This window comes from Netta rufina (genome assembly GCF_964035555.1).
Source record: "Netta rufina genome assembly, chromosome: 6".
NCBI lineage: Eukaryota > Metazoa > Chordata > Aves > Anseriformes > Anatidae > Netta > Netta rufina.
The window spans coordinates 4,632,577-4,768,697 of record NC_140129.1 but is presented as its reverse complement, the minus strand read 5'-3'; the positions used below and the strand labels follow the sequence as shown (position 1 = coordinate 4,768,697).

General features: G+C 42.0%; 3 protein-coding genes across 5 annotated transcripts; 1 reads left to right on the top strand and 2 right to left on the bottom strand.

Moving 5' to 3' along the window:
* Positions 1 to 16,008: 16,008 nt before the first annotated feature.
* On the top strand, positions 16,009 to 68,685 carry GLS (glutaminase). 2 transcript variants are annotated; one of them, XM_084289046.1, is made up of 18 exons: positions 16,009 to 16,386; positions 21,240 to 21,336; positions 21,817 to 21,938; positions 27,777 to 27,906; positions 28,626 to 28,705; positions 30,189 to 30,352; positions 34,619 to 34,677; positions 41,992 to 42,024; positions 42,283 to 42,341; positions 43,522 to 43,588; positions 44,112 to 44,162; positions 46,529 to 46,705; positions 47,819 to 47,950; positions 49,506 to 49,598; positions 63,719 to 63,780; positions 64,701 to 64,777; positions 64,881 to 64,944; positions 65,032 to 68,685. In XM_084289046.1, exons 1-18 carry the CDS (start codon positions 16,043 to 16,045, stop codon positions 65,186 to 65,188), a joined length of 1,968 nt encoding a protein of 655 aa, XP_084145172.1. In that variant the 5' UTR covers positions 16,009 to 16,042; the 3' UTR covers positions 65,189 to 68,685. The 2 variants fall into 2 exon arrangements, with proteins under 2 accessions (XP_084145172.1, XP_084145173.1); XM_084289047.1 differs by lacking the exons at positions 63,719 to 63,780; positions 64,701 to 64,777; positions 64,881 to 64,944; positions 65,032 to 68,685 and adding an exon at positions 50,423 to 53,586.
* Positions 68,686 to 68,820: 135 nt separating this feature from the next.
* Positions 68,821 to 90,636, bottom strand: STAT1 (signal transducer and activator of transcription 1). 2 transcript variants are annotated; one of them, XM_084289044.1, is made up of 24 exons: positions 90,534 to 90,636; positions 89,967 to 90,095; positions 89,201 to 89,345; positions 87,899 to 87,997; positions 85,913 to 86,008; positions 85,654 to 85,732; positions 84,663 to 84,754; positions 83,910 to 84,061; positions 83,469 to 83,627; positions 82,109 to 82,201; positions 81,538 to 81,597; positions 80,727 to 80,756; positions 80,551 to 80,644; positions 79,645 to 79,686; positions 79,067 to 79,150; positions 78,799 to 78,897; positions 78,162 to 78,297; positions 76,296 to 76,351; positions 75,787 to 75,881; positions 73,860 to 73,999; positions 72,559 to 72,744; positions 71,914 to 71,989; positions 71,371 to 71,473; positions 68,821 to 70,787 (listed from the first exon to the last, which is right to left on the bottom strand). In XM_084289044.1, the coding sequence occupies exons 1-24, from the start codon at positions 90,608 to 90,610 to the stop codon at positions 70,764 to 70,766; spliced, it is 2,346 nt and encodes a 781-aa protein (XP_084145170.1). In that variant the 5' UTR covers positions 90,611 to 90,636; the 3' UTR covers positions 68,821 to 70,763. The 2 variants fall into 2 exon arrangements, with proteins under 2 accessions (XP_084145170.1, XP_084145171.1); XM_084289045.1 differs by having other exon boundaries at positions 71,398 to 71,473.
* A 2,235-nt stretch (positions 90,637 to 92,871) lies between these two features.
* Positions 92,872 to 129,167, bottom strand: STAT4 (signal transducer and activator of transcription 4; the record flags this gene model as incomplete). The annotated part of the gene is made up of 23 exons (XM_084288786.1): positions 92,872 to 92,988; positions 94,788 to 94,896; positions 95,411 to 95,477; positions 96,610 to 96,801; positions 97,269 to 97,405; positions 97,855 to 97,949; positions 98,732 to 98,784; positions 99,921 to 100,056; positions 100,977 to 101,075; positions 101,838 to 101,921; positions 104,405 to 104,449; positions 105,242 to 105,335; positions 105,418 to 105,435; positions 106,840 to 106,899; positions 107,781 to 107,873; positions 108,784 to 108,942; positions 110,198 to 110,349; positions 111,193 to 111,278; positions 112,900 to 112,978; positions 114,480 to 114,572; positions 115,318 to 115,416; positions 127,011 to 127,155; positions 129,040 to 129,167. 23 exons carry the CDS (start codon positions 129,165 to 129,167, stop codon positions 92,962 to 92,964), a joined length of 2,250 nt encoding a protein of 749 aa, XP_084144912.1. The 3' UTR covers positions 92,872 to 92,961.
* Positions 129,168 to 136,121: the final 6,954 nt, after the last annotated feature.

Here is a 136,121-nt window from a genome sequence, read left to right as displayed (position 1 = left end):
AGATCACTGGGATTCCCATTTCAAACCTCTCAGGTGGAACCTGTTTTGAAAAATTGCTGTGTAGGTGAGCACTGGGCTTGTTTAGAGATGTTGGGAACAAAACACCCGTACTTGTTAGCTCTGGAGCGGCTGAACACACATGCCTGTCAAGGTGCATGCTACAATTTCATGTATTAGGGACATACTTCATGTTTTCCCCAGCCAAGATCAGGATGAGCACAGCACAGCCCTGCCTGTGAGCCCTGCATGCCCTAGAGCTGCAGGTGTCCTTTCCTGTAACAGCTTCTTGAGGTCATGGCTGAGCTCGCTGGTCCTGAAGACCAGAAACCTCACCCGGAGGTAAGCCACCTTCTTCTTTTGCCATTTTATCATTTATCATCCCTCTATCCGGTGTAAATAGATGGCTTGTGTGGACTCCAAGTTTTCCTGACTTGGTGGGGAGGAGATGATGTGACCAAACACAGTGCCTAATTCACTCCTTCTGGAAAACCACTTCAAGTCTCTGAAGGAAAAATCATCATTAAGATGATGATTCAACTTTCACGCACCTGGTACACCATGCCCCTGTTCAGAGCTGGTTTGGAAGTCCTCTCTCAGCCCCTTCCCCAGAAAGGGTGGAAGCCCTTTGCTGTTGTGGAGAGGGGTTTGAGTGCTCCATCCTGGGCGTCGCGAAGCTTGCAGCGATCACCTGTGTGTTTTAAACACATTTTACCCTTTAATAAGGTCTTTATCTTCACAAAGAATTATTATTATTATTATTGTTGTTGTTGTTGTTATTATTATTATTATTATTTTATGTGCCACCTACTAGTAGAGCAGAAAACAGATGTAGTTTTGCCTGGGACAAAGACAGATCTTTGTTTCAGCAAGGACAACACTCCAACAGGGTGGGTTTCTTGCTCTATAGGGTCATCTTGGCAGCAGCACGGTGTGTCCCTGTTTGTAACCGGCTCAGCAGGATGCTTTTCTCTGTCACCCACCGGGGGAAAAGCTAAGAGCAAGACGCCAGGCCAGGCTGCTGCTCCTAGGGCTGTATTCCTCACCAAAACTTCCAGAAACGTTCAAAGGCAGAAGCCCAGCTCGAGAGCTGCAGTATCGGCTTGCACCTGCAGGTTGTGCTTGAGGACAGCTTTTCTGCTCAGCTCCCACTGCCCGCAGAGTCCTGTCCTGCAAAATGACGCACTTTCTGTCTTGCTTCTCCCAGCTTATATTTGTCGAGGAAATAAATTATTTTTGCTTGCGTTTGCCCGATCACTTCGGCATTTGTATACGTCTGTAACGAGCTTGTGATAAGTCGGGGTGAGATAACCATTGCCCAGCAAAATAAGCAGCAAATAGAACAACTTCCTTAATAATTAAAACCCATGCAGATATATGCTTGTGTGTGTTTATGGTACTTTCATATGATGCCAGCAGTGTGTGAAGCACTTCAAAGAGTTGGAAGACAGATCCTTGCCCTGCAGGACTTGCAAAGCAATCAGAAATTTGGGGAAGGGCAGCAGAGGCAGTGGTTACACCTGAACGGTAACGCTATCAGTTGCATAATGAACTTCATTGGCACGAGGAAGATGCTGGGGCTGATGCATTTTCTATGATCAGGGCTTTTTTTAGGTTTGCTTTTCTTTGTTTGTTTTCCAAGAGGAAAGATACCTGCCTGACCACACCTGCTGATGTGTTGGTTCCCAAACTCTGTGAAATGTGGTGAAAGTTGGGGCTAATTTCCCTGTTGCAGCAGGGAAGGGCTACATCTTGGATTGCTAAATGGAGAACTCGCTCAAATACAGCATGCACAGGAAGAAGCATGGAAAACAAGTTGAATTTAGTTTTATTTTGTTTTGCCTGAAGGCTTTGCTGCCGTGCTGTACAAGAAAAGCCATCACTCGTTTCTGCATATCCACTTTGCATTTCTTTTAAGCGTGGTCCTCTCTTGATTTTCCTTTTTCTCACACATGAGAAAAATGTTATTTTGGATGGAGCTGTCGCTGTGGGATGAGCAGTGGTGCTGTGCCAGGAAGTAAGCAAACAAACAAAAAAGGGCACTTGCGCTAGCAGTTGCACAGTTTTGTGCATCACAACTCTTCTCCCACTGCAGGCCTACCAGTCAAAAACATTTTTATGTCCTCCAGTAGCTTTTCTGACCTACTGGCCTTGGCTCATAGTGCCACAGTGGCGTTTGCGAGATAGCCTGTAAGAGCAATGAGAGACACACACCCGGCCTGGTAGACGAGCCTCCCGTAATGCAGTAGTCCTGGTGCTTATCTAGAACGCAGTTTGAAGTGATGAACAATTACCTTTGACTAGCGTGAGATTGTATTTGGGTGGGGAAGGAAATCTGCCAGTGACTTTGCACATGCCTATGTGCTCATTTGTCACGGCTCGTGCTGCTGCCAGAGTGCACGGAGGCACCGTTCTCCCCAGACTGAGCACGGGCACCGTAGCCTGCCCTCTGAACAGCTGCTTTTTCGGTGGAGGACACCAGACCAGGTTGCTCCAAGCCCCATCAAGCCTGGCCTTGAAGGCTTCCAGGAACAGGGTAAGATCCTGTCCCAGCAGAGAGGTACCAAACGTAGCAGACAGCAACCACAGGGTGATGGGTTGCAGCTCGTCCCTTCAGCTAACATGTCTTTTTTTCTTCTCCCCGTGACATAATTCCAGCTGAATGCTCTTGGAGATTCAGAAGCTACCACGTCACTTGTGGGCAAGTGGAATTTCAGCTTTGGAAGTGAGTCACCCCCTTGGAGCCAGGAGCACACAGTGACTCCCTTGAGCTGCAGGGCAGTGACTACCGCTTGTAGCTCTAGCCCTCAGCCTTTAAGCAGAGCAGGCGTAGGCCTACAGAAAAATCACTGTGGATATTACTGATCATTTGCAAATAAACGGTAAATGCTGCTACTCTGCTGTCCCAAACTAACTGCTGTTTCCCAGCTGCTTCAGCAGGGAAGGCTGAGGGCCAAGAAAACTCTTGGCTGCTGGCTTGCTGTCCTCAGCTGCTCTGCGTGCTGGAGGCTGTGGTCTTCCCTGTCATGTTGCTTTCAGAGTTCGCTGAGTCTGTGCCCTGAACTGGATTTGGGCAGCGTTTTCTTGAAGAAAAGCACGTTTTCAGGCAAATGTTTAATGAACTTCACACAGCAGTCAGCGAGGAGTTAATTGTTAAGATTTCAAGGGTTCGGGTGCTTGACGTGGAATAATTTCACCTAGTGTGTCATGACCATGGCATTCATCTTGAAATGGGTTTACAGGCCCTGCACTGGAGGCAAGAGTTGTTCTTGGCTGAAGGCCTGAGAGGGAGCTAGCTTAGCTGCTGTGTGCTATTTCTGATTCCCCAGTACTCCGGGGAGGGATGAGTAAGGGCCCAGCCCAGCCTCCTGCAAACACAAGTCATTGCGGGGCATTGTTCCGTGGGGCTTTCCGTATTGTCTGGGGCACCTGTGTGGCCGTGCCCAGCCATCAGGGACCAGGGGCAGAGCTCTGTTAAGCACTGCACAAACACAGAGTGAAGAGACCAGTGCTGGTAATTTAGCATCTTCAGATGGAAACTTTAAACACCTTTGGGGCTACCAAGTGGGGCTGCTCGTTGTGCCTTGGTTCCCCTCCTGGGTCGGCCTGGTGTTGGCGTGCTGGCTTAGCAACGACGGCAATATATTTTTGTAATAGGGTGAGCGGTTATGAGACACCACGAAACCTTAAACAGACCTTGGCAGGAACAGTTTTGTTGGATGTGTAATCCATCTAAATAGACCTGTTGATGTCTGCCACGAGCCCACATGACTGCCTTGGGTTTCAGCAGCTCGGCCGGGACAGCCTGGAGGCTGAGGAGCCGGGCCCGGGAGCACAAGGCCGCCTTTGTGAGCGGGACCTGCCCCACGGCGAGCTCCTGCTCCCTTCGTTCCTGCTGCCTCCAGCCAGAAGCAGCATTTGCAAATGAGCAGAGGCAGGGAAGTTCCCCTGCTCGTTTTAGAAAAGCGGGGCCAGAAGCGAGAAAGGACTGCAGGCTTGCCACGTGCAGGCTGCCATGCGTGATGCCAGGCCTCACAACATCCGTGGGGCAGGGATGCCTGAGTGCTCTGGGGGGTTGGATAAGGAGCTGATGGCAATCGAAAGCTACAGCTCTATAAAAAGCACTATAAAAGTTACTATTTAAGTTACTCGTGATTTTCTTGCCCTCGGTACTTGCTGTAATGTCCTTTGCCTGCTCCATGGGACATAACCTCCAGGCTAGGGGAGCAGCCCACGCCAGAGCCTGTCAGATCTGGCGATGCCCCTCAGGAAACCTAAACCTGTACGCTTCCATCTCAGGCCACAGTTAATAATTGATCTTCCTCAGATGCAAGCTACATGCTTGTAAGAAAATAAAAACAAATAAAATAAGTCTGTGCCTTGAGCAAATGTCCCTATGCCTGAATGTAAACTGCTAATGAGTAACTTCAGCAGTTACTTCAGTTCAGGGGAAAAATGTGTAAACACTTTTGTGTGAGCCATAGTTAAAACTCTCAGCTCTGCCTCTCAAAAGTATTGCCATCTAGGCTGTACTTTGCTGTATGTGTGAGCATTTCTTTTTCTAACCTGAAACTGGGGGTCTCATCCATAGGTTTAGGCTGAGTAAGCCCAGACAATGTACATGACCGTCCTTCCTAGGTAAAACCTTGTCATGGGTGAGGAACAAGACCCAGAAACTCTGATCCCTAATACCTCCCTGCTGTCCTCAGATGGCTCCGTAACACCCTGCTAAAGTGTTCTGCAGTTCCCTCGGTTGGCTGGACCCAAGATAAGGTCACAGTGGCTCCTCCAGCTCGAGTGCAAGCTATCTTTGGGTAGGGCTTTGGAAGTCAAGGGTCTAAGTTATGCAACTAATACATTTAAAGTGTTCTCACACTTGCATGTGATGATGATTTTTCCTGATTTTAATGGCTTATATGATTCACTCAATGATAAAAACACATAAAAGCAATGCTGTAGATGAAGAACACAACTCTCTCATTTATGGTGTGACAAGCATTTGACTTTTTAGCCATTCCTTGTGTGTTTTAACCGCATACTTCAAAGACATAAGCAGGTGTGAATGGTGACTGGAGACTGTTGAGTGAGTGCAGGGATCAGGGAACTCCAAAAACCACACGGAAGAGAAGGCTGCATGGTCTCCTGTGTTACGTGACATTGCCCAGAAGTGAAGGTGACCGCAGTCTGTGCAATACCACTTCTATCGTGTATTTTGGTGCAGTCTTGTCTTCTCAGCATGAACATACCCTTTTCTCTCCATCTGAAGAACCCTCTGCAATGAAGTGCACGAGCTCTGCAGGTCCTCCTTCCTCCTGAAGCTCCTTCTGGCTCCACTGGCAGCCTCGCCAGGTAGCCTCGCAATGTTTGGCACGGCGGCAGGAACCCTGGAGATCACCTGTGATGTTAATGCCCCTGCTGTAAGGGGAGAGGTGAGCACTGCTTGTGACAGCTCGTTCACAACTTTGTGTGCATCCAAGTCCTCCTTGCAGCAGCTTCAAGGAACCAGAGCTGTTCTGGTTTTGTCTGCCTGAGTACACGGTGTTCAGCACGGGGTGCTGGAACCTGTTATGCTGTAATGATTGGCAGCGAGGTTTAACACGTAGCAACAGACCTTAGATGGCACGCCTGAAATCTGCAATGTCAGTGTCGAGTTATTTCCACCTAGAATAAGGAGGATGCCAAGGATCTTAGCATCTCAGTTCGGTCTCATGGCTTAGCATCTTTTTCAGCTTAGCACAGCCTTCATGGGCATCACAACCTCTGTAAGATCTGCGATGATATCAAACAGCCTTGGCGTTTTGCAGCACTTCATCCAGCATTATAGGATGATGGCTTTTAGTTAAAGATTGAAATATATGATGTATATAATGTATCTTTTTGTACTGTAGAAGAAAAATACGAACTGTGCTTGCGGCCATCATAACCTAATGCTTTAGAGAACCAGCTCCTTGCTCTGACTGGGAAAACCTGGACAACTGTTTGCTTTGTTCTTCATGAATATTGTTTATGAGCACACATCTTAAACAGCTGTCTGTATTGTCAACAGACTGCTTAACCGTGATGGCAATTGCTTTCTGCATCTGGAAAGATACGCCGTGCCTTATCTGTGCTGCTGCATCCTTGTTATAGCTACCTGCTTATTAATATGACCAATTCGTAGTAATTTTTTTTTTTTGCTTGCTCAAGTTTAGCCAAAATTCACATGATTTGGGCCCGACTTTAGTCCAAGGACTAGAATTTTCACATGTGCTTGCGTTGTTTCTTGTTTTTTGCTTTCTTCTCCCCTTGCTTACAAACCCCTCTGTGCCTCCTGCCAGAAGAACCACAGCATCTGGGATTTCTGCTCGCCTTTCTCTCCGATTAACGTAGCCCCATCACCTTCACATCTTCTGCCTGCTTTGGTGTCCTCTCCGTTCTGCAGGGCGATGTGTGGAGGGAGAAGGAACCTCTCCGGGTCCTGCCAAGCGGAGGCGGACGTGTGCAGCATCGGCAGCGTGTGACTCACGGGTGAGATGTCAGCTATGTGACCTTCCAAGCCGTGGCTCGGTGCCAGCCCCAAGGCTCTGGCTGGCCGGCTCGGGATGTCTCCTACTTTCTTTGTCATCACTCTGCAGGCTTTTCAACCTCCTGCTCTTCCCGAGGCAGCTGCTGAAGCACTTGACCACTGGCGCCACTTTCTCGCCTCGGCTCAAGTATTGAAACAAGTACATCGTCATCTGTGGCTTTTTGGTTTTGTGTGCGTTTTTTTTTTTCCCACCTCCAGATGAACAAAAAAAGACATCTTCCCCTTGCTGTGTGTCAGGCCTCCTGGGATGCCTTAGCATATCCAAAAATGCCATAAAGCCATCCAGATGCTTCCCAGACGCAAGACACTGTGTTCACGCTGCCTCGACTTTCATACCACAGCCTCTGTTTTACCCGGGGTGCTCCCTCCCCTGTGCCACCGGGACACCGGGGCAGTGAGGTCAGAGACCCCGCTATGCAACGCGGGGATTTGCGCTGTGTCGGGGGGTTAGGGCAGCCTCCCTGCTGCCCTCACGCTAATCTTGGAGTCTGCTCACGGGGCCAGGGCAGTCGGCCCCGATGTGTGTGTCCCTGGTGGCTTAACGTGAGTGAAGGGGACATCAAAGCCCAGCATTGCGTGGAGACACTGCCACAGAGCTCACCAGCGGGCTCTGGCTTGCAGCTGCTTTCAATAATTCCCATTTCCTGTGTGGCAGCGTTCATTTCCTTCCAGGTCTCACTTGCAACATTTGCTCCCCCAGGTTTTGTCAGAGATGACTTTCCTCACAGGAGAAGAGTCCATTTTTTGTTTTATTTGCCCTCTGCACAGTTGCTCTGAGTGAAGAACTTCAACTATCCCACTGCCTTCATCTTCTATAGCCTCTTGGCACCTTCAAGAAGAGGACTAAAGGCTTTTTTTTTTTTTTTTTTACAAGCAATTTCATAAAGGCATCACATGGTCTTTAACAAGCCGGCACAAATCTCTGCATGCACGCCAGCCTAGGACATCCCCTTCTGCCCAAGGAGAGATGGAGAACCTGCTGCCACCCCCTGCCCACCCGGCTTTGGGATAACGTGTCGCAGGCTGCCAGCTCCATCCTCCGCAGCTCCGACCTGGACACCTCTGGTAGCTGAAGGTTAAGTGGTTCGAGATCCAGCTGGCTGACTTTATAAACCAACCCTGAACCAGGCTTGCAAAGGTTGCACCTGTAACTCTGGCGGCACAGCTGCCTCTTACCCATGCCCTTGAGCCGCACTGGGCAGGAGGTGAGAGGCGCATTGAAGCCAGCCTCTTCCTGCTGCAGTCAGGCTGCAGCCAGCCTGCTCTGCCACAGCTCGTGTCAAAGTGCCTGGTGCTTGACCGAGGAGCTGGGTGACAGCCTCCTGGGCACGCTGCTCCCACCCCTGATCTCCCACGCGATGCCCATCTGGTTTTTAAGACACAGGTCTCAGCGTGCCAATGAGTGGCCCTGAAAATTACAAGACAGATAAGCAAGCAAGAAAGCACAGCTGTAACACTATCCGGGGTGCTATTTTTTTGTCCTCCCAGTAATGTTGAGAAGGGGACATTTGATCCGGCTGGATACCACCAGTTCAGGGACACAACGAATACTAGTGGCCTTTTTTTTTCTTTTTTTTTTTTTCTGGAACTACCGATACCTGTGAAGAAAAGATCCAATCCTAGTGGTTGTCTCTTCCAAAATAACCATGCCAGCCGATTCTGAACAGTTTAATGCCACTCGGCTGGGGTGCAGGGGAGGCCCAGAGCTGAGCCAAATATTTGGAAGATGAGCAGCAGCATTCCAGTGCACGCATCCCTCTGCTTATCCTGGGTACAGCGTAGCCAGGCTGAGGGCATAATCTGCATATTACGGATGTTTGCAGAAGATTATCACTCACTAGCATGTGAACTCTGATTGATTATTTCCAGTTCTAGCAATCATTAACAACAACTAGTAGTCTAAGAACAACTCTTTATTTCAAAGGGTAGGATTTATCCGGCGTAGCATCGAGCCACGCTGCGTAGTTGTCACGTTTATCTCTTCAGTCAAACGGCAGTACATCCTTCTGCTTGTACTATTCAGCTCCCAATTTCACCTTTCATACTAATAAAATATGTTGACACATCGAGCAATGTAACTGATAGGTAAAGCAGAACAGGATGAGTCACTGTTTTTAAACTTTGATGTTAGCACGTGCTTTCTTTACGAGAGTATATCAATCAAAAGACCAAGAGATACAAATTCAGAGAGAGGGAACAAGAGGAAAAGGTTGTGGAAATACACAAGGTGCAATAAACTGAAGCTGAACAGCACCAGAATACATATAATGAAAGTCCAGGAAATAAACCAAATGTAACTTCTTGACTAAACATGTTTGCGACAGAGAAATAATTATAAGTAATACATGGCCTTCTTCATCCTGAGAGCTTTCCCAAACCGTCTTTCTGTTTATCTCCAGTGCTAACACTTAGCATACCTTTGAACGTTTAAAGAGAATAAATAGAAGTAATAAATAAACCAAATAGTGGGTGAAATAATTTGACTGTTGTGAACGCCACCAGGAGTATCTACTTTCACATTAGTGATCTAAATGGTTTCTTTTCTGCTGGTGGAAAAAGGAGATGCTTCAGGTAAGTTAGAGGCAATTTTCGTTCAGTGTTTGTATTTAACCCTGTTGGTGTCAGGGGGGTGCTGTAGGAGAGTGCAGCTCTCTTTGAAAGCTGGGTTTTGAGAAAGTCTCTGTGTCCTAGACCAACTTTATGAAATGTTAATATGTTTGGAGATCCAGAAAGAATTATCCAAAAGCTTTCCTTCAGTTGTCACAAGTTGCCATTGTAGCCACCCCGAAGAGATCTCAGAGAGCTTCAGAGCAGGTATTTCTTGCCCAGTGTCTATCAAATGCTGCTGCTCTGAGACTCGGAGCTTTGACCCCAGTGACTGCAGTAAACCTCTGCAGCACATAATGGATTTGACACCTGGGGTAAGTTTTCATCAGTTGTCTTGAGTGGCTCCTGCTAACACTGCATTTATTTGGATCACTCCTAGGATGCCACGGGGCTGTGTAACACTGGAAGAGCCTTGCCCTGTTGTGAGATTTTGTGATCCTGCTGCAGACAAGGTGCAGTCAGTCCAAACTGGGGAGGAAGCAGAAAGGTGGCTGGCTGGCTGATGTTTTCCTCACTACAGGTACGCTGATGATTGCACACCTTTGGCCCAAAAGGCACCGTTCATTTTCGCACATATTCTCCTAAAGTCCTCTTTTAGCTGCAGCATCTCCCCAAGATAGCCTGGCGCTGGTCTCGTTGCTCAGGTGTCCGTTTGCTCTCCTGACCTGGTTTTGGCAGAGCTGATCCTCAGGTGTGTGATGAGAGCCTTGTCTAAAGCAGTGTATCTAGCAAAGCATCTGAAGGTTAAAAAATAGTATTGTGTGGGCTCCTGGTAGGCTATCAAATTAGGCCCGTGATGTCTTGGATGACTGCTGTGGGGGATTATAAGGTAATTTTGTGTGCAAGGACACGACAGAATTAGGGGTGCTCTGGTAATTCCAGAATTGCTTCCATTTCCTCCTGAGATCGATACAGCAATATCATCCCGACAGACGAGTGGCCTGGCTCTGTGCTTTCTCACAAGGACATCTCACTGCCTGCAGCTCTTTGTTGATCGAGCCACTCGATGAAACTTTATCTAAATATTCCAAATATCCAAGCACTTGCTCATCGTTTAAAAATTGCCTGTGACAGGAAGGCTGTGAAGCCTGTGGTCCGACAACATCCCTTTCCTGTGGTGCAAGGCCAAGTGTACAGAGGGAAGCAAAATTATCAAAATCTCTCGGCTGCTGCTCTTCCTTTGAGCCGCCCAATGCCGAGTCTAACCCAAGGCTCCTCAGAAGATGACTCACAGATTTGTGGTGTGAAAAGTCCCCTCTCCCAAAGAGGAGAATTCCCGTTCACCAGTTCTGAGCCCTGACAGCGCGCCCCAGTTAAATCGCTGCCCGAGGGGAAGGGGCTCGGGCACGTGTGTGGGAACGAGCGCCTTTGCCACCAGAGATAACGTCATGCCAGAAACGCTCCGAATTTCAGCAGCGCAACCCAGACAGGCGAGGCAGAAGCCCACGTAATTGGGTCTAATACTGCTATGGAAACTATGCCGAGGGCTAAAAATATGCCTTAAAAAGCAGAGCCTTTTCTCGTGCGTTCTTCCACACCGTGTATGAAAAGATGGAGGGTTGTGAAGCAGGCAAGGATCACATGAAGATGCTCTGTGACAGCAGTGAGCTCTAGAGAAGCACAATTCTCCTGCTTTCACAAATGTTTGAAACGCTCCAAAATTTACTTGGGAAAATTGTGAATGTTTGTCTTCTCGTGAGTTAGGCTGAACACACATGCATTTAACCACCAAACTGGCTACTTGCAAAAACTGCTGCTTAAACCAGGCTGCTTTATAGCCTTGATTATTCCTTCCATCCTTCTTCTTCTTTTTCTTTGCTTTTTAATCTCTGAAGCCAGTTTCCCAATCCCGAAGTCCCCACTGGCCTACTGTTGTGGAACTGTTCAAAAGTCCTTGTCTAAATATTAAACACCCTTGGAGCGTGGCGGTACACGGTGTGCAGCCATGTGGTGCGGTTGCTGGTTTCGGCTTGCTAGCACAAGGTTGGTAGCTGAGGACCAGGAGCAGGAGGAGAAGGTCCAGGTTTGCTCCCTCTCCCCGGCCTGCTCTGCTATCCAGAACGGAGCTGCAGTCTGGCATGGCTCGCCTGAGTTAAGCATTAAGTGTAGCTGTGGGTTGAATGCATGGGGTTTGTAACATTATGGTAGGTGTATCATAGGGCAAACAGGATGCAGGGTGTTGGAGGCAGAGAGCTAGAGTATTACTTGGGCATTAAGAACGCATGTTTTCATGTGTTCGTGTGGCTTTCCTTTGGAAGTCTGAGCCAGAAAAGACCTGGCAATTTATGTTTTTAGTGCATGCTCATTCAGTTGTACTTTAAATAAACAATATTCCTTTTTTTTACCCCCCTTTAACACCCGTCACTTTTCCTCATTTGACTTCACAGCAGTTAACGAAGCAGGTCAGTGCTGAAAACCAAGCTATGGGTAAGAGACCAAGACACCCCATCAATGCCAAGAGCAGGGAATGAACTTTGTCCTGAGTCTCCACTCCTGATACTCAGGTTAGGAGATGAGTTAAAAAAGAAGTGTTTAAAATGTTATCCTTTTTTTTTTTTTTTAATTTTATTATTATTATTATTGTTATTATTTATTTATTTTATTTTAAGCACCTTCTTTGCAATTTATTCAAAATCAAATGGCAATTCCCTGGCTCTGAAGTGTTTCTTTGATTTCATCCATGACTTTGTGTCAGTCCTGGCAGATCATCCTCAAGAAACTCGCTTCTCTGATTTGCTTACTCTGCCGTCTGCACTAGAAGAACTTTGCATGCTGTCTCTTAATCATGCTAGGAATGCCTCTGGCCCCTTTAGTCTGTCTTCATGTCAGTCTCAGCAAATCCTCCAAATATCTTTGCTGCTTTCCTTTGAATTAATTCCTTACTGCCTTACTATGCGGAACAAGCTGATGAGATACAAGCTATGGTCTCATTGATGTGCTACACGTAGGGCAGATGATTTCAGATTTTTGCTATTGCTTGTCACTTGAGGTCACTCCCTCCCTCAGCTATTACCTTCCAGGTAAATTATTTCTCTCAGTTTTTTTCCCCCTCATTGGATTTCTGAGCTATCATGCTTAAGTATTTTACCCACCATTTTCTTTGATTAAATTGTAACTTTATTTACTGATTATGGTTCTCCGCTCAGCGGCGGCTGCGCTTTATCCCTTGTGCAATCCAAGAGGAAATGTTTCTTGTGGCTGAGCACCTTTCCTTCGAATTGAGATCAAAATGGTATCCAAATGTACAGCATGTTAGCCTCACAAAATAAAAAATAAAAGTACTGTTAGGGCCCGCTGCTAGAGTGAGTAGGAATACATGAATAGAGTCAAGATTGTGGCATCTGGTCCTTGGTTCTCCTTTGGAAAGCATTGCCCAGCAACAAATGAAATGGAGCCAACATAACCATTTAAAGTAGCAAAGTAAACAGTTCATGGCGTAGTCAAGATAATCCTTAATTTCTGCTGCTTATCTGAGATCTGCCCTGCCGATCTGATGGAGGATTTAACCTTCCTGAAAGCTGTTGTCACTGGATGCGCTTGAACTGGGAAGACCTCTTTCCACCTGCTTTTCAGAGCTCTTTCTCCTAGAAGATTAACACTGCTTTTAGAAAGAAAAACCTCTGAAATGTAGATTGTTTTGAGAGGGCTAAACTAGGAATATTTTTCTACCATACAGAGTAAGCAAAATACTTATAAAACTAATGCCCATTTGAACGATTTTATTTTTTCCTGAAGAAACATGGCATCTTAAATCGGCTCTCATAATTTTTGTCTTACAAAAATACACGGGTAGTTGTGGATATTAAAAGAGAATCGTAGGTTTATGGTTATTGCCAACCACGTAACTGACTCAAAAGTTCGAGGGAATTTTAATTTCAAATTACTTCGCAGTATGTTGGGAAGTGTTTTTGTCATTTTCTGTTCCTCTTGGGATACGATGTGAAGCACAATGACAGAGCAGACAGCCTGTCTTCTGTTTTCAAAAAGACAAGTAATGTCATGCTGTTCAAGGGGGAAATCAGAAGGGGTTTTCACAGAGGTATGGGAAAGCACAGTGTAATATCTGAATCAACAAAAATTAGAGGCAGTCTAATAGGTTTTAAGTACAACATTTTTCACAAGCAAATGGCCCTGTTTCTGATGCTCTCCCTTCTACATTTCCTAGGGCCTAATTTAAAAGCAAGAAAAAATCATCTTTAAATAAAGACTCTCTGGTCTACCTGTGCCTTTGGCAAAAGAATTGCTCTGTGAAATTTCTTAGGCTTAGTAATAGCAAGAGCCTGTGGTGATGGCCTGAAATATGCAGCAAAAGTTCTCAGAATGGGGAATGAGTCACTACTGCCCTTGAACTTTGTGAATCTGAAACTATATTTATCATTTGCATTGTTCCCGAGTTGTGTATTTCTAGTTACACACACACAGCAACTTGCCTTCTCTCTCGTTAGCCCCTGCAGGGCTAAAACACGTACAAGGCAATTTCCCGGGAGAGAAGGTGAGGATTCATTTCCTGAAGTGAGTTTTAAGAGATGCTTTATGGAAGAACGCTCGCATTGGGGGATTATTGATGTGAAGCTGATACTAAAAGGTCAAATAAAGAAATACGGCAATAGCATACAAAGTAAAAAGAGGAAATGAGTAAAAGAGTTCATGTAGGGTCAGGAATGTGTAATGCAAGGTACTGTTATGAGAGGCAAGTATTTTTGTCTACGTAGTACTTTTTTTTTTCTTTTCTTTCCTTCCCACAATCTTACGTGTAACGTTCTGAACAGAAACCAGAGCACTGAAAGGAAAGATCCAGATCATTACATTTTGCACTCTTCCTCTTCTTCCCCCTGCAGCACAAGAGATGAATTAGAAGAGATTTTCAACCAGGTCAGTGGCTAAACAGCTGGCTTGTGAAGAAGTGCAGCTGTCGCACCAAAAATATCACCTTGGCAGTAAAAATCAGCGGGGAATCTTGTAAGTGTCTGTAGGGCTGTGTGTTCAATTAGTGACCATATGCACATGTGGGAAACATACTTGCTGCCTCTGCACTTGGAGCTGGAGCCCCTGCAAAGAGAATGGAAAAGGGGCTTGGGATACTTCCATCTTTGGAATACAGAATCTAAAAAATGAGAAATATTAGTATTGGGCTGCAGGACGAAAGATGCAGCTATTGGCTTGCCAAGAGGTCTAAGCAAATGGAAATGTAGAGTTAGTTCCAGGAAACGTCATAGGTAACCTAATAAATATGTGAGAACCGTAGGCACTTTGCATCTCTGTACGTGAAGTAAGCGTAGCACAGGATTACACATCCCACACTGATATTTCAAGTTTTCTTGTTCAGTGGGAGGGAAAGCCAGCGGTGTGCTGAGGCTCATTTTAGAGGCATAAATTATCAGCTATCTTCAAATCTGCTTCCCAAAGTTCTCATGGCTGCTGTGATGATTTATTAGCAGAGGGAACTCCTGTGGGCATTTGTGCCACGGTGTACGTGTAAGCTTCTGAACTTGTATTTGCAGTCATTGTCCAAAACTCAGAACGCACGGAAAGCAACTAACAAAAAAACCTCTGTTTTATGTGCTTTTAAGTGTAATTTACTGTGTGTAGACAGCTGAAAATTTCAGTCAGGAGGGAGAGGTGGTAGAAATTCAAATATCAGTATTTTTAGTGTGAAACATTTCCAATAAAGTTTGCAGTAAGACCAATTTAACTCAGAACTACGACTCCCCATAACTAGTAACAGACAAATTTGGGAATTGGCTGCATTTCGCCAGGTAACCACAATGTCTGTGACCTGTGTGCTGTGAGCAGCACCTCAGGGTGCCGTGATGGGGCCCGAGTGTGTGCAAGGAGTGCCATTAACCCCGGTGCTGGAGCCGCAGGGCCATTTTGTGCCATGCCTAGCGCGGCCTTTGGCCTCGTGCTGCTCTTTGATGCTCGCCTGAACGTGAGCCCGCAGTGTGCCCAGGTAATAACTAGTGATGGGAGCAGAGGGAATGGCCTCAAGTTGCGCCAGGGGAGGTTCAGGTTGGGAATTTGGAGAAAATTCCCCTCAGAAAGAGCAGTCAGGCGTTGGGACGGTTTGCCCGGGGAGATGGCGGTGTCACCGTCCCTGGGGGTGTTGAAGGAACGGTTGGACGTGGTGCTTGGGGACATGGTTTAGTGGGTGATGGTGGTGGTAGGGGGGTGGTTGGACCTGATCCCGGAGGTGTCTTCCGACCCTAATGGCTGTGATTATCTTCCAGGCTGAGGCCCGCGGCCGCGCAGCCACTCAGCTGCTGCTGACTGCGTGTTTGAAGGAAGGAGCGTGGTGAGCAGCCATGCTTGATGCGTCTGGGTCTTTTTATTTCTTGTTCGCGTTTTTATTTCTAATAACGGTGGGGGGCGAGGCGGGCCGGTGATGCTGCAGGGTGCTGGCTTTGGATGCCCGTGGCCGGAGCCCCGCGCGTGTGCTCAGGGCGCGGAGGGAGGCGCCTCGCACGAGGAGCCGGGCAGCCACGCTGCCCACATCCCTTTGTCTCCCCGGCAGGCGGCGGCGCGCTTGGTCACCGATTTTTCATTTTTTAATACACAAAAAAATACAAAAAGGGCCCGTACCCATGGCAACCCGGCCCCATCCCGCCCCCACGCGGGGCCTCGGGGCCCCGGCCTTCCCGCTCCATAAAATGGAGGCGGCGGCGGCGGCGCTCCCGCTGCCCTCCCCCCTCCTCCCATTCCCCATTCCCCCCGCGCCCAGCCCTTGCTGGTGAGCGACGCGCGGGCCGGCCAATCAGCGCGCCGCCTGCCTGACAGCTAGGCGGCGCCGCCCAATCGCGGCGCGGCGGGGGCGGGCGCGGCGGGGCGGCGAGCGGCGCGGCGGGCCGGCGGCCGGCAGTCGGCGGCGGGGCGGCGATGATGCGGCTGTGGCGGGCGGCGCTGCTCAGGGAGCTGCTGCGGGGGGCGGCCGGCGGCCACGGCACCGGCACCGGGCACGGCTCCGGCTCCGGCTCCGGCTCCGGCACCGGGCAGGGCTCCCGGCGCCTGCCGCCGCCCCCTTTGGGCGCCCGGCGGCGCGTCCCGGCAGCGCGGGGGCTGTGCACTCGCTCCGAGGGAGCGCTGGAGGAGCCGGGGAAGGCGGCGCAGCCCCAGCCGCAGCCCCAGCCGCAGCCCCCGGCCCCCGGGGAGCCGCCGCTGCCGGACGGCGGCCGCAGCAAGAACCACGGCGGGGCCGCGGAGCTGGCGGCGGGAGGGGAGAGGTGAGAGCGGGGCGGGGGGGGGCCAGGGGGCCCCGCCTGCGGGCGCTGCGCAGCCTCCAGGCCGCGCAGGGGGGATTTTTGGGGGGGTTTCGGGGGTTTTGGGGGGTTTTTAGGCCCGCGGGGTGCCGCAGTGGGACCCCCAAAGCGCTGCCGCTGGGGGTTGTGCGCCCTCAGCACGGCTCGCAGGGGCAGGAGCCTCCTGCCTGAGGTAGCCCCGCAGAGCGTTTTGGCACGAAAAAGTGTTTTTTTTTTTTTTTTTTTTTTTGGCGGTGGCTCGTGTGGGAGTGGCTTGCAAAGGTTAACTTCCATTTTCAATGAGAAACGCAGGCGGCACCATTAAAAACTTAAGGGAAAAAAAAACAAAAAGCAAAACACAACATTATTCCAACATCTTCAGCCCCCCTCCTTCACAGCTGGCAGGGTGATCTATCAAAGAGATAACGTTTCCTTCAGCTGGGCTTTTATATCGCTTCCCAACAGCTAGCATCGATTACGGAAGTCATGAAATTTCTAGTACGTTTGATGAGGTTGTGTAGTTGCAAGCCAGTGACACGGTTTTAATGCTTTCTGACCTTGGACAAGAGGTGTATTTTAAAGTCAGATCGCTTTGCAGCAAGGCTCAAAGCACAACTAACAAAGAAAATTGCATGAAGCATACATCCAGCATGTAGTTAGGAATAAGGAAAAGGCTGGAAACAGCTCCACTTCGGGCTGGGCAGGAATTCGTGGTGGCACGTTAACCACTTGCATTCTCATTTTTCTTAATACAGGATTGCAAAAAGTTCCCTTAAGCGTTCTTATATGGGACGTTACATGTGGAAACCATTGGTGTGCTAAGACAAAGCGCAGGGCTCAGAAGAAGAGCGAAGTGCTGCGGAAGGCAGGTTTCTGGACTGAATTAACAACTGGCCCGTGTCAGTGTAGGCGGTGTGCTGCCAGTTCCAGCGCTTTGCCATCCAGCAGACATTTGAGTTGTGTCTGGTAGATGGAACTGGAGATTCCCCAACTGGGAAGGCAGCTGTCCTTTTATACTGCCTTTTTTTTTGTCTGTTTTTTTTTTTTTTTTTTCTCTCTCTATAGTGGGATAACCTAAGTCAAAGGAAGATTTTCTTGCTTGTTTGCTTGCTTAATGGTCCCCCTGTAGGGAGAGCAGTAGTTGCAAGTGCAAACCTAACGTGTTTCTTGCAACGACTATGCAGAAACTTAGAAGTGCTTAGTCCTTCATTTGGTAAGTGTAATAAAGGGACCTGTAGCTGATGAAATAACAAGGATCTGACTACATAACCCATATATTCCTCCGGATATAGGCTGGTGATTTTGCTGACTAAAGGCTGTGGATTAAAACATAATCATCGTTTTGTGCTTAAATATTTAAAATGCAGTAACCTAGTACTGTCTTAAATTATAAGCGTGTAAACCTGTGCAGTATTTGATAGTCTGTGCCTCTCCGTTAGGTATAACCGTGTTTGCCTTCCAGTCTTTTATACTGGGCAGTAATAGGATCAGGCATAGTTCATCTTAGCATAAGCTACTTCTGAACTATGAAGGTGTTTATTAGGGCGAGGAGGAGGAGCAAAACAGGAGCCACCGATGGAAGTGCAGGTAATTTACAGGAGAGGAGGTACTTGTGCATGGAGCACAGCACGATGGCTGTGCTTCTACCATTATAATTGCTTTCCTTAGGAAATCAGAAAGGAGTGCTGGTGCTCCTTTTTGAGGGCAGGGTGAATTCTGGAGATAGCTTTTTACCTGGGCTCGGGGTCTGTGTGTGCCTGCGGGCAGAGGCTGGTTATTTAGTGACTTGGCAGGCGTTGAGGTCTTTGAGTTGGAAACCAGTTGCCAGCAGGGTTGGGACAACTTCTGTGGGATGCCTGCTTCACGCCGAGGAGCTGCAGGTTGCAGCCCTGGCAGCTTGCAGTTGTGGGCCCGTGTGCTTATGGCTGGTGTCTCCTGGCTGGTAATGCCTGCTGTGGTGTTAGCCTTAGCATCAGATCTTCTGTTCTGTTCTGCATTTTGCCAGTTACATCCTGAAGCAGGAATGTGCTTCCAGGAGAAGGGCTCCTGGCTTTAGTCTTCCTTCCCTGATAGGTAGCACAAGTGGTAGACTGTGTGGGATGAGTTGTAGCTTCTGGCCGTCCCTTGGAAGGCATTGGCTAAAATAACAAAAGTCAGCCACCACATTTGATATTTCACTTCTCAATTATCATCATAATTCAGCTTTGGTTAGAACAACTTTCTCCACGGAGCCTGGTCTGAGCATTGTCCTGATGGAAAAGGACAGACTGAGGGAAGGAGTGACAGGGACTGCAGAGTCCTTGGCTGGGGACTGGGTGCATTCAGCCCTTCCTAAAAGAGCAGCGTGGAGCATCCAGCAGCACTCACAGATCAGAGGACTGCTGAACTCTAGCTGCAAGTCCAGGTTTTCCCCTTTTTTAATTTTACCAAAAGTCATGGCTCACAGAACGGAGTGACCTGGCAGTTGGCATTTATTCGGCTGTTCTCCTGCCTTGAAAAACAGGGCTCCCTGCAGCCTGTGCTGAGCAGTGCTGTCTTAGTAAGTGTGCTCATGGTGCCAAAACGCCGCTTTTAGGTTAAGCAAACATTAGTTACGGCCATCAGTGACCTGATAAACTGCAGAGCAAGCCTTTCCACCTCTATTTAACCGATAAACTTTATCAAGAGATGGACTGTTTGACACAGAGCGCTTTTCTGCAAATATATTGAACGCCATCCTCTTTGGTCTGGCAGTCGGTGTGGATCCATTGCTAAATGAAGCTGACTGACCTGGTAGTGAGCAGCAGCAGATGTGAAAGATACGGGAACTTTACGAGGGAATTCACTCTGTGAAAGGAGCATCCCTGTGAGAGAGGAAAATCTGAGGAAGAAGCAGATAAGGATCTGGTTGAAATGCCTGAAGCTTTTCTCTGCTCTCTCCCAGGCAGGACTTCCCCATTTGGATCAGCTGTGAGGCGCTGAGTAACAGCTCAGAAACTTGTCATTAGGGAGGATGTCAGTTAGCTGGCCAACACATCCAGAGGCTTTTTGTTAAAGTGGAGCAGGGGAGGCTCCTCCGACAGAGCTTCAGCGAGCCAGGAACAAGTCTTGTCCTCAGGAGATCAGAGGTGCAGTGTGCTGCGTGGAAGACATGAGTTTTCTGTAGGGAAAAAGGGAGTTTTCCCTCCAGAAATCTGCTGGAGGTAGCTGCGAGCGTTTGTCTCGGTTGAATTGCCAGCCTGTCTGTGCGTTAGTCAGCCAGCATCAGGTTTTTTAAATAAAAAAAAAAAAATCCAGCCTGGAAGACAAGGCGAGTTCTGTTGGCTTACAAAGCTGTCTTCTGTTCTTAGTACGTAAGGACAGAGCATTAAATCCATCGGAAAATGAGAAGTGAGATTTTTACTGCTGGTTACGAGGAAAGGAGGGAGGTAGAGTGCAATCTGAAGGTTGCCTTAAATTTAAAAGGGTACGTGGACATAATCAGATTTTTATTAAAAATAATGAATCATGAGCCTGACCTGTTGCTGAACTCTGGTAAGCTAGGGCTGGGATAAAATGATAAAACCCTGAATGCTCCAGGTTCAGGTAGGAAGTTTCAAGCAGTAACTTCTCTGTGTGTCAGTATAGTAACAAAGTGGTGGTCTCCATGCTATTAGGTTGTAGGATGGAGTTAAAATTGATGGCTGAGATAACGCAAGATTGCGGATGATCTATTTCACTTAGCTTGTGTTTACATTGACCGGGAAAATCTTTTTATTTTTGCTTGTCAAGCAGCAGCAGGTTGGTTGGTTGAAACTGACTTTGTCTAGAAACAAACCTGAGGGCGGCAGGGGGCTGCGAGAGGAGCCGAGGCCCTTTGCTGCTGCTGCCTGTAGCAGTTTGGAAGCCTGCACTGCTGGAGCAGCCTCCCAGCTGCCTGATCAGCATACCTGGCACGAGGAGCTGTGCACAGCCTTGCGCCCCTGCCCGCTGTGGGGTGCCTTGTCATATCAAGGAAAGGTGAAAGTCTGAGGTGAAGCCCCTGGGGGTGCTAAGCAAGCTCTCAGCAGTGCAGTGTGCCCCTTCGGACGGGATCTCGGTGCCTTCATCTTAAAATGGAGATGTGTTAGGAGCCCCTGCAGGTGCGCCAGGAGAATGTGCCCCAGCGAAATGGTGAACACGTGGAAGAACTGGAGAGCTGCTGTGTGATGCTGATAACCGCACGGACTGCTGAAGATGCATCTGTACTGCGTGTTCCTTTACCCTGCTGCTTCTGGTGCCTCAGCTCGTTCAGGTTTCCCTGATAGGCTGCAGATGGCTTTGCTTGCTTTCCCTGTAGCTGCTGCGGCTTATATAAGCTTCCCGAAGGACAAGGGACTTCAAGGGGCTTCTAAACAAACAAACAAAAAGAGGATTAGCTTGAAGAGAATGATCCACATAGCATCATCTCTTGCTTTCTCTTATCTGCAGGACTCTTGCATCGGTCTGCTCTTCTAGTTTTATTCTGTGGGTCTTTAAGTCTTACAGATACTTTATCCTTTGTGCAAGTAATGCTTCTGTCCTCTGCAGCATAAAGCCGGGGGAACTGTGCCGAATCTGCTCTAAAGAATTTCTAAATACAACCTTGGAAGTTAACGTATGTCAGTAAAAACATGAGTGTGGTAAAAATGTGCTTGCTTTTGTGACGTGTCGTACTGTATACTTTAATATTAACCATTTTTGTTACCTTAAGGTGAATTAAACTTCAAATGTTAATAAAAGCATTCTTTGAATAGCTGTTGTATTGGTAGCAAAAATGTGTTTTCTTGTGAATAATGCAAGCATAAATAAAAAATACTCACTAAACTAATCCACGCGTGTATTTTATTTTTATTTTTTAGTAAAGTGAAGCAAGGTCTCCTTCCCAGCTTGGAAGATTTGCTCTTCTATACTATTGCAGAAGGACAAGAAAAAATACCCGTTCATAAATTCATAACTGTAAGTTCACTATCCCAAAGCGCTGTACGAAAGCCAACTACCACAGGCCTTTTTAAACATATGAAATGCAAGAACATAAATCAAGGAATGTTGCACGTAGTTAGCTGCAACAAGGACTGTAACTGCCCCCAACGCTGCTGGTGTAATTAAGTGAATGAGAATGCCATGTATTTATTTATTTGCTTATTTGCTGTACGAGAGAATGCGTGAAAGCTTCTCTGTCTGTGGCAGGGCTAAGTAATATTTGCACTTGAATAAAATAGTTGGGCTGCTGATTTTTAAACCAAACCATAATAATCCTTTGATGGGAGAAGTAGCCAAAGTGGCAAAAGGATCAATAAAGGGTGTCAGAATGCTGTCCAAATGTTGATGATGCTGTGGCAGATGCCTTTTACTTTAATAAATAAGGCTGAGCACTAGAAAACTTACTTGTAATAGCGCACGTTTTTCATTTTGGTAATTATTGTTTAATTGTGATAGGCACTCAAATCTACAGGATTACGTACCTCTGATCCCAGGTTGAAAGAGTGCATGGATATGTTAAGACTGACCCTTCAAACAACTTCAGATGGTGTTATGCTGGACAAAGACCTTTTTAAAAAGTAAGCTCTCTGTTGTTCATGTTACAATTGTGAATGGATGTTGCATGGGTGTTACTGGCGCCTGTGGAGGAGAGCCGTGTGGCATATAGCTGTGTAATTAATTAGGGAGGAGGTCAGACACGCTCCTGCTGTTGATGTTATCGTGCAAGTTTGTTCCGTGGCTTCATGCAGCAGATAGGTGGGGTGATGTCCATCGGGGTTTCATGTATCAGCATTGCCTGCATGTGTATCTGACCCTGGCCTGCAGCTCTCAGTCAGATATAAATTGACGCAGCAGGGAGTAGTTTGTACGGGCATGGAAAACTCCCTGCATCACTCGTTTGTAACCCAAAGTTCAGGGAACTGCTGCTGCTTAGCGTGAGATGTCCAGAGCATTTCTGGCATCAAGTGAGGGGCACGCATGTAGCTAATTCTAAGTGAATATATGAAAATCAGAACGAAGCTGTACTTCAAGGTATGTAGAGATGAGAACAGGTAGGACTGTAGTTGTCGCTTTGTTCTGTTTTGGAAAAGATTTATGTGCCATATTTTAGTGATACTTTTTTTTTTCTTTTTTGAGAAAAGTCTGTGGTGAGTATAGTTAGCTGAACGATCTGAGCACTGTTCAGCTTGTCTTCAGCTCATTCCAAGCACACTCCTTTGCTCCAGTACCTACAGTTTTTGTGTGCCAAAAGATTGTAAGCTTAGGCGCTCTTAAACCTTGAAATGAAGTCTGTAGCCTATTTTTGAGGTACGTGCACATGTATACATATGTGCCCATGTGTATATTCACATAAACATAGTGCTATTTCTTGTTTCAAATGTGTATTATATGCTTATAAAGTACATATATAGTACGCTCATGAAATATGGATTACATATTTATACATATAATATATATAAATATACAAAAGTGTATTTGTTATGCATTTCTGTGTGTGGCAAAATAACAGACCAGTTACCTTTTCAGTCTTTTGGTGGGGGTTACTTCTTAAGGGTACATGGACTAACTTCTTCCTTGCATTTGAGCTCAAGAGCAGGTCTTTGTTGGTTGTTTGCCAGCACAGTAAAAGCCGTTTTTGTAGGGTGAGAAGCCTTTCTGGGGTGTATGGTTGAATGAGAAAGGAAATATTTGCTTTTATATAAAACATCTATGCTAGAAGGCTTGTTTGTATTGGTGAACTAGTAATTGTGTTTTAGATGAGGGCTCTATATTAAAACTAAACAAAACAAATAAAACGAAGTCAGCAAGTATTTTTTTTTAATTAGAGAGCTATTTTGAGACTCATACAAGGTTCCTGGATTTTTCGTTCTTCTCCAGGTGATTGAGGTGTGAAATACAATCATGCACCCACTCACTTGTACTTACCTCAGGACTCTGAAGCTGCAGGTTCCTAAATGTGAAAGTCAGTGCTGTAATTCTTCTGTCAGATTGGAGTCCAAAGCTGTTAGATCAATTAAAGCAGCAAGGATAAGCAACGTGGAGCAGCGATTACAGAAACTCAGATAAATCAGTTAAGCGCAGTCCAAATTATCTGTAAAATATCCTAGGTCATGCATCTTTGCAGTCCATCATTATCACAAAAGTTTTAACACCTTTTTACTGGTTGTAAACTGTAGGTTGCAATTTGACCTAAGTGGCCTTATTTTTGAAGACTTTGGGCTTTTTGATGTCTTGGTGTTAAACTAAAAACTTGGATGAAATCTCCACGGCACAATTTTGGTTTTCCATCTCTCATCCCTGGAGTCCTCAGAACTGATCACTCCAGGGATGCACTTGTTGCAGCCAGAGCGGGTGCTGCAGGTCTTTTGAGTCAGCTGTTGGAGCTGCATCAATGTGACACACCACACAGCCTTGGTAGCACGATGCCTTACAGAGGAAAGCTTTCTAGAGGGGTTGTAGCATGCCAGTTAGCTTATGGCTTAATTTTTGCTCTTTATCTTTTGATACCTTTGCTGTGGTACGACTTAGTAAAGTATTTAGATGAAACTTAAGCAGCTATACAAATATGGAAGATTATCCACTCCAGTTTGCCTCGTGAAGTGTGCATGTTATGACACATCCTACTAGTCAGATCTATTTTATGACATTTCAGCTAACTTGTATAAAAATTTCTAACAATATTTCTAAAAATAAAAATAAAAAAAATACTCCCACCCACCCCCTTTGCTTTTTCCTTAGCTTACAAATTGTTGCTGACAGAAAAAGAGGACTTGCAAAAATCACTGTTTCTTAACTGACAACATTTTGGTCAACGTGTGTGGCACAAAGGAAAAGCGTAAGGCGTTTGGATCTTATTCAGTTTGACAAGGGCGTAAACTTGAGTGAGATGGTAGCTGAGCAACACTAATAGCTATGAGTTGAAACTTGATTGATTTTCTGGGTAACTTGGCTTTTTAGGCTTAGCCTTTGTCACAAGGTACTGCCTGTCCTGCTTTATTGACCTAGAATTGTGGTCCTGCTAGCCAAATCTCCTCTGATCTGCTGGTAGGAAGCAGCAATCTGGGGCTGTTCCGTTCTAAGCATCTGTTACTAGATCTCAAACAGGCTTATCTATTTCCCGTGGAACGGCTGTGCTGCTCTCTAAATCTAGGCAGCAAATCCTGAGGAAAACTTTAATTTTAGATGTGCTTAGCCCAGGTATTAATAAATGTTTTCATCCTATTTGTTTGAGGAGTTGAAAAGCTTTTGACAGAAGATGTAGAGGACTTTTGCTATGCTACTATAAATACCTCCTCTGTCAAAAGCTGTTAATGTGGAATTTATTTTTCTAAAATGTCTAAATATTTTGAACGCTTACACAAACCTAGTCTTGCTAGCTGGAAATGGAGCTTCACAGAGTGTTTGTTCTAAAGTTTTTTTAAGCGGAAAGATTTGCTAGTTTCCCCTTCTGCTCTATAGCTAGCCTAGCTATAGGTCTTCAGATCTTCAAAATCTGTGAGAGTTCAGAGTCTGTGTTTTTAGCAGGTATCTACTTGCTTCAGGAAAGTAATAATTGGCAATCTGAGCCAGAACTTGAAAAAAGAAGGGGTTTGTGTAACAAGCTGCATGGGAAAAGAAGCAAAATGATCCAAGCCAAACCTTTACTTGCAGAGTATGCAAGTCACTGAGAGTTACTACACATCCGAAGACTTGAATCCTGGTCTCCTGTGAGAGCGTTGTTGAAGGGCATTTTGCTGTTTGAGTGACATATGCTGTGAATTCGGCAGTTCTGTCCTTCTCGGGAATGAAGCAAGCAAATCAGTTACAAACCCGCTGCAGGGAGCGGATGTAATGATTTCTTCCTTGTCACTAAAATATTCACGGGAGAGTCATCTGTGAACATCCATTCTCTTTGCTCATCCATCTTTCTGCTGGGAGCTCATTGAACTTAATCCCTGGTTTACCCTTTGGAGAAAATAGCTTGTTGAAATGTGGTACTCATGCGTTCCTCTCAGCTGCACAGCCCTGACAGAGCGCGTGCAAATGCAGCACACGCCTGCGACGGCCAAAATTACAGGGGGATTCAGAGCCCTTGACAACCATACCGCTGTCTTGTTCACCTTGTTTTGCTTTGTCCTCACGTGAACAGCAGCGTGGCACTATTGCAACCCAAATGCACCGGGGGAGGACAAATTGTGACGGTGGTGTGAAGCTAGGAGAACTGAAAATTTGAGATGAGGAGGTAGCGTTCTTATCTTGAACTCTATTAATGCAGGCAGGGCATAGTAAGGGCTTGTTGTTGAAGACAACAATTCATTGCTACGTTTGTTTAAATTTCTCCCTGTGGTCTTTTCATCCTGCTCCATTGCTCCTGAGCCTCAGACCATTCTTCTCCAGCAGGTTACCTGGAACTTCAGAAACCCCACTGGGGAGATGTCAGTCGCAGACGGTTTATTAGGGGCTGCCAAGACTGTTGTCCTCTGATTGGAAGTATCACTGCCCCATTAGCCAGAGCTCATTAACACCCCTGGTGTTTTGTCTGCGCTGTAATTGTTGTGAGTTCCCAGCTAGATTAACTGAACCTCTGTGCTTAGTGCCCGAGTTCATTCTGTTTGCCTGGAGTAAGGAGACACTAACCTTGGCAGAAGTCTAGGAACAATAACTTGCAGAAATGTGGTCAAGTGCTTGAGCAGCACAGCGATTTCCAAAGTGACGGTCAGTCTCTAGCTTAAGGTGATTGAACTAATGAAGCGAGCCACTAGGCTGGGTGTAAATTGGTGCGTGTAAAAATGCCCTTCCCGTTGCTTGAGGAGAGTAACAAGAGGGCTGTAAGGGCTGTATTTCACTGCATGCTGCCTTCTTATTGCCATGATTTTCATGCTTTGTGTTCTTGAACTGTTTTAATAGCTGTAGGTGAGCCTCAGATTTTTCTTTACAAGAGTACTTACTGCTGTCCAGGTGATACACACGATGTCAAAGCAAATCCAAAGGTTAAACTTAATGCATGTGTATGCTGTTTTTCCTTCTGCGTGCACGGCTGTCATGACTCCTCTTCATTACTTCTGAAAAAAGGGGTTGCTCCACCTGGTGAAGGTATCTATAATTGGAGGCTGGGAACAAAAGCGAACAGGGTTTCTGCAAGCTGTGTGAAAAGAGGGCGGGTAAGCATAGCAAATAACACCAGAACCAGCTGAAACTGCTGATTTAATGTAGGTTAACAAGTTTATTACAGACAGAGCAATTCAGAAGATATCAGCGTGTGCGGAAGAAACTTCTCTGCTGTTTCTCTTTCACTCTTTAACACTCTTGGAGTTGGGCCTACCAGCACTGGAAGTGGTTGTCAGGTGGATTTGCAGTTCTGGTCTTTAAAGTCCAGAGCTTGAACTGTGCTTGGTGGTCTAATCGGGTGAAGACTTCGAATAACAGGACTGTGGGAAGTAGTGCTTGAAGTGAAAGTGGTGTCTGAGTGCTGAGGAACTCCTCCTTGGAAGAACAAGTTCTCCTTCCTAGTAAGGGCCTCCCTGTGCTCCGCTTCTCATCTGTCTGAATGAAGTGTTCCTGCTTTTGTTAGCACTACCAGAAAGCACAGCCTGAATGTTAACAGAGCTGTGAATTTGGCATTGAGCCTCCCTTTCTCTTTCTTGCCCCGGGATAGGGCTGCTAATCCCCGTTATCAGGCAGTGCTTTAACTGCCCTGATAACGCTCCCGGTTCCGCTCCCATTCCCCCTCCCATGGACGCGCCGCTTTGAACAGCTTGTCTCAACTTGTGCTCCCAGCCTGCCCTCCCTCTGTTCTGCCTAGATAAAGCCTTTTCTTTTCACCTCATCATTTTTTTATAGGCAGCAGATGGGCTGGTGTTTGGAGGGCGTGGGCAGCGGTGTGACTCCTGTGGGTTAAAGGACGGCAGAAACGGGGACGGCCTGAAGGGAAGGCCTTTGAGTGCTGTTCACTGTTAGCTGTTTAGTTTGGGTGTTAGCAAGGACTTGCTTGGTTTTTCTATTGTAACAGGCTGCATTTTTTAACTCGGTTCAGTTTGGGCTGCTGGCAGCTTGCTTGCTTCTCAGCTCTTCTTCAAACACGGGCTGGGCCAGACAGCTGGCACGAGCGCTGCTCCTAGGAAATGGGGGGCTTAGATCCCTTGGCAAGATCCCCTGAAGGCCAAGAGATGTTACCTCACTGTCCAACCTTACAGCTGGAACTCGAAACGAGAGCTTTAAAATTAAAAAAAAAGAAGGCATAAAAGTGAATGTAACAGAACAGTTGTAGCTCATATTAAAAAAATATGGAATAGAAAATTCTTTTAGGCCTATTCTTCTAGGCACATGACTTGAAAGGACCGACAGTCCTTACTTAAATCACATGTAAGTGCTTCTTAACTAGGCTTTCTGTCAGCTTTGTCAAACTAATCTGTTTTTTTTTTCTTAACTTCTTGCAGGTGTGTACAAAGTAATATTGTATTGCTTACTCAAGCTTTCAGGAGGAAGTTTGTCATTCCAGATTTCATGTCGTTTACTTCGCATATCGATGAGCTATATGAAAGTGCTAAAAAACAGTCTGGAGGAAAGGTAACCATGCTCGTAAATTCAATATGAAACTTCTCTAGATCTGTTGATACTAACCAAGCTTGTTTGTTCTTTTTCTAGTAGAGAGATTTTTCTTCACGTTTTTAGCAAAATGTAAAACTGATAATGGAGTAAAATAGTGATGGAAGTTCAATTGTATTTGCAACTTGTAAACTAAGAGAGAATTTTAGCTCCATACCTTTAACAGTCTTTGGAAGTTTTGAGGTTAAAGAGAGAATATAGCGTTGTTCATTCTTAATTTTACCTAAATTATAAAACTGCTGTAAAGTTTGTGAGACTGAAGTTAGTCTATAAAAGTTATACTAGTTTATATATCTGGTAAGTTGTATGACAGAAATAATTGTCAATACTGCACTGAAGTTAGTAATTAAAGTTTATTTCAGTGCTTATTTTCAGTGAGCAATTAATTAAAAACCCCAAACTTTGTTACAAGTTAAAACGTTATTGTTTGGAAATCCTAAATCTGACATAAAACATGACACACTGCTCCTAAAACATGCTGAGTTTGTTCTTTCATTGGAAAAATATTTAATGTTAATATCAACATAATAACTTATAAAGAGGTTCTAGATTTGTTTTGTGAGCTAATTCAGTTGTATCTCTTATCCTTTCCACAGGCATTTATTAAAATTAATATATGCTAACATATACCATCCAAAATATTTAGCTATAACGTATATTTTTATTTTTCATTGCAATAGGTTGCTGACTATATTCCACAACTGGCAAAGTTCAGCCCGGATTTGTGGGGTGTGTCACTTTGCACAGTGGATGGACAGAGGTATATTTTTAACTTGTAGATGTTGCATTTCAGTGATTTAAACTCTGAGACATACAGTGTTTCATGTTATTGTATCTCTTACTAAACAAAAAGCTTTGTTGGAGTTGTTTAAGAATTAAAAACTACATGGTCATCATTCTTGATTTTTTTTTTCCAACTTCTTTGAAGCTGAATTATTTTTAATTTTTTGAAAAATACCATTTAAATAGTATTTGTAACTACAATTTAGAGTAGGATTATATTGTTCTTTTGAGCTGACAATAAATTGATAAAGCTGAGGGTAATTTCAGTGATTACCAAAGGGCAAAATAGAGACAAAGCTTATGTGAAATTTGCAAAAAATCTTTATATCTTTATCTAATAGCATCCATGCCTTGAGTTACGTTTTGTTGTTTTTTTTTGTAGGCCATGATGTTCTTAAAAGTTAGTAATAGTGGCATGGTGAGAACATTTAAATGCAGGAAAGGAATTACGATCACTGTACATCACTGAAAAATCTCAGATGTGTATTCTGTAAAAAGGAAGTATTCTCTAAGGGAAGCGCTGTACGAGTGTTTTCATGTGCCTCCTAAATGCATTCATTTTCTGAGTGAAGTGTTAGACTAATGTTTCAGCTTCCTACTTAAGTGGCTGATTTATAATGTATTGATAGTAAAATACCTCTAAAAGGGGGAAAAATGTTGCCCTTTTTGATCTCTTGAATTAACGTTTTTCTTTGTTTTGGGTATTACAACATATACTAATGGAAGCTTTTATAGTAGTAGCTTTTATAATGTTTAATATTGTCTAATGTTAGCTTTTGCAATGCCAAAATGTTTCTGTGAATTTCTTTGAACACTTCTCAAGTTTTCTGCAAAGAAAAGAAGCAAATGCACTTCTGATTTTGACATCAGACAAGCGGTGTCTGGGAGCCTTTTGTTCTAAAAGGGGCTTATGCTGCTTGTTTGAGTCATTCTTCTGAGCAGTCTGAATTAGGTGTTGAAAGTAAACTTTCCAAAAGATGGTATTTCGTGATTGCAGTAAAATACCCGTGCCAGTATCAAAGGGAATAAGTGTCCAGCCATTCTACTTCTGCCCTTGAATTCCAAAACTGATCTGGCTCTCATCTTTGTTTTGATATCCATCCATATGTACAGGGACTATATTCAGATTGACTGTACTCTATTGAATAAATGTGGTACTAGAGTTCTGAGGTGACTTCTGCTCTGGTACAAACCATTTCTTACTTTGCTTTTATTTTGCTATATCTGTAATGATGGCCAACAAGTGACTTTGCAGTGTTCAGTTTATGGAGGCAATTGTTAAAACCCAAACGTTTTTTTGTTCTGCTTTTTAGGATGTAGTTTACATAATAATCTGTTTCTTGGTGGCTGTTCTGTTACCGGTCCTGTTATGTTGGAGAATAAATGAAGCATTTCATATTGCACTTGCCACAGATAGCAAACAGGAGATTTTAAGCATCTTCATCTGTGTTTTTTCTCAGGCATTCAGTTGGAGATACCAAAGTTCCTTTTTGTCTTCAGTCCTGTGTAAAGCCTTTGAAATACGCTATTGCTGTTAACGATCTTGGCACAGAGTACGTGCACAGATATGTCGGTAAAGAGCCTAGTGGATTAAGATTCAACAAATTGTTCCTGAATGAAGATGGTAAGAGTTACATAACATTTAATAATGCAAATACTCAGTTTCAGAAAATTACAAAACAGGCTACCCATCTTTCTCAGTCTTTTCATTTTACTCTATCCTCTTAGGTCTTACCCGGGGATGCTGTCTCCAAATATTTCACTCAATTTTGCCTAATACAAAATGCTAGTAAAATATGCTGAATTCGGCCAGTTGGCTAATATCTAGCTATTTGGAAAAAAAAAGATTTTGATAATGAAGGTGTTTGAAATGTATGCTTATAATCGTGCTTTCATTTAGTTGAGTTGATAGCAAGTGTTCTTCAAACACGCCTTTATGCCTTCTGTAAAATGGTGGTGGAAAAAATCGAAGATCTAAATAGATTTAAAAGAAATCTGTATACCGCTTCGCTTGCCTTCTCAGTGCTGTGAGAAGCAGGTGCTGGTGCCAAATGCTAGAGCTGGCCAGTTTCCAGAAGTGAAAGTGAGCACACCCTCCCATGGAATATTCTCAGTGGAATTTGGCTAGTGATTCAAAATAATATATATATGTATTTATATTTTTTTGTGACAGGGATGCTTAATAGGAATTTCTTGTATAGTGCTTACGTAGATTTCTTTTTTATATTGTATTAGTAATCAGGCACAAAAATGCAGTTTTGGAAGACATTATGGTGAAAATCTGAGAAAGATGACTCATGTAGCCTTAGAGGAAGTGCTGGATGTTATCTCTGAAACACAAATGCTGCTTCTAGCAGATCTGCCACTAAAAGCACAGCCAATGTTTCTGTTGCCATGGTACTCCAATTAATATTTGATTAATAGCGTAAGACCTAGATATCTTTGTCAAGGACTGTATTGAATTCTGACTTTCATTGCAAATATTAATACAGATATTCACAAATTATAATGCATAATTATATTTAGACATACCTTGAAATCCCTTTTCCCAACCTTGTGCATCAGATAAATTTTGACAGTTCATTTCTTCTTTTTAGCATGTTAGTGATACTCACGGTAGTATTTCATTAGCACTTCCCAAGAGGGAATTCAGGCTTGTTGGCATTGTTCTGACTTTCCTAATAGTTCTCAAATAGTGTCATACAGTATGAAGAAGACTGCCTTTTATGTCCTAAGAAAGCTTTAATATTAAAAAAAAAAAAAAAAAAAAAGACTTAATCCAATTATGTTTTTCTGTTTTTCATCTTAATAGAATGACAAAATCTAGTAGCTTTAATTTGCTTTTTATTACACTTCTTAAATTGAATTATGAGAGAAGGTGAATTGCTAGACTTGTTATATTACTGTTAGGCTTCAGCAGCATTGGACTGTTGTGTAACAAGAGAATTGGCTCTAGTGAGAGTTTGACAGGTGTGCATGAAGTGAATAGAGAGGACTCATGCACACAATGTAACTTTTAATAAAGTCTGTGGCTGTGTGGCTGGGACAACGGACATGAGAAGACGTGCTGGGTGAAAGGCTCTTAGAGCTGGTTCTCTACAGGCCTTAACCAGAAAGCAGAAGTCAGTCACAGGGAGAGGAAGGGAAGTCATGCTTCTGGAAGTGAAAGAGACAGAGGGAAGAAAGGATTGCAATTTACAAGTAAACATGAAGTGTTGTCTGAAGCTTGGATATGCAGAGTGGTAGGTTTAACGTAACTTGGACTGGAGCTGAAAATACAGAAGGTATTAATTTGATCCATTTGCTTTCTAATTACTCTGATATGGCGGGATTTCATGTTTGTAGTCAGGATTTATAAAGTGATCTGCAGCTATTTGGAAACTGCCTAGATCTGTCTGAAGCTTTTTTTTTTTAAATGTAGTATATTGAAGGTTACTAAAATAGGGAGGTGCTGCATCTCTTTGTTTACCTTGCTTCTGTGTTAGACAAGCGCCTGCTGATGTGTCTTTCGGAAGGAAGCTGTCGTGATGAACTGTAGTGTGCATTAAAATGTGTTTGGTGCCCGTGTGGCAACTTCTGCTTTCTGTGCTCAACGACTGCGAGGCAGAGCCCTGCAAGTGAGCCCAGCGGTGGGCCAGCAAGGTCAGGAGAAGCGGCAGCGGGGAAGCAGAGTAACCTGAGCTGCCGAGGGAAAGGTCTGGGTCACACGTGGCGTGGCGGCCTGGCAGGCTGCTGGAGCAGTCCTGCTGGGCGCCAGGCAGTCGGAGGTATAAAAAACACATCCCTTCTTCTCGAAGAGGGAGAAACACCTGTTAAATAGGTTTCCAGTCCCTGCGCTGATGGGTCTTGTGGACAAGTAGCTCCTTCCCGCAGCAAAAGCAGAGCTGTGTCTCAGAACAGCCCGTGTCCTGTTTGGAGGCCAGGAGGTGGGTTGTTCATGCACGAGGCAAATGACTCAGTGCTGGGCTTAGGGCATCCCAGTTGGAATTGAATGCTTCTTATGACTTGCCCTTTTCATTAAGGGTAAGAAGATGAATTTACTCTGAAGTATAATGAGATGATACAAGACAAGAGACTTGCAGGGAAGCAGTGTAACAGATGTTTTTTCAGTCTAAGCAAATCATTGCCTTTATTTGATTAGTGTGTGTGTTTAGTGATGTGTGCCAGTTAGCTTTCCAGAGCTCGCTATCTCTTTCTGAAGATAAGCAGATGAGTCTGCTCACCTCTTCGGCGCACTGTTGCAATTACACTGGCAGCCTTCATTCCTTCTCATTGTACAACGTGCAGTCCCTTTGCTGGTTGCATCCACAGAGAGGGAGATCAGTAGTTGCTGCTGCTTTAGAAGGAGACCTGTGCGTGGCTTTGGTAAAAGCTAACGCAGTGTCTGAACCCTGAGACCAAAAGGCTCAATGCCATTCAGTGACACGCTGCAACACGAGTGAGGATTGAAGAGCTTTTTGGTCCCTAATGAGACGGAGCTCGGAAGCTATTGAAACGACGTGTTTTTCCTTCTCAAATGCGGTTTTAATCAAAAGGCAAATATTTTTGACCCAGGTCACTGGTATTACTGATAGGAGTAGAACAGGATGCGTGGTGTATGCAGATCTCAAATACAATGGGATGAATGAAAATGAGGACAATTCACAGGTTGATTGCAGACCTGGAGACTGGCCCAGATGGCTTCAGAAACAGGACATAGGCTAAGTTTATATCTTAGGGGAGCTTCACGTTTTTTGGACATAAGTTAAACTTACTTGTTTGGGGAAAAAAAATCTTTTTAATACTGACTTTCAGAAAAGAACTAAAATGACCTCGATTATTTTTTTGGAGATTATTCTGATAGTCAGGGGTGGCCAAGTGCCATTGACCCTGACCCAGTGTAAATCTCATGGGAAAACAGTTTGTGTGTGTACATGCAGTGTATTGCATCAATCTCTAGGAAGCAATTATCAAGCTCCTTTAGTGTGTATTAACAAAAGTGAATGCTTCGTATTTCTAATGGATTTTTTTTCCAAATTTGGAGATAAATTCTTCCTTTTATTTGCTTTAAACCTGTTGCAGTATCGAAGTAGAGAAAACTGACTCTTTCAGACACTAGAACCCTTAAAGAGCAACATCCTAGTTAAACGGTACAGCAAAAGTGTTAGTTTAAAAAAAGGAAGGAAATCTGTAGGAGGTAGATGTTGATGAATGAAAACTACTTGTTAAGAAAAGTAGACAACTGATAAGGATTTTTTTTTAATGGTGATTCTTCCAGTGGGAATGCAGAAATACTGTTGATATGGAGATTAGTGATAAAAAGATGTAAGCATAGCAGGTGGAAGCTAGCCGTAAAATGTTAAATCTTGGTGAGGATGAGTAAAGCGATGTTTGTATTTCACAAGAAGCCAATAGAAACCTCTGTTTCTTGAAGAGAACCAAGTTTTTGTGTTTAAGTACAGCAATAAGGAAATTCAAGAATTGGGATTTTTTTTTTTTTTTTAAGTAATTGTTGAACATTTTAAATTACTCAGACTTGGTAAGTTGGAGAAAAATTGGAAAGTCCCTTGGGGGTGGTTTTGCTTGCAAACGTTGCATTTATCAAATCTTGGATCAATGCAGAGGATTCAAAATTTTCAGGAAAAGACATTGCCAGTCTGGTTCTTTTACTGGGTTGTTAAGGAGCGTTAGGCTGAGCGTGTGCTAAGTTTTAAAGTGCTTTGCTCAGAATTACAAAAAACTTAAACTATTTTTAGTGTTACAATTTAGGATTATATAGTTTAGGACTATATTCTATCATCATTGTTTCAAGTCATATATTTCATATTTATCGTTTTTCACTGAAACACCTGTTTCTGATTGACAGTTGTGTCCTGGGATAGATTTGTAATTGAAAACTTTTATTTCACAGACAGGCCTCATAACCCTATGGTGAATGCTGGAGCAATTGTGATCACATCTTTAATCAAGGTAAAAAATTAACTTCTAGTTTCTCTAAGAATATTTTAATAGAATGTAGAAAAGTATCATGTTTTTGTTGCATGTGTTGGAATATTGGATGGCAGGATTAGCAGGTAGACCAGCTGTAGTGTTTTCTAAGTAGTAACACTCCCAAACGAAGGCAGTATTAGACTAACAGTTCTTCAAAGAAGTAACAGCGCAGATGAAAAACTTTATTAACAGTGTTTTTAGTTTTATTTTGTTTCCTTCTTTAACTGCATAACAATTTATATACTCTTGAGAGAATTGCCTGGTATTCAATGTTAAGAGTATGTCCTCACAAATATACTTTATAGCACTCAAGTATGTTTCTGAATGTCTAATGCTTATATAGCACAAACTTACAATAATATTTCTTGCTGTGCAGAAGAAATAGAAGATCCTGTAATTTGTATGAGCAATGTAGTTATATTCCCACGTCAGTCTTAATTCTAAATTTGTCTACTATTAACATACTGCACGACTGAATTACATTGAACTTTTGGGATGTAGTTTCGTTAAATGTGCTTTCTCAAATGTGTTTAGGAACTGTTGCCTCTATTTTGCTGAGTAAACTGGAAGCTGAATAAAGACTTAGCGTCTTTAGCCCATGATGTTGTGACTTCTGGAAAGCAGTGTTTTCTTTGTCATTAGAATAACTGTGCATCTCTTGAAGTTGTAAATGGTGGAAATTTCATGTAATGCTAAAGTTTACCAGATACTTTACCTGTTTTTTCTGCCTTTTGTTTTTATAGCCACTGATACGAAAAGTATTTGTAGAATTCAGGATTCCTGCTTAGAGTTCTGGGGAACATGTCGGTCCCCCCGAGTTCTGAAGTAGGAAACTTAATGCTGTTACTGAGAGATCTGAAAATCTTGTTTACAGCCTTTGTCTTGGTTATGTTTCACAGTTCATTAGCTACAGTGTGTTTCCTACCTCTTCTTTCCAAATTGTTGATTTTAAAATTACTTAGATCATGATTTTTCTGTTATTTTATATTTGAAGAAGGTGTAAGAACTCCTGCTTAAAGACATTTATCTTTAATAGCTGTAGGTGAAAGAAAATGGCCTTAAGTATGACAGGTAAATTTACTCGCGTTTAATATTTTTTAAAGGTTGACTGAGCATTGAAATTCACTTGGCTAATAGTGAATTTTAAAATCTGACTTTACACACTTGTCAAAATGTTAGACGTACTAGAACATGTCCTATTGGTCGTAAGGCAAAACACGAGCATGTGCCTCTTGCAGAAGGCACATAGTTCTTGATAAATGGTTTACTTGTAAATAGACAAACCGGTTTTGTTTACTGCATGTAATTGTGATATCTGTTAGCAGGTTGGGGGGTTGTTTTTGCAGGGTGGGCTTTGTGTTTTTTTTTTTTTCTTTTTTCTGTAATGTTCTTATGAAGAGTATTGCACTGCACCGATGTCTTTGCATGTGGTAACTGCACGTCTAATGGACGCATATCACACTTATCACTTCATTATTTGTTTTCACTATGATTACAATGTAGATATCCATGTAATACTTTCACTAAGATACCATTTATCATTTGAATAACTAACCAAACTAAACATACCATTCTGAGGAGAGCTACATAGAGGGCTACGGAAACGAATAGCTATATTTTTTTACGGAAAAATACAGCTATTTATTTACAGCTATCTCACGGTTTGTGAAATAACTTCCTTACAATCTGCAAGTTAGCAACATTCCTCCTAACTATACAGTGAGTTAAGAAATTCAAGTTTGTATTGGATCTAATCTGACTTACCCTTTTTTCCTGGAAAAGGTGGCTGCATTAACCTGTTGTTCTGCCCTCAGTTCCTCTGAATTCCTTCTATTTCGTTTAAGATGTTACTTACACATATGGACTCTGTTTGGCTTGTGGAGTCCAAGAAAACTAAAGGGTCGTTAAACATGGCTGAATTTCTCCTGTATGCCAGGTTTATCTAATGATAGCATGCTGATAGCTATGGAGAGACTGTTGCTGTATTTCAGTGTTCAGAATGCTGTTACCTCCTTTGAGATACGTTTGCTGTTTTATCTCTTTCTGAGAAACTGATAAAAGAAGTCTTGCAAAACCTACACCCGTTACACTGTGCAGGACTCAGCAGCTGTTAGCATGCATGATTTTGTACATAACTGCCCTTAAAATCTGACATCAGTGATGATTATTTGTGGATAAGAGATGAAGCTTGGAGTAATCCTTTTTTTTTTGTTTGTCAGAATATGTAATGTTTCAGTGCTTTAGGGGGGAGAAACAGTTCTTAGGGTCCCGAATCCAGCTTTGACTGCAGTAAGAATTAGGTGTTCACACCTTAGAACAGAGACAGCACAGACCTAAACTGTAAAGTTTAGTACTTGCTATTCATAGTAGTAAAAAAACAAACAAAACCAAACAAACAAACAAACCTGCATATCAAGTTTTATATTTATTTAGCTTAGGCATGAGTAATGATATACTTTTACCTGCTTATATGATTCTCCTGCTGTGCTTGGACCTGCTGTGCATTGAGACTTTGGTGCCTTAATGGATGGATCTGTTCCATCAAACCATACCTGCATTGCACTCCACAGACTGTTTAAAGCACATATTTAGCATAAAAATCCTTTAGCAAGAGGAAATACCGTGGGCTGATTTTTAATTAAAATTTGAAAAAGCCCTGAGAACCCTTTTGCGTGTTTGTTATTGTACAGCCATTTGCCTTTATTACTAGTCAACAATTACTTCAAAATTGTTTTAACAATTGTTGTAACGATATAACTTATCAAATGAGAACAGTAGTGGCAATTACACGAGTTGATTTGAAGAAATGATATTAGAATCAAATGATAAAATCTTGCAGGTCTCCAAGGAAATACAGGTGCCTGAAACAAGAGGATGCAGCTGCTGGACAGACGTAGCACAGACAGGTGCTCTGTGACCACCTAGCTCTCTGCAAATCACAGTGACTGGGAAGTCTTTATTACCTTCAGCGTAGATGGGAGTTTTAATGCTTCGCTCTCTTGTTCTTTCTGAAACTTGAAACTCAATCCTCAAAGTGCATCCAGTCCAGAAGACGAGTGGTGGCGTGTCCGCTTAGCCATGGCTGGCAGCGGGGCAGCAGTGCAGCCGAGATGGAGAGGAAGGGCTCAGGGTGAGACACGTAGAAGGTGGCACGTGGCTGTGCGAGGAATTACGAGGCATCTTAAGTAACTTTTTATTGTTAAGTGCCAAGATTGTGTCCATAGATGAAAGCTTTCTGAGGGTAGCAGCAAAGGTTTGGGTGATGGTGGTGTATATAAATCCCCTGAGTGTTGACATGTTCGTGCAGGATCTGTTTACATAGCCAGGGAAGACGGATGCCAAGGCTCTGTGGAGCACTCTGTGCTAATGAACTAATGTGAGGGGCACTTAGATGTGCTCGGGGCACAGCAGTGTTCACAGCCTCTGCAAGGAAGTTTGGTATAGGTGAAGATGAAAATGCTGGTTTTGTTGACCCTGAAAAAAAATCTGACTAGTAAAGCTTCGCTTAAGCATAAAAAGCAGAGCGTGATTCTGTGATTCATACTTCAGAGCATGCGAAATACACCAGTAAGCCTGAGCGATGTAAAAACCTGCCCAGCTGCTCTGGGGGTCTGTTCGCTGCCAGGGTGCGGTTATTAGGAAGCTTACACAATCTGGATTGAACCCTTGAGGGGAAAAAGATAGACATTTCTCAATGGGCTTATTTAATAATATAGTTAAAATAAATAGTCCAGGTTTAGCTTAACTGCTGTCTGCTTCTTGCTCCAGTTAGCCCGACGTGTACGTGTACATGCACACCACTTAAAAAGGTGTGTTGGCACTGTGATCCTCATCGTGAGATACTTGTATTTATTTGGGAGAAGTTTCCTCTCTTCCTGGATTTTTCATTGTCTTGTAGTAACTAACGTGGAGTAGAACATCCATTCACATCATTCTCTGCTTTTTATTACAACTCAGATGTGTTACATGTTACTTGGCCTAGAACACCTGGTAGAGCAGTAAGTGGCAGTTAATGTAAAAACTCTTTCCTTGCCCTGTAACATAGTTAGGACTCCTTTCCTCGGTGCTTTCCTCACAATATAGTGTTAAGTTATACATGTACCTTTAAAAGTTCTAGGCATTTATTTTTATTAATAATCATCTTCTCTTTTAAGTCTCGTGATCCAGATATTCTTATTAGTTTGGATTCAAAACTGGAAAAATAATTTAACAAGAGACACATGGTAAGAGCTTCTGTGGTCTAATCGTATAAACATTGATCAGTGAAAAGTGGCTAACAGCAACCACTTTTCTAATAATTATTGCCTAATTTTGTTGTTGCAAGCTCTGGTAGGTATCCATGTGTCTCTCTGTACATATAGGCATGCAACTTAAGCAGTTGCTTTGTATTTTTCCAGTAGAAATACAAATAATAGAAATGCCTTCTCTAAATAAGAGGAAGATCGCTAAGAACCTGTCACAGTCAAAAAAAAAAAAAAAAAAAAGTTAAAAAATAAAATAAAATAAAATTTGATAGACTTCCACTGTGGTTTTGAGGGTTTACCAAATTGTCTTTTGCAAGTTTGAATCTTCTGTCTCTCAAACTGCTTCAATCTTAACATTTTCAGTTTCATTTTGTACTCATTTAGAGATGTTTTTCCATATGTATATACACACAAGCATGTGTACAGTCAGTGTGTATATGAGCATATGTCCCCGGAAATGCAGTAAGTGTTTGTGCAGTTAGTGCATGGAATGCTCAATGTCCTAGACAGGGCAATTGCATCACAGCTGATAAGAAAAAGAAAAGTAAAAGGTATTGTCCAGGTGCTCCCAGCCTCATAAGCTTACACAATCAAGCTAAAAATAAGAAGCACTTGCAGGAACAGAAGTTTTTTTTTGTGTCTTTATATTTGTTTAAATTATTACAGAAAAGTTGCTCAGTATTCTGTTAAGATTTTATATCTACACTTAGCTTTTCATTGTAGAACATGCATTATCTTTGTCTCCAGATGTTTAGAAGGAGGGAGGCGTACATCTGTAAGGGGCTGAAAAAGGGAAACTAATGCCATGCTTTTTGAATCCTGTGAATGGAAGCAATGTTTACTGTGTTAGTTATGCCTTATGTTAAATCCCTACTGAAGTCTTGGTCATGCTCAGGCAAATGTTTTAGGTATTATGAGCAGTCTACTTTCTGTAACAATGCTCTTCTTTGGTGTAAAGTACCTATGGAAGTGTGTAGAGCATCAATGACTTAAAAAGGCATCGTCTGAGTTAGTATACAGAAGATTTTCTTCCCAAAATATGAGAGCAGATGCAACTGTTAAACCTTTTTTAATAAGAAGTTGATATGGAACAAGTTTGCATTGGGTCTTTTGCCCACCAATTTTATATACTGCTAGAAAAGCCATTTTTTTCGTTGAAGGGCAAGGAATTTTTTTTCAACTGGGCAAAAAAAAGTGAAGTATAATGTATTTATATTTTTGCAGAAAGCATGATCCCTTTCTCCCTCTTTCTTTTTTTTAACAAAAGAACTTGTTTCAATTTATTATGTCTAACCATACGATTATCAATGCAGCATCCCATAACTAATGCTGACCCACTTTCCCAGAAAAGATGTTCATTGTGCATTTGAAAGGTTTGAAAAGGTTTTTGTGGTTTAAATGTTGTTACATATTTTACAGCATTAGGATCTATGGAATATTTTGACAACTGCAACAGTTCAATGAAGTTGGTAATTTCTTCTTTTAATTATTTTTCATTGAACAGATTTGGAGTTAAATTTTTAAGGCTTGTGTTCTGGTATTATACAGGAACATTTTGATGAAATGTAGCATATTTTTTAAATCTTATTATGAAATAGCTAGAGATTATTGACTTTAAGGTTATTAGCTTTTAATTGTAAGGTAACCACGGCTGTGTAGTTCTGTCAAAACAGTCTGGTGTTCCTTGCAGCTAGTGATCGTACGTGTATGACTGCACATCTTCTTGTAGATGAGCTGATGCATGGGCTTCAGGGATTACCTGCAACACCCTAATCCACGTAGAGTGGGAAATGAGACTGGCTTTACGCATTTTAATAAGTAAAATACTGGTTGATAGAAAGCTTCAGTTTTTTTCACTTTTTCCCTGTTCCCATACTAAACATTGTGCAAGTTTTGAATACTTGAATACATTTTTTGAAACTTGAATAGTTTGCTAACAGAATGTTATAGCTCAATAAAGTATATTTAATACTAAAATTACTCATAAAAAACACCTGCAGATGTATTGTTTCCACTTGTATATGTAATGCCATAGTTTTTTAAACTTCCTAAGATGATGCTACTTGGCTACTTCAAAAAACTAGCTCAATCCCCCTCCTCCCCAGTCGACCATGCACTTTTTCGTAAATCTCCCACCCTTATTTCAATATCTTGCTATAGGAATTTGTGAAAGGTCGCCTGTCGGATAACAATAAAGAATCAATACATCCTTAACTGGCAGCTGCTAAATTTGAGACTGTTCTTAAAAGGAAAAAAAGAAAAGCCCCAAATAACACCCCTCACACCTACACCCCCATCCTCTCCCCAGAGGAAAAAACAAGAGCAAAGCAAACAACCCCTTAATCCTAAGAATTAATGTCCCAGCATCCTTATTATTTTGTTTAATATTTTACTTTATGTTGTTAGCAAAGTGATGTACTGTCCTGTATGATGTGAAATTATATTTTTTTCTGTTTACTTTTTAATAGGTAGGACATTAATCAGCTATTAAATCAGATACTTTTGATTAAATGCAATTATTTTCATAGTAAGTGGTAGCACTTTATTTAAAGTCTTCAGTCCAAATTCTTAGTATGGGCACTAGCCATGGAAAATATTTTAGCCTCAGTAGCCTGAATTTTGCTATGCTCAGCTCTATTGGTAATGTAAGACTACCTATTGTTACTAATCTATGTAAAGTTAGTGTTTTCATTGTAATTATCCTGATTGTAGCTATTTTTGTATTTTTTTTTGCTTTAACTACTACTTTTACTTGTATTAAACACGTAAAGTTGAGTAGAAAGTGCTTAAAATAAAGCATACCTTTTTCAGTTTAAGTTTATGTTCAACATGCAGGCGTTTGATAACTCTTAAAGGATCGTTTTACTTAAATGATAGTTAAAGACTTACTTAACACTAATTTTTCATTTATATATTAAATGATTGTAGTACCTTATTCTTAATTAGCCTCATACCTTAGTTATATGCAATAAAAATCCTATAGATGTTAAGTGAACTTACTTGTTTCTTATGTTAACATTTTTGTAAATTATTTTTTCTTTTCTTGCAGCAAGGAGCAAATAATGCAGAAAAATTTGACTACGTAAGTGAACTGATATTCCTTTCTTCTAACTAAAATGAGTGATTGTAGTCTCAATATGCAAAAGAACTGCATGTGAAGTGTTAGTCCTTCTTAAATCTGTGTTTGGTTGTTTAAACATCCAGTGATTTGGATTGCATTTGCGAAATGTTGTTACAAGATAGGTCTTAGGGTAAGGCTGGGCTGAAAGTTGATCAGTTACAACTGTATGTTGGAAAATGTTAGCATGCCTTTTTTCTCCCTTCTGTCTGTCTTTAACAGGTGATGCAATTCATGAATAAAATGGCTGGTAATGAATATGTCGGATTCAGTAATGCTACGTGAGTATTTTCCTATACTTAACAAAGTTAGGTGAAAAGTACCTCCACTGACAGTTGGCACTATGAGTGTAGAGCAGTGTTTGGTTACTTAAAATGGAAACTGTAATTTCATCCCTGATGTCATAGGGTCTATCTTTGGCTTAAAATTATCAAGAAATAAAGTTGTGCGTGTCTCTGGATATCATCACTATGGCTGTATCTGACATGGAAGTGTTCGTTTTCTCTTTGAAATGTCATTATTCTGTCGTAGTGCTGTGATGCTATGGCTCTGAGAGCTGTAAGTGCAACTCTTACCTTCCGGGCATTCATATTAAAAATTGAAGTGTGCATGCTAATGGTTGTGTATCAAATGTTGAGAAAGCAAACTTTGTACAGTTGGAACTCTTCATGCTTTTTATGTGCTTTATTTACATTCTTTTTTAAAATAATTCCCCCGTTTCCCCAGTTAACTCAATATGTAGCATTTCAGAAATCTTGAGAGCTTTTTGAGGCAGCATTGTGAAAAATTGTAAAGATTCCATGCAGAGAAGCATGCAGGGTGCTAGTTGGCATGCACATGGAGAGAATCAGCAGGTGCTTTTCCTGCATGTTGTTTGCATCAAAGTGCTTGCCATGGAAGGTACTAGCTCTCACTGCGACTCTTGTCTTTCTATATAAATGTAATAGAATAAGCAGGTAGGAGAAAATTACCTGTCTTTGTATCCGTACAGATTCCTTCTTTAGCTTTCATCCTTAACTTAATCATCACGGTGAACAGTGCAGATGTCAGTCTGGTCATGGCTGTAATGTGATCCTGGAGTTCCTCTCTAGTTTGGTCCGCGTTGTCAGTGAATGACCCTTTCACTACAGCTTACTGTCAGATGTCTCATCCTGCCACTGCCTGTTCAGGAGTGCTTCTGAGAGTAGGATCTTGCGCTTCTCTCTTACCTGCAAGTCAGCTTGTGTAGGTATAGGTAAACCAGTACTATCCACATTCAGCTGTTGAAGCTTGACTCCAACTTAATTCACTCCAACAGGGTTTACTGGGGTGAGCTTTTATGGCAATTTGTTCTGTTAATAGAATGTTTGTGTGAAGAAGTAATGTGTCCTTCATGTGCAGTGTTACTGAGTTACGTCATGCTTCTCTGAACTTCAACGCTTCTGAAAGCTTGATCTCTCTTCTTTTGTTATTTATTTCAAGGTTCCAGTCCGAGAGAGAGAGTGGAGATAGAAACTTTGCAATTGGCTACTACTTGAAAGAAAAAAAGGTGGATCTCTTTCTTGTTTATTGTATTTTGAAGGTTGAGGGCTTTTCATAGTCTATCAGTATTCTTAGTTTCTTTCACTTGATGTTCAGAACGACGCAATTTTTTGTAATATTCTATGTGCATTGTATTCAAAGTGCCCTGTCTCATTTAGGGTGTGAATACATGTGTCATTTTAATTGGATACTTGTAACCTTATTTCTGTATCATAGGACAAATAAATTATCATGGCTAAAATATATAATCTGTGCTGTACAGATAATTTTTTAAGATTCTAGATGCATTTTGCTACTCAATGATTTAAAGCTGTTCAAAGCTGTACCAAAAATATTTTAATACCTAGCTTTGTTGACTTCATATTATTGTTATTTTTCAATGGGAAGGGATTTTTCTAATTGTTACATTAGAATAAGTGTTTAAGATCTGCCTATTGTTTCATATGCTGATAAGAATATGGTTTAATTTTGTCTCAGTGTGCAACTTTACCTAAAGATTTATTATTATTATTTTTTTTACCTTCTTTCAGTGCTTTCCGGAAGGCACAGATATGGTTGCTATCCTAGACTTCTATTTTCAGGTAATTAACTCTAAAATTGAGACTTAGAATGGATTTGGGATTACTATTATAAACAATAGAAGCTGATTTATTCATAAAAAGGTTTTAATGGCTTATAATTACATTTGTCAGCATCAGTTTAAACTGTTTGGAAATGAATGATGTACACTTAATGTATACAGACTTGCTTTTGTTTAGGTGATGTACTTAAGTGTCTTTATTGTTAATGCAAACTAGCAAATGTTTTTAAAGCATGAGTAGTTCAGAAGCTTGTTCTGTCCTGTGTTATTTCAATGAGTTTAAAATATTTCTGCTGCTTCGAGTTGCTGCTCTTTATTGTACTGTGGAGGATGTTGAACTCTGACATAACTAGAATAGCATTTGCATGTCCTGTTGTAAGTTTAAGTGCAGTGTCATAAATGAAATAACATGAATATCTCCTCCTTTCTGAACTTGGACTTCTTACTTTTGAGTAAAACAAAGAATCTAGTCAAATGCATTTTTCCTTCCCCCATGTTATTTTCCTCTCTTCAGCTAATTATTTGCAACTGCCATAAAACAAGAACTTGGCAAGTGTGAGGTATTTCGTCAGTAAGGCTTTCCTTAAAAAGAAAAAAAATCACAATTCACTGTTGCATGTAGTTCTCGAGCCAGTTCAAGTTGTGTTACTGAGCCAGTCTGCCTGGGGAAGTGTTTAAAAAAAAAAAAAAAAAAAAGGTTCTCAAAAGGAGTCTGGTTTTGATTTGTGATACTTGTTCTTGCCTGTGCAAGTTAGGAACTGTTTTTAAATGCATATTTTTATCTGAGTTTTGTATTGGGATATAACTGTTCCAGCCTTTAAAGTGAATGACTGTTTATGAACTGTGTATGTAAATTAAACTGTTGACTACTTATTAAGTTGGAAACTAGATACAAACTAATAGTCTACTTTGAACTGTTATCACAGAACAAACTGATTTTTTTCAAATTACTGTTTAAACATCCGTTTTAAAACGCTTTCTGTCCCGCTACAAGTCCTAATATGCTTCTGAGTGCAAAGCTATTCATAAGTTAAGAAAGGCCAACACTAAGCTTTCTAATAAAGTTTTAATTTGGCTTTATTCTGAGCCCTAATTTCATGGGTCTGTCACTTTTCCTTACAAAAATCCCCCTTGCCTCCTGTTATCTGAGAACGGGGTGAATGTATATTGAGTGGCAATTTGATGTTTTCTTCTCATTGCACAGAGCTTATTTTTCTGCACTCAGATTATACTTTAAAGGCTACTTTTTCTCCTGTAATGCTCCTTCCTCACTAGTGTGACTGGGAACTTCCTAAGCAGTAATGAACTTGGTTTCATGTTACCTTTGTAAAGTGAGGAAGAATTATGTAATTTTGCAAAACCAAGGTACGAAACGTAGGTGCTGAAAATGAGAACCTAGAAACGCTTTCTTCAAAGTAGGTGATATTCTGTAATGCTTCATCTGTTTAAAACACAGTTGCTATTTTAGATGCGTCTCAGACGTTCTCTTGATTTGCAACTCCAGTTGATTGGACTAGGATGTATTGAGTTTGGCAGCCGGAAAATAAGAATTCCAGGTAGTAACTACCCATGAAAACTTGGCTTAGGTAACTTCATGAAGTATCATGTAATGACTGTTTGGCAAATCAAAAGTACAAGCACTAGTTTGTTTACTTTTCAGAGTAGCATTTCAGCTTCAGGTTGAAACCAGCTTATCTTTTGGTTTCTGCAGAAATGAGGCAGCATCAGGTGATGGCATCATATCACATTTCCTGATGTGTCACCAAAGTATGTATAGTCTGTACTGAAGCAGGGATCCTGGGAGAGACAAACATGTGGTCATATCACTAATACATCATAAAGCATATATGAGACAAAGGTAAAGATAAGGCTGCATCAGCAGGAAGTGCTGGCATTAAGACTTGTATGTGCTAGGCTTTGCAGCTTTGAAATGTACTTTTCAATAAAAAAGAAAAGTGGTCTTCTAAGACTTTAAAAAAAAAAAAAAACACAAAAAATCAAATTGAAAAAAGTTAATTTATGTCTTTGCCATTTAAGCAGATGCAGAATACTGAGATCATTTTCCAGACCTTTTCCTTCCAAAACAACATAAGGGGGGTGGGGGGAGGAATCAAGCTGAGACACTAACCCATGCTGTCCCAAACTACTAAAAAGGCTTACAAACACTGTCACTGGGATCTTTATTTCTTTATAGTAAGAAGATTCAGACCATATTGATTGATGCTACTAGCATCATCTGTAACAAATACTATGCTGCAAGTTATTTAATGAAATGTTATTTCTGTAGAGACATTGTTGATCCTGCTATAGTGGACCTTATTGTGCTGGAGTTACCAGTTCTTACAATGTTAATTTCTTTTTCATAAGCTTTGCTCAATAGAAGTAACCTGTGAGTCAGCAAGTGTGATGGCAGCGACTCTGGCTAATGGTGGCTTTTGCCCAATCACCGGAGAAAGAGTCCTGAGTCCTGAAGCAGTCCGGAATACCTTGAGTTTAATGCATTCCTGTGGCATGTACGACTTCTCAGGGCAGTTTGCCTTCCATGTAAGTAGTTTTCAGATATTAATTAGAGCTGACTAGGAAGACTGATCTGTGCTGTTGCATTCCATCTTCAGGGGCTTGCTTGCCTGCTTTTGCAGGGCGGGGGGGGGGTGGGGGGGCATTATATGAATTGTTTAGGAATTGAAATACAATGTATGGGGAAAATACCTCCTGGAATCCATGGCACTACTTGTATGCAATACCTTGGAGTACATGAGTATGACCTCCCACTTCACGCTTGGGAATCCTTTTCACCCTGACACATACTTAAACCTTAAGAAAGGCTGTTGGTGAGAGAAACAGGGACTGATGCAGGTGTAACTGGAAGCAGCATAACTGAAGGAATCCTGATGTATGGGAGTAGAAGATAGCAGGAAGCTTTTGCTAGCAGTTGCTTTTTCTTCTTTGGCTCAGGCAGTTTCATAAATCGTCCTCATGTACTGTAAGTGGAAGCTGTGCACAACACGTAGCACGTTTCTATGTCTGTCAGTACGTTTCTTTTATGCAAGTATTTAAACGTGCTGCAACTTGTATTTTCAGTGTGGTGTTCTTAGCATTTTCAATTTTCCTCATTGCAAACTTGTAAAATTGATTGTGGTGCTTTGTGTGACCTAAGAAGTGACTGCTTACTGAAATATGGGGATAGGAGACATTAGTTCCTATTGGGAGAGGGGGAAGCACCAACTTTATCCGGAGTGTAAATAGCTGGGTTGTTTAATGACTTTATGGGCAGACTCTTCTGTTTTCTTGTTTGTTTACTTTTTCCATTAAATACTCATATAGCTTTGTACTAATGCCACTGTGACACTTCATGACAGACAAAGCATATATATTACTGCTTAGTCATAATTGCTTTATTACAACAGAGAGATTTGGGTTATCTTCTTTGCTATATTACTGGCTTCTGTGTTACTGAGAGCAAATATCTTTGACCACATACCTCAGATAGCCATGAACTGTGGTTCAAGTTACTGTCTGCCTAAAAAGAAAGAGGTAGTAATGCTTTGTCAGCTTAAAGTGCTTTCCAGATCTACCTCGTACAAATGCTGTGTAATGATCTTCAGTAAAATACATTGCATGCATGCAGAGGACAATGACTCTCTGCTTACTTTATAGGTTGGTCTTCCTGCAAAATCTGGAGTTGCTGGTGGGATTCTCCTGGTTGTTCCTAACGTTATGGGCTTGATGTGCTGGTCTCCTCCTTTGGACAAGATGGGCAACAGCGTTAAAGGAATCCATTTTTGTCATGTAAGCAGCATTGCCTTTTTTTCTTCTGCAGCTGGTGCTTACTGAGCTTCAGTTAGTATAGCTGAGCCCTCACTGGATTAAATAGTGATTCTTCATTCTTTCGTATGTAGCAATTTCATCTGATCCAAGGGTGAGAGTCTGTGAAAAGACAAGATGTTTACATTCTAGTAATAAATAGCACTTAAAGTTTGTGAGCATTTAAAAAAAAATGCAAGAAATACTTTGACCTAACAAATGCATCAGTCTCCTGTATGCTGCATTAGAAGGTGTAGAGCTTTATCTGTAGGCTTCTCTTCCTCTACAATCATAAAGGAATCAATTTTCAAAAGATAAGAAATGCAGCTGTTCTTATTGTAATAAAAGGAAAAAAGATTCCAAAGAAATATTGCTGTTCTGATTGAAGCAGATTTTTGTAAATAATCCTGATGCACAAGATCTTCTTCATGCCTCAGGTGCAGTTGTTAGCAAGCTAGTCCTAGCTTTGTCTATTGATTTGAAAGAGCTGTGGACAGTCTGACAGCAGTGTTAGAAACAGCAAAGATTTTATATAGTTTTTCTAAATGACAAATAAACATTCTTTGTGAGAGAGGAGAATTTAAAAAAAAAGTGTCATCGTTCTTACTCTCTGCTTAAATCAACCTTGCAATACTCATTAAGTAATGACAAACGGAAAACAAAACAAAGTTTCAAGAAAAGAGCAGGCTTTCTAGAGTCCCATAGGAAACTTAGGATTTTTAGTAATGCATTGGAAGTTGAAGGCAAACATTTTTGTTCTTTTTCCTCATTAGCAATAACAGTAAGGCTGCACCAATACTAGTTTGGATGGACTTCAGAACCTGCGGTGTAAATACTCGTATGAGTAGCCTTCACTTAGCTTATCCACAACAGCATGGGATTTACAGTGTGTAAGGTTTCAGTTTGGGGATGAGCAGCAATTACAACTTTCCATCCAGCTGTACAGTATGAAGAAGTTACCTGTTCTAGTCTAAATATTTTTTAACCTTTGATATGAAAGTCTTGTACTCGATACCTTGAATTATCAAGTCATTAAAAAAAAATGGTAGGTGAAAGAATTACTGCACTTACTGGTGTTAAAATGAGACCTAAAACCTGATAGATGATCGTGGCACACAAGTAACGTGAATGTATTATCTTGTTTTTCAAATGTAGTAATATAGCCAAGCTTTACAATTATAAATTTTAATATAAAATTCAAACCAAATTCAGGTCCATTATGCCATACATTTTCTTGTTTCATACTTTTGATGGAATTTTCGAGTTTTATATACTAGACCAGCCCATAGATACTCTGCAAATTGCTGTCTGTTCTTTGCTTTTTTAAAAACTGAGTTTAATAGTGTTATTAAAACTTATTTGTATCATTGTGTTATGTTCAAAGAGCCTTACAGACATTGGTACTAATTGATTGAATAAGCTTCTCTTACTGGTTTAAGTCTCTATGATATGATGTAGAACTTAATTGCTAATAGTATTATATCATATGCACTTGACTACCATATATAGGAAATAACTTATGTTATTTAAATATTTGCAGGATCTGGTTTCCTTGTGTAATTTCCATAATTACGATAACTTGAGACACTTTGCAAAAAAGCTTGATCCTCGCAGAGAAGGTGGTGATCAGCGGGTAAGTTGAAACTTTTTTAGTGAGTATTGCATGTAGACATCAGATGAAATACGGAGAGTCCTTCTCTAAATGCAAAACTGCTCAATGACATGTATTCCATCAAAGTTTTCAGATAAACCAATCATGCACGTTATTAGTGGACACTTACCTGGGTGGACCACACAATGACAGTTTTTTTGTATAGTAGAGTTTCATATTAGATTTGTAACTCTGTCTCATGCAAGGTCATCTCCCTCGCTAGAGTAAGTATATGGTATCTGATGTGAGTCACTAAGAGTTGCTGCTATGGTTGCCTTTTACTAAAAATGAAATAAAATTGACAAGCTGGGGAGCTTAGTCTTTTGTTCTGTGCTGCAATGCATGAGATGTATGTTCAGTCTTTTTTCACAGTGATATATCTCTGAGACCACGTTATTTGCCGAGTTGCACAGGCAGTGAGAGCAGGCCTTAGGTTGCTGTAGACCAGTGCCTGTTACTAAGGAAGTGGCATAAGCAGTCTCTGGGAAAGAACTGAATCTAATCCAGCTTCATGTACAAAAGATAAGTGTGAGGGTGCTTGAGAATATGATTAATGCTTTAACTAAGGCATGAAGATTTTAGAGGAGAAGATACAGGAGAATGGTTTTTGAAGTGCTTCTAAATATTTGCATGCATGCATCTGAAAAATACCCGATTTGGATTTGAATTGTTTATAACTGGAAAACAAAAAATAACAGTTTATATGTGAAGAGCTGAAAAACTTGATTCTGTTAGCATTGATTGCAGATTTGGATTTTTTTCCTTCAAATACACTAATAAATAATGTATGTTGCTTGAACAACTAGCATTCCTTTGGACCAATGGACTATGAGAATCTCCAGCAAGAACTTGCTTTAAAAGAAACAGTATGGAAAAAAGTGTCACCTGAATCAAACGAGGACATCTCCAGAACCGTAGTGTATAGAATGGAAGGTCGGGGAGAGCAAAACTAAGCGAATGGGTTCTAGTTCCATTAAATTCTACATTTTAAAAACCCTCAAGCATCTCTAGATCTAACTTCAGCCTGAATATTGTTTGCCTGGTATTTTCGTTTATATATAAATTTTGTGTAAATTCTGTATGCTATACCAAAAATGCTGTCGAAGTTCAAGGAAAAAAGCACACACACAACAGAAACCAAAACTGTTAAATGACTTTTGTAGTTACTTAAAGCACGTTTACTTTTTTTTTTTTTAAAAAAAAAGGTAAATCTGAATGTTTTCAAAGATATACGTCTTGTGTATATCTGTGTATTTTTGTTTATATCTGAGAATTTTAAGTAAATTAATATTAGAGCTAAGCAAGAACTTAAGATGTGTCCCCTGATCAGGCTCAGCATGTGAAGACAGAAGAATTTTCATTAAAATACAAAGCAACATAATGTCAGCAGAACACAGTAAACACAATCTCCAAATTAAGTGGAGTTAGGTTCAGAGTCACGTTTTTATTGTATCCTTTATTTTAGTAGGAACCTCTAAATTGCTTTGACCAGAAATGGATCCCTTAGATATGCCATGCTAGTGAAAAGGTATTTTTTTTATCAGAACTTTAATCAATATTAATGCTAATAGTGAAATAAAAAGAGCAATAATGGCTGGGGAGGCCTGGGAGAGAAGAGGAAAAAAAAAAACCTGCCTTGTTTGCAAGTTGACTAATGTAGCAGAAGGATTTCTTAGCGAACTATCTTGAGTGTCTTGCTAGCTGCCTGCACTGCCTGTTGGTAGTTATGACTCAGAAGTTGCCTTACTAATAATGCTGTGCTCCACCCTAGAGAGGAATGTAAGCAATCCTCGTTTTAGAGCGCTAACCAACAGCGTAGTGAGCAGGAAACGTATTCAGAGTAAAGCATTTTGATAGATGATATTAAAACTGTTTACAATTAACTTATTTTTCAGCCGCTGATGTGTGTGCATGTTCATACCTATGATTAGAGGTCTCATTGCTTTCTACCTGAGCAAACTTTAAAGTTACCAGTTGCTCCTTTTTCAAGTGTTAGCAAGCTTGCACCTCTGTCAGCTTGCAGAGAATCAGGACTTGGATTCTCTTACAGGAAACTATCAAGTTATTTAAGTTAACAGATGTATTTACACTTGATATAAGTGTCTTGAATAGGTTAAGGGAGATGGTGCATGCAGGCTTCAGGTAGGTTCAGTAGGCAGCGCTGGACAGAGGGCACAGATTTAACCTGTAGCTATTTTGAGATTCTGAATGATACTAAAAGTCTTAGAAAACAATTGTATATCTTTATAAAATTTTCTCCTATATAAGCCTGCAGATAATTGGATGTATTCCACCTTCCAGTGTGCCTCATGCAGAGTCCTTTTTTATAAAACTCTGGCAAACTTGTCCAAATAATGATAAATGCTATTCCTTCATCTACGTACATTAAAGCTCATTGAGGATTTTAAGAGGTAATGCTGGATGATTCCTTAGTAACAACTCCACCCCTTCTCCCTGCCTGCCCATCCCAATTGCTCTCCCTTTTGTGGTTATCCAAAGCTCCAAAATGCATTCATGTGTTAGTTTTGCATAAGGGGAAAGTTATGGTTTTCCTTTCCCTTTTTGTCTCACGTACGTGTTTGTCAATCAAGGAGCAAAGTTCATGTTCTCTGAGGAAGCAAGCTGTTCTTAATTATTTTGTTTAGGTATCGTTAGTCTTGCATAAACATTTTAAATAATATTAATATATGCAATAAGCTCTGACTTAACCCTGAATAATCTTCATCTAGCAATGTACTGAAAAAGGATGAGCTTCCTTGGTTTGAAGCCTGTGATTAAAATGTTCAAGCAAAACAAGACAGAAAATCACTATTTGGTGAATTTCAAGTCCTAGTGGAATAAACAAGCAAGTCTGTGGGGCAGATGTCAGTGATAAATTGCTGAATCACGGCTATTCTTTATCACTGATGTTTGGCATTAGGTTTGTCAGTGCTTATCCTGGAAATAAGTAAAGGCAAAGTCTTGAACTATAAAAATTTCTCACCTGTTTGAGGTTTTTTCAGTGAAGTAGTAGCTACAGAGACGTAACAAGTATTCAGATCCTGCAGAACTGTGGTTACCTGAAATACCCTCGATTGCAAGAGGGAAGGTAATGTGTCTGTGCTGCTAATGAGAAGTATGTACAGTAGTTACATGTTGCTGATGACTGATTTAATTACAAAAGGAGAAGGCGTGATGCAGGATTTGCAACTACTACAAACTTAGATGAAGATGGGCAGTTGTTCCATCTGAGTGACAACCCGAAAACGAAAATCTTGTAAATATAAATTACTTAGCAAAGCTTGTGCTAGACACAAGTTCTGTCTGGGGAATTGGAAAAAAAAAAAAAAAATCAAGGAGACAAGTCAATCTTCAATATGCATAATCAGAACCTTTAGGGTACAGCTTACACAGTCTTCACTTTAGATGATCTATTACAGGTCTGTAATATATGCTCTTGAAGCCTGGCTCAGAACTTCGGCCAGCCTCTGGTTCGGAGGGGTTCGCCTCCTTAGGACCAATTCCTTGGCAACTGGCCTGCATTTAGGGAGCCTCCTTCAGGCCTGACGTGTCTGCAGATGGCTCTCGGTGATGGCAGGCGGGGCCCAGAGTTTTTGGTCTGCCACGGCAACTTGCCCGTGCCTGGATGATGTTTGGTGAGTGGGTCTGGAAGGATGTGGTGCTAGGGGCTCGTCATTAAAGGAGGGAGTCTGCAACGGTTTTAGTGTCACCTGTGCTACAGTAATGGCAATTCTTGATATTCAAGCATTTTAGCTGTTTGTTTGTTTTTCTTTGTCGGCATCATTAACATTTCATTAGAAATGTAAATGCTTTTGGAAGTTTTATTTTAGCATTTGTGTTGTACCTTTTGGCTCAGTTGTTAAGTTACCTGTCTCGTTTTCCATTTTTCATTTGCATTGTATGTTATTTATGTATCTCGATTTCCAGCATGCTTATCTTTGTATTGTTTAATAAATTTATTTTAAGCTGATTTTATTGTATTTTTTTTCACTCCATGGAGAACAAATTTGCTCAAACACCTTTTTGAGGCTGAAGCGAAATAGGGAGCACTCTATCCTAAAAAGCAATAAAGTTCTGGAAAACTAGATAGGCTGAGCAGATTTAGTTACATGGGTCATTGAAAACCTTCCGAAAATTTCTTAAACGTTTTGTACAATGATTTAATTATTGTTCTCTTTGAGCTGTTATCCTGAAAGCAAAAATCAGAGTAGCAAAACCTCCTTACTGCGACTTTGCTAATAAAAATGTCACGGTGCGGTAGGATATCCACGACGTTGTGTTCTTGTGTGGTTTTAAGGATACGAATTGAGTTGCTTGGAAAATGTGGCTCATGGGGCCAGAGCCAGAGTAGTAACCGTTGATAGGCAGCATTAAGAGGTAAAAAATAGAGCTTGTAATAAATCAAGCGAGGAGGCTGGTTAAAAAACCATGTCCTTGTGGTAGTGACAGAGGGGTCTGAACAACTGCTAGCTGTAGCTCTGCTCCTGGCAAAGCACCTCGCCTATGTCTCAGGCTTGCTTTTGTTCCTGTGACAATTTATTCAAGAGGTTAAATAGGAGTTGGGTCTATAATGTGTATGGTTCGGAGACGAGACGCTTCCTGTAGAGACATCCCTGTGCTGGGGACACAGCTCATAATCCAGCTTTTCTGTTGCTTGGTTCTTAAACTGCAGTTACTTGTTTGGAAAATGAGCTGTGTCATGCTTGTAGATAATACAGCGTGGATCAAAAGAGGTTATCTAAAAGTCATGAAGATAAGGCAGAGCAGTAGTAGGTAGAGAGGAATACAGATGATTTACTCTAGACTTGTTTTTTTGTCTATTAGTTTGTTTTTCATTGTGCTTTTTTGTCAGAAGACCAGTGGGTGGGTTGATGAATAAAAAGGGAATGGAGTTGGGTGGGAGGAGGAGGGCAGAGGGAGGGCAAGAATATGTTGCTTAATTGATCTTTAATAGTTTTTGATTGTTAATTACTTATCTTGGTCATGATACATGTCATTGATGCACAAGCAGAGTAGTTAATTTTGAGTTTCATCATACATAATGTTTATGCAACAGTGTTATATTATCCTAAACATTGTATGATTTGACTTTTTTTTTTTTTAATTGAGTTCAAATATTTGTTTTCTGGTGGAAAATGAAGGTTGAAATTTAGAAGCAGCTTTTCCAGTGAAAGAGCAGCCTTTATTCAGCAGGGTGACCTAACAGACCTAATGGTTTATCTTGGTGCAGAGCCTCTTTGCTGAGGAATTTGAGTGTCATAAATGTCTGCTGCAGTTGAAGGAATAGCAAGAAGCTTTAATCAGGTAGATAGTCAACTAAAACTTGAATTAATTTACCTATTTTGTTAAATCGTGCTAATATCTTGTGTGTTCTGTACGTCTTGTCCCCTCTAGAAGATGACTCAATGTGTGTAATGCGATGCTTTTGAGGGATGGGTAATGCTCAGTCCCATTCTGTTCTGGGAGCTGAGGTCCTGCTCTGTTGAATAGTTTGCAGTCTAAATTATTGAACTACCTGCTTAGAATCAATAGGAGCTCCTGATGTAACGTTTCTCCCTTCTAGAGAGAGTATTGTATACAAAATAGAGATGTCCTGTTTCTCTTTGCTTTTCAGGTAAAATTTATCTTTCATTATTAGCTTCTAATAATGCTTTCTGCAGACTTCTGAATGCCTACCACTTTTTTTTTTTTTTTTTTACAGGCCTTAAGAGTAATGGAGTTACTCACAAAATAAGCATATGTTGTTTTTTTCTGTGCGCAGGGAGCCTTGCGTAATGGTTGTATCCGAAGCTACAGCTTAACTAAATCAAGCTCCGAAATAGAATTTCGGCTGGCAGAAGTGTGCTGGCGACAAGTTCAGCACTGCTTTAAATGCTTGAAAATATCATTCAGGCAGCGAAGCTGATGCAGAGGCATGACCTGTAGGAAGGCTGTTAGAGGTAACTGCAGGGTTTTAGAAAGGGGAAGAGGTGTGTTGGTGTGTTTGGAGAACGACGCGCTGTCTCTTCAGCATGAGATGTGATGAGGAAATGGGGTTGAACAAAGGAGAAGGGGTAAAGGGAGGACTTCTAGAGCATGATTTTTGCCCTCAGAGATGTTTCAGTCAGCTGTGCTTTCCTACATTTTGTTTATGCAGTGGACGCGTGGTGGAGCGTAATGTTCGAAGGTAACGCTTGCTGTTTTAGCTGATGCTCTGCTCTGATTTTTTTACCTAGCTGGCACTTAGCTTTTTGTTGTGTTGTCTATTTTCCTGATCTGTTTTACTTGAAAAAGGCAGTAGCTGTCTTCTGCATATCTTCTTTCCAGATTTCCTCTGAACTCTGTATCTGGTCGCTAAGTGCAGGTCTTCTCAGGTTAAGTAGCACTGCTACCTTACGAGTTACAGGCAGCTGGCAGTGCTGCTCCTGTTCAGTGTGTGCTCATTTCATGATTGTTTGGTCAGACTTCAAATGAAGTCTGTTTCCTCTATTTGCACTTCTCTTAATCTGTTTGGCTCCCAGGATGATGTTTCTTTCTGTGGAATTGCTTCAGTTAAGTTCTTGCTTTTACGTTGTTGAATACGCTGAAAATTCTCAGTAATTATTTTGATAATGGAATCAGCAACTGCTATTTTCAGAGTTGATTTTTTTCCTTTGGAAGAATCTTTAATTGGTAACCACTGTTAGGTAGGCTTTTCTCTTGAGTTGCCTAACAGCTGGTATGCAGAATTTAAGGTGTTCAGGTGTTTTTAAAATACTATTATGTGCACCATAAATTGGGAGGTCATCTTCATCAGTATCTTTTCTTAAAACAGGACAGTTATACCTGGCTGGGTACCATCAGCATAACCAACTTGCATGAAGTGCAGGAGATTGTACTGGCTGCAGGCGTGGAGCCACAGGGTCTTGAAGTTGAGCTTGGAAGCGATCTCCTGGAGATCATCCCGTCCAGCCTCCAGCTCAGAGCAGGATCTCATGTCAGCTAGATCATCGTGCTCAGGGACTTTGCCAATCAAATGCTGAAAACCTCCGAGACTGGGTTCTCTCTAACCCGACTGGTTAATGCATCCCAGAGTTTTACTGCTTCCATCCTGAAGAATATATTGGGAAAAACGACTGCTAATATTTACCTTTCTTGTAGCTTTTGGTGGCTGGCTGCTGTCATTTCTCTTTGCATGGTAAGCTTATCATCGTGTGGAAATCTGTTGGCCAGCAGGGAGTCCTACGAGAGGCATGGGTAATGCTTTTGGTCAAGCCCTAACTAACAGTTTACCTCCTGCTGTATTTCCCTACTGGATTCTCATTTAAAAAAAAAAAAAAAAAAGTTATTCAAAGTGATTTACGAACTTGAAAGGGCTGTAGTCCTGTATTTTTTCTAGTATAACAGGCTAATGCAAACTTGGAAATATGTTGTTTGCTGAGGGCCAGCGTGTTACTTGTGGGACCGCGTGTGATCACAGTGATCCCCAAGCAAACAATGAACTGTTCCTATCGCCCAGCTCTGTGTGCAGAGATAATGCCGCTGGCTTCCTGTTGATGTGATTCACCAGTCCGACTCTTTCCTCGAGGCAGGCAGCTTCATTGTTTGCTCAGGAATTACTGCTTCGGGATCAAAATGGATTTTTTTGGACTGGTAGGCCTGGCTCTGGTTATAAGGGTAGCCGTGGCTTTGTTTGATAACTGCATTTCATGCTGCTTCTAAAGGACTTGTTTTAAACTTCACCAGCCTGTAACTGTGCAGAGCCAACTGCTAGATGTGGCTTCTGTCTGGGAACACACCGAACAGCTGAGTGTGTGGCTGATGTACAAACGGGGAATAGGATTGTTACCAATCACATCTTTGGGGTTCCCAGTCATATGTTTGGGGTGAAACCATGGAGGTGGAAGAACTGTTCAAGCTACTAAATGCTACCAGTGGAAGAAAAGCAGGTAACAAATGAATAGACTGGGAATCAGAAGGTTGCTAGAACTTGTTGCTGGTATCTCAGCAGCAATCCTTCCAGCAGGAGCAGAGTGCAGATGTCTCGTAAGACCTCCCCTGTTCTGACTTCAGCCTGCCGCATGTAGTCAGCTTCTTGCTTGTAAAGCTTGGGTAAGTGTCTTCAAAACCATCTTCCATTATTTTGGGAATAATTCCAGCTCAAAGTCTTGTAGCTGAGAGCCAGCAGCCGTCCATCACTTGTGAAGCAGCTGCAGCCAGGGGAGCAGGAGCATCACAGCTATCTGTTGCGGTCAGTAGGTCCTTGACAGGGCAGACCTGCTTTTGTCCTGCCTGCTTAACGCAGCCAGTGTCCCTAAAGCGCTCGTCAGCGTTTTGCTTTATTCATTTGCCTGTTGTTGATCCCAGGCCTTTGGTCGCAAAGCTTGCAGTGTTAGTAATGTCTGGGTCCACTACTTCAAAGCCTCTTGTTTGTGCTCCTGCATTCAGAGAGCCGACCGGTCAGCGGTCATCCCGCTCGTTAAGATTCCCTCTGCCTTTTGTTGCAGCAGCGTTTGCAGGGGGTTAGCCCGTGAAAGGACTGCAAAGGGACTACAAAAACCCACGTCATGACATCACCTGGCACTGGTTTTCTGCAAGAATTGTTGTGTTACCATTTTGGAATTTCCAATCATCGTAGTTCAGTGACAAAACATCTTTTTTGTCTGGCTTTAAAACTTCCGTGGCAGCAGAGAAAGATAAAGGCTTCGACAAGGTCATTAAAACATTCTCTGTGTAACTTTGGAGCTTTGGACATAGCAGCAAGATTCAGGTATTGCCATCCAAAATACTGATGGCAAACGCACGTTGCCCCAAACAGAAACTTTTCTTCATTTTCATTTTCTGACTTGGAAGATGCAGGTCTTTATGCCTTAAATGTTTCACTTGATTTAGTAAAAGCTTTGTTTAAGCAAAGTCAGTGTACTCATCTCTTGTCATACCCCTCGTGGCAGCCACCACCACAGCAACATCCTTGCTCAGGAGGAGAGGTGTGAGGCTGGCTCTGCTGTTACTCCTTGGTAATGTGCACAGCTCTGAAACTTCTTGGATCGTTAAGAGTTATTCTGATGAGTTTTTGCTTATTAGGTCTCCAAAATTTCTGGTTGCTGTAGCATTTTCATTTTATGAATGTTCGTGAAAAGTTTTCTTTAAGTGGCTGTTCGTAGCTGGCAAGTGGAATCAACCAGCTTCAGGTCTTCAGTGCGGATGGACTATTTTTTACTCCAGGTTTTGGGAGTTGAGTCGGTGATAGTTTCATGCTGTTGTCTCCAAAACTGGAAACGTGTCGACCCACCGATACCAGAAGTGGGAAGCAGCAGGTGGAACTGACTGTGACCGTACTTGCCATAACGTGATGAAAGCAGTTTCCGTACCCAAGTTTCTCCTTTCCCCAGTGTTGTTCCCTTTTGAAGTCAACTCAGTCCTCTCCAAAACCAAGGTCAGAGGCACTGAAGCCAAGCGTAGGACTTCTACAAATAATTCTTAGCGAGTAGCACTTAGGATTAGCTCCTCTTTCACCAGCCATACCCATTGTCCCAGCCGTGTGTGTGCACGGGGAGGGAAGCTCTCCTCGTTGCATCATCATCTCAGGCACGGTGAGGTTTCAGCATGAGCTGGGGCTAGTAAGGGCCTCCTGCTGAGGGTTTGAGTCTTCCTCATCCTCTGGGGGAGGCGGTGGTGGCAGCCGAGGGGCTGGGCTGGCCCCGCGGCCGTACGCGACTCCGGAGCCGGGTAGCGGGCATGGGCTTTGGGAGTCCCCTCCCGAAGGTAAGTAGAGGTTTTGCTTGGGTCTGCTTAAACAAAACATTTGCTAGATTAACTCAGCTCGTTTGAAGGAGTCTTATTTCCAGCTTAAATGCAGTCGGCTTGCTAATGAATTCTAGGACTGAGAAGCCCTTCTGTGAACCTGGGTAAATATCCAGCTCGCCGGCCTGACGTGGGCTGAGCTGCAGCAGCACAGTTGTGGGCATGCCTGTGTGAAAATGCAGCCTCCTCCTCGGCTGTGGCCTAGCCTTAACGCAGGGGAGAAGAAATTTTCGGTATATACACACGGTGCTTGGACACTGCTGCTCAGAACTGGAAGGTACTGGGGGACAAGCAGGTGTCCTGAGAGTCTGCTAGCTCTCCGCCGGCGCTGTGCACGGGTGAATAATCGCCACGTCAGCAGCGTTTCAAGCGGGTTCCACTAGGGAGACTCCAAAAATAACCTCCCAGGGAGCAGCGCTGAGAGTTGCTGTTGCTGCTTGGGCTCCAAAAATAAACGCTGCGGCTCATAAAAGCTGGTGGCGCTGGGTATCGGCTGCTCACCGGCTGCACAGAGCAGCGTGCACCACCTAGAGGAAGAGAAATCGGTGCCTTAGAAATAAGGAGGGGAACCACCATCTTATTTGCTGTGTTAAAGTTTCAAAGCACAGAGGAGCAAGTATTTGCAGCTCTGTTTGTGCACTTTTTTTTACATTAAGTCAGGAAGCAAAGGTTAGCAATGCAGAAAATAGGCTTGGGGGCATGGGCAGAAGCCCTGAAGAAATAAGCTTTAGGGACCAGCTCACCTTGGTTGGAATTTCAGATATTTCTAAATATTTCTCTATTTTTAACGTGTCTTCATTTTGCTAGCACATCTTGCAGCTAGTTTCAGTATAATGGGAACAAAGATTGTCCTCAGGAATCACAATTTCCTAATTTTTCATAGTAATGTATTACAAGTGCTTTTGACAGACCCACCGGGAGGGTGACGTGTGTTTAGGGTTCAGTCTTAATTTTTCCTTTTAGAAGTGAATTTTGTGCTTACCTGTAGGTAGTAACTTTTCGGTTGTTTCAGGGGAAGCAGCGCAGAAGCTCTGTAGCGAAGGCATTGGCTTGGGATTGAGATTTCCCTACAAAATGCAGTTTCATGTCATATTGAAGAGTGATGTAGTTAAGCAAAAATGCGTCTTTTAGACCAGAATAGTGATTTTTCCGTGCTAACTTTTTCAGCAGTCCTTCCCCACTGATGAAACGAGCATTTAAAAACCTGCCATTTCTCAGGAGAGCTGCAAGGACTTTTTGCCTGTTCTGGGTCCTCAGATAACCCTCCGGGCTGGTCAGCTTTAGGACAAGGAGCCAAACCCTGCTAGTGTCGAGTCCAACTTGTTGATTTGGGTTTTTTTATGACTTGGGGTCGTGTAAACTCTGTTTTTGCGTTACTTGTCAGTACCTGCTCGTTTGCGAAGGTCAGGGGAATGGGGGAGACTTCCTAGCACCGCCGGTCTCTTCCCTAATCCCTAGCTTAAAATCTATTTTCTGAATTTCGGCGTTAATCCGGCGCTGAGCTGGCTTAGCGCTGCCGTGCACTTGGCACCCGGTGCAGGACCCTTTGGCGAGGGCTGTGCCCCGTGCTGCAGGGGGATGCTTCAAGGCTTGAAGGTTTGGCCTTCAGGCCGGGAGGTAGGGCTGGAAGCAGCGTGCCCAAACCCTGCTCTCGATGCGGCACTTGGAGAGGGAGAGGGGGACCAGGTGGTGGCTGCCAGCCCCGTCTTTTCCCCAGCCTGGTTGCGTTTAAAAATCTCCTGTCAGTACGCGAGGTCCATCCCATGCTTAATAAAGTTCAGGCATTGCAGAGTTTTGGGGAAACTGTGCATTCAGAGGACATTTTCCTGCAACATCTTGGACGTCTGTTTTGAAGTCTGGGCTGTGGCGGTGTCCCTCAGTCCCGTGAAGGGAACTGGAGGAAGGCCGGGGGGCTGTTTGGTTACCCCTGTCTGTATTACCTGCACCATTTCAGACTGTGTTGGGCTTGACAGGATTCCTCGGCCCCCTGGAAAAACCCTGCAGCCAGCAGCAACATCTCTCAGCCTGTAAAATCCGTAAAATCCGTCGTGTTTCCAAATAAATCACTGGGCGCGGGGGGGTGCTCTCAGGAAGCAGGGCACAATAGGAAATGAAAACCCAGATTCAGTGACCTTCTTTAGTTCAGAGCTCGTGGAATTAATCCAGCTTCGAGCTAAATTATTATTATTTTTTTTTTTCTGAAGGATTTGCTGTCTTCGCACAGCTGCTGTGCTGCCAGAGTCAGTGCTGGGAAGCACCCAAGAGGCAGCAGCACCTGTATCTTGTTTGGCTCATGGTTTGGGGGTGTTTTCTTTTTTTTTTTCCTCCCCCTTTATCTGTGTTTATCTATGCCCTGTAGCAGCGGTGTAGCTTCCTGCCTCTCTGGACGTTTCCTTCCTTCAGCTTCACATCGCCGTGGCTCTTCACCAACAAAACAGGGCTCGTTTTTTTGCTCCTGTGCTGTTCCCCTGCTCGTCCCCGGGCTCTGAGCTGCTGGTTGGAGAGGAGCTCTCCAGGTCACGGCCACTTCTGAACTGAGGCAGGAGCACTGCCAGCACTGGGCTGAGTCAGTCCAAGCTTTATCAGAGCAGTGACCTCCTACGGGATTATTTCACGTCTGCTCTTTAGACCAATATTTTCTTTGGGATGTACCAGAAGATGCTCCCGCGTGTTCTCACTCTGTATATCCCGTGTGTTCTTATTTTGAATTTTTTACCTTGTTTTGGCAGATGCTTCTAACTTTTATCGTTGAACTCGCTTTTTACTACTGCATTTGGAGCGGTTCATTTGCTGCCTTACGAAACTTGTTCACTTTTGGGCCTGGACTGTGCTGCTGCTGAGCAGGGTGAGGTTGCAGAGCCTGGGCTTGCTTTGCTGCTGGCAAACCCAGTCCAGCTCTTCAATTAAAATCATTGGTCTCCCTTGAAATGGGGGCAGGTAACCCAATGGGAAGGAGGACGGCTACGATGTGCCTGCTTTTTTCTTGCTTGAGTTCGTTTCTGGCCAGTTTGGGTAGTTCTTCTGCCACAACTGTCCTCCTGCTAAACTTATTTCTCCCCTGCTTTTGTATCCCGTTACCTTCGCTGCTGTACAGAGAGCGGTCACGTTTCCTCTCAAACTTCCTTTCCTTGAACTAAAGTTTAGATTTTTCTGCACTTTTTTAGGGAGGAGCGTGTGCTGTTCTACACTATGTTTTAATGGACCCTTGCATTTCCAGGAACGCAAAGCAGCCCAGCCAAAAGTACAGCTCCTTCAGCACAGAAGGCCCTTTGCTTTTGCTCATGCCAGGAAGCCGAGGGGCTCTCAGCACCTGCAGGAGCTGCCTCTGGCTCGGGCACGAACCGCAGGCACCAGGAGCGGAGCCGTGCTCGGCAGGGAGACCCTTCTGAGCCACCCTGGTGGCACGCACAGATCGTGAAACTGAATTCCCCTTCCATGCCAGCCTGCAGCCCGGCATCCGTACCAGATCTGCCTTCTTTTAGGAGGTTTTCACGTTCGGGGGCGACTGTGAGGTCGCACACAGAACCGGCAGCATCAGTGAAGGAAGCAAACCGATGTGGTGTGCTTAAAACCAGGCTTTGTCTCCTGTTAAAGCTTGCAGTTATCATAGCCAGGGTGTGTTAAATATGTACATGGGAGGAGGCTTGCGGCCTCATAATATCAGTCCTTATTTTTGAGTATTTAATACAGCTAGGAAAGCACTACTTGCTGGAGACTTCCCCTGTGTAATGTGATCTGTAATTGTTCTGCCTTTGCCTACAAACCTCGCTTGTCTTGTAATGATTTCATGTGACAGAATTGCTTAAAATGTCTCGTTGAGGAAAGCGTCTGTATTAGATGTATGCAAGCAAAGTCTGTAATACCAAGCAAAAACATTATTTCTCTTTCGCTAAAACAGACTTCTCTTAACACTGAGCGTCTGTAAAACAAACAAACAAAGCAAACAACTTACTCTGCCAGAAGGAGCTTGTGTGACGAGGTGTTTATGATTTGTGCATCGCACAGAGCGCTGCTGTCTCCGTCAGCATCAGGCAGTCTGAGAGAACACTGCTTGTCCTACAACAAGGGCCATATTTGTTGCCACACAACAGGCACGCACGCTTTGGGTTTCATTTACTTTCCTCTTGACTTCAACATTGGACGGAGACAGAGGAGTACGGGTGGCAAAGCCAACTGGAACGAATTCTCGCGGTGCTTCTACGCTGCCTGCTTCTCTGGCCAAAATTCGCAGGGCAAAACAAACCCGTTCATAAGCACCATGCTGGCCTTTCTTGGGGTTTCCGTCAGTTTTCTTTTTGAGGCAAGAAGCTGAATAAACTGGGCATCGTCTCTCTTTGTAGGTGAAGTCTGTGATAAACCTGCTGTTTGCTGCCTACACGGGGGATGTGTCTGCACTCCGGAGGTAAAAACCAGCGGGGGGTTGAGGGCAGGAAAGCTGCTTGGTGGTGTCTGCCCTTGTTGTTTGCTCACGAGCCTACGCTGTGCTCGTGCTGGGGATGTCCAGGCTGGGCTGGAGGTTCAATCTGTTCTACCACCACCTCCTAGCCGTGGCGTTTTAATGGTTACATTTCGCCTGACTCCTTGTTTGGTTGAAGGTGTTTGAAAGAAAAGGTTTGAGAAATCGGAGCTAGGCGCAGAGAGAGAGGTTTAACAATGTGTTTAAGAAAATAAACAACCAGTCATCAAAAAGGTACCCTCGTGCTATACTGCAGTCCCATTGTTTCCCATTTCTTGGGATCGTACTGAAGTACGTTTCCTTAAATAGTCTTACAGAGGATAGGAGAGCTTTGCTGGCTAAATCTTGAACAGAGCTTGGCAGTGTTTAAGGGAGTAACTGTAAGACTAAATAAACATTAATGCAGCTAGAATATATCCAAGTATCCCTGGTGGGTGGGTGGATGCGCACAGCTTAGCTCTGTCCCCGAGCGATGCGGTGTGATGAAAGAGCTCTCCTAATACCTCAATGCCGCTCGGGATTTACAAACCTGGGGCTCCTTCCTGGGTTTCCCCAGCTGGCAGGGGTTTCCTGTGCGTTACACGACTTACCTTGCCCGTGTTTGGCTTTAGATCAGATAAATTGAGGGTAAAGGTGCTTTAACTTTTTCTTTTGTTTATGACAGCTAGACGCTAGGAAGAAAGTTAAGCCCCTACTTTATTTTTAAAGCCAAAGCAGTTCGGGCCCCTGTCCTTACTTTGTTGCCATCTACATGTATATCCTCTTACAGGAGATGTTTCACTGCTTTAGCACTGATATTGTTCAATGCGAACTTTGTAACTCCTTTTAATTACGTACAACTTCTTTCCATAATTCTTTTTTTTTAGATTTGCTCTGTCAGGGATGGATATGGAGCAGAGGGACTACGACTCCCGAACAGCGTTGCACGTGGCAGCTGCAGAAGGTACGGTCCCCTCTTGCATATACCTGCTTCCTAACACCGTGTGTGTACAGGAATACACGTAAGCCCATGCACACACACACACCAACTCCTGCTTTTCTTACAGGGCACGTGGATGTTGTTAAGTTCCTGCTGGAAGCATGCAAAGTGAACCCTTTCCCCAAAGACAGGTGAGTGGCTTTACAGCCCGTGCGAATTTGGGTGCTCTCTGGCTCCACAACTGCATGCTGACCTGAGATCTGTGTCCCCTCCCCTAGATGGAACAACACTCCCATGGATGAAGCTTTACACTTTGGACACCACGATGTATTTAAAATCCTTCAGGAATATCAGGTCCAATACACGCCGTCAGAGGATTCCAACAACGGAAAGGAGAACCGAACGGTTCATAAAAACCTGGATGGTTTACTATAATCATTCTCAGCTAGACCCTAAGAATCAGATCACTTACCTATTTAATTGTGGTGTACATAAGTAATTGAAGAGCGTGTGTGTTTCTATCTGATAGTGGTATATATTTTACAGAAGTCTCTGTTACTTCAGTGTTATGTTACAGGAGTTTCTATACGCACAGGACAAATCCAATCTCTCAAAACCAACAAAACCAACTAAATCTCCCTCCATAATGTGAGCAATATTACCTCATGCTGCATATAATTGATGTATAAAGATATTTAGCTGTGGCTTTACTGTGCACTACTTAATTTATTTTTGTGTTCTATGTGAACTCGAGTCTGTGGTCAGGACTTTTTTTTTTTGCTATATTTTTGTTTCTCTAGCCCTCTGTTTCCAGTATGGCTGAGATGAGCCAGAGTACTGTCAGGTATGAGCGTCAGTGAGGGTTTGCAAAAGTTGAGGATGCTGATGTAGATTTAGGCTGGGTGTGTTAAGTAAAGATCTGCACTTACTTTAAAAAAAAAAAAAAAAAAAAAGAAAAAAGAAAACAAATTTCCACACAAGCTTGTTTACATAATATAAATATCAAAAGATTATATAGGTGATGGTTGTCTATGGTCTTAGGCTTGTTCTCAGAGATAGTCTTGTCAGGGAATTTGTTTTAAGGTTTGTTTGACCAAATGGTGTAGGAGAACGTGACTTGTAACATCTACCAATGTTTAGATTTTTTTTAGTGTTTTTTTTTTTTCCTTAAAGCATTTTTTTTTCTAGCCTCCCTCCTCTCTCCCTGTTCAGCTGCTAAAGTACTTCCCCTGTAGCAGGGGAAAGCGGGTGCTTCCACTCCATGCAGTCGTGCTCCTTGCAGGTATATTTGCACTACAGCGAGCCTTGACAAGCTGCACATCCCCCTTTTGGGCTCACGCTTCGCTCTTGGCAGTTGCACCAGGACCCAGCGAGGGGGATGAGGCATGTGAAAGGCAAAATATTAAACCAAATACTACAGGAAATCTGACTAAATTTAAGCTTATGATGAGGAACACGGATGGAGTTAAACAGCTTTAAGGAGCAGAGAGCCAATCAAAGCGTGAGCAGAGCAGGAGATAAGCCAAATTTTGGGAATGTTCTCGCACTCCCATCAGCCAAGGAGCAGGACGTTAGGCAGTAGGATTACGGGGGTGTAGAACCAGGAGCTCAGCAACAGGAGCACAGCCGGACGGGTCCTTTGGTGGTCAGCTGTGGCGGTTGTTGTCTTACCGCTGAGGGCAGCTTGGCAGGTGCTGTCGTGGGACGTGTAGATGCGGATGTTTTGTTTGCAGAGCTGTGGTGTTGGGGCTGTTCCCTATCCCACGTGCAGCTGTTTTTTACCAACGCTGTGGCATGAAGCCTCCCAAGTGATCAGCGATGTAAAGGGTTTGACTTTGAGACCCTGCAGTTGTTGGCTGTAGGTTTTAAGCCAGAATTGTTTAACACAGAGATCTGTGCTTAAGAATAGCTTATATAGCTAATTTGATGCCAGCACAAAACATACAAGTCATTAGTAGGTCTTGAAGTTCAAACTTTGTGTTTAGGCACCAAAATTCTCTTGAAACTGATGCCTGAATTCTTTCTAGATTGGGCCAAGCACTTTATAAAGATGACCAGAACCACATCATCTTCCTTTTGCAAGTGGGGAAACTAAGGCATAGAGAGAAGTAACCAGAATGGCCCAGCAGGTCAGTATAGCTGAGAGTAAATCCTGTTGAGTTCCTGCACAGTCCTCTACTCGCTATGCCATACTGCCTCCTACAGGAAGGGAAAATCCAAAGGGAAAAGTGCTTGATACTCATCACAAGCAGCGACTGTCTTCGTGATGATGAAATCTTGGCTGAATCTGAAAGTCTGAAGCCCTGAAATCACCTTTCCAAGCTGGCTGACGTGGTTATCAAACACTTTTTCTCACGAATCTTACAGGTCTTAAGCTGCATCTTTTTTTTTTTTCTCCTCTCTGAATATCAGCTATTTTTCTGAAGGCTTTTAACATCTCTTAACCTCTTCTCTTCACATCCTGTGTCACAGCCACCTTAGTTTTAGTCGATGATGAAATCAAATGGCCTTTGGCTCTTTAATGAGCCCTGTTGGTCACTGAATACCACGAGGCCTCTCCTCTGCTGCACCCCACACTAAATCCCCAAATGCTTTCTCTGGCAACAGATCTATTAACTCTAGTATAGAGGAGTAGAGATTTTCAGATGGACTACAGTATTCTGTATCTCAATGCTAATATTATTTCTGTTTTCCTATAAAAACCTATCCTTCAGCTTCTCAGAAAAATACCTGATTTAGTTTTTTAACTGAAATTTGCATTGCTCAAGCAGGCATCTTTAAAAGGCAGGTATATTGTATAACACACAAACATACAAAACCTTCGGAAGCAGCATTTTGACTGAGTTAACATAAAGATCATGGCTGTCCCAGAGCTTAACGCTTTCCCGAATCATACGGAGTGCTTTTAGCCAGTCTTAGCTTCAGTGCATTTTTGCTGGCTAGCTTTAGTATTTTCTCGGTGTGAGAAGATGCGTTATTTCGTAATGTCCGATTAAGCAGTGCAGCTATTTAGACATGGCGTTATTGCTAACTATATGCAGTACATTGATTTGGCTGTTTATCATTCACGATGCTGACATGTAGCTTTCAACGTAAGTAGCTTTCGGTTATCTTATCAACTACTGACTTCCTTATGCTCCAAAGAAGATTCCCCACACTTCTGGTTTCGTCATATATGTTTCTTCTGTATCACAAACTAAATAGTTAAGCTAACTTAATGCTTTGTACTCAGAAATATTGTGATAGTCTTAGCATTAATTAGCCTATCTTTGTGAACAAAACGTATTGTACCGGATTTTTTTGCTTCAGAGCTGGACTATCAGTGACTATACTTCTTGGCAGTGTACTTCTGGTCATTGTAACTGACTAGGCTGATCTTGACTTCTAGATTCTGTATTGTGGGGAACAGACAGTGATGAATGTACTTCTAGCAGTTTCCCACGAGTGAATCTAAACTTGAGCTGTACTGGTTCTGAAAATGAAAGCTATTTATTTTAAGAAATAAGATCCAGATAGTGTTGCTTTTTACAGCATAATAAATGGAAATACCAAGGTGGTGGTGGTGGTTGTTTTTTTATTGGTTTTCTCTGTGACTGCCATCGAAATACAAGCCTTCGGTCAGGGGGGAGGCCGTCCAAGAAAACCTGCTCTGGTCATTTCTGTTATGCAAAGCTTATAAGAATTAATTAGCTGTTCTAGTTGTTTGTTTGTTTGTTTTAATCTACACTTCTGGAGCTCCCACTTCCTTTGCTTTTTGTTGATGCTGAAATTCTTAAGTGGATCGGCCATATGCCCTCAGAGCTCTAGCCTTCCCTTGCCTACTCCCCAATCCTTCACCTCACCATTTTCTTTTCTTTTTTTTTTTTTTCTTCTGGCTGTGTAAAGTGATGTGTAAAAGCCTGAGTCATGAGAGAAGGGATTGTGTCACCTGATAGCCACAGAGAAAAACGATGCACTAGTGGGCCAGCTTGACAGATCACAAAGTTCAGCGGTAGGTCAATTATTTTGAAACATACAGTACTGGCAGGCACAACATTATTAGAATAGAAATAGCCAAAACCCACGAAGAAGGACACTTCCATTTATTTAAAATGGCAAAATAATGCTCCATTGGAAAAAAAATGCTTTGGGACTACTGACCATGTAAAGACAAAGTTACGAATAAGGCTGTTTTAAGTCTCACAAGAAAATTTCATCCTGGTTGCTAAAAACTGAAGTTTAAAAATAATGCAAATAGACTGCTGCATATAGAACATTGGTACAAGGTATAGCTCGGAGAAAAAAATACCTGATCCTATATTACAATGAAGGCTCATGTTCAGCTATTCATGCTAAGACTAAAGCATTAGGTCACCAGTCGTGATATTCTGTTAGCCTCAGTAACCTGGGGTACCAAAAGTAAGACAGTTTAACAATACTTTCCATTTAAGTATATACTTGGCTTGCTGTAGGCCCTTCCAATTTTCTTTCCCTTGAGCTTTTGCAGGGGTGGGTTGGCCTTCCTGGGCAGAATACACTGAACTGAACTAGTTAGTTATTTCATGAGAAGCAGCCGATCAATTCAGCATAGCTGGATGGTTGCAAAGCAGCTCTGCAGTTCCTGAGCCACGTTGGTCACTGCTGACCTCCCAGGCACGGGGCAGGGATAGCAGGAGGGCCAGAAGCTGCACTAGCACCTCTACCTGAACATGGGCAATCCAGCACCCGTGTCCTGGAGCCCTTCTCAGTGGCTGCATGCTAATTAGCAGTCTGGACTAATACCTGCCCTTAGTGCAAGAGTCCACTGCTTAAGACAACCTTGCATCTTAATTGAGTTGTTAATTGCCTTCAAACATGCCGAAAAACAACTCTGTTCCTCCTCTGACAGAAGCACGATTTTATGCCTTAGGTACTAAAGATAGCGTATCCTGCTGCTATTACTCAGTATAGTTTTTCACTTTCCTGTGCCCTCTCCCTAATTGCAGAATCACTTAGCAAAGCTTGTTGAGTCTTCCAGCTCTTCAGCAATTAAGTGCCCAGTTTCATAGTACAGGAGAAAATTAAGTTCCATTCCACTTGGCATGTTTTACTGTAAAAGCTACCAGTGACCGGATCCTCACTGTGGTTAATTAAGCACAGTGAGTAAAAACAAACCCATTTTTTTTTACTCTAGGTTCTTGTTTTGTCTGATAGTGCTGCCAGCTGCTGACTGCAATCTGCAAGCTTTAGGCTTGATTGTATACGTTGAGCTGCAAGCTCAGCATGTGCCAATAGAGCTTCAAGGTGTTTTCCTAAGTGCTCTTTATGTGAAAGATTGTGCAAAACATCCTACCCAATAAGATTCTGCTGTAAGAAACGAGCAAAAACGAAACGTGGATAACGTTTTTTGGCTTACATTTTCCTGCAGAGCAGTAAGCCGTGCTTCTATAAAAGAAACCTAGGTCAAACTTCAGTATCATACAGATTCAGTGTGGCATGCATACCTGCAGCACATTTCTTTTCTCCCCTTTCTGTGGTGCAGAAAAAGATTCAAAGCTGTCAAAGTTCTTCAGAAGCAGAAGGTGCAAGCGCTCTGAACAGAGAGTCTCTGCAAAAGAACTAGCTTTCCTCTGAAATCCTTTCATGTACAGCCAACCCCTTTAAATGTTCCATTTACCAAATTCACTTAAATGCGCGTTTCTCCCCCTCACTCTTGTGAGGACCCCTCATTCTTATCCTTCTCTCTTCCTTTGCCCTGGCACAGTATGCTGTCACTGGGATGTTCTTTAATGAAACTTAAAAATTGTGCGTATTAAAACTTAAAACTTTAATGAAACCAAAATTGTGCGTATACGGAGCCTACGCAGACTGCTGTTTGTTTTCCCACTAGTTAAAAATTGCTACTGTGGACCTTCAGGTTGAGAAACGTATGCTTTGAATTACCCAGGGCCTTCCCAAAGAATTGGAGTGAAGCTTGTCACCAAGTCATTGACTGTAGAGCAGGATGCATAAGCTAATCAGCTGGTTAATGATGCAGTCAAAAGCTCAACCTTTAAGTTGAATATGCTGAACACATCTGCAACAAGGAAAGGACATGTCAATTACACAAGCTCAGTAAAGCCCCCGTGCTCTAAAGCCTTTACTGTCTGGAGCACAGTGAGGTCTTCCCCAAATACCCTAAAGGTGTGACTCTGGTGCTCAAACTGCTGTGGGGTGGGTGTGGGTGGGAAAGTCATCCCTTAATTTAGCTTTATTTTTTTCCCTTTAGCGTAACAAAAAGCTAATACAGGTCTGTTAACAGGCACTACCTTACAGGTACAGCAGTACCTACTCCAGCTTCCCTCCCTACCCCCATCACCACATGGATGACGACATTATTATTCCTTCCTCCCTCCTGTAAGGGGAAGGGGAAATGTTTTGGAAGCTTTGCTTTGCTGTTCCTTCACACCTATCCCCACCGAAAAGTGGAAGCATCAACTTAGAGCAACCAAGTTTAAGTCTCAGTTCCCAGTTTCCCTTCACGTATTTGAAGAGAAGCGTTTGGAAGTGGCAGCTTGTGGCAGCTGGCTGACGTATTTTTGAATGGGGAGGAGAGGAGTGAGGGGAGGAATGCAAGTTTAGCTAAATCTTCCCCCAAAAGGCTGGTTTATGATGTGTACCACAGTGTCAATCTCCGCCGGACCCACCATCCGAGACACCTCATCGAACTCTTCAGGAGACATGGGCAGCAGATTTTCTGGAGACTGGAGCCTGGAGGGGTGGCTAAAAGGAAGAAAACAACAGGGATAAATGATCAGCCTGCACTGAAGAAGTCAGGCACAGCTGGGCTACCATGGCTGGCTCAGAGTCCAGAAATTCCACTCATGGGCTCTCTTGAGAAGAAGAGCTAGCTGAAATGTACCATGCTTTGCAAAGCAAGCGTGGCTTTCAGTGAACAACAGGAATACGTGGTGATCTACATTCTAGTCGAATGAGCCCAACAAGTGTTTAAGAACTTGGTTTTCATGGAATTGTTAGCTAGTGTGACTGCCTACAGCTTGTTTTTTGAATGTAAAAATGTCAATTGTTTCAATGACAGCAGTTCATGAATGTGGCGTGATCACATCCTCAGAGAGGAAAGGTTTGTTAGGGGCACCTTAAATATGAAGACAGGTGAACTACAGCTGGAAAATTGTGCTCAGTTCCTAGCAATCCAAACTTACACTTCAGAAACAGAGATTAACTCAGTCTTGATGTAGCCGTTTCCCTTGGGACCGTCCAAATCCATAGGCTCTGGGGCTTTAATGAGAGAGAAAAAAAAAAAAAAAGCTTGTTTTTTTATATCAGGTTTACCTCCCATTGCCATCTTTGTTTCAAATAAAGCTTGTGACCCTAATAATACACAGGTCTTGTGTATTTTATAGCACTATGGTTAGTTCATTTCACTTTTAGTCAGATTTTGCTTTTCCCTATTGACACTGGGAAATGAAACCTCCCTGCAGCTTCACATACTGATCCACACTGCCAGTCTCAGTGTAGTGCAAGAGTCAAATATGACTGTCGTGGTTCCAGCTGTTAGTGGGAACCTACGTCTCTAAATATGCCACAGGCAAACAAAACTGAATGAGAAGGACAGAGACATCTTTTTGAGCCGATCAGAACTTGTGTTGTTCCTCTTTAAAAACAGGTGTCTTAACCTACTGAAGCTCAGGTGCTTCTTCGTCTGAGCAGCACTCAAACACGGGTTAGGCTGCCAAGATGTTCGATCCAACTGCTGCCCTTCCCTTCTATGCCACAGGAGTTACCCAGCTCCCACCCACCTCACGAACAGACACGCTTATGCTACACGAACCGTTTATAGCACTCACCCTCCTTAGGCCTGGAGTAGTATTTGCCAAAGGCGTTGTCTTTGGGAATATCTGGGTACAGAAATCGCAGTGGGTTTTCAGGAATGTTCTCAGCTGCCATCACTTTGTAGTTGCGAATGATATCGGGGAAGGTAACAGCAGAGAGCTCCTTCTTGGTGTACGGTTCTACCGAATGGAACTGGGGCTCTGGAGGTGAGAGAAGAAATGACTCTTAAAGGTGGCTTCAAAGCTTGTTCTAAAACTGTCCAAAGCTGCAGGTCAAGTGAGCAAAAGGCTTACTTCCAAAGTGAGCACACCAGTTTTGAGGGGTGCTCGTTGAAGCTGTGCTGCCTTACCTGCCTTCTGCCAGCTGATGCCATTCAAGCTCTATTGCCTATTAGAAACTTTGACCCTAATACACCACTAGGGGCTCTTAGGAAAAATAGAGACGCATAAAAGCCTTCCTGAAAGCCCCAAATGCTATCACCCTGTTTTATATTTTCAAAAACAAAAATTCAGTTTTTGGATGCCTCAGGTATGAAGGCAACAAGGAGAAAGAAAAAAGAGGTGATGCAAGTGCACTCAGCACTTGCTTCCCCAGCTGCTACAGGTCTTGGGCTTATCCAAGTTAAATGTCAGCTGCAGAATCCTGGCAGGTGGGGTTGGTTTAAGCAGTGTGATAAGGGAGGTTATATCTTCTTGCAGCTTTAGAGCCTTTAGGCTTCCCTGAAAGATGGTGAGAGAAATGGCCTGGCTCGTGGTGGTGTCAGGCTGTTTGACCATTCCTGGAAGCAGGAGGAAGGAGAACTGCAAGGAAAATGAGGTAAGCAAATACAGGGCTCCTCTAGGAAGAACAAGAGAAGGAAGGAACAAACCGGACAGACAATGAGTTAAAGAAAGATGTTCAAGAAAAGAAGTTGCGTACAAGATGAAGTAGGGCAGAGAACAACAGTCCAGGGGACTGAATGAGGCTGTGATGAACAATTCCCAGGAGAGAAACAGCTGGTGGGGAAGGTGATACAGGGCTAGAGAGAGGGAGAGGCACAGGTTTGCGTGTGTCTGTACACAGCCCAGGTGGTTTGTCCTCAGCAAACTTCTAGGTCAGAAGCAGTACTGGGGAAGTTTTAATAGTTCTGCTTAATCAATTGCATGGCTTATGAACTGTACCCAGTAAGGCAGGGATCTGCTGTGGTTTGTGGCCTGTAGCTGTCTGGGTGGTGAACTGCATTGGTTCTCTGCGTGAAAGAGACAAGCATAAAGACGAGGTGTTCTGATGTAAGCATGTGTTTTGAAGATCAAGGCATTCTCTGTTACCAACTTACCGTTTTGAGATCCTTCTACCCAAGTAAACGTGATTGCTCCCTCTCTGCTGCTCTCGCTGAACCTTAGTAAGAATGTTCCTGGACTCTGGTCCTTCAACAGAGCGCGCTCTTTCTCTTTACTGATGAATCCCATGATGCAGCTGCAATGTCAAAAAGAAAAAGGCTGTGCTGGTCCAGCTAGGAAAACTAAAAAGCTTTTGTCACTTTAAAGAACTGAAGTATTTATGAAAGCCTCATAGAAAGCTTTGTCCTGTGAACAGCTGGGAGGCGAGCAGGGCTGGAGCTGCCCTGCGGAAGCCATGAATCACCTCTGCTCTTCTCATCACTTGTCCTTTTGCCTGGTGGCTTCTCCAACCATTTTTCTGAGCTCACAATATTTACACATATGTATATTTTCTATCAAAAGTAGGCTGTGGAGGTAGAAGTCAAGTGATGTGTACGCAATATGGTCAAATCCTAGATAGCAATTTTAACTTTAAAACTGTATTACGGATCAGTTATTTTTCCTCTTTGGCTGACGAAACAAAGCTTGCTAGCTACCAGATTGCATCCATACATTTGAGTGATTCATTTTATTCCTTGTGCGTGTCTTCTAGATCACTTGTTAAGCTTGTGTGACTTCTATCACAAAAACACATTATGCTCGGCACATTTTTTGCGTTGAAGTAATTTGAAAAAATACAAAACAAGCTGGCCTGGACAGATACTGGGAGGGAGTTGTACAAGCCAGCAATAGGTCAGAACTCTGATCAAGCCCCAGTTGCGTGTTTTTTTTTTTTTTTTTAAAAGTCAGAATTTCTTTGCACTGTTAATTCCTCAAAGTACTTTGTTAGTAACAACAAAATTTTGAGGAATAGCTGTGCTTCTGTGTATTGCTAGGGAAAATACTCCTTGCATAGTCTACTAAATAAGCATGATTTTGTTTAGAAACTTCAGGTGTCTTATTCTGTCTTCTAAATAGCGTGCTGTATGTAACAGATACGTTCTGTGGGTAAGAAGTGTGCTGTGTGTAACAAGTCTTCTGCCTTCCTATCCCTCACGTATGAAGAAAGGCAAGTGTTCTTGTAGCTGTAATGCTTAGCGATGTGCATGCAAGGGGAGTCTGTGAAGTCGTGTTGTGGTCTTGTCATCCGCTCATTTTGTTTTCGGCAGTACAACAAGGTTTAGACTGAACCCCTCTGGAACTAGGAGGTAATAATTTGAAGTCTGTTGAATGCAATAAGAGCAAGGCTGCAGACTTGTGGGATACTCCACAGCACATGAGCTGTTAACAGCATTTCATAATGTCAGAGCCTAGCTTAAATAACCAACTAGAGCGCACAGTTGTCACTGTGGTCGGGCCTGTTTCTGGCAGAAATTACTTCTGAAATCAGCAATACCAGAACTCAAGGTTTGCTAAAATAGTATTAGAGGATAAATGGAACTCATTTTCAATTTTGCATGGTCTTACTACTCCGTTGGTAAAGCCTCCTTTCTGCACTGGTATTGCAGATAGTCTGGCTGCTGCCACCTACAGGACACTCACAAGTACTGTTTGTGGGTGCTTTTTTTTTATTTTTAAGATGGACGATCACTTTATGTATTATACTTCGTTGTACTTCAGTCTTCCCTGATAAATAAAAAAGAGGCTCTGTTCCGTGGTGTGGGAAGAAACTGCTTATGGTGGAAGAGACTCTACTTAAAGAGGCAAAAAAAAGAAGAAAAAAAAAAAACTGAATATTCAGAGCCCTTCTCTTTCTGTGACTGAGGCAGTCAAGACTTCCTCACTGCTAGAAATTGGTTGCCTCAGGACTTTGTTTGTGAGTTGCACTTGATTTGATCCCAAGTGTCAGTACAAACAATCTCACAACCTGATGATGCAATTTTTAACCCGAGTGAAAGCTTTGAGGCAATGACCACACTTTTGTTAACTTCATTCAGGTCTTACCCATCATTCCAGAGACAGAGGAGATGTTTCTTAATAAGCTCCAGAATTCCCTCAATCCACAGCCAAAAAGGGAAATTTTTGTCATTTATATTTTCCTGAAATTCAGAGGTAGGGTGAGGGGGGAGGAGAATGGGGAAAATGAAGCATGAGTTTTGTTAAAAGGAGAGGAAGCAAGCTCTCAGTCTCAGTGCTATCATCTTCCTGCTCTTGCATGTTTCTCCCCTTTTCTTCTCCATCACCCCCATATTCTTCTCTTTATGATTTTCCCCTCCTTTCTGTGCCCCTATTAAAGAACAACAGAAACTACTGGCAATGAGTCATGTGCTGAATCTTAAGGCAAGAGGCAGTGAGAGAGAGAAGGCTGCCTGAACCCACAGTACCCACAGATGTACCTAGTTAACTCTTGGGCAACTAACTATGCTGGTTTAAGAACACAGGACAGGATCTGGTTCTGGCCTGGGCAGGAATAAATAAATAAAATCCTCACAGTTTTTAAACTGAGTTCATACCTTGCAGAATCTTGTCCAAGGAATAAGACCATCATGAGATCCTCCACTCGTTGGCCCTGAACAGAATAAATGGGCATCAGTCATGTTCCATAAGGTACTTAAAAAGGCAGAAAGGAAGTGACTTAGAGCAGCAAGTTCTGAGTGGTAACTTGCAGCTCTGAAGTGGTGAGCTAAGAAAGGAAAGAAATGGAAAGCTACAGCAGAGAGCTTGCAGAGGCCCCCTCTGAAGAAGTTCACTGCATGAGACTGACCCAATGTGGCCCCCAGAGTGCAAGGCAAACCTTGCCTAATGGGAACTAACTCATTCTGGTTTTCTACACTGTACTACACCTAGTATGCACCAGTTAGTTCTCTTCCTGGAAGCATTTTGAAAAAAAATCTCTTCTACAGCAAACTGTAAGCTTTTCTGTAGGAGCTGAACAGACCTTGCAACTTTTTTTTTTTTTCCCCTGAGATTAAGAACTTTTCTGTTCTCAGCTCTGGTGACTTGTCAGCTTTTAACCTAGGAAGTCCTGCTCCTGGGTCCACCTCAACCACGGGCTCTTCTCATTCCTGTTGTAATTACTCCCTCTCCTTGTTTTAATGTCAGTGTTTCATAATTGCATCAAAACATCCAAGAAAATCCTATGCCACGACTACAGCAGCTTTGTGGACCCTGACAGTCTTCAGGGCACAATTCTTTCCAATACAGGCCAAGCTATGAATTTCAATAAAGACAGAAATCATCTTTTCCCTCTCTTTTTCTTTAAAAACAAATTGGGCTAAGGAAGCTTGTTTCTGATACTGCTAATATTAGAGACCAAGAGATCAATGTTCACATCACAAAAGCAGTAGGTGAGTTGCATCCTGGCACCCTGTTAGATTCTACATCCCCTTGCATTAAAGGATCCTGACTACATCGTGTTCAACTTTGGGGATATTTTTTTTCAGTGGTGAAGTAGTTTTAGCTGCAGAGATGAGACTTAAATAGCATCCTTACTGTGACAAAGATCTAAGTTCTGAAATACAAGTTGACCATAGGAATGTCAGGGGTTGCTTTGTCTTCATTATGATTAATCAGCCTAACTAAAAGTCTGTAAGGACACTTATTTTTAAAGGTAACCTATTTAAATTAAGGAGGTTGTTTTTGTTGTCAGATCTTATGTCTGGGAAATTAGGGAAAGGGAATTAAAGAGTCTGGAATGTTGTACTTGATACCTAGACTTCCTAAAGCCAAATCCCTTGAAACATAAATGCTTTCTGAAACCTAAGGAATAGGGGAATATACTGAATCAATGGTATTTTTATCCTGAGTCCACTATGCGAAGTCAGTAGCTGTGACGGGTACCCTGCCTATCAGGCAAATGGACCAGGAGTTTGGAGAACAAAACCCATGGCTGACGATGCTTTTACTAAGGATTCTGGCCTGGGAGACGTTTCATTTGGTATCTCTTAATAGTTTCATAGTGCCTGTGCTTTGGTATGGCAACTCTGTGTATGCAGCATAAATGTTCCCTGTAGCTGGGGACAGGTATATCAACACATGTTTACTACGTATGTAGTAAAATTCTATGTATGTATGTAGTAAACATTTAGAACTTCTTCAACAGGCAGAAGTAGCTCCAGCTAGCAATGCCCTATTGCATGAACCCCTAGGATAGAACTGCAGATTTTTTTCATGACCTGACCTTCCTTTGCAAACTCTATGAAGTGGAAAGCTAGAAAACATTGTATTGCTACAGTGTGATATTGTATAAGGGGAAAAGACTTAAGAGGAAGTGAAAACTTAAAACAGATTGCAGAAAACATGAACTTGCTTCAATTCAAACTGGCCATCTGCTTGTTCAATGGAACTAAAAGGCTTAAAGTGGTAGAAGCAGACCATACCAAGTAGCTTCTCTCCCAGCATGCTCAACTGATCTGCATTAAGGCCTCTCTTTGTCACAGAGGAAAACTGCCAGCTCAGAACTTCAGAAAGTTTCGACCACTTTGCATAAGGTGGATTCAGAAAGAAGGACAAGTTCTGGAATGGAAGGGAAAAATACAACGTACAGTTAGTAAACATTAACTTTGGAATGCCACTTGAATTCATGAAGGTGCAGTGCCTAAACAAATGCAGATGTGAGAATGGATGTCAGCTTGAGACAACCCTCAAAACCGGACTGCTATTCTGATGGGGACTCTTTACTGGGAAGAGCAGTTTCTGGAACTCTGCTTTGGGTAGGTCTTCTCCCAGTGGGTCAGATTGCCAGATCCCAGGGTTTGCATTTTTGCATGATTATTTGGCTTCTCACTGTGTATACTGAATACAATAAATAAATTCCCTTTTTGGGTTCCAAACACTGGGTAGGGTAGGGTCAGTAAGTCATTCTGCCTCCCTCTCTATGCCCAAAAGCTGTTAGCAGTCATCTGCAGGGCAAAAATGTAGCAGCCACTTGCATGCAACTGATGCTTAAAATCTACATTAATACAATTTCAGGAACTGTTTCCACAGAGGTAGAAAGGGTTTTTGTTTTGCAAATACCTTGGGGTCAGTAGACAGCATGTTGAACCATAAGATAGAAGCCCATCCGCTTGGAAGCTGGCTCACGTTTGAGATCACAACAATGGGAAGGGATGTGGTCTGAAAGGGGAACAGGAGGAAACACGTCAGACTATCCTGCATCCCTGCTGAAGTCCTTCTTTATAGTACCCTCAAACCTGTTTCCATCTTAATTCCCTGCTTGTACCGTTTTAATTGTCACCATAAGTGACAGAGGAAGCTAATTCCATCTCTTTCATTTAAGACATACCTCAAGGTCTATTACTAAGCCAGGCTGGCACAGCTGTGTCTCAAAACTCAGGGAGTGAAGTTCTTCTGTCACGATGAGAGGACCCTTTGAAGAAGGAAAAAATAAAAAAACGTTTCAGGGACTGAAAATTGCTGGAGGGGAGGGGAAGGGATTTATTATGGGAAAACCCTTTTCTCTGAAGTTGCTTGTTTTGGGACACTCCTTGCTCTGGACTTCAGAGATGGTTTACAGCCCACAGTTAAGTGATAACGCTAACTTCCTAAAACTGCATATTATAATGGGTACTTTCTAAGCATCTCTCCTTTGCGGCTGCTACCAAAAGCCACAAAGATTTCTAATTGCTGGAAAGGCCTGTTAAAGCTAGATGCCAATGAGAAAGAGTTGAGAGGAATCATTCCGGCAGTAGTTGTCATTTGCAGACATCTCCTACATAGATAACTTCTTAGAAAAGCTGAACTCTACTGGTAGTCTGTCTCTGTGTGTTTCTTCATGGGGCTGAGTGGAGCATTGTCTTAAAATGTTTGAATGTCGTCTTGGTGTTGTGCAAAAGCTTTATGAACAAGGCTAGTGTTGCATACCTCATTTGTTCTGCATCCTGCGTTTTTCTGTTCTTTCAGTTGCTGCAAACAAACAAACAAAGCTGTCACTCATTTACCTCTTTCACAACTGAAAGCAGTAGTGGATGCAAATTGCTTCTGTGCTCTAGCTGCTCAACTGCATGTCAACTTGCTGCACCGGTGTCTGATACTGTTTGTTTCGAAGTTGTGAAAGCATTATAATGTATACTACTCTTTTATAAAGCATTCAGCCGTGAAAGCAGGTACTGTGTCTTTATATAAGAGGCCTTATAGCAACAGAAGCAGTATGAAATCAGCAAGGATCAGATAAAATACTGGTTTATCAAAAGTACACCTCTGAATTGAACAAAACTCTGAACGCTGTCCAGAACGTACACTACTAGTGAAGGGAGACTTCTGTGTTATCAGGTTCAAGACTTGCATTTTTTCCTTTCCTGTTGTTATGATGAAACCAATCTGATTTACTTTGTAATCTGCAAATCAGGTGTCTTATTGTCTCTTGAAGGCACTGAATTTCTTGTAGCTGCTCCCTCTTAGACAATTTTCCTCTTCCAATGCCAAATATCTTTAAATTACTCTATGCTTCTCTGTCTATGGACCCTCCCCTGAAAAGCCCAAAAGAGTTCTAGGCTTCTTTCTCTTACTCCTCCAACATGCTCATTACAGGATAAGCTGTATGGCAGCAAATACTTGTCATTGAAATAGGGCCAGAAAGGCAGTCAGCAATAAGCATTTCAGCTGAACCACGCCAAAGATTTTGAAGAGATGTTTGTTCACAGTTCCTTTTTTTTTTTTTTTATGAAAGTAAACGCTGACTTCAATAATAAAAGCAAATTGCCTACTTCCTACCGCACCCTCTGCCCACACAATTAAATGGATGTGTCAATGAAAGAAAAAATCCCCTACCAAATGCCTGAACTCTGCTGCTAGACTTCCGTTAGTAGATTCTTCCATGTTCATTACTTTTGTGTTTGTTCCCAGAATATTAAATTTCCTGAACCTTCACAAAGAAAAAAGAATTAGAGGTCTGAAATCCATTGAAAGAACCCAACATTAGTATATCAAACTGCGATGCTACATACCCTTTGACTGAGTTCTTCTCGCTTACATCTCTGTCAAAAAAAAAAAAAAAGATAAAATCATCTAAAGATTCTGCCACAGACACAGCAAATCTGTTTTTTAATAGCTGACTGAGAACTGCTAAAATGCTTCTGTGAAATCTGTTGTGCAAGAGGGTCGATTGGTTCGAGCAGTCAAAACAAACATTGCCTTACACAAGCTACCTTTTTACCGAGGTTCACTTTTTTTTCATGGGTGCCTAGGTTTCAACTCTTCCTCTGAAATTCGATACACTTCCTATAAATCTGCTTTCAAACCATATCACTTGTTGAAGAAATCAGTGCACCAATTAAATCAGTTCTCCCACCACTCACAGTTTTACTGAATTGCATTATCTGGTACACTTCTAAAGACAACTGAAAAGCAGGGAAGCTGTATGTGCCTGGAGACAGAGTTCAATTCTATGCTTTCAGCTCTGCTTTCTGTGCTAGCACAAGTGAAACATCCACAGCAGAGAAAAGTGGTTCAGCAGTGCACATGCTGACCAAGTGCTGTTCTGTGCCCAGGCTGATCTAGCAGTAGCGAGCTCTCCTCAGCACACATGAACATGGCTGGCAGTAAGAACTTGAGGCCTTCTGTCCTTTGTGACATCTCCCAAAACTGGGTAGAAAGACCTAGACTAAGGGTGTAGGGGAAGGATGTGCCTATTGTGATGGAGAACCAGCCTACTCCTGGCCTAATCCAACACTTACTTAATCTGGCTGCCTTCTGGATTTCTGAACATGAGGCCTGCTTTGCTTTCTCATAGAGAAGAACGAGAAAAATACAACATACTTATCAAACAAAACTTTCACTTTCAGGTTGTAGTTCAGTTCCTGCAATTTCACCAGCAATCTGCAAAGAGATTTAAAAAAAAAAAAAAAAAAAGAAAAAAAAGATGACTGCAACTACAAAAGACAGCTGCTCTGATGTAGTGCTGCTTATCACAGGTGTATTTGAGCAGCACAGCTCAGGAACATGTACGGGCCCCAAGCTCGCTCTGTACAAGGTAACATGTGCAGTGACAGTATAAATTAGCAGTCTGTAGAACTGATCCCAGTTCCTGCTTTAGAGGTAAAAATAGATTGGCAAATGGGTTACTTTGCATGGAAAAAATAGCCTGCATGTATCTGATCTACTATCTGCTTGTATTTCTCAACCACTCGATTGTCACCACACCTGGTAAAGGGTAAAACCTGAACACAAGTTAAGCTTAGATAGAAGACATCCCCCTGCCACTTGGCACTTTGCTCATCCCCTTGACCTCAGCACTTTGGCTACTGTGTAATGTGTGCCATCTCCCCAGCTGTAGGAAGCCAACGAAATGAAAAACTCCCTGCAAAAGAAGGGGAAGGGAAAAACATACCTGAGCTTCACAGTGAACTGTACGCCTGTCTTAAGGACTAATGGCCTCTGAGGGTGGGTTGGCATGCAAGGCTGTCTCTCTACCACGAAGGAGCTATGGAAAGAATAGATTAAAGGCAATTTGATTTATCAGTGTTTTCTTTAAGGTATATGAAGCTACACACAAAACAAATTTCAAAAGAATGATTATTTCCTAGTAGTTCTGCCCACTAATTCATTCTGTTTCAATGGATACCGAGTTCTGTGTGGCTTTCTTTTTGCTTGTTTCAGCAGGCCTAGGAATGTTTAAAGCGTAAAGTGACTTTGTGAGCCATTCGTGCATTTAGGAAACACAGCCCTTAGGTAGGATGGAGTGCTACCTCAGACTTCCCTGAAATCAAACTGTGTGTAAACACTGATGCAACTCACATAATCCACATGAGGAGTGTTGCTTCACTTGCTATTTTCAGCTTGCTAAATTCTTATGCTTGGTGTTGTAACACACACCCAAGAGCTAGATAAACTATCTAGGGATTCAGTGAGGGCTACCTGACACCACAAAGCAAATTCCTGTACAGATGGACCCCAAACTGTGTCTGTAGGTGCCTTTTGTAGACACAAACCCTGAAGTGTTTCTATTAGCAAGTCCTAGGCAGGGATGCTTCCCTCCACTGTACTTGCACATGAGAACTTACAGCAGCTGCGCTAATGCAGCTCTTTCTTGTTGCGATACCCGTGTCCTCCAATTGAAAGCTAGTGGTCGAGGCATTGAATGGCACTTTGGAAACCCAAGTCTCAGCCCCTGCACAGGGGGTTACATGCTGGATCTCAGGCCCTGCTCTTATCTGCTAGTTTCAAGTCTTCTGCAGCATGAGTTGTCATGTACTGTATGCTACAGAATGGGACTTGGATTGTACACGTAGCATCTACCAACTACAGTAATTTGCATCACAGATGCTAGAGGGTAGGGCTGGCCTCCCTATGTTGGAGACAGACAAGATGCATCCAGACACAAAAGGGTGGAGAATCTAGTGTGTATTTATCTTGGGCATAGCTTGGTGGGGCTGGATTCACAAGGTGGCTTGTAGGGCTGCAGCTGAAATCAAGACATAGATTGACAGACAAGGAGCTTGTAATTAATGCATGTTGTAGCAAGCTCCTGCTGACTTACAGGATGACAGGTCACAAACCCTTTCCACAGGTTTAGGCCTGTGGAAAGGTGAAGCAGGATAAATCTCAAAAAAATGATTACTTAATGTTTGTAACAAACATAGGAAAACCTCAGAAAAGGCAAAGTCAGTGCGCCTGAAATCCTGAGCAAACAGAAGGGAAGATTCCATCCATTCATTCACAGTTGCAAAAAGACCCTTCTTGTCCGTTACCTCTGGATAAGCTGTTTGAAAAGACTGTGTGTTCGGTCCTGCAGAACTTGTTTGTTTTTTGTGATGGGATCAGGGTCATAAGTAAGCTTCTGCTCCAGTTCCTCAAGCTTTTTGAGCTGCTGACGAACTTGCTGCAGGCTTTCAGCAACAATGGTGAACCTACAATTAGAGGGTTTCATTACTTTTAGCATATTTTTTGTGTTGTAATAATGCTGAGACACCAGCGAGGTAACTGTCTCTAAGGAGCACACAGTACACAAAGAACACTTTTGCATTGGAAATGTGGTGAAGTGTAAAAACCAAAAATATCAGTGACATGTAGTTACGCTGTGACAGAATGAAAGCATGTAACATAAATAATCAGCGTATTTGACAGATCTGGTGCTCCTTCATAACACGCTTCAAGCGTTTGGCCAACACAGTCCTTGTCTGGAGACTTACCAGTTCTGTAGCTGGTCAAGGCAGGCATTGGGAGGGCCACCAATACATGCAGTCTGTTGCCTGTGTTTCCACTCCACCAGCTCCTCATTAATGAGAGCACTCTGTGTGTGCTCTGTGGTGTTCAACAGCTGTATGATCTTGTTCACCACTTCCTATAGGGAATGTTAAATTACCCTATTTATTAAAAATCTTTAATACAAAAAAAATCTAAGTGCTGTTTTAGCTAGTGCTGTGTCTTGTAAAACTTTGCAAGGACCTCAGAGTAATACTTTCTACCAGCAGAAGATGTTTCCCATAACATCTACTTCTTTTTAGCTGCAGTATTTGCTAGATTAAGTGGAGAAATGATGCATATTCAGTATTCCAAAGAGACAGTGTCCCAAGTGTATATTTGGGACCACCCAGTGCTTGCTGGAGACTTCAGCACTGCAATAAGAGTGAGCAGCACACTTAACTAAAACACAGCTGTAAATATCTTAGTTGTTTTTTCCTCAAAAACGTGATTATTGATACTGCGTTAATTCCTCTCGTTCTTGTAGCTTTACCTAACAGTTTGATAAAGAAAGGTCGCTAGAAGAGAAATATAACTGCTTAGTGATGTTCTAGATTTCCAGGAAGGATTGAGTGAACAAAATTCAGCTCGAAGTGAGAGCAGAAAAAAATTGCTATGATTTGATAAGTCAACCTAATGAAAATGAACATGCATTCAAAATCAATTGTTGTTGCCTTCTGAAAAGAAAACTAATGCACTACCTTTCTCTTGATGTCAAGTAATAAGAACATCTTCTTGAGATTCATCTGTTCTTTCTTATATTCCTCCTGTGACACACCATTGGGCTCATGCTCTGTAAAAATAAGTCCAAACTGTGAAGCTGAGGCTAAAAAACAGCAGCAGGCCTTGTGAGAACAGAGAAGTAAGCAGGGGGTGAGGGAAACCACCGAGGAAGAGACCCACGTGGCTCATGTCAACTGCAGTATATCTGTAAAGTTTAAGGGAGGAAAAATTGGGCCATCTACATTTTTTTCTCCTTTCCTCTCTTTTGAAAGGACTCTCCACTTAAAGCATCAATGCAAGGCAAAGTACCTGATATGAGTTTGTTTTTGATGTCATTATTTTAAGTGGAGTTCTTTATGTTCTGTAGATGCTGTTTTTTTTTCCTCATGCTGACATGAATCACTCATGTTACCTAACCTGGCAACTAAAGTTAACTCGTACTTCAAGGGAGGATATTTATAGCCTTCTGAGAGAAGCCCATGCTGATAGCTCCCATACAGTGGCCCCACTGACCTTAAGTTAGAGGCTCCCATCCACTTGTGGAAGTGCACCAACTACAAAGACCAAGACTATGGCTCAAGGTAGTAGTCAGCCCTCTTCTAAGGGCTAATCAACTGGAATTTGTGTTAGAAACTGAAGGGAAACTGTTAGTTTGTTTTGAAACTAAGTCCAAAAGATCTATATAACGAACCCTGTGTGGTCACAGTCTATAGTGTCTGCTATTTCTATGGGCAAACAGAAGTCAAGGACAAAGGAATGCCACGTTAGCAAAAAGGTTCTCTTCTAAGAACACATTACGAGAATCCATTTTGGGGAATTTAGGTTTCAGCATAAGGCAGCACTGATGAGGGAGGGACATGAACAGTAAGTTTGGCTGCATATCATGTAGCTTGGCTTCCTGACATATGACAGGAGAGTTTACTCTTACGAGCTGCATGCAATAAGGCACGTCCTTGATAAATTACTCACCTCTGTTCTGCAAGGTTTTACATTTAAAGTCATATTCATCTTGCACATCCTCTAATGTCTTGATGTCTTGTTCCACATCCTATGAAGCGTAAATGAAGGTGGCCACAATTACTCAATATTTTCACATGACAGAGTTTAAAGCCAATCACCTTATTTTTACTTGTCACTTTAAAAAGTCTTTTATGCACTGGAAGCTTTTCAATGCGTGTGAATCGATTAAAAACTGCTTTAAATACAGCTGTAATCGTACTATACTTACTATAACACTGTTTTTTACAGCCTTAACTTTCGCGTCAAGTTCCTTCTGTTTGTCCAGCATCCCAATCACGGTGTTCTGTACACTCCCCACTTCCATCTGAGGGCGGCAAGTAGAACAAAACCAGAAATCAAATCTGAGTGAACCAAGAGTAGAGGTTTTTTTTTTGTTGTTAATGCTAGTTAGTGGCTTTTGTTAACAAATAGCCTCACAAAGCATTACTTATTCTCATAAGTCATAGCAAGGTTTTATAGAAGAGTTCAAGTGATTTTGCAAGGACCAGGGAGGATTAAGAAAATTTTTTTCTGTGGTGATGCTGCATTTTTCATTATACCAATAAAAAGCTATAAACACTGTTTTCTTTGCACAAATCCATCCTCCTATTTTGCTTATTTTAATGCATTTTTCTAAATATATTCCAAGAAAACAACCGTGCTGAAGGCTGGATCACATCTATTTTAAATGTTAGATTCATCCATTCAGGCAACGGGGAGAAAAAGGCTAAGAGGGAGAGCAAGGTAGCTTGGTGTACAGGCCAATGGGATAACCTCTTATGTGATTTATTTTTTCCTACAGGACAGTAAAATACATCTTAGATCTCAGTATAGCTCCTTTGAAAGCTGGAAGCTTATGGCATTACTTCACTCAGCAAGAGTTGCAGTAATTTGAAAGACAGGATTTTTGTTCCACGTGTAACGGAAGGGACCTTGAAGATCACCTAGCTCCAACCCCCCAAATCCAATCTAATCCTATGTGTATTAGACATGCATTGTTCCTCCAACGCAGGACAGTCGGGGATGCATTATTGCACTTAAGCTGAGGTCAGCTAGAGAATTTGTCTATAAACTGGTAAAGGTTCCCCATCAGAGCCTTGATCAGGTCACCAGGGCAATCTGAGCATACCCTAATACAGGGGATGTCTTTGCTTTTTTATGATGCTTACAATTATGCTTGTTTTGGAAAATGAGAACCTTTATTAAACTTATTGGAAAGCAGAGGTAGGGCATGGTGTTTTACATGCTGCCAATGGTAAGTACAGCAAGATTTGTTTCTTTTTCTAATTTGGACCAGCTGGCATGCTGGAAAGGCAGTTCATGCTTTTGTGTCATGAGCCAGAACAGAAACTGACAGCTGTACTACAGCTACAAGGTATTTGGGAGTGGCTTTGCCACAGTGGCTTTTTAGAGAAGCTATTTTGGACACAGTTGCATTAGGCTCATTGTTGAAAGCCAGTGTCCCAGCCTTCTCAAAAGCTTGTTGTAACGGGAAGTATTTCAGTATTGGAACTTACATGTGCTTGGTTAGTCATCACTTCATTACTACATAAGTGGATTACATCTAGCTACACAGTCTGCACAACTTTCCCAACTGCAGGATTTTATTGTGATACAGTTCTTGGAAAGGAAAACGTGACATGCATTGTTAGAACTGATAAGGAAGGGAGAAGTGTATGGATTTACCTATGGTTCAGAAGGAGGAAATGAGATTTTTTTTAAAAAAAAAAAAAAAAAAAAAAAAAACAATACTTGAAGGTAACTGGGCAGGGAGAATGCAGCATCACTTTCACAGAAAACCACCAAAGCTCAGCTGGTCAGTACAGAGTAAATTGGGAGTAAAATGCAGAAGAAAAAAGCTAGAATCTTGAAGAAATAAGGGAAGCACTGTTGATTAAATAGAAATAGTGCTTGATTTAAAAAAAAAAAAAAAAAGATAAGCACATCAGGTCATACTACAGAGGAATTAAAAATAATTTACCTTTTACATTACCCAAGGAATCAGAATTACTTTCTGGCCCTTTCTCCTCTGAACACTTCATACAGCTCAAACTAACCAGTACGTGCCAGTGTTTACTCTTCCATCTTTAAAAATCACATTGTGAGGCAAAGCAGAAACAGCCTGTTTGCTCTTTGTCTTTTTCCTGTCTCTGTCCCAAATAATAGGAAAGGGCAGATAGGACTGCAGCAGACAGACATCCCAAGACTAACTTACCTGATTAGATAACTGGGCACTGTTCAGTATTTTCCTTTCTTCTTTCAAACAGTTGTAGATGATCATTGCCATGTGTATTGGGTCTTCTTGGAAGTTATCCTGCCATTAGAGACAGGCTATTGTTAAAGTTCAGAAATGGAATCTCTCGTCTTTTCTTTAAACCAATTGGCAAAAAAGTTGTGAATTGAAGCCTTGAGGCACTGGTCATTGTTTGCTCCAAGACTACATGGAGTGCAACTGCTGCAACCATCTAAGAGAAGGGTTTTCTCTGCCTGTTATTTCTCTGTTAGCTTACAAAGAGACCGTGGGACTTGTCTCCAGCCCTTCTCCATTGTTTTGTGCCATTACTGGAAGAAGGCAGAAAATACATCATAGTCCTAGAGACAGCTTCTCTTCTCTTGGGAGCCACCCTTCCATTCCTTAGAGATGGAGCTGCTGGCTTTGAGGGGCTGTTCTAGCTTGGTGGGGGCAGCTCTTGCTTGAGGATGTAAAGGGGAGAGGTTTGCTGCCTCTCAGGAACACAGACGGGGCTGGATGCAAATTCAGGCTTTCTGCTTGATGCAGGTACCAAGCTGAAACATGTTCTAGGCTGAGTACTGCCTTAGGAGCTGCTGAGTTGTGCCAGCCCTCTTGACCGAGAGGCTGGTCCTGTCTTCAGAAAACACTCCCCCGGGCACCGACCTGCAGTGAGGATAAGCTAAGTGCGTGGGAAATCAGATGTGGAGGAGGCAACTGTGGAAGATCCTCTGGCGCAGAGCCCTGCAGGGGGGACGGGCTGACTGGCTAAGGAAACTAATTAAGTCAAAGAATATGTTCTGCAGTGCCCCCGCTACCAATCACTCGGTCCATTTCTTTGCCGATATGATACATGCGTAGAATTGTTGCCTAATGACAGGCCCCCTGCTATTTGTTGTGATTCTGTAGCTCTATGGCATTTCTTCCACCGTGTTTCTTCTGCATCTTCTTTTGTCTTGTTAGGACATGAAAGAAACTAACTGGGGAAAGCATGGGGTAAGTGAATGGCATCCATGTAGGTGCTCCAAACAGATGTAGCCAACACCTTACTAACTCCACTTTCTGTTTCAACAACTCTCGAACTGCAACCGTACTCTTACTGAAACTAACTTTCTAACCGTAGCCAATTTAAAACCAAGAGTAGGAATGTTTGAGAACCCTGAATAAGTATTCAGAACTCAAACACTTTGTGAAAAGTCCCTCCTGGCAGGGTAGTCTGCTTAGAGACATCCAATCGCAGTACTGAAGCCACTCACGCAAATACACAGGCACGCGTCCCAGGCATACCTGAAGGTTACGCTTGCTTTTCCTTATGTTGTGCTGCAGCAGAAAGTTGTTTTCTATCAAAAATCGACTGAACTGATCGTCGAGCTGTGACAGCAGGTCATGGAACAGCACCGTAGCAAAAGAGACGTTGTTGGCTGCATGTTCCCTGGAATGATTCAAGGCATGCTTGTGTTAAGTACTTCAGTACTTCCAAGCGGTGTTCAAGAAACGGGTGCAGGAGTACTTCACTATTAACCCCCAGTTGGGATACATGCAAGCAGTAAGAATTACCTTCAAACATAAGCCACTGTTATTCTCTCACCTTCTATTTCACTTTCCTTGACAGAGAAGCGCTCCCTTTCCCTGGGGCTACTGTTGCCACACTCTGTGTGGCCTCATTTACCTGTTCCATGCACGTCAGGAAGCTGAAGGTGACCCTGAGACACATGCACATTGTTCTACAGTTCTAGAAACACACTCTGCAGAAGCTTTGGAAAAAATACAAAGCACTGACTAGTGAGAGCATGAGATGCCAAAAGAAACTGATCTGTCTTAAAACAACTACTTCTGTTAGGGACCAAAGGGGATTATGAGATGGTACACGTTACTCTAAATAGGCTGGGTTCCTGCCCCTCTTTGTGTCCCTCAGCCACACAGCTACTGAAGTGTCCTACCAGCAAGGGTTTCCCTGGCAGCTCGCTTCCCCAGCACACGCAGAGTTAGAGGCAGCAGCAAAATACAAGACCCCTTCTTGTCACGTAACCCGGAGGTCGTTTTCGGTGCTTACCAGTCCTGGTTCTCCAGCCACTGTGCCAGGTACTGCCTGATCTCCATGGGGAAGCTGTCATCGTACAGCTGGTGAACTTGCTCCAAGAACTTGGAGTCAAGTTGCTGGAGCTGGTACCACTGAGTCATTCTGGGGAAGGGAGAAGAAAAATAATAATCAGTGTGAGTGATTAATAGCTGAGTGGGAACTCAGCTTTTCATTAAAAACGAAGGTGCAGGGAGGAAGAGTGCTTCCAGCCAAGAGAAACGTGTTCTGTTGGGCGACTGCATGATAATATTGTACATTGGCTTTGTTTTAATTAAAACAATAGAGAAAAAATCGCGAATTGAGGCTCTCAGTGCATTATTTAACGAAAAACAGCTCCAAGTGGAGTCACCTTTCCTTAGACAACCGGCGCTTCGTCCCCCTGCGCCCCTCCGGCAGCGCTCGGGGCAGGCAGCGAGGGGAGGGGCAGGACTTTGCCCGGCAGGCAGGAGCCTGGGGCCGCCTGCTGAGGGGAGGGAGGCGCGAGGGCCGTTAGCGGCCGTTGGTGACCGTTAGGGGCGACCGTTGGCGGCGCGCACTTACCCGTCGGACGAGGCAGCCCCGCGGCTCGGCTCGCGCCCGCCGCTCGCGCCCACAAATAGCCGCCGGGCCGCGGCCATGGGGGCTCGCGGCGGGGCCAATGGGAGCCCGGCCCCCGCCGCGCCGGCCAATGGGCGCGCGCGGCGGCGCTCGGAGGCCCCGCCTCCTCCCCCCCTCTCCTTCCGCGCGGCTGGGAAGGAGCGGGGGCGCAGCGCGCAGGCGCGGCCCGGCGCCGCCCCCACGTGACTTCGCGGAAAGGCGGCCGGCGCCCGGCAGGCGAAACCGAAAGCGCCGCGCGCGCCCCCGCCCCCGCCCCCGCCCGCGCGCCCCCGGGCGGCCATTTTGGGGCACGGTCGCGCCTCAGGGGGCCGTCAGCGGGGAGCCCCCTCCTCTAATGCCTCCTTTTACCGAGGCAGAGCCCTCACCTCACAGCGGCTGAAGGACAAAAGTCGCGCTGCTGCCACACCTGCTGGTTTCACATGAAGTGACCTGCTTCTGCGGCGCAGCCCTCAGCTGAGGCGCCGTCCCGTTAACTGTTAACCCGCCCTGTGCTAACCGCGTTTTTAAAAGGATAATAAAAACTAGTGCCAAGCCCTGTTTCACAGTCCCGTCCAGCAACACAAAAAACTCGATCTTCAAGCCAAGAACGTCCAACTATTTAAGTTGGATTTCATGGGGAGCGGGGGCAAAGGAGAGAGAAACATTCCTGGGCTTGTTTCCTTCATCATGTTCCTCATGAGATTGGGGTGGGCAGGAGCCATTTGCCGTTTTGTTTCTATTCTGGTGGTGAAAATGGGTTGGAACAAACAGGCATGCTAGAAAATGCAAGACCAAGTTGCTGTTTCTTAAGGCTGTGTTAGCGCAAGAAGAGTCCCTCTCGTATCTTGAAGAATTCCAGGGATCCGACTTTAAGCCAAAATCTCTCTTTATTCATACTGGTCATATAAATTACAGATCTTATTAGATGTATATACACAATTGTTTTGGAAAATCATTTATACATGATGCTTTCTGAGAGAAAATAGGACTCCCTATCTGCAGCTAGCTTTGAATCAGCTCAGATTAGTCAGCTACAGAGAAGCGTTTGTTCATTTAAAGTCAGTCCAATGCAGTATTTGGGTGATGCATGGAATAATCTGTTTCTGTTCTAACAGCGATGCTGCTAATTAACATCAATACTGTGGGTGAAGGGGGTGAGCGAAGTAGAGAAATGAAAGCGAAATCTGGGTCTAACTGACTCCATGTTTTCACCCTGGTTATCTGATTTGCGCCAAGAAGAGTATAAATACTCTTGAGTATGTACTCAAGAAGAGTATAAAGTGCAAATACATAATTGTTTGTGTGTTTTAAGAACTGCGTTAACCATTTACTCTGCACACAAGAATTAGATCTTAATGAGGCTACACACATGAAAGACGGTGGCCTTGGAATCGCCAGTTTATTATTCCATTAACAGTTTTTAGGGATAGTATTGGGGGAAAAACAAAACCAAAAGCCTCAAACAAGCAAGCATTAATCTATGCCTGAAGCAAATAAAATAAAATAAAATAAAATAAAATAAAAAGGCAGTATAAAACCAGTTATTCTGCTTACTAGGTGAGTTTCCAACAGGCACGTAACATTGTCATGTGTCACAACGTGCCCAGTGGCCAGAAGATGTTGCAGCTCTTCAGTAATTACTTCTTAAAACTGCCTCCCAGTCTGCATTTACCAGATAGTGTCCAAACCGTGTGTCAGATCAGCACTTCTAGTTTGTAGGCTTTCTGATAGCGCCCAGGTACAAGAGTAAGTACTGCACACAGATTTACTTCCCCCTGAAAACAGTGACAGATTTTACTAACCCTGTCTTCCAGCTGCAAAAATGAAGACAGAGCCGTTTGTCACCACAAGTTTTATGTCTGATCTCCTCATAGAACTCCCTTCTCTTCCTAGTCTTGCCTTCCTCTCTCCCACAGCTTCTGCTGCAGTGGCAGATAAAAACCTATGCTCGAGGTAGTTCATCATTGGGAAAAAAGAACCCCTGGATACCTACGGGACAATTGAACTCAGAGGGATGAGAATCTTAAATTAAAAATAGAAGCTAAACCAAGGGCATACAGAAAGATGGTTACTATTGCATGTAATAAAAACTGATTTCTCCAAACGCCTTAAAGTCTTTATTTGTCCTTATATGCTGTTATCAGAAGCAAAAAGTTCTGTTCTTACACTGTCATATTTACAGCAATTCTAAGGCCAGTAATTCTGCAAGTATTTATGCCTGCTGCACCCAACCAGAGTCAAATGACCCACAGTCCAGAAAGGATTTGGCCTTTTATCAGTGAGGACAGCATTATAATGGTTTCCAGGAAATGCTGGTTTACAAAGATGATGAAGAAAATATTTTCGAGACTTTTAACCCATCCAGTGTCCACAAGATTCCAGTATGTGGAGTTCAGTCAGTTGAGTAAGGAGAACTCAGCTGGAAGGAAAAAAAAAAAGAAAGGAAAAGATCAGTCTTAAGGCAATTACTGCTGTTCATTCAAAAACAACTGCAAAGCAAACCTGCTCCGGCTCCTTTGATAACCTTGCTTCCTGGACTTCAGTATAGTGCCAGCTCTTTGTGTGGGTAGATTATGTTTTGTGAATTTGTAGGAATAAAGAAAAAACCTCCATATCATGCCCGTTCTCATTTAGGAGGGTAAATAGAGTGGAAAAGGGAAATAAGGAATGTTAAAATCTTCCAAAACTATTTTCTGCCCTAATTTCTAGCAGAACTTGAGCACATGTCTAGCAAGAGCCTCCAGAAATCCACCTACCATCTAGCAGTTCGCCGAACTACTTCTCTAGTACCCTTAAAAACTGCAACGTGATTTTACTTGACTCTCCCAACTCATTGTGTAATTTTTTTGTGTGGTTGTGGCCCCAGAATATGGTGACAATCACCGCTGGTTTGGAAGCTCTGGACAGAGGTGGTTTGAGAATTGTTGTGCGTGCTAAAAAGAAACCACAAATGTTTTGAACGTGATGTTAAACAAAAGTGAAGCCAACTTTTCTTTTCAACCCAGAAACGGGGAAATGCAAATACACACGTAGTTCACAAACGCAATTCGGAAGGTCAAAACTGTTTTAAATATACATGAAAATAAATGGCAGATGAGTGAGTATGGGAGCTTTTAACCCAGAATTTTCATTCAGACTACTACTTCAGTTTTAGCTGAAGAATCAGTTTGTCATGAGCACTACCAGAAAAATGTTGAAGAAGCAAAGGAGAATATTTTGCTCTCGATCAGCTTTTCGGCTTGGTCTATTTTAAAGAATTCCTCTCTTGGTATGTGAAGTTTCACCACGCTTCCAGACAGCCAAGAATCTGTTTTATTTTTGTTTGGTTTGTAGATGAGGAGGAGAGTTTACAGGGAGTCATTCGGAGGGGAGTAGACAGGCTTTTAAGGACACAATCATTTTAAGATCATAAATCATCAAATATATAGGAAACTAAAAGCTTTTTTTTTTTTTTTTTTTTTTTTTTTTTTTTGAAAGGATGTTTTCTTTTAAAGTGGTTAAAGCCAAACCACTGCTGTGTTTCCTGATAGAATTCTGCTGGACAAATCCCCAGTGCGGAAAAATCAGCACTACTCTAAGCCACATGATTTTGACTTTATAGTTTGAAAGCTGAACTGATCTTTGGAAGCGCAGAGCTCTGAACAACATTTCTACTTGTTAGGAAAAAGTGGCGAATATTTTTAACAGACCGTGCTGTGATCGATACAGTATTTTACCAATCTGCCTCTGTAGTCTTAATGAATATGAGTTTTATCTGCTAAAAATGTGAGTTGACTTTTTAATTTTCTCATCCTGGTACCAGATATCAAAAGTGCTGAGGAGTTGTGTGAGTCTGCAGGGTCAGAAATGTGTGTGCTCCCTGTGCGGCTTTCCTGAGGAAGTCGTGTCCTTTGTGTTATCTACAAAATTACTGTAGTCCATCTGCATTTGGCTTCATTTGTGCGAGAACCCTGAGACCTCTGAATTTTGGCACTCAGGGTTCGCTGGCCTGTGAGTTTGATAATTTCATCTGAAGCAATGCTTCCAAGTATCTGCAGCATCCCATCCCTGCTCGAGTAGGAAATGTCTGCAGCACCGTTTCAGAACGCAACGCAGCAACTGCTGAAAGAGCTCGAGCGTTTTCCTAATGGTACAGCAGCCACTTTACAACCACCACCTGTGTTGTATACACCCTGTTTGCTTAGCAGTAACTTAGGAGTGGAAATGTTTGCAACGTACAGCAGTCTCGATCACTGTGGGACTCAGGTGTTCTCTCAGCACCGCATAAACGCTCGGAGACATAGGAAGAAGATCTGATGGAGAATGTGGATCTGTAGAATCATTTAAGCTTAAAAAAAAAGTAGAAAATGACATTAAAAGTAATGTAAATCCCACCAATTTGATGGAAGATTGCTGTGGAGCATGGTGGATCACTCATGTTGAATGCTTAATTGAGGCAGTTAAGCCTGTGCTTATTAGGGTTGCTGTGAGCATACGCCAAGGACCTGGTGTATGTTTAAAAACGTAGGGAATAGGGCCAAAGGAAGGGAGAGGTTAATCTTGACTCTGTAATATCAGTGGCTGGCCAGAAAAAGGGGAGAGTGGAAGATGATGTAGAGCAGCATACCATAAAGTCTGCATTCAGTTTTTACATGTTTGGCTCCATGCACAGGAAAAGCGCTCTGGGAGTGAAGCTCTTCACTTCCCTTGTCTTTAGCAGTCCTTGGCCAAACAAAAACTTACAATGCCTTGCTGTCCTGAACTGTTTGACTGGCGGGAGGGAGCCAGGGAAAAGTTTGAAACAGGATGTAGGTGTAGTGAAAATCACACAAAAGAGTAATACATCTTAAAAGGTTACTCACATTTTGGAGACTGGGATAAATACAGAAGGGACGTAACCTTTCACTCCACCGTCTGAGGGCTTTGAGACTAAAAATCAATATTAGAGAGATTAGATGTTGCCTACTAACGCTGTTATTTCTTTAAAATTGGTTATGTTGCAGACCATAGTATATTAAAAGAGAAATGACCATGTTTATGATTAAATAAGCAGCCATAAAATCAGGGAAATTCCTGAGATTAGTGTTTGGGTTCAGGTCTTAGTCACATAACTGGCTGTGTTCCCGTGATGGGAAATAATCTACACCACCCTCCCCAAGTGTAATACAGCAGCTGATGAATGGGAGCTGCTCAGGGCTGCCACAGGGCCTGTGCTGTGACTCCAAAAGCTTTGTACTTCTGAGCCTCGGGATCTCGGTGCTGCAAATGCTTGCGTGGAGCCCTGTCTCTAGACACAGCTTCGGAGGTGTCTCTGGCTTGAAATTAAACGCATACGTAATTTTTCAGAGGACTGGAGCATTAGGCAAAGTCCACTGCAGTAAAATGAAGAGGAAAGGCATTTGCTGGTTCCAGGTATCTTTTGAAAAGTGTAAGGATTTGGATTCAAATGGGCTTGTATTGCTTTATAATGAAAGTTCAGGGGAATGTATATAATCTAGAAAAAACAGGGCTTTTTTGAGAGAGAGCAAGCTTGATCTAGAAATGGCCTGACTCATAACCCAAACAAGAGCAAGTACATATTTGGAGCTAATCTTATCTAGCTTTTTTTGTGTTTTCTACTGCAGTTGCCAGGGGTTATTACTGCTGTCTCGTTGTGGAATTAAAGCAGGTCTCCCAAGCTGTTTGGAAAACACAGAATTCCTTGAAATTGAGGAGAAAGCATGCTACAGTGTCACACAATTATGAAGCTGATGAGCTTTTCAATTTCATCTCCTTTGAACATGCATGTACTGAATTTTGCAATGTGTTGGTCAGGAAAAAAAAATCCTAACTTGAGATCTATTTCTTCACTTCTTTTAAATGTTTTTGGTTTAGCCTCTAAGACCACAGCTATATTTGCAAGGTGAAGCTGTCTAAATGACAGACGTGGATTAAAACGGTTCTCTTGAGGATGCTTATTGAAGGAAATCTGTTCCCTTCTTCCTTTCCCCAAATTCCTTGAATTGCCTCTTGACCCTGAAGCTGCTTTTCGGAAGGGGTAAGTACAGAAACAGAGCCCAACCTTCATTCGGCTGACAGCTGTAGTGTTTGCCAAAGGCCTTATCTTTGGGAATGTCTGGGTACAGATACTTGAGAGGGTTTTCGGGAACGTTGTCTGCCATAATAACTTTGTAATCTCGCAGTATGTCGGCAAAGGGCAGTGCAGCTAAGCGGCCTTTGTTGTAGGGCTCCACCGAGTGGAAGGTTACCTCTCCTGTAAAACACAAAGGTGTGTAGCAGCTGGTAAGTGGCTGGATCAACATCTCTACTGGAGCACTTCTTGCCTTTCTTTTGCGATTTACTCTGGCCTGGGTTTTACCTTTATGTTAGTGTCTTTCAAGTTACACTTTCTGCACGTGTGGGAACGAACTTAAAGCCTGCAGAAAGCAGGTACATCTCCTAAAGAGCTTACCTGTGTTAATTTAAAGAACTGAGAGGAAGAGTTTCAGAGTTTTAGTTTGTGTTGTAGTAAATATGATACTGCTGTCTTGCCCCAAACCGAACAAAGACATGATACACATGAACCTTACTTTTAAACCAAAGAAACCATGGCTATTGTTTTACAGGTGTATTGCAGATTTTGAACTCTATATTATTATTATTATTATTATTATTATTATTATTATTATTATTATTATTATTATTAAATTTATTTATTTATTTATTTTTAATTGTACTTACCATTTTCTAACTGATCCACCCAAGTAAAGGTAATTCCGCCCAGATTGCTTTCACTAAACCTTAATAAAAATGTTCCTGGTGTCTTGTCTTTGAGCAAAATTCGTTCCTTCTCTTTGCTTACAAAGCCCATTACGTACCTATAGTGTGACAGGAAATCATGGTTTTACTTTTGCAAAAATGATAGACTTCATTCTGTGTGCTGCATTTGGCCAAACTTCATACAGGAGTTGAGGCAGGTGTTCAAAGCCTGGTTACAAAAGCTGTAAGGTCTTGAAAATATCACAAAAGCTTCGCGTGAATTACTTGTGGAGTGTGGCATTGAGCTCTCAGTACTATGAAATGTGAGGAAATTCGTCACAGCACTTGACTGTACACTGACAGAACTGATAAATAGATCAAAAGCTGCATTTCTGGAAGATTCAACGGTGTTCTCTTTTGGCAGAAATTTTGAAAAGTTATAAATGGGAAGAGGGAGAGAGCAGTATTCAACTCTTTGCAAATTCTCTAGCTAGAAGTGAGGTTAGTAAAGAAAAAAGATGAAGCAGGGAGAGATCAATGTATACCAAGCTGTTTCTGTGTTGCTCACCCATCGATCCAAAGAGGAAGAATGTGTTTTTTAATTAAGTCCAGTATAGCTTCAAGCCAAACCCAAAAGGTAAAAGACTTCCCAGGTAAATGTTCCTAATGGAAAACAGATGTGAAAAGAAGAGCATTGTGAGCGTGATGTTACAGCTCATCAACATGATACAGCTATCTCAGATTCTTAAAGATAATCTAGTTTCTCTTTGTGGCAAATTTGAGTTGCTGCTTTGAGACTCCCTCTTTTGACCTAATGTAAAAACATTTTTTTTTTTTTTAAGATAAGCATTGGAAGTGCCTCTTTGTTCATTTTTAAAGAAAAAGCATGCTCAGTTTCTTTTTCATTATGAAATTACATTTTGAGAGAAATGATGAGGAGAAAGTTGAACATACTTGCAAAGTTCTAGTTGTGTTTAAATAATGTGGTTAATATGAACAAAATGGATTTGCCTTTCTTTTTCAATTCTTTTGTTCCCGATCAAAGTTACTGAATATTTTGGATATATTATACAGACTTAAAATTATTTAGGTCACAACAGAGCATATAGAACAAAACATACTGTATGCTTTATGAAAATTTACTCTATACTATAATAGCCCACTCTATTGATCACTTACAGAAATATATAGGGCATTCTTGACTATAATGACAGTTTCTGGTACTTGCAGCAATGTGTCTAAATAGATCTAAATAAAGATAAATCAAGTGCCAGCTTTAAATTTCAGGAAATACTGTTTTAATTGTTAAACTTCTAGAATTAATAGGATTGTGCTGGGCTAGAAGTCCTGCAAATGGTAAGTGGGAACCTCATTGCTGGGATCAGTGGCACAGGTAGGTGTGCAGGTGTCCAAGCAGAGTCTGTGCTTTACTTTCAGAACTGTACCTTGCAGAACTTCGCCCAGGACAGCTGGTAATCATTGTAACTGACTTGTTGCCCTAGAAGCAAAATAAATAAAATAAAGTTGAGTCTGTATTTCTGGAGTTCTTAAGCAGATATTTTTTGACATCTGTATAGTTGAAAAATAGTACAGCTCATCCAGCCCTGGAGAGGGATTGAGAGAGGCTTGGTGAGGGACTGTGTGCATGGAGAGAGCGTTCAGCTGCTAGCTCAGTTTTGTGGATCCTTTTGAAGCGCCTGCTCGTGGTAGCCTGGGGGGAGTCTTTGCCTAAAGCCATCTGGGACTCTGTTCCTGCAGTGCGCGCTCAGTTTCAGTTTTCAGTTTTACTTCTCTTGGTCTTCACCCTATCTTGATGTTTTAATATGATTTTTTTTATTTTTTTTTGATTCTTACTGATTTACAATGGCATCTTTCAACTTCACTAACCAAGAAATCTCCAAGAAAGCATTAGAAAAAGTGCATGTTACCAAAGAAAGCCAGCTGTTGCTTCCCAGCTTTGAAAGCAGTAAAAAGTAAAGATTGTCCCCAGTCTTTGACACAGATGCTTTAGCTCTTGCCTGACAGCAGAGGTATTGTTACACCCTCACTTGGAGTTTCTTGCAGGTTACAATACACATTATAATTATTTATTCTCCAGAAACAGATGATGCTTTCTTCATTCTGCCAGCCTTCCCTAAGGCCTTTCCCTTCTGGATGACAGTCAGATCGAAGTGGTCATTTGCTCATCTTGCTGAACTTTCAGTCATGCAGAGCCTTTTTTTCTGTGCTTTTATCAGTGAAGCATGGATCCCAGAACTAAACAAGCCCCAGAGGACAGGTACTTTTAAAAACAACCATGAGAACTACAACAAAAAGCGAACTAAGCCAAAATCCCACCAGCAAGCAAAAAGATTGTTGATCTCTGATGCTAGAGATAACAATTACTTGTAAAGGAAACAAAGTAATGTTGAGTGTGACTCTGATGCCCTCTTTCTTCAGCTCAGCAGCCTACAAGTTCAGAAGTTGAATTGCTTTGTGGTAAGAATATGCTGATGTGTGCTTTTCTTTAAAGAAAAAACAGTGTTACAGTGGCATTTCTGAAGTCAGCAGTGGAAGTGGAGGTCATGCTTAAAGTCCTGGCTATCAAATATAAGAGTGCCCAAACAAATAAAATGTATGTTTCTGCAAACTTACCCATAAGTTTCTCAGCCAGCATGTTGAGCTGCTCAGAATTGAGTCCGCGGCCAACATAAGATGAAAACTGCCAGCTCAACACTTCTAAGAGCTGACTTAAAGTGGCAGCAGGGGGATTGTTAAAGAAAGATAAATTCTGTAAGAGAATTCATGCTTCGTTAGACAGTTAGCAACTATGAAAGATACTACAGGCTTTAAAAGAAAGCAGTAAAAGCAGTAAGTACTTAAGCTGAGTCCAGAGGATAGGGGGGAGCAGAATAATTTGGGACAAATATGCCCTGGGCATCCCACCTGCAGCCCCCCAGTAAGTTCTGCTCAGTCGCCTGGCAGAGATGTCAGGGGAGACTCGGAGAGAGTGGCTGTCAGTGTGCCTGCCTTGGGTGATAAGATACCCGGCTCTGCTTCTGATAGTGATGTATGTCAAGGCAGTGAAAATGTGTGTAAAGCCTATCCGATAAATGCAGATATTATGTTCTACAATCTGCAAATGCAGTAACAGCAACTGAAACTCAAATATATGCTGAGCTGGCAGGAGGCAGAGAAATCATGATTCTGCTTTTGCTCAGCATTAAGGCTACCAGAAAGGTGCTATCTGACTCTTAGGATCTTCTCCATATAAAGCACTGGCTCCTATAAAATGCATGAGGGAAAGCAGCATTTAATTGCATTATAGATCCAGCCATATATCTACTTCAATGGTTTTGAGTTATATAGCAGAATTATTTTGCGCTACGTGCAGTTTTAATCATCAGCATTCAAGAATGGCCAATTCCAAGTGGAAAAGTTGTGGAGAAGCGTGAGCACCTTTCCTCAGTTTATGAATTACTACTTTAGCCTACGAAAATGAAGGCTAAGAGGCATGTGGTTTTATATCTGGGCAGGGAACAAAAGACAAAGCAAATAATGTTGGAGTTTGATGTTGACGACAGTGAACGTGAAGAAAATCAGGCCTGTTTAAGAGGGGGAAACAGCCTTTTTTGTAATGAAAGCATTTGGCAACCAAATAACAGAAGCACGGAAATGCAGGAAGTCAGTATTTGCACACTGAAGACTTACCTGAGGGTCGTTGGTTGATAGATTGTACCAAATAATAGAAGCCCATGCATTGGGCAGTTGGCTGACGTTGGAAATCATCACCACAGGCAAAGAGCTTGTCTGGAGCGAAAAACGAACACAGTTGGTAAATATTGCTGAGGAGTATGATAACACTCTGCTAGGTTTTGTTTTCATTCAGGCCCCTCTCGTTCTCCTGCCAACCCAAACACTGTTCCTTGGCCTGGCTCTACCTGCGTAGTGGAGCAGGACCAGCTGTTGGAAACATCTGCCTAGCCTGTTTGAGGTGAGACGTAGGCTTCCAGAAGGTGGTCAGCACTCAGGTTAGCTGGACCTGGGCAGCAAGCTCAGCTCGTAGCTGCATGACAGCTATACAGAGGAATGACTGCGTGGCTTCGTGCAGCCAGAGAAGGGATTTCTGGCAGTGGTTAGCACCAGAATTGGTTCTGAAGGTCCATTTTAGGCACACAGGGATGTCCTCAGCCTACAACTTGAAGTCGGTATCATAGACTCCCTCTAACGTGTTAATTTATGACATTTAATGGAGGGATGTGCCTTCTAGTGAATATGGTGTGGATTTTGTCACTGGCTTAAATGGATCCTACAGTTTTTGCATAGCAATATGTATTGTCTTTCATAGCATATCAAAATTGCCATGAGAGCCAGCATTTCAGCTTCTGAACAGAATGGCTAAAACGTTGCTGCAGATCTGTATAGGCCTCTGTCCAGAAGTGCTGGATATCTCGCATCTGCTTATGGTTATTGCTGAAGACAGCACCTAGGATGCCCAACACAGTTGTTCATATGTAGCAAATGGAAAGTGATTTTTGTTGTTGCCACAGAAAATCTGTCAAGAATACTCACTTCTAAATTTATAGTCAGTCCATACAGGCAGACCTGTGTTTCAAAGCTGATGGAGTGCAGCTCCTCCGTCACCATATGAGGGCCCTGAGAGAATAAGTAAATTATAAAACTGCAAATGCATGCTTGGTATTTAACACTGTCTTGGCAAACTGCTGAGATTGCATAACACTGCAAGAAAACTTATCAAATTTATAAGTAGAGACGGGAAAAGAAGGAAATCCTTTGTTAAACTGTGATATCAAACTAGTCCAGAACTGTTTTTTTTTTTTTTAGACAAATCTTAAAAAAAAAAAAAAAAGAAACGCAACACCCCCCTAAAAAAAAAATCCAACAACCCTAGACATTGTTAAAGCAATATCTTAAAATTTTTAACTTCTGCTTTTAAGTTGTTTAAAAATGTTGCTTTTAAGCACAGTATTGCACACACAAATCTAGGGTTTTTTTATCTGATAGAGATCGTCTCCCACTTTTCCTAAAGTCTCTGTACTGATTGACAGTTCCAGTTCAAACACAGATGATAAATGTCAAGAAACAAGCCACACAAGAAAAAGCAGTTATAGGAGCCATGTCTTTATGTGCAAGTAGGCCCCCATCCTAGAACACAGTTTTTTTGTTTAAGTACACTCAGATGGTACTAGCTGAACAAATGGAGGCCTAAATCATTAATCTAAAGTAAATCTGGTATACAAAAAGAAACAAACAGAAACCCCACTACATTTCTTGGGGAAAAAAAAAAAAAAAAAGAAAGTCTGTTCAGCATAGTTGATTAGTTTGTCATACAAGCATTTTGTTTTGATTACAAATGAGGAAAGCTCTGTAAACATCCAGATCTCTGCCCCCTGGGAAACAGATCTTTCAAAATGAGTTTCCATCCATACAAGGCAAAGTATAAAAATCTTTTTGCACTTTTTCCTGTGGTGTTCTCCCCCCTCCCCCAACCCCTTCAGATATGATTTTGTCCGAATTCTTAAAAAAAAGGAAACAAAATCTGCATGTTTCTGGATCTAAACACTTCCACTCCGTTTACTGCAATACTCCACTTTGAGCCCACATAAAATAAAATTGTTCCTTGGGAAAGGACTTCGTGGCCTTATCTTTCCCATGAATCCCCTCCTTCAGGGCATGTACAGGATGCTGTAGTAAAAGATTCTGTATAAATGAGAGATTGAGACCACGAGATGCTCTGGCACCTGGATCTGCCTTGCAAAGGAAAAAATCCAGTTCAGAGCTGCCTGCTTTTAAATGAAATACTCATCCATCAAATGAACTCAAATATTTTAATACAGGTAGAAACAGTCCCACTGAAAAAAGTTGAAAAAGGTTGGTTAAACTCCCCATTCCTTTTCTGCCCTGTTATAATTTTGAAAAATCTTAAATTCTGGGGAGAAAAAAACAACAACAAAAGCCTCTAGGTAAAAAGGTGTTCCTAGATGAAAGGACAAACCTTAAATATAGAGAGCTTCCACTTTTCTTTCCTTTTTTTTTTTTTTTTTTCCTTCTCAGTATAAGTCATACTTCTCAACTATACTCGTGGCTTACTAACCATTCTGTAATCAACCAAGTTTCTTAATTATTATGGCTGCTGTTAAGTGAAAAACTTGTTTAAGTTAATGATTTCAGGCTGTGCTTTGACCAAGGAGAAGCTCTGTTTGTGGAAAGCAGGTAGCAGTGAACTTTGTCATGGCTCAGATGTCCTAATTCACCACAGCCCTATATTTTATATGGTTATAAAGGCACAAAACGTGAAAGTGGGAGTAAAACGCCACCAGAAGTCGAACACTAACATTTTTACGCCTCCATCTCTGCGTTTGCTTGTCTGGATGCAAATGACTCTAAGCAGCACAGCGGCTGGGCTGGGAGGCGAGCTTTGAGTTTCAGTCTTGCTAATCTTGTTGTAAGTTATTCCGTTCAGAAACGGTGTGGAGCACACTCAGGTATCTTCTGCCTTAGGTTTTCAGTTAGCTCTCCGTGCTGATCACGCCTTTACTTTGCACTTGGACAGCTTGCACTGAGTGCTTGTATAAAACATCTGTGTGGGCTGTGGGGCTGGAAGCTGGGGAGGGCTGGGCACTCCCGCAGGCAGCAGCACTCGGATTTTAGGCTCCTGTAGTGGGAAGCAGTCGCCAGCAGCGCCTGGCCCCTCCGTCAGGCTGTTCCTGAAGCCTCGTGTGTCGCCACGCGATGGCGACATACGACATAGGCTCAGTCCTGTTATCTGCCCACGTACAAAGTCACTCTCCATCCTTTTTGGAAGCCCCCCCCGCCCCCCAAGCACTGAAAGGCAGCAACGAGGCCTCCCCAGATATGTTTAGCTTTGTACTTCCTACCTTCCACTGTACCTTTTTAATACATAAATTAGAGGCATGTAATTAAAATTTCTGAGTACTTCTGAAAAGTTTTCTTTGTGCTTACACAATCATACAATTATTGGGTTCTGTACTTATAAGGAGAGTATATATTTCAAAATCCAATTTACTTACATATGGTTGCTGTTTGATTTAAATAAAATCCAGTCTGAAATACTTCTGAGAGTAATCAAAAATACCATCTAAAATAAATCCACAAACCTCATTTCCTTTGCTTCCAGCGCTTGATTTCATTTCTTTTGGTTGCTGTATAAAGCAAAACAGAATTCATGGGGCAGAGAAACTACAGGAGAGTACATAAAGAATGCTATTTGTAACCACGATGCTCTTAGCATAATAAGGATTTATTTAGAACGTACAAGTACGCTCTAATGAAGGTTCTGACGCAATGCCTTCACTGAATGGGCTTCTCATAGATATTTTAAAAGAATTTTGAAGCAATTAACTTTATTATAATAGAGTAAATGTAACGAAGTGTTAATTAGGTTGCTTGCGGAGTGTATAATACAAAAAAAAAAAAAAAAAAAAAAAAAGAAGTAAAGACCATCAGTCTCCAGCTCGTTTTGCAAAACTACAATGAAGCACTGCATGCGTGGTGAAGCCACAAAAATACCACAGGTGAAAGAGCCTAGTTTAAGAGCATGACTCACTGGGGTACTAGAGAAGTTATAGAAGCAGTTCTATAGTCTCTTAAAAGACAGTTGTCTCAGGCATTAATTTCAATCAAATCTAAAGCATTCCATTCTATCATTTTTTTTTATTTTTATTTTTAATAAATTTCTGAGGAGCTGTGTAATTCAGCAAGATTAGTCTTTTCCTTTTCTGGCGTTAAATAGGGTTTGCTTTTTATTTTCTGTGAAAATGTGTAATTTCATTTTAGAGCAGTATGGAATGGGATAAATTGGTTCTAGGAGTAAACTCTCTGTATAAGGAAGAAGAAAACGAGTGACAATACTACAGTTCTCCTTGCATAGTTTTTAAATAACATCTTATTTCTGTACCAGAGGTGCATGATGAGAGAAGAGCAGTCAAACTTACCAAATGTCGAAATTCTACGGACAGACTTCCATTTGCCGATTCATCCATGTTCATCGCTTTCACATGCGTTCCACACAGAACGAATCTACGATTACTATGGAGGACATTACACTTATGTACTCCGATAGCATTATAATGTTGGATCATTTAAGAGATCTTGTATTTTATTTTCTTACCTGACAGTTGAAACATTCCTAAAACAGAAGAGGGGTGGGGAGGAAACAAGTGGTGAATCAGTAAATGTGTAAGCCGTGATTGCACCGAGAAAACATATCTTGAAGCAGGAGGTTTTGCCTCGTTTCCTAAAGTTAATATATATTTCCAATACAACTGCATGTTTTTGAAAACAAGAACTGAAATTTCTTCTGTCCAGTTAGACTTTTCCATCTGTCCAGATGTAAGCAGTGTATTATATCTAGCTTTTTTTTTTTCTTTTTTTTTTTTTTTTTCTGCCATAAGTGGATACTGGAAGCTGCTGTGCTCTCTAATTGCCTCCACGAGTGTGTTCAGGGACAATAGAAGCCTGTACAGATAGGTCACAGCGTACTGGGGACGTGTGTACACAGCAAATGGGACAGTACACTGCTTTTGAGAGAAACAGTTGTCTTCTCTCCTGCTGCTTCCCCACCGGGTGTTTCCCCTCCTTTTGGGCCAGTGCCTTCGCCATGTATCAGCATGAGCAGAGGGCTTTTTAGGGGGCTAAAAGAAGCACAACAGCCAGAAGCAGCACCTGTGGCTGGGAGGGGATGGTGAGCAGTGAGGGCTTGGATCAGCTTTGCTGATTTTGAAATCATACCCTGATTCTTCTGCCCCATGTTTTATCTGCTAGACCTATCTGTAACCAAGCTTGCTCTGCAGTCAGGACTATTGCATTGTACTGCAAATAATAAATCCTGCTGAGAAGACAAATCAACTCAAATAGAAATACTAGAGGCAGAGATAACACAGTTTTCACAAGGATAGCATAGACAGGCTCGGAGATGCCTTTTACTCAGGAAATTATGGCCAACAGAAGGAGCAGGGGTTTCTGTTCATGTGAGATTGCTGTAAGAAATAATGGGAGCATGAAGGCATACCAAACCCATCAGGAAGGAGGAGTTCACTTAACAGCCTTAATTTCAGGCAGAGGTAAAACTCTCTAAGCTGCCATATGTACTAATTACAGCACCAGCTTTCCAAGCTCAAACTTTGTGTACTACTTGGAGCAGCTGCATAGACAATGGTGGAGATATTAGCACATGCAGAGATGCTAAACTATAAATGCAAGATAGTTTGATTGAAAGTTTTCATGTGATGCCACTATTTATAACTGATGAATTTTATTTAAGACATGAAGCAGATGTTAAATGAACTCGCTGTCTCCAATTTCAATATAGCAATTAAAAATAGCAGCTTTCTTTTAAAAACACAAAGAAATCTTCCACATAAAAAAGCACCACCCTGATGTTTTAGCTGTCCTTTTTTTTTTCTTTTTTTTTTTTTCTTTTTTCTTTTTTCCCTTTTTAAAACAGACTTTAAAGCAGATAGAGTAGCAACTGAAAAATCTGTGCTTCTGTAGAAAGCAAGTTGTCTAACATCCTCACTTTAAAGTTTCTTACTTGTCGATAGTTGCTTTCACTCTGATCTGGTAGTTCAGCTCCGGCAATTTAATTAGCAACCTTCAAAACAGAAAATGTAGAGGTGAATATTCTAAGCCAAAAACTTTAACAAATAAATTAATCACCAGGAAATATTAGAGACCAATAGCTCCACACCACCGTATCTGAAAGGATTATAATCGGAAAACAGGTTAAGCACCTAGGGTTATATCACAATTTGAAGGCTCCTATATGTGAAAGAAGGGATGAGGTTTTTTCCAGTGGCAAATGTTTTAGTCTCCCTGAAAGTATGTGGAAAAGTTGGTATGTGTTTGAGGGAATGGGTAGAGAGACATCAAAGCTTAGAAATGGATTTGTGTAATCTGCACCTTCCCTGTACTATCCTCCATGTACTCCTTCCACTCCTGCCCACCCTGCCCCCTTCCCTGCCTTCTTTTTGCTGCTAGACAGAAATGAGATGTGAGATCCTCTCCGATCTTACCTCTTTTCACATAGTCAGGCAAGGAGCGAGCGGGAGAGAAATAACCTGTCATTGATACACCAACTACATGCCTCCCAAACTGCACAAGTTTCTCCCTCTTATGTGCTAGGTTGGCTCTGAGTATCCTGATCTTGGCTTACAGGACGTGGATCACCACTCGCTTAGTTTGCACAGTCATTAAGACAGCAATCCAATACATACAGACTCCGGAAGGTGCTGGCTTTTGGCCACAGCCTGCCTGTCCTCCTTCCACTGGTTTGCTCTTCATTGTCATTATTACAAGTGGCAGGTTCTGTGGCCTTTAGACCCCCGCTCAGGAAAACCCTCCTTGGAGTCAAAAGAGTCTCAGCCTGACTGGCACAGATGTTGTTCTGCTTTGCTTTTTAGATCCCGAAATGGACTCCTAGGATAAAATGCAGTGTACAAAGGGAGGAATTTATATCAGGTTTCCTTTCCTTACCTTAATTTAACAGTGAACTGTATTAGCGTTTTAAGAACCATTGGCCTCTGGGGGTGTGTTGGCATGCAGGGCTGCCTTTCCACCACAAATGAACTAGGGTGAAAAGAAATGAAACAAATAAATTGTTAGGAATATGCATAAATAAATGGTAATAAAGAGGGGAGGAGGGAGGGGAAGGGATAGTGTTGTTATCTCTTAGGCTTATTTCTCTGCAGAAGCTGAAGCGGGTGGCATGTATTCCCACCCTAAGTTCTCCAAATGATCTAGTGGTATAACTTAGAGTTGAATTGTTCCCACAGGAAACACACACTTGGAATACATTAGAAACCAAACCAAAATCAAATTCTGTAGGCCTGAAGTATCGGTTGGAAGATGTGGACTTCTATCAGAACCATAAAACAAACTAAAAGTACATTGAACCAGCTTCAATGAAATTAATTTTTTTTTTTATTATTTTTTTTTTAACAGTTAAGCATGCTTTGCTTTCAGAGGCAGCTAACAGAATAGCTGCTTGTGGTTTATCTCCTTTTGTAGCCAATACAAAAGAGAAAAGGAATGATGTTTTTATATACGAATATAAATATATCTGATGATTTTATATATGAATAGATGGGTAAATTTAGGAGGGAAAAAAACCATAGATTTATAGAATGCCTTGGTGGGGAAGAAAAAAGACGAGACACAAATTGGTACCTGTCACTTTACTACAAAAACTTCTCAGCGGTATGTACATGACTGAAATAAGTGGGTTTTGTGTGTTCTCTTAGAGTCAGAATTTGACCACAAAACCTTAAGTGCAATAAACAAGAAGCTGCCTGATACCTTCAGCTCCTACGAGTTTTGATGACAGCTGTACATGCTCTTTACGTTGGAAACTCAGTCTTTGAGATCCTTGCAGACTCAGCCGTTTGTCCCTTTTCTTTTTACCAGTATGGTTTCAGTGTTGCCCATAACCTTGTGTCAGTGCAAGCAAAGCAACGGGAATTCACAATAGCTTACGCACTTGCGGAACAGGTTGTAGAGCAGGAAATTGACTTTTTCCAGCAGCTGAGGTCTTTGCACTGGGATAGGATCCCCGTCGTAAGTCAGTCTGGTCAATAGTTCATCCAGTTTCTCTAGTTGCCTTCGAACTTGAAACAGACTCTCTGCCAACAGTGTAAAACTACAGCGAGGCAACAGATCAATTTGCAGTCTGCTACATAAACCAGTTATTGGAACATAATTCTTACTTCGGGAAATCAGAATTGGTGCAGATTAGTGCTTTCTAGCCTTATACAAACTGAAGTCTGTTCATCTTTTGTTTACAGCAGTGTATAAATACATCAGACAAAATCTCCTACTTTACTTTCAAAGGTAAATACCTCCCAAGAGGCCTCATCAACAACAGCGCAACACTGGCTGTGATAATTTAGAAGAAATATATACACTGTCCTGATGTTTTATACGCAGGGCACTTCTGTCAGGTTTATTCTTGCCTACAGCTCAGTTGCTTTTCAAAACGTACTCTTTAAAAGGTAACATTTATATAAAGTGAACAAGTTACCAAGACTAAAGAGGTGCATTTCTCAGAAATGCAAAAACTATGCCAAGGAAAATCAAATCCAAACATACTTCTAGTTTAATAGGGTATGTATGTATTAAAATCATGTTTTTAGAAGTTTTTAATGTGCTCATTGGAGGGAAGAAATGATACTTCATTGGGGAAAAAAAGTGGAAAAAAAACCCACTTTTTTCTTCAAATATAAAAAGAAAAAAAAAAAGTATTGGTAATTCTCCCCCCCCCCCCCCCACCCCCCCCCTTTTTTTTTCCTTGTTCTTTACTTCACAGTTTCCAGATGAGAAGTTAAATGGGAGAGAAACGGTCAGGACATTGATTTCCTTGGCTGCATTATCTTTTAAATCCAGCACAGTTTTTATTTGGAGCCTCCTTTAGAGCCTTGTTTATCACCACCATGGGGCGTACTTCTGCCATTCAATTCCTGTGCAGTTTTACGTTTGGAGGAGTGATGCACCCAGTGAGTCAAAGCATAAAGTGTGTCTACCCAGCTCCTGCCGAGATAAAACTCCCACTGTCCCCAGTGACAAACTCATTCAGCTCAGTTCTTACTCAAGCAAAACTCCCTGGGGAATATGCATCATGCATCTGCAACAGCCGTCAAAGCAAAAAATGACCAACTGCAGTGGCTCAGGCTCAGCAGTTGGCTCTAACGTCATTTATTCTAACAGCAAACCTTGTCCACCAAAGGAAACTGTGTTTTTAGTTACTGACTTGCACAGCTGCTTGTGGATGTGCTGATGTCGCAAGGTAGCACGGCAGCCGATCTGCAGGAATGATCAGTGTGTGCGCGTGGGGCTCGCTGTCGAGCAGCAGACTTCCTGTGGTTTTCAGTGGAAACACAAGCTCAGCGCGGGCTTACCAGTTCTGGAGCTGATCGAGCCCCCCGTGGAGAGGACCCCCGATGCAGGCAATCTGCTGCCGTCTCTTCCAGTCTAGCAGCTCCTCGGTCAGCATGTTGCTCATGAGCATGTCGATTTCGTGAATCACGCGGCCGATTTTGCTGAGTACTTCCTGCGGCGTAGGAAAGGTGTCACAGAATTCAGCAGCTGTCATACAGCGCTGGTTGCATTTTTGGAATTGTTTTGGGATCGGCTATATTTAGTCCTACCACCTTAGGCTCTTTGGCCCAGAGGTGTCTGGATTCGTCACCCACTGCACTTGAAACTCATCCTGAATATCAATGAACTCCTCAGTAAATCTTCCCTTTTTGGGGGTGGGAGGGAAGGTTGCTGCATTCATTGTGAGCATAACACCTCCAAGCAGTTGACGTTTACAAGCACTGTCAAGATCAAAAAGTCGTTCTCCTGTTTTGCATCATACCCAATTCACAGGCTTTCTTTTTGCTTGTAAAAAACTGTAAACAGCAGGTGGACTCCAACTGCCTGACCATGTGGTTTTCTGTCCTAGCAAAGCGGTCAAGAAGCAGTCTTATTCACAAGTCTCTGTTGCTGAACAGAGCTAGGTACCTTTTGTGGATTTTTATTTTTATTTTTTTTTTGTGATTATTAGACTACACTTACTTCAAATAACGTTTATTTACTCTAAAAGCTGTAGACTGTCAACTAGGTTAACCAGTCAACACGGCACGTAAGAGGTCCTGTGACGTCCTCCCCTTTCCTCTAAGGTGTGCAGAAGCATGGCCCTGATGAGGCTGTTGCTTAATTGCCAATTTCTTACCTGCTAGTCAAAATCACCCTCAGAAAGCCTTTGGTGCATTTGCAACTCATATGCTCTTTGCCTGCACTTTTGAGAGGAGAATTCCAAAAGGCGCACATACGCATTTGAGTATTCAGCATGTGAATAAGGGGAGAAAGCAGAAGAACCACAGCACGGATGACAAAAGATGTCACTAACCTTTCTCTTGTAGTCTAACGTGTTGAGCATAGCCTGCAACGCCAACATTTCCTGTTTAATGAGGGCACTGTTTTTGTCGCTCTGCTCTGCAGGGGAATGAAAAAAATCACCCGGTAAATTCAGTACAAGTGCGTGTGTGGGCGTGGGGGTGTGCACGCGTGTTTATAGGAGGTGCTGGGGGGAAACCATGACCTGAGTGCAGTATGAACTAGTGAAAAATAAACTGCAGACATCAATAGATTATGTAATAGTGTATTTCATTTGAAGAGACTAATGAATACGACTTTAAGGTAAGGTTTTATGACTCCCTTTTTGAGATATGTGTGCACATTTGGAAGAGGAAGAAGGTGGAAAAGATGGATCATAAATATAAATCTGTAAATTTCTTATGTGTATTATTTTATGCATCTGGTTTTCAGTGATTGGTTTGTGCACTATTGGTGTCAGCAGTTAGGCTAAAGCTCTTTGAACTTAAGGTGAATTACGTCTGGTTGAGAGAATGGAGGTTAGGCATTTGAAACAGATAAAAGTGTTCATCACCATGGGGATTTCAGCAGCCAGGAGTACCGATCACTAGGTACTTCCCCCTCTCTGTAACATATCCTTCTGTGGATCATGCATTAGTTTCAAGCTTCCCCAAGTTTGCCTAATGCTCTTTTGCATATGGCTCTTCCCCCTGCCCTTGCCTTCCCCCACCTTTTGCTCTTGCATTTTCATGCTACCTTCAGAAAAGAAATTGGTGCCAACCGTGTCTCTGCTGGGCTCCAAACTGATGTCTCCTCGTTACGTCAGAGTATGTGTTTCAAAAGAGAGAGCCCAGTACCTGACTGTCAGCTCAGCCACAGCAAATGCTCCCATGTGCATTTTAAGGCACTTCAAGCTGGCTGTGGTGGCGTATAGCATTTGGTGTCACAGTGAAATTGTAAGCCCTGAACGTCACTTACATAAGCGTGTTTTATTTTGCAAGTGGGGCAGGTTTCAATCATCTGCTTGGTCAATAATTGTGATTGACCTGGTGACCAAAACCTCATTAAAACATGGCAACTCGATCTCTTTTAATTGTTTGGCCATATCCAGCCTTAAATAGATAAGAGCAATATGTTTAAGAACCTGGGCATTTCAAGGCTCAAATATCTCTACATGTTCAAAGGGAGGTGACGCGAAGAAATCTGAGCAGACACGAGTGGACCTCAGTTTCTTTTCTGATAAAGATCATGCAACTACTGTTGCAGCGTGCAGATTTCAACCATCATAGGCTGGGTGAAACATGCATTCAGAGTGCTTACCAGTAGGTTATCACCACTGTGGTCAAGAAAGAACAGAAAACGAAATTAGAGGTTAAAAAATTACTTTCGCCCAACTCTACTCTGGGAATTAAGAGTCTCTTCTACATCCTGCCAAGGAAGGGCCAAATCAATCATGAAGAAACTGAAAATTAGGTTCTTTGAATTAAGAAAATTACTTATTTTCATCCATTATGCAGCTTATTGATAGAAAATAACTATACTTGATCAATAAGATCCTGTTTGCCCTCTTAACCCCACAGAGTCATTATGTCCTAGACTATGATTTTATATAACTAAAAACCCATTCTTATGCTTACATGTAGCATCTGGGTAATGCACAGAAATAAATCCTGAGAGTGGTTGCTAGTCATATAATCAGCCTTTTCCTAGAGAATCTAAAAATTATTACAAAAGCTCTTACCTAAACTTTGTATTGTTTTATACCTGAAGTCAAATTCCTCTTGCAAGTCTTCCAAGTATTTGACATCTTGGTCAGTCATCTTTCCCAGGAGAGAGAAAAGTAAGAAATTACTTGGGTGTTCACAGTGACATAAAAAGGAATTTGTTCTGTCGTGGACAAATGCATAATGTAGTATTTTCCTTTCCTACCATCTGAAAATCTAAACTGTTATGCCAATAATGTAACCTTCTTCTTAGAACTTTAGAGCAGGGCAAATTGGTAATTTTGAAAAGTCAAGAAAGTTGGAACTAAGGAGAGCAACAGAGTTCAGAGACTATTTTTACAGAAATACTCAGGAATTTTACTGCTTTGGTTTTTGCAAGGGAGTATTCATACCTACAACAAAAAGCTTAGAAGGTGTGTTGTGGTCACCATTCAGCATACAAAAATACTTCAAAAAAGACAGATGAAAAGAAGGAAAATGTAACTGTAGGAAATCATCTGGTTTGCTTCAAAATTCTGTTTATGTGCTGTTTATGGGAAGCCTCGATCCTGCCATCAACTCATAAACAACGCCTTTCAGTTCCCTGAGATATGCAAGTGAAGTGTCTGGGAAAATAGAAAAAACTCATTTGCTAAATTAGGACACAGTTAGCAATTCTGTTTTCTTCTTTATTTCAGAGACTAAACTTTTAAATTATATGCGTAAGGTATGAAATTACATACACAAGGAGCTGGCTGATTTCTGTGTTCAACTTAATTAGCTATTAAAAAAACACCCTTGTACCTAGAAATTACTCTCCTTTTTTCACGGGCTTTCAGGGATGGCTGCACTTCACATAGATGCTTGCTAGGCACAGGCTAGAAGAACAGCGTGGTTGGCTGCTGGGTTGCAGCTTTGGATGCTTTTGCTCTGCAATTCTTACAACATTGATAGAGGTCTAGTACCACATTGCTCTAAAGCTAGCTTTATCCTTTTAAGAGTTGCATCTCTCTATCCTTCTTCTCTGTGTAGGGAGACAATTATGAAGAATGCTACTAGGACTTCTTTCTAGTGTACCTGAAGTGTTGCTCTTGAATGGCATATGGACAAATATTTTAAATGTAATTCTTACATTGAGTCTGCTGCAGGGCTGGGACAGCAAAAAGGCTGTAGGTAAGTGGAATCCTTATCCTGCCTTGAAACGAATGGGCAGTTATTCTGTGAGCCTTTGCAGTGTCTTTGGGATATAGCTACTGGGTTGGCTCTGCCCTGCAGTGATATGACAAACTTCTGGAGGATTGTTACCATCAGTTCCCAATGTTCATGTCCCTTCATGTCTCAAAAACATGTAATTATGTCACGTAACCTTTAGCTTTACAAAAATCCTGGTATGTGACTCAGAGGTCAGGAAGGCTAGCTACTGCTGATGATACTGAAGGAGATGGAGCCATAGAAACAGGTTGGTTGAACCTCGCATCTATTGAGAGACCGTAGGTATGTTTGTACTGTACTCAGTAGTCCCCCTGCAACTCACATAGGGACGAGTGTGATGGCTGTAAAATAGGTAGTGTCTATGAAAATCACGGATTTGTAGACAGGAAACAGGACAACAAAATACCTGAGCACTGTTCTTGATGGCTGACACTTTGTGTTCTACGTTTCTTTGTCGTTCTGAAACCACAGAGTTCTGCAAAGACTTTTCCAGTGGCCCCTAGAACACATTGAATGGGTAATACTTGGCTGAGAAATGACGAGTGACAGTAACTATATGGCAAGTCCTAGCATAGAGAGGGAGTTCACAACCTGGAGTTCATCCGGCTGGGGACTGGTCTAAACAGCTCAATCTGTTTAGTTCCACAGATCTGAATACTGCAGACATTGAACATCTAGTAAATTTAAGAACTTGAAACACACTGATGATTAGATTTCTAAAAAAGACCAGTATTGTACTATTCATGTAAGAATACATATTACATCCACAGGTTATCAAAATAACCCACTTGTATTTAAAAATATTCTGTATGGGTTTAACCATCTAAATTTCCACAAAATGACCTTATATGTAATTTAAAAATTTCTTTCTTCAAACATTGTAAAACCCATCAATGCCTTGTAACGTAGAAGATGGAATGTCTTTGCACTGCATAATTAATATGAATTAGTGCAATGCATAATTTAATATATACACATCTGTTTTGCAAAGAATAATCTCTTTAAAGCCTTTCCCACAGATTAAAGTCTTTGAAGATTAGCTGTGGCATAGGAGTCACTTATAGCAGTGTTTGCAGCAGTAGAGCCACTAATGAAGTACAAACATGAGTTTAAAGAGCAACATTTGGCAACCCCCAGTGTACACAAATCACTCTAGTGGAATTCATAATAAGAGGACAGGATTTGTTCCTAAAAGCATGCGAGCAGATTAACATGGAGCAGATTAATGAAATGTAATTCATTACCTGTACAGGCATGCTGGCTGCAGCCAATATTCTTCTTTCTTCTCTTAAACAGTTTGAGATGATCACTGCTATGTGCATGGGATTACCATGGTATTTGCCCTGCAAACACAAGCAAATACAACTTTTAAAAATTAAGAATTTAGGATTTACATCTGGAAATCTCAAACAATGTGATTTCTCTGTCTGAGCACAGTTTCGGGTGGGTGAAAAAGACTTCCCTGATGTTCCTGACCTTTGCTAGTGTTGTTTGTCTTTGCAGTGCAGCATCACTTAGTGCCATTGTCATAAAATATTGTTAACAGCATTCTACAGAGATGACAAAGATATAACTCTGAGATTTACATCATTTGAAGATCAAATTGCTCCACTGCTAACACAGCTCTTTTGAAAGGGCTTTCCTGTCAGCCAATTCTGTGCATGATTTTATCATGTTTTCCATTTTCAATAGGATGTTAGCATGTAGTGCTTCTGCCAACAAAAAACTGTAAGCATATCAATATGGTAGTGGTGCATTCAGAAAGGCCTCCTCAGCATAAAGTGAAAGACTTGAACTGAGTTTATGAACAATTTATCTCCTTCAACAATGTGCGTAAGACGAAGGAAGAAGCAGCTCTTGTCCCAAGTCAAAGAATCAAAATCACATTTTTTATACTGCTGTAATTAAGGTGCAGAACTGCTGATGCGTGACTGAGAGATGGGTGCAATTTGAAAAAAATATTGGCTTGTGCTATATTTATCAAATTGGAAAGCTTGAGAACTCAAGCAGCATCTTTCATGGTGATACATTTGTTCAGTTTCTCAATATCCTTCATGCCTTTTATTCAGCACTCATGTTTTATTCAGTCAGATGCCCCTTATTCAGTGTTCATATATGCTATTTTTTTCAGCCATTCATTAGAACTAATCCAGTTCTTTTATCTTCCTGTACAGTTTCCTCTTTTAGACTTGCTCTTTTTTCCCTTCTCTCTGACTACTTTTAGTCTCATCTTACTCTGCTGCCACTCAGAAGCTTGTTTCTTTTTGCTTTCTCTGAATCTGGTGTGTTAAATTTCTGCATACTTAAACCAATACTGTATTTTCCTTAGATATCTCATACCAATTGCTCTACTAGAAACCACGGATGCGAACACATCTGATAGAAATGTGAACATGCCTTTTAGATTCAACTATTGCTATGACAGTAAGCCTGTATTCCTAGCAGCTTTTACTAGACAAAACCAAATACTTTCCTGGGTACTTTTGCATGAAATCTAAGTAACCTGAAGTATTTGTTCACGTGTTTTGACTTCCATTACAAGGTAAAGGAATGTTAGACTAAAATGGTAATTTGAGTTGCAGAGAGTTGTGCTCCTGGTTGTAAGGTTAGGAACAAAGATTAAGAGTGGAGTGGAGCTTCGTGGGGAACTAGGTTGAAGGTAGGCTCCAGCATCAACAGCTGGAGCTAATTAATTGCTGAACTGGTTTTCTGCCCCTCAGTGGGCTGAAACAGCTCAGGAAAGGATGAGCTGGTTGTTGAGGACTAGGACATGTGAAGTCCTGAGTGTTTGGCTAGGGGAGGGCAGAACAGGGCTGCCCTGTTCCAGCCTCGGTAGGTTGTGTTGCTGAGCCTTGTTTGTTTGCACCCTGATTTGAGGAAAAAAGTCATCTTTGTAATAAGGCTTGGGATGAAAGCTGTGGTCAGAAATCTGTAACTGATGTGTGCATTAATCAGGTGGTTTCTAATTGCTGCTGATACATATATACAAATATGCAAGGGTGCCCCTACAAGATACCTGAAGCAGCAAAGCCTGCGAAGTGTTTCGTCCCATTTTTTTTTTTCTGCCCGACAGAGTCTGAGCAGGGTAGAACAGAGTGGTAGCACCCAGAAAGCACTTTTAATCTAAAACACAATCGGGCAACAGAGAGGTCTTTGGGCTCCTGAGGGTCTTCTGGCTGCAGGAGTGTGGAGACCTGGATTGCAGTGCGGGGTTCCAAAGAGCAGAGACAAAACTGCTGCTGTCCTTGTTACTTTGGGCTGGGTCTGTGAGTCTATTTTAAGCTTTGAGCATAGGGAGGGAAACACGAAAAATCAAAATAGGCTGGAGGAATCAGTACTGAAACTGCCATCCAAAAAACCCCTGTGGAGCCTACAAGGATCGATGGTTGCCTTTTGTCTTTGCTGTGTAACAAGAAGGGTTGAAACAAAAGATGTCTCTAATGAAGTCAAGAAGAAATAAAAATCCTCTCTTGGAGCTGGAAAACGTATCTGCATAGAAAAGGCTTTTCAAAGAACCTTGTGACAGCGAGACATTTTAAAATCCCCCACAAAAATGCCAGGTATCAGGGACTTCCCTCGCATGTCTAAATACCATTCATTTGCAAAACATTCACAAACTCTCTCCCTTTGTTTCATTAAGGGAAAACCATCTGAATCAAGAGATGAAGAGGAAATTAACTTATTTTTTCTCTCTTTTTTTTTTTTTTTATTTTTTTTCCCTTCTGTAACTCGTAAAGCCCTAGCAATAAGCTGTCTCTCTAATGCTTCCCTTGCTTTTTGCCTGCCTGGTGCTGCTTTTTCAGTTCCACTAGATTCAGCCTGCTCTTCCAGCAGGCGCCGAGTGGGTGGACAGAGAGCTGTCAGGGCTGTAGCCCCCTTCAAACAAGGGCGGGAATAACGCCCTGCAGCTGCTGTGGAGCAGCAGCACAAGTGCTTGTGACCAAAGGAGAGCAAGACAGATGCAAACTGTGGGCAGCCAGCCTCCTAGGGGGGAGATAGATGGCTCTTCAGCCTCTGTGCTACCAGCACTGCACTGGCAGATGGGTTGTAGCTTACAGACTATAGGATGATATAAGAAAACAAATTATAGCATTAAATATCTTAATTACAACTTATAACAATAATTACCAAAAGGAGCAACCATCGTGTTTGATTGTCAAAATAATAATAATCATTGAATTTTTTCTCCCCATGTTCTATACTTCTCAAAGGAAATTGCACTTCAGACCATGCCAGCCGGTAGTGTTACCAGTTTACTGTAAGCCCTTGTTCTTCTCTACTTCTATTTTGTCTTTGGCTGAGGGTGGAATTTGCTCAGGATGAACTTGGCTTCTGAATGACAGCCTGCAAGTGATTTCCTCTCATTGCAAAAGTGGTGTAAGTTTGGAAATAAAGGAAGCTTAGCCCAAAAAGCAAGCTTGAGGTAGGGGAATCCTAACTTTGTGTAACATGAGCATTGGCAGCTGGAAAGGACAAAGGGTGTAGATTCTGCAGCTATGCAAAATAGTATTATTAGGTTTAAATGAATATATTTACAGAGGGAAACTTACAGTTGTGTTTTTATAAATACCAACAAAGAGAAACTGGGGATTTACTTTTTGTCTAAAGTTTCGAATGGAAATGTTATTCTTATCTGCTAATATTACTGTAATTCAGTTACTGTATTTCAGTTCTTAGAAATTTTTTCTCCTCTCTTCTGTTTTGATGAGGTCTTTCATATCATGATTTACAACAAACAATCTTATTTGGACCATTTTTTTCTCAACAGCTACCAGCTTGATGATAAATTTATACGGGGGAAATAAAACTTTCGTTCTGAACAGGTGAAAATTTTATCTGAATGCTGCTGATGTTTGCTAGAGAGAAAAGCCTCCTACCACAACCCAGAATGCATTGTCTCTGCTTCAGAGAGATGTGTTGTGATAGTATCTTACTAGATCACAAGGAAAAACAAAAAAGCGTTTCTGCACAAACAATCCGTGCATTACAGTGTGCAGCGTTCACATCCTTCAGCTCGGTTTTAAAACGGTCTGAGCTGTTTGGGATATTTTCAGAGCCTTCTCAGTGGCTGGAGAAATGCATGATTCTGATTCCCTAAGTCACAAGATCATGTAGAAACTTGAAAAGGCTTATTATGAAAGTTGCAAATACACGTGGTTTCAAAAAGAACACTAAGCAACTGTCCATTTTAGTATTGGAAATGTTCAGGGAAGAATTTTCCTGGGAAGAATTAAGAAATCTAGGCCAGAGATTCAATGTCTTGCTTCCCCCTGCTCCCCTGCCCTCACATTTAATTCTCCCCCCCAAAAAAAAATTAGTGTATTTTCCTGTGGCTGTCTCCATTGCAGATTGGATCACTCCCAACCATGCTAATATTGGCCAGCTTTCTTTTCACGCATCAAAGGTCTCTCTACCACACACATATATAAATGAGTACTTACATATGCACTGCTTGAGTACCCTGACTCTGTTTTCAGTGGTAAAAGTACAGGATTAGGTGGTACTGTTGCTTTCTGCTTCTGTTGTACAAGGATGCAGTGTTCAACCTTTATACAGTCACTCAGGGTTTTACCTGATTATCTCTTCTGGTTTTCAAGATGACTTAGAAAGGTCTTGAGAAGGTTTTACTGCTTTCTAATTCTGAAAAAAGTGCTTTAGATTTGTTTGTTTCCCCCCACTTTTCTCCTCTATCTTTTTTTTTTTTTTTTTTTTCATAAAAACATCAGCTCTATTTTTTCTGTGTCTACTATCAAAACTCTACTTCATGCCTTCTAAGCATATACAATAAGATCTTTATTGGAGGCTTGGAACTGTTAACTACTACAACAGTTGATGTGTTTGTTGAAGTTGAATGAATATTTAAAGAAGCTGATGGAAGGGAGCTGGGACACAGATAGGGAACGGGATGACAAAGTCAAGAATGAATACATTTCCTTCCTTGTTGCTTACTTGTGGTACCCTTATTCTACCAACTTGAACACTCAGCATCTTTCTAGATAAGCAGATATCTCATCTTTCATGTAATGAAAAAACAGAGGGGAAAAGAAAAAAGAAAAACAAAAAACTTTAGCCTATCATTTTATTTTTGTCAGAAACAAAACAAAACAAAACTTGGTATATTTATGTGTTGCAAAAAGAACTGTGTGGGTGGGAAGGCATAACCATGCATGCTTATTTCCCGTTTTCACCTTCAAATGTGACAAACAACGTTTTGCCTTGATTTATTTTCTACCTTTGTTTATGCATCCAGGCAGAAAGTGGAATGGAGGCAGCAGTGGCACACCTATCTCAGTGTAGGACTGACCTTCTCTTTGTAGGGTTGCTTTTTTATTTATTTATTTTGGAACCCTGCATTTAAACAGTTACTGTTGTTACTAAAAATCTTTTTCTAATAAAAAGACGACTCTGTTTTATGTAGGTCTTTAAGAGGAAGTACTTGTGACACCAACTATTTAGAGTGTTCTACTCTTATTTTTAGATTTCCCCTCCCCCTTTCAAAATACCTAAGAGAACTTTAAAGGCAGCCTCATTCTTTTAGACAACTCCTATGGTGTGTGGGAAGTTCGAAAACATAACTCTGCAATGCTGTACTTCTGCTTTTCTCGTATAGTGTAATGCATAACTTCCAGAAGATCGTAAATATTTATGGGGTGTATGCAACCAAGGCAAAACTTGGCAAAGTTGTGAAGGCAGAGGTCTTTTTATTTATTTATATATATATACATATATATATTTTTTTCCATCCCCTAGTTTGCCCCCAAACTCCACTAAGTTCCTCTCAATAGACAGAGCACTAAAAAGAGCCAAGGAAGGGTCTATGGGAGCAGCAGATTTCTAAGCAGGTGGGGGGTGGCTACAGAAAACATGTGGCTATAGAGCTCATCATAACCCGTGAGATGAATAATGTAGCAATGCAACCTATTTAAAGGGAATGTATTTCAAAATAAAATTAAAAGAAGTGCAATGTTCCCAGCAAAAGAGGGCAAACAGGACGGGGAGAGAGGACTGATTTTATTTTGACTTTTTTCCCCCCCTCCACCTTCTGGTCATGAAGTCTTGAGTACTATTAACTAATCTCTCAGGCAGATGTTTGCCTGCAGCTGGGCCCTTAATACTCCAGAATGAGCAAAGAGCACAAGAGGTTTAGTTCATGTGCTTGTGGGTTTTGTTTTTGTTTTGTTTGTAACCTCTGCGTGTAAGCTAACTCTTATTCATTCTACAAAAGCAAACTGTTCCACAAAAGGAACTTAAAAATATTTGACTTCTAGTTAAGAGCTTTTTTCTGTCTTATATCAGAATCCTTTTAGAAAATCCTTCCTAGCTGGTACCCAGCAGCCAGCCTGCAATCACTAATAGCAGAGGGGTGGCTGGTGAGCATATGGTCTTCTGTTCAGGGTTTCCCATTTACAGGCCAAACTTTTTTGTAAACAGCTTTAATGGTGGAACTTGAAAACTCACTGGGGGCAAGATGCTAATATGAAAAGTCATTTCAAATTGTATTAGCAGAATGCATTGTTTCAAAGCATGTTTTCTACTATAATTTGTTGATTTGTTGATCTGGCAGGTTACATGAGCACTAAATTGCATGTAAATAACATTTTAATTTTTTTCTTTCTTTCTTCTTTTTTTTTTTTTTTTTTTTTTTTTTTCTCTGTGGTGTGTTAGAAACTTTGTCTATTTTGTTCCATTCTCACCCAGTTCTAAGCTTTAACAGGAAACTGCAACTTAAGCATCAATAGCTATGTTTCCATTCTTTGCAACTGTTTCTCATCACAGTGCTTATTAGAAATATTTGTTAAATATCCACTGGAATATCCTATTTCAGATCTAATGCTTTTTTTTTTTTTTGGTCAATTTTCTTTGATGCACCAATATCAGTAATGTTAGGGCCCCTCGTGCTTTTCCTTTCTGGCAGAGTGACTCGTGTAAACAGTCACCTGAACTGAAATGAAAATGTTCACTTTAGTTCTGCCTGGAGAAGCAGGAGGATGCTCAGTTCTCATTGCAGATGGAAACAAGCTGTGCACTGTAACTGAGAAAATGAAGCAGGAGCAAGAGCACACGATGGTGTTACTGATGTAAGTAACAGCATGGAAAGCAAGATGCTGTTTGTACTGCTTAGGAGCAGGGTGAGTTTTATATGGAAAGAAGTGCCATAAGGTTAAGTTGTGTTGGTTAAGACGACAGAAGATAGCTTAAGATGCTATTCCAGATCATTCCATAAAAAAGTAGGGCTGTGTAGAAGGACAAAGTATAACTGAAGTATTATTTCCCGGACTCACAGTGCTTCCAAAAGCTCATTTTGATATAACTGGTTGGTGGGAACCAGCAAAGGAGGTGAGTCTGCCTGCTCTCTCTTTGCAAGCAGTCCCCGGGCTGCTGATGGTGTGCATACCCAGGCAGGATCCCCCTTGCCTGCCCTCCCCTCATCTCAGGCTCTGGCAGGGCTGGTGAGTGTGTAAAGTTCACTGATACCTGAGACTCTGCTGTGACTATTAAATGAAAAGCATGAATATACATTGTTCGCAGCAAAATGTTCCCCAGAGCATGCCGTACCCTCGTTAGCTCAGCGTGCAATGGTAAATGAGCAAAGTAGCCGTTCCTCTTCCTGAAATCAGTTATTTCACTTTTATAAAAGATTTATGTAATCCGATTTTCCCCTGAATGTTATAAGCAGTGGTGAGACACAGATGCATGTTGCTGCTAATGAGAAGGGGTTGCTTTCAAGAGTTATCTGGAGACCAGAGCATGAAGATGGGCTGCAATTACGAGTGGGAATTCCCATTCTGGGAATTCCTGCTTCCTCCTGCTGTCATTGTCACACACCCATTGCAATGCGTGGCCCATCTGTGTCTCTGAAGTTTCTGGTAGCTTAAGCGTGGCTAAGGGAGCCAAGCCAAATTTCCAGCTCCACTGGGGGAAAACACAAGGACACGAGGAGTTCTGAGATGCAAAATGCCTGGGTAACTCAGAGACCTACACATGTTCCTAGGAGGGCTGGTGAGGCACCAGGAAAGCGGTGGCCATCGCAGATTTCCAGGCTACTGGGAGCTTCCCGGTGCCTTGTCTTGTGCCCCCCAGGGACACTGCAGCCCTGCTGCTCTCACTAATCAAGGGTTTGAGCCTGTGAGCCAGCAGCATGCAGTTTCTGCCCTAAATGAGTCTCCATAATTTTGCCAGTCTCTTCCGTGCATTAAATCTATTTGTGTGTTGTAAAGAAGCTTACATCAGGGACAGGCACAGTCATTTCAAAAAAAAAAAAAAAAAAATCTTCATAAAGCCAGGATGTAATTGTTCATAGGCTAAGGTCTTGCAGACTGTTGCATCTGAAATTTGGTTCCTAGAAGTGATAGGCAGCTCTTCTCAGCTTAACATCTGCCCTTTACTTTTTGCTGTCATAGCAACAGCACAAAACACGTCCTTGTGACTAATCTGCTTTGCTGTGCTCCATCTAGGCTTTCAGCAGGAGAAAGAATCACAGGCAGAGTTTCCCCCCTCCAAACGTTTTCTCTCCTCATCTCTTTATAGAGCTGCTGCTCCTGGGAGCAGGGCTTCTGTGGGAGGAGGGACAGGGAATTTAACCTCAGCGAGCAGCTGTGCTGCACTGTCATCCGCTGAAGAGCACCGCAACAAAAGACTGCTCTGCTGTAAGAATGAATCCCACCTAGTGACTGCAGAAATAATAATACGAGAATATGAAGGATTTTAACCTAAAGCACCGATCCTGATTTTAATATAATGTGTGCGTTTATACCAGATTAGTGTCAAGAGGCGACATTTGAAAAAAGAAAGAAGTGGATAGAGAAGCAAATTATTGAGAGCTCGCAATAAGCTTAGCTGAGATGCTCAGTGCTTTTTCAAGTGCTTATAACTTTTTCAGATTGTATGTTTCCTGGTCAGTGCTTCTTTTTACATCAAGATAATTCTGGAAATGTCAGCAGTCTGGGCAGAAATGTCATGCTCCATAGTTATTTCTGTAATGCTAAAAGAATAGGGATGGCTCCTGTGACCTAAAAGCAAGGGTGCTAGGCAGGCAACTCTTTCTGCTAACAGTTCGGCTCTTTGCACTTCACAACTCCTGAAATTCATCAAAAAACTTTATATTGCAAGTGTCAGGCAGGCAAGTGCTTGCTTTTTCCCTTCCTTCTTTCCTTAATCCTGTTGAATAACCAAGATGTTTGCATAAAGATGTTTGCAGGTGGAGCTCAGAACTTTTCCTCTGTTTAATAAAAGTGAACCCCAGCAGAACTTCAGACTGGGTGTGCTTGGCTGTGATATTACAAAGCAGGTGTAATAGCACTGGGAATCTTGATCCTAGCAATCCCCGTGCTGTCTAGAAAGCAGCCACTCGAGCCATTTGTAGGGTCTGTTATTTCCCCTTCTAAGGCTGCCCTTCACCAATGACCTAGATGTATTATTAATTTAACATTAATCACACTTTTTTTTTTTTTTTTTTTTTTCCCCAAAACTACAGAATTCTTTTTGAGTGTACTGCATTTGTAATTGTTTTATTATCGTTGTTATCATAGTGTGTGGGAATCTATACCAAAGCTCAACTTGCTACTCTACGTACGCAGAGATAAATGCTGGTTTCCAGTGTTATCTACCTTGACAAGCCACATATAATTGGCTCAAAATAACAAACATTGCATTCAGATCCTGTGCTGAGGTTGGACAGCTTTGTGTGTGCTGTACATGTGTCTGTATGCCTGTGTGTGTGGTGTAGAAGGGAAGGAAGAGGAGTGAACTGTGAAATTTCAAAGAAGTGCTTGCGCTAGAGAGCAGAGATAAAGGTGGGATCATGTTAACTAACCTTCAGAGAAAATCAAGCCGAGACTGTTCACAGAGTCACCAGAAATGAAAAGATGTTTACAAGCGTGGCTTCCTCTCCTATTCAGGAAGCCAGTCCTTCCCCCCATCAAGTCTGGTGGAGAATCTCTAATTCTGCAGCTTGCCATTCTGGCCTCCCTCTCTCTAGGTGGTGTTTCAGGACGAAAGGGGTTATGGCAGTGCACTGTCTACTTCAGTCACCTTTCCTGGTGCTGTCTTATGAAGCTGTCACAAACTAGCTCAAACTGTAAGTTTATAATCACAAGCTGATCACAAACTGCGAGTGATAAAGGTCATAAGAAATCAGGAAAGGCTCTGATAGGGAAAGTGTCATTCAGTGCCTGGTAGGATGCACGTGCATTTTGAAACTGAACGAGTAGCTTTTTATCTAAATAGACATTGCTTGTTGTCTTGATATAACGGAGAAATTATATAGTGGTGAAGGGCCAACTTCACAGAGAGAAGAGCTGTTGAATTTTTTGCTCAATGGGAAACATTTTACTGCAAACTCATCACGGTCCTTTTTAATTAGTAGTGTAGTTTCGACACCAATGATGTCCTCTCAGGCAGTTCATATTGCTTTAGGCTATTAACCTATAAACCTTTGTGGTCCAATGGAGCAGAGATGTTGCTGCCTTGCTAAGATGGGGCTTACAGGACTTGGTTTTCATTCTGGCCATTTACAGACTGACTCATGGGTGTGATGGGGCCTGATGCCTTGTCTCAGTATGCTGAATTTCACGGAGGATCCAGAGTTTCCACCTCAAGTCTTGGTAAAATTTTAGAATAAAATAAATGGTGTGAGGCGAAGAAGGAACAGTGAGAGCTGAATTTGTTAGAGCCTGTATGTAAATACATACCAATCCCTATGCATATGCATGTGGCGATGGTAGAATCATAAATGTACAATCTGCAAGAATACAACTGCTTTTTTCAGTGTCCTGAAATGCTCTTTCTATGTGCATGCTGCTGTGAGAGAATATTTTTAATAAGGTGACGGAGTTCTGACTCAGCCCTGCTGTGGCAAAGTCTGCTAAGACCATGACAGAAATAAAAGCAATAGCCTCTCTGCAGTCAACTCCAAAAGTAGGTAAGTGCATTTGTTGTTTGAGCAGCACTGAAATGAGGGTTAATGCTGCCACACAAACCAGAAAAGAAATAAAGAAAGAACTTTAGTTTCAAGTTACATGAAACTGCTTGCATAACGCCGGAACAAAAAGTGGCAGCAGTGGAAATATTGTCACATTTTTAAGAAGCCACCATTAGGGATATAGAATAGAAAGACACGCAGCCATAAAGAGACCAAAATAATTGACACAGTCATCTTCAGATTTTCCAGACCAATATATTCATATAAAATAAAGAAAATATTTTGTAAGTGGTACAATTTTCATTGAAGTGCTTATGGAAAACACCATGAAAGAAGAGAAAAACCCCCAAACTTTCATTAAACTCAGATGTCTATCTGTTTTATGAAGAAGACACATAGATGTCAGGAAGTAGGTGACTAATGGGGTGGAACTCTGAGAATTCTTGCTTTAAATAAACAATTATTAGAGAATCATGCAGTCAATCAAAATAAATATCACTTTGTAGAAGCCTAATGGAAAATCCTTTAAGCCATTCCTAATAAATAATCCCAGTTAAGCATAAAATAGCAAGTGCGGTTCCTTTTTCAGGGTGCTGTTTTGTTAATCCTAAAATACACATTTTTACTCCTGAGATAGTCACAGCTAATCATAGTTACGTGTACTTGTCTGCAAAGTCAGTAATTACATTTGCAATAAACATTAACTTCTATAAGCACTATACAATCTTATTTTGAAGAGCTGAGTGAGGCACAGGTATGCATTGAGCAACGAGGTCACAGCATTGTTGCATCTCAGCAGCATGCCTTAAAAATTATTTGTCCACAAGGTAACTGGGAGTGGAACTATTATTTGAGTTACCTTGTTGAAGGCTTGGTCTTCCCATGGCTGCATGGAGTCTACAGGGGGCAGGACAGCTCTGAGCTGTTCACAGGCACAAGCTGCACTCAGCAGAGGTTGGGCAGTGCCTTTAGAAGCCAGTAAGAGCGTGCAATTTGTTATCTGAAGCAACAACCTACCTGGAGCAGCTTCCTGATTCTCTTCAGGTTGTGTATCAAAAGAAGGTTCTTCTCTTGTGAAACCCGGTCTAGCTGTTCATCCACTTGTATTAGCAAATTCTGTAAGAGGATCATTGCCATTGCTTCGTTGTTGGATGCAGCCTCCCTAGGGAAAAAGCGATTGAGAAACATGCATTTTAAAAATGCTATAAGAAGTGCCAAACTATCTTTACAGAAATTTATAATCCATTGAGAAATTAAAGCTGTAAAAAAAACGCTTTAAATACATAGTGACTTGCATATAGCTAGGGCGATGTAAATAATTAATTTTTACGATCCTTTAATTTATATTCACCTTGATGAGCAGCTATAAAGGCAGCGGATGGTCTAAGCCCAGGCTACAGAGTCAGCCAGAGGGGAGACAACCAGGGTTTTCTAGTCTCGGTTCCAGTGAATATTTAAACATTTTTAGCCTGTTTCCCAGAGGAAATGAGGCGTATGCATGCTGTCACTCTCAGTCTGTCAGTCACACATATAATTTCTGAAGTTGCTGCCCACTTTCAGCCAACGCTGACAGGGGGCTTGCAGTCTAAAAGAGATGATGTTTGCATGAATTTCCCAGAAAACTGGCAGGTTGGTAGAGGAGAGGAATCCAAATTAGTGCCTCCACTGAGGAAAATGGCAGTAAAAACTTGCTCCAGGAGGCAACAGCCAGATGGCCAGTCAGCAGATATATATCTTCACACCAGGCACCAGATAAGCCTTCGCCTGGCCAAACTATTTGGGGATCCAAGAAGACTCTGAAGCTACTGGTGAAGGGTATGTAGGGGACAAAATACACAAATACTTGAGAAAACAGGCTTTACTAGCTCTGCTGTTTATGGAACAGCTTGCTACTCGATGGGCAATAACATTAGTGAGCAGAATAGAGGAAGATAAGCTTTGGATTGCATGGCATCCTTGTCCTTAGGGCACTCTCTCCTTGCTCCCCAAATGGCAGATGCCTGTTTGAGATATGACTGCTAAATCTGGCAAACAGGGGATTTTAATGTTCCCCATGTTCCCATAGGCACGTAAGCATAGTATGTCATAAACTGTGAGGAAAGATTATATTCCTTAGCAGATTTTTCCAATAGTCCCCCAATAGCCTTGGGGAATTAGCTTGTCAAGCTGAGATGTCTTACTGGTACTACTAATAAAAACTCTTTTCTATATCTAGTTCTGGATTTTCTTAAGATAACTATGCAGTGAATTTGATCCAGATTTGTGCATAAATTCACCTTCTAGAAAACTGTTCCCGCAAATAGCTGGTTTGGACAAGTCGAATAATTTTGTGCTGTAAGAGGCAAATTAATAACATTTCCATTCAAATCTGACTTGCACTTTTTTTTTTTTTTTTTTTTTTTTGGATGAAAAACCTTTAATGATGATAATTTGCTAGACAATTTTTGTGGGATTTTGTTTAGGAATAAGTGGAATAAGTAGAAATGAAAACTCACTTCCAGATGTTTCTTAAATTTAAAGCTGTAAGGGACAGAAAACTGCTCTAAGAAAGTGCATGCAATCTAGAATGTTTATACATTGAGTATATACTTACATTAACCTTTAAATATGGTAATATGGTGCTTTTCATTAAAATCATTATTTCAACACATGCAGAAAACCCAATTATGTTCAGAACTTCTCTTCAAAAATACTGTCTTATCTTTCATGTAGTATGTGGTGGTTTATTTATTAGGAATAAGCATAGGAAATAATTTTATTCTGTGGTTTAAGATAAGCACATCCATAACATACAAAATATGTACAATTGTTATGTAATAAATTAAGAAGAACTTTGCAGCTTTATCAGGAGTTTACTGACGCTGAATCCCTAAAGTAAAGTGTAACACTAGCTCAACATGCTAAATCCATAATGAGTGGAATACTATTCTTGGGGTGTAGATGTCTGCTCAGTTCACAAATGAGCACCCTAAAATCTACTAGATAAGCAAAAAAAAAAAATGTTTATGACTGAAATCATAAGAGAGTGAAAAAAAAATATTCCTACCAATCTTGGCTTTCTATCCATTGTGCCAGCAGATGTCGGATTTCCATGGGAAAGTTATCGTCATAGAACTGGTCTACTTGCTCCAAAAACTTTATTTCCAGTTGTTGAACTTGACTCCATTGGGACATACTGCAAAAGAAAAGATTAAACATGTTTGATACTGAAAGTTATGTATTTGATATAATAATAATCCAGATTTTCATTGCAGTTCTTTTTTTATTACATACTTTAATATTCCTAATTATCCTCTGTATTTCAAAATGGACATTACCTGGCTAAAGCTGGTCAGTTAAGGGGAAGAGGAAGAAAAGCAAGCAAGACCAATAGAAGTTTTAGCTCTTAAACCCGAATGGGAACCACTACCAACTTTCTTCCTTAATGCAAATGTTTTGGGTTACTGTATGATGCTTATGAAAAAACGAGATTTACATAGCATCTCTTTCAATAGAAGTAGCTTAGGATTGTATGCTTCAAATCCAGGTAAAACTATTTTTATGACGTTAGTAAAAATATAGAATTTGCTCTTATCTGTGAATTCATACTACTGTATGATGTTGTGCTGTTCCTACAGCCCCATGTCTTCTGTTTGGAGAGTACTGCTTATGTCACAACCTAAATTATTGATCTTTTCCATTTTTTTACTGGCATAGAATTCTGAGATTTGATGTTGGAAAAAAAAATTAAAAAAGCTTGGGAAGGGTAAAACCCTATGAAAACTAAAAGACAAGCTAGAGTAGGATCACCCAATGACAGGCTCTGAAATTCTTGACTGGAATATCTATCCCAGTTAGCTTTTGACTGTTTACTGACATATTAGAGACAGAAGCTTGGTTGTTCCAGATTTTAGATGGGTTGAGTTGTCTTTGAATATCCACCTCTTCGTGGACTGAAGAGATTGTTTGGGGTGAGCAGACTCTCAAAGTAGACATCTCAGCTTCTGTGACTCTTTCTCCGCTTGGGCGAACATGACCTCTTTGTGCTCTAGGGTTGCACCACATCATCATTAATCCAGCTGGTGAAAACAGCAATTTCATTGTGATTTATTATTTATTTATTTATTTATTTATTTTTCTGCTGAAAAGCCTGGCCAAAAGCAGAAGGGGAATAAGCTCAAATGAAAAAAGTAGAAACTGGTTTGCTGCTTTAGCCCACAGTGCACTGAAGGTTGCTTTGAAGGGTACCATTGGCAGTGTGCTTGTGTCAGCGCTCATGCCTATACCTCCAGGTCCTTCCAGCACTATCAGATCTTCTCTATAGTACTGAGGGATGCACTGAGATAAACAGATGTACTTCTGTATCGCACAGAGAGATAAAACATCGCCGCGGGGCAGACTATGCCGGGTTGTCATTCTAGATGTGGTGTCTGCAGGAAAAATCTGAAGCGGTGTTGGTAATGGGCCATTATGGGTAAGTAGATAAGGGGGACACCCTAGGGCATGCCTTGGTATCTTGGCCCTCACGTGAACTCTGCCCTACCCTGATCCTGTACCAGAGATCATCTGCTCCTTTATTATCTTTGTTCGCGCTAGCAAACGACATAAAACCCAGCACCATGGATTAAAGATTGCATTGCAGTAGGTCAGTGTTATGTTTGAACACTTCTGATAGATTTTTTTCCCGAAAAGAAAGATGAGATTTCATCAAAATTGACATTTTTTATAAAATGTTGACCTTTTTATAAACAGCTTTCCCATTTCCATTTATGAATCGTAACATCATCTTTTCAAAGAATACATCTTGAAAATTGTGGGTTTTTTTATGTTGCTTAAGTCAGAAGGAAAAAAAGAACAACAGAAGGATGAAGTATCTCAAGGTGTAACAGCCTCGAGTACTTACTCATGAAAAGTAAAAGTGACAAGCTTTAGTTTCTCGCTAACTAAGGCTGGATGCGATGACTCTGTGTGCGTTATGAAGGACGCTGCCTACCATCTGTGGAAATGTGCCCAATGCCATTTCCCTCCTCTTTATTACTTCCATTAACGAGAGGAAAAATACTGCCCAAACATTTACTTTGTTTATTTAAATTGCTGAGCAAGAATAATATACAGGAGTGTTTTCCTCTCTTTATTGCTACACTGGTAATTACTAGGAATCACAGGCTGTATTTCTGGAGATACGTACAGAAAACAAAATCATGATGTAGTAATAGCACGCATTCAGGAAAAAAAGAAAGGTAAGATTTGCAAGCCTGCTCACTTTCAGTGAGGGTTTTTATTGCAATTCCATAATCGTGAATTATGGTGGTTGTGATATCCTAAGGATCTTAGTAAGAACCTAGTATTGTTATCTAAAGGAAAAGAAGCAAGACCTTGTGCAGGCTGCAGCCTCCTGAGGCCTTCTAAGTAATGTGCAGGGATGCTCACATGCATCCATGCTGGCAAAGGATGAGTCTGGTTCGTACAAGGGATTTTTGTAACATGTTTAGTACAACACACCCCGTGCTATCTTTTCCTCTTCCTGGGAGTCACACCGCAAGCTAAAAAGCTCACAATACCTGTTGTTTGTTTTGGATCTTCCCTGAAGGCATCTAGCAGAAATGCACAACATGAAATATTGGTAGCGCAACTCTCTTTCACTTTTTGTGCTGCGAGGTGCTCGTTCAGGTACTTCTGCTTTTATCTGTGAGCCTGTATCTGGATCTATGATCTGTACCGATTCAAGGTGTGCTCCCCGCAGTCTCTCTGGCAGAGAAACTCCACATTTGCGCCCTGACAGAGCGGCATGGAGGCCACTTGAGGAACTGGGTGTCCCGCTTACCCCTGGTGGTGGGGATCCCCAGGCCCGTGAGCCTGCTACCGGCCCAGCTGGGGGGCAAGAGCCCCCCAAAGTGAAGTAAAAGCCACCCCTCCATTCATTCACTGCCTTCAGCACCCCGCATCCCCCAGGCACGAGGCATTTCGAAGATGCGCTTGGGGTGGATGGACCATGGGACAGACGACCAGACGGAGACCCCCCCCAGGATGCCCCCACTTGCCTGTGCGAGCGCTCCCCAGCCGAGCCCTGCTGCAGGCGGTGTCCCCAGGCGTGTCTGCCGCCTGCCCCGTGCTTTATGCCGCCCCAGCCCCGTCCCGGCAGCTTTTCCTGTGCGTCAGCTGCGCCCTCGCCGCCCCGGGGAGCGGGACGGGAGCGAGAGTCGTGTCTGGGCTACGAAACACGGCGAGCAGCGTGGCCACGCAGCAGTCACCGCGCCACGCTGGGTTAGCTGGTGTGACACGGCTCCGGCACTTACTTAGGAAATGGCCAGAAGGAGGTTATTGAGCCAAAAATTTAAAAAAATCTCCAATTTATACTGTGGCGCCCGAGCCTGTGTGGAAGGCAGAGGGCTGGGGCCTGTCGTGCTCCCAGGGAGCCAGGCTTCTCCCTCTCCACCGGGATCAGGGGGCCAGCAGCTTTCCGGCATGGGAGCTTCGCTAGCCAGCTTTTGCAATTAGCGCTCGTTAAAAGGCTGAGGGCAGCCCTGAGAGGAGTTTGGAGGAACAGCGTGGAAATGCTACGTGCTGCCACTTCCTGCAGTGGCTGCCCGTGCTGCTCGTTTCAGGCAGCGCCTGAGATAAAAGGCTCGGTCCCTGTCCTAAAGGGTTAACAGCCTGACACCATCCGGATCAGTAAATATTATTATGAAAGGGTTATGACAACAGGCATGCTCCAAGTATTATTTTTTGCTCTAAATACATTATTGGAAAACGGATCTCTGTAACGTCAGGTGCATCGTTGCTAAAACCAAAGCAAATGGCAAATGCTAAATTATGACAATTTCAAATCTGTCTTACCTCAGCACAGAGCTTGAATGGTAGGATCGAGTCTTTGATGTCACACAAAGCAGCTGCAGTCTGCCCTAAAGAGTGTTCTTTTGAGCAATTATTATTTTATTTGTAACATTGTGTGTTACCAGAAACCCCAGTCACCAGCAAGGCTTCTCTGTGCCAGGCTGTACAAACAGCGAACAAAAGGTGTGCTCTCGGGAAGTGCCAGTGAGCTGGTGGAGCAGTGTTACGCGCTGGGCTGGAGGAACATGAAACCTCGTGCAAGTGAGAAAGCCAGGTGCGGGAGATGTAGTTAAAAGGAAGGTGCGTGTCACTGTTGATGTGTAATTACATTTTCCAGACAGAGCAGAGGGAGAATTGAAAGTGATGAGAGAATCTCTGATACATAGGTAACTTCCAGATCTGCTGGTAGACGTCATCGTCACCATACATGTGCTTGAAATGAGATCAGGCTTTTTTTAATAGCATTTAGAATTTTTTTTCATGTGCATTTGCATTTTGAGAGCCAGGATCATAACAGACCTCTGTAAAATCCTGATTTATAGAAGTGTGCACTTCTGCAGTCTCTGTATTTAATGTCCTTTCGTGTTGTGCTGTTGCATATTTGTCCATTACCTTTTTCAAGTGAGATGAGGCTGTAACGTACTGGAGCATTTTCTTTATTTTTTTATTAAATAATCAGTGTACAAAACCACATTAGCATTTTCAGTTTGACAAGTCCCTGCTCAGACCCAAATGTGTCACACACAGAGGAGGAGATACAGCAGCACTTTACCTGTGCTCCTGTTTTTTTGCTCATGGATATCCCAGCATCTCATTCAGAGTACATACATTCACACACGTGTTATAATCCTCTTTCTGTGAGACTGCATATTGCCCTTTTGCATACGTGATGAATGATCTGAAGGATCTACTGGTGTTTTCTCAGATTTGTTTCTCTACCATTTGGGAAATCTTCATAGTTTTCTAAGGTGGCTGATTTTTACGTGGTTTATGGTGTACCAGTAGGCTCGTGTAGGTGCAGCATTGGGACACTCTGCAATGTGAGGACCGCCCAGGAAATAACATTTATTAGTAATTTAATTTCAGGCTGTCAGTAGGGGGAACTATTGCACCACAATTTCTCTTTATCCTTTAAATAAATATTGATAGCTATTTATTTTCCTTTTGGATTAAGTACTTATTTTCTAAGCATCCTTTCAGAACTGATATCCATAATGGTCAGAAGACAGGTAGCTCATGCCATCGCAGTAAATAAAAGAGTAACAGGGATCCAGTCCCTCTGATTTTTGCTTGGCCCTCTCCACTAACCTAGAAAAGCAGCTTTATGATGGAGCGGTTGCTATTAAGATAATGTTGTGCTGCTTGCTATCTGGTGCTAGCATCTATTCAGGTTTGCTTCAAGAGCCGGTGAGAAAAAGAATCAGGTAAGTGTCATTCCCCAAAACTAGGGTAATGAGAGGCTGCTCCTCACCTGAGGTTTGGAGAGATCGGTGTTTGGGAAGAGGGGTCCTCCTCCATCCCTGCCCTGCTCTGTGGCACATGCTATGGGGAAGGCAGGATGGTGGCCAAGACAGGGACAGCTGTGGGGCCAACCAGGCAAGTGTGGAGCGGAGGGCAGAGGTAAAAAGCCTGGGGCAGCCCTGGGGTGAGAGGGAGTTTCTTGAGGGACATCCAGGCACAACAGCGTGGTGAGGCTGCAGCCCTGAGGTGGAGGTGGCTAGGAGCACGGGTGGGAACTGGCCAGCGAAAGTTTAAAGCCCTCGTTAAGTGTGGTAGGTCAAATTTAATCATTGCTGCACAAGGTTTTGTTCCCCTTGGTTGGTGCTTTAGCACCAGTAAAAGTAGGTGAGTAAGAAGCAAGCGTCTAAATTGTGTGGGTTATTGAAAGGGAAGAAAAAGTCTCAAGCAATGGAGAAGTAATTCTGGACATGGTAATCTTCTAATCAAAAGTTCACAAAGTTGTTTCTAGGAATACTGAGACAATTTGTTGCTTTGATCCGTTGGCCCAACCTGTAATCAAGATTTTAAACTCTTGTGTTTGGCCTCTGGTCATTACACTCCTTGACTAACCTTTAATTAGAGCGTGTCATCTATCTTTTACATAAAAGAGACATTTAGCTTGAACATGCTGTACATGCTTTATGTCTTGGATCTGAACTCTTCACAGCTTTTCTTGTATTCAGAACAAGGACTTCTAGTCTCAGTGAGACTAGTAAACACTGTAATCATGAGAAATTGTCTTGCTGGCAGTGTGGTTCCTCCCCGTCAGCACAGCATAAATCAGAAGTCATGCGTGCAGGTCACATCCCTTACTGTCCTCTGGTTGGAGGAAAAGACAGCAACAGCAACGTTGTCCTGAAGTTGCATGTTCTAACAAGCTGTGCATGAGATCTCTTAGCTCTGTTTGTGTGTAGCTAAAAGAATGATTGTTATACTTAGAAAAAAGTTTGTTGTTGTTGTTTTGGTTTTGGTTGTTGGTTATCAATTGCTGAAAATCTTTGTTTTCCAGCTTCCAGTAATGAATAAGCCATATGTGCAGATGTATACATCTGTCTGAAGTAAAAATATATATCTTACCCAAATTCAAAATCATGCCAGCTAGAAAAAAAAAAATAAATCAAAATTAGCTGGTTATGTAGATAATAGTGACAAGTCAGGAACTATAGAAAATTGAAATTGGCTTCCACTGAGCTGGGAATATAATTAATTTTAATTTAATATATAAGATTGCTTTAACCCTTCTGTCTCCTAAATGATTTCATGCAAGATTAACTTTTGCTTTTCCTCAGTCACTTTAAAGTCAGGTTTCCTTTTTTGGTTTTGACTTCTGTAGATTTTTAGGAATTCAAGTAGTAGTATTTTAGTGGACTTTTACATTTAGTGAAGTCTGTGGCATCTCAGGAAGCTTTTTTCTTATTCCGTACAACAGCTTTCTTGTCAATTGGTGATGATCACTTTTGTTTGCACAGAAGTTGAGGACTTTGTGATTACTGTTTTCCGAAGCAGAGTGTGAGAAAGGAATACAATATTAATGTGATTTGGGCAATGCTGAATTTCTGTATGCATGTTCCTGTGAGATGTAACTTGGAGGGCAAAAAGGAGAATGTCTTGGTAGTGCAACTTGATTAGCATGAAAGGCAGTGTTGACAAGAGAAAGGAGAATTTTTCATAGTAAGCTCACTTGGGACTCATGCTGTCAATAGTTACTTAAGTTCTTACTGCCTTCCCTACCCAGGATCAAGATGACTATGCATAATGGTAATTTCTGAGCAAACTTAAGAATATTTTCATTTTACAGTCTCTTAGGACCTTAGA

What these genes read in the sequence shown, in the direction of transcription:
- GLS (XM_084289046.1), top strand. Translation starts at nt 16,043, where the DNA reads ATGATGCGGCTGTGGCGGGCGGCGCTGCTCAGGGAGCTGCTGCGGGGG. An exon ending in CTGGCGGCGGGAGGGGAGAG is followed by an intron (nt 16,387 to 21,239) that starts GTGAGAGCGGGG and finishes TTTATTTTTTAG; the next exon opens with TAAAGTGAAGCAAGGTCTCC. An exon ending in AAAAACAGTCTGGAGGAAAG is followed by an intron (nt 27,907 to 28,625) that starts GTAACCATGCTC and finishes TCATTGCAATAG; the next exon opens with GTTGCTGACTATATTCCACA.
- STAT1 (XM_084289044.1), bottom strand. Translation starts at nt 90,610, where the DNA reads ATGGCCGCGGCCCGGCGGCTATTTGTGGGCGCGAGCGGCGGGCGCGAG. An exon ending in CAGTTCACTGTGAAGCTCAG is followed by an intron (nt 81,598 to 82,108) that starts GTATGTTTTTCC and finishes ATCTCTTTGCAG; the next exon opens with ATTGCTGGTGAAATTGCAGG. An exon ending in CTACTCCAGGCCTAAGGAGG is followed by an intron (nt 71,990 to 72,558) that starts GTGAGTGCTATA and finishes CTCTCATTAAAG; the next exon opens with CCCCAGAGCCTATGGATTTG.